Below are 132,889 nucleotides of genomic sequence, written 5' to 3' on the forward strand. Positions count from 1 at the left end.
GGGGCACGATGGTCCTCTTCGATACGCAGGGCTTCTGAAGGTCTTGTGGTGTCTCCGTGGAGACATTCCTGGATTTCACCTAAGGCCCCGAGGCCAGTGAGCAGGTCCTCTGGGCTCTCCCCAAGACTGGCGTGGAGTTCTGTCTCCCTCAGAGCAAACTTGGTAAACAGGCCTGGGAACCTACCCTCAGCCCCATGCCCCACACCCTGAGGCCCTACCCTCACCCCCGTGCCCCACACCTTGAAATGATGTTGGACCAATGTGATTCCTCCAGACCTCCCCTCCCCACCTCCATCTCCAGGCTGGGGAGTGTAACAGGGGTAATGGGGTCTGACCCAGCCATCCACAGGCTCCCAGACTCCAACTCTCGGTCTTGGCTTTCCCTTCGGACCCTGAGAACCAAGGCTCCCAAAATGGAGGCTCAGAGACTGCTTCACTTCTAGGGTGAAGAACTCATCTCCCCCCTGAGCAGGGCACAGGGGATGGGTGTCAGGAGAAGAGGGGGGCCGGCGCCAGAGTCAGATTCCAGGAACCTCCCTATAACCGTGGCCTCCGGCCATCCGAGTCCCCTGACACGCATCCATTTCACCCCGTAAGGCAGGCCCTGTGCTGGCCTACAGGTGTGCTATGTGGGCTCACAGGGGTTTGATTTCTTTAAAACTTAGTTCCCAACATTTAACAATTAGTAAATTTCTCATAAAATCGATTTTCTTGAAAAATCAGAACATCAGGCAACCCCAGACTCATATTCCTCACATTCGGGGGCGGTTCTCATAGCTGTACGTGGTCCCCACCTGCTCCTGCAGCATTTTGAACTCTGATCTAGCCTTCTGTCACTTTGATGAGCAAAAAAATATTAGTCTTGGGGTCTGGTCAGTATTTCCAGGCATTTTAATCCTCAAGGCAAAGAGGGATGTCCAAAGTTGTAGCCAAAGTCAATACCACTGTCAAGCCAGAGAGCTATAAACTGAGAAGTCACAGGGGGCTGTGGAAAAAAGATTGACAACTCAGTCCGTGCCTGTTTCTACATCAGCAAGGACCGTGACCAGTGTCCAGAGTAAGGGGACTCACTCCTGAGGTGACCCATTTCAGCCCACATCAGCTCCAGGCGTGCACCGAGTCCCAACACAGTGGGTATGTCCTGATTCACGGGCAAAGGTTTCTCTACCAGACAAAAGGGATGCTGGCGAAGCCCAGCAGTTTGGATCCCACCAGGAGATCACCTAAACTAGACCAATGGAGTCTCAACATTTATTTAAGTGTTTGGAAAATGTGTATTAAGCACTTACTATATGACAGACATTAGCCCCTTCTTGGAGATGAGAGGAAACACCTCTAGGGCTGGTTCTAGGACTGGGTAGGTCTAGGAGAAAGAGTGTTCACATTTGCTGTGTGGGAACTGCAGTCCCCAAAAGACTGCAGAAAGGCACCAGGGAAAGCAGAGATCAAAAACCTAAATGCCTTGAACACGCGGGCAGCACCACAAATGACCGGTGGCTTGGGTGCGAGATGGTAGTAGGGGAGGGGCTGCAGGGCCCTCAAGAAATCATATTTTGTTCAAAGGGGGCAGCTGGGGGCTCAATATTGCCAAAGCTTGAGAATTTTTCAAGAGAAGCCAAAGAAGAAGAAAAAGGAGAATTATTAGATTGATGTGAAATGTTGATGATTCAAATAAAAAAATTAAGAACTCCATACAACTCCAGCAGAAAACACCTGCTGTCTAGCTCCTGGGGTACCAGGGACGTACTCACCTCCGGAGCCTGTCACGAGGACAGCTACATCATGGATGGGGACGCTTATCTGAGCTTTGGACCAGCAAACACTCCCGCATCTGGCGGCTTCACTGAGCTTAAGAAGAGGTCACCTTCAGTAAATAAATCATGGGATCTACCTTCAGAGGTTAGCCTGAGAACTGACTCCGGCCTCACAAAAACGCTCAGAATAATGAAAACTAGAAAAAACCCGAAGCAAGAAGGGAAAATGTTTAAAAAGTAAAGGGGTAATGCAGACCTCTCTGCCGCCTTAGGGAGGACAGGCGGTAAGCGGAAATAAAGGAAAGTGAGAGGCCAAGGAAAACCAGGAATAATCGAGGAAACACAGAGCAAACGTTAAGCACGGAAAGAGAAAAGGGGAGCGGATAGGTGGGGAAATCCCATAGGTGGGGCCCCAGGAATACACATTTTTCTGAAGAAAATAACTAAGAACGCCCAGGGCCACGGAGACCAGGGCGTGGGCGCCCCCGCGGCCAGCGGCAAGCCCGAGGCCCGGTGCCCTGACGCCAGGCGGCCGCACGAGCCCGCGTTCCCCGCCGCGGGACGCCCACGAGCCCCCCGCACCTTGCAGCCCCAGCCAGCGGAACGCGGACGCCGGAGCGCGTCGCCCGGGCAACGCCGCCGCCCCGCCCACGCGCCCACGCGAGCCACGGTGATTGGCTGGCGCCCGACGGCCCGGCCCGTGCGCCCGTCCAGGGCTCCGCCCCGGCCTGCGCGCTCCCGTGCGCGCCCCTGAGGGACAGCCGCGCCGAGGGAGGAGGTTAACGCCGCGCCTCCTGCCCCCGGCCGGTGTGCCCGCGTTTCCCGTCCGGCTGCCCCATCTCAACTTCCGGCTTCCCGGCGCTCTCGCGGCGCCGCCTTGTGGGCAACGTGCGCGGAGACAGCCGGGGCGGTGAGGACGGCGGGGCGGACAGCCGGGAGCCCTGGGGTCGGCGTCCGGCGTGGGGAAACTGAGGCTGTCCGCATGAGGGCCCGGCGCCCCGTCTGGCCTCCGACACTCACCTGTTCTGAATTTTGTTTCAAAAACGGGAGTGAAGCATCCGCTGCTGCCCTGCCCCCTCTGTGGCACATTCCTTGTTCAAGATAAAAACATGCAGGGGCGCCTGGGTGCTCAGTGGGTTAAAGCCTTTGCCTTCGGCTCTCTGCTCAGCGGGGAGCCTGCTTCCTCCTCTCTCCCTGCCTGCCTCTCTGCCTACTTGTGATCTCTGTCTGTCAAATAAATAAATAAAATCTTAAAAAATTAAAAAAAAAAAAAAAACAACATGCAGAGGGAAGGGAACGCGCTGGGTGAAAACCAAACCACCAGACGTGAGTCAAAGCAGGGAAAGCAGGCTTTATTCAGTAACTGCTGACAGCCGGGGAAGGAGCTGAGCTCCGGCTGGTCTGTGCAGAGGGGGCTGGGGTTTTAAAGGGAGAAGGGAGGGAGAGAGCGGGGCCCACTGGAGTCACGGTCGGGAAGGCCACGAGGCTCCTTCCCAGGCAGCAACCCCAAGGGCTTCCTTCCGTGATCGTCAAGGCCAGCGGCTTCAGCTTCCGCCTTGGCCAGGCGAGTTGTGGACTCCAAGGCCAGAACCACCCCCATCCCCCAGCCAAATGTAATAGGGTAGACTGGAAATGTTCCTGGATCACCCACATCCCAACTTCCAGAACACTGGCTTGATCTGGGAGCTAGACAGCGGACAACCCAGGCCGGGAGGGGACACGCTAGTGAAACTAGGCTAAGATCTCAAGACTCACTCCAGCGGGTTCTTTGGTGTGGAAATAAATTAAGTTACTTTTTCTTTAGAGACTGGTGCATTTTTAGGAAACCAGAACAGTGTCATCACCCCCAAATACCTTCGTTGGTGCGGCCACCTCCTATGATCTCATCCCGAAAGTGTCCCCCAGTCTCAGCAGTTTCAGGTTACGTTCACACATGCAAGCCCAAGACACTGAGGCAGGTGGGGACGGGGGTCTCAGAAGGCGTCCCGCCTGGCTCAGCACAAGAGGACCCTTACCAGAGGCCCCTCATGGGAGCAAATGGCAGTGGCACCCGAGCACCCGACTTTGGTGGCCTTTCTGCTGATATTTACAGCCCTTCGTCCTGCTGCAGTCTCCCTCCCCCACTCCCCAGTCCTCAGACTCCCTCTACATGTCTTGTGGCCTCTCGCACAGAATCTTTTATATTCTTACTTCACTGGGTGTGGGAAAAAAATGTAGACCTTCCATTGGCTTTTACTTCTCTCATCTTTTCACAAATTCAATTTTTGCGATTTTTTTTAAAGTAGCCTCCACGGCCAGCATGGAGCCCAATACAGGGCTTGAACTTATGACCCTGAGATCAAGACCTCAGCTGAGATCAAGAGTCAGAAGCTTAACTGACTGAACTACACAGGCGCCCCTTCAGAATGTTTTATAATGTGGGGGGAAATCGGCTAATGTAGGAATCAGGGCCTTTGGAGAGATGGCTGGTCCTAGGTCCAGAGCAAGATTTACACGAGATGAGTCTGTAGATGGTGAGAGGGGAAATGGTGCAAACTGTCTAGACAAGTGTGTAACAGAATATTCTTTTTTTTAAAAAAAGATTTATTTGTTTATTTATTTATTTGACAGACAGAGATCACAAGTAGGCAGAGGCAGGCAGAGGGGTGGGGAGACAGGCTCCCTGCCGAGCAGAAAGCCCGATGATGCCAGCTCAATCCCAGGACCCTGAGATCATGACCTGAGCCGAAGGCAAAGGCTTAACCCACTGAGCCACCCAGGCACCCCTGTAGCAGAATATTCTAAAGCTGAACATGTACATATCCTGTGACACAGTGATCCACTCCTGGGTAGAAACCCAGCGGTAACTCACATCCATGGTCACGAGAGACCTACAAGTACGACTACGTGTAGCCCCAAACTGAAAACCATCCACTGTCTAGGTAGGTGGGATGAACAAATGATGCAACAGGGAATACCATGCAAGATGGACAATTCCTCGGGGCGCCTGACTGGGTCAGCTGGTATAGCCTGCAATGCCTGATCTTGGGGTTCTGGGTTCGAGCCCCACCTTGGGTTTAGAGATCACTTAGGGGCACCTGGGGTGGCTCAGTTGGTTAAGTGTCTGCCTTTAGCTCACGTCATGATCCTGGGGTCCTGGGATGGAGCCCCACGTTGGGTTCCCTGCTCAGTGGGGAGCCTGCTTCTCCCTCTCCCCCACTACTCGTGCTCTTGCTTGCTTTCTCTCACATGAATAAGTTAAATATTTTGAAGAGAAAAAAAGAAATAAGAAATAAAATCTTTTTTTTAAGGATTTTTATTTATTTATTTGACAGACAGATCACAAGTAGGCAGAGGCAGGCAGAGAAAGAGGAGGAAGCAGGCTCCCCACCGAGCAGAAAGCCCAATGCAGGGCTCGATCCCAGGATCCTGGGATCATGACCTGAGCCAAAGGCAGAGGCCTTAACTCGCTGAGCCGCCCAGGAGCCCCAGAAATAAAATCTTTAAAAAAAAAAATACTTACCTGGCAGGGGAGATACCATGATCACGAAGGTGGTTTTCCCAGGGTGAGGCTTATCCATTGCACTCCGGATGTGCTGACCCCTGCGATTTCCCCAAATGTGGGAAATTCAACTGCATAATTTGTGGTAGTGGGGGACTGCGTTCACGCTTCCCCCTCAAAAAAAATTCTTTAAAAAAATAAAATCCTGTTCAGTGATTTCATTTACATTAAGTTCAAAACCAGACCAAAGGTATCTGGGGGGTTGGAAGTTAAAATGGTGATTACGGGAGAGGAAAGTGGCCAGGAGGGGGCACCAGAGTCGGCCGGTAACGCAAGGGCAGGCCTCACTTGGTGGAAATTCATCGTATACTTCATTCTTGGTTTGTGTACATTTCTATATTACACTTAAAATTTTTCTTTAAAAGAAAAACTGTGAATGAAGAGAAACCAGTGGGGTGCCTGGATGGCTCAGTTGGTTACGAACCTGCCTTCCGCTCTGGTCATGATCCTGGGGTCCCACGTTGGGTTCCCCGCTCAGTGGAGAGCCTGCTACTCTCTCCTTCTGCCTGCCGCTCCCCTGCTTGTGTTCTCTCTCTGTGTCAAATAAATAAATAAAGTCTTTAAAAAAGAGAGAGAGAAAAAAAAAATAAAAATAAAAATAAAAAAAAATAAAAAAGAGAGAGAGAGAGAGAGAGAAACAGTTAGGCCATTGCTATGGCCTTGGCAGGTGACGACGGTGGCCTGGACTTGGATGACAAGCAGTGGAAGTAGAGACCCAGGCAGATTTGAAAAATATTTAGGATATTAACCCTATGGAACTTGGAGACTGGCGAGATATGAGAAGGAGGTAAAGTGAGGGGATCCGAGATAAATCCCAATTTCTGGCTTGAGTGACCGAATGGACCGTCCCATGTTTACCAAATTAGAGAACACCATGGACGCAGAGATTTGATGCAGAAGGCGCACGGGAGCCACTTGTGGCGAGGACTGGCCATGCCCAGGCACTGAGGACGCAGCCGGGAAGGCCACAGAGCCACTGCCGTGGAGCTTGCAAGTGGCTGCCTGAGTCTGGTCCTGAACACGAAGACTTTGGGGCATTTACAAGACATCCAGGTAGCAACATCAAGTGCAGAGTCAGAAACAAATGATAAATCCAGGGATACTGGCACGGAGAATGGTTACAGCTATGAAAGCAGCAAGAGAGGTGTATCAGTTACTTCTTGCTATTAACAAATGATCCCAAAACATTGTAGCTTAAAATAAATACTATCTCATGGCTTCTGTACCCTACAGGGCTTAGCTGGGTGCCTCTAGCTCAAGGTCAATAGCTGTGGTCAAGTTGTCTGCTTGAGGGCGCCTGGGTGGCTCAGTCGTTAGGCATCTGCCTTTGGCTCAGGTCATGATCCCAGGGTCCTGGGATCAAGCCCCCCATCGGGCTTCCTGCTCCATGCGAAGTCTGCTTCTCTCTCTCACACTCCCTCTGCTTGTGTCTCTGTAAAATGAATAAATAGAATCTTAAAAAAAAAAAAAAAGGAAATTGAAGGTCAAAGGAAGAGGGCAGAAGATGTGACTGTGGGCTGGCACCAGGGGCGAGATGTCTGCATGGAGTTCAAAGAGCCATGGGAAACCATGGACAGATTTGTTCAGTAGAGAGAAAAGATTCCATTAAATGATGCTGAAGGCACACAGTTGGTGGCAAATGGCAAAGCTGAGGCCTCTGGGGCCAGTGAGACAAACCAAACGAGAGGCCTGGGGCAGGGGGGAGGGAGCTCAAATTTACAGACACCAAAGAAATAGGGGGTCGGGCACAAGGCTTACCTTGTGCTCTCAACACCCCCAGTGTCTCTGGTCCTCAGTGAGGACTGTGCCCTCCACACCCCGCAATGCAATCCTTTACTGCCAGCACCACAGGAAAACACTGGGGTCACAGCTGCAGGTAAAGATGTTACTTAACACGATTTAGAGACAAGCATTTGAGCCTCGGGAATAACCAGACACTATTTAGTGACAGATAACAGAGATCTTTACAGTAATCTTTCCAGAGCTGGAGAAGGATTTCTCCCTTTGCCCTGAATTGTTCTAAATGTGCAAATCCTATAGAAATAGAAAATACAGGAAAACTTGTCTTTCTTTTGCCATCTCTGAAAAGATCCAAGAGGAGAGAAGACTTCCATCGTCAGGTGCTCTAACTCGCTGACACCAGACTTAAAAAATATCTTCACATTTGATAAGTAAAGTCCTTGTACACCTGAAACTAATACAACACTGTGTGTTAATTATGCTAGAATTAAAATTTAAAAAAAATTTTAACTATTTTTTTAAGATTTTATTTATTTATTTGACAGACAGAGATCACAAGTAGGCAGAGAGGCAGGCAGAGAGAGAGGAATGGAAGCAGGCTCCCTGCTGAGCAGAGAGCCCGATGGGGGCTCAATCCCAGGACTCTGGGATTATGACCTGAGCCGAAGGCAGAGGCTTTAACCCACTGAGTCACCCAGGTGCCCCTAAACTATTTTTAAAAATTTTTTTTAAAGATTTTATTTATGTATTTGACAGAGAAAGAGAACACAAGCAGGGGGAGTGGCAGGCAGAGGGAGAGGGAGAAGCAGGCTCCCCGCTAACAAGCAAGGGACCCGATGTGGGGCTTGACTGCAGGCCCTGGGATCATGACCTGAGCCAAAGGCAGCTGCTGAACTGACCGAGCCACCCAGGCGCCCCTAATAATTTTTTTCATTCAGTTTTTTTATTTTAGAGGCTCTGCCCACTGCTCCCCTTTCTAGTACGCGTGCTTTCTCTCACTGTTTCTGTCAAATAAATAAATAAAATCTTTACAAGAATTATTAAATCAGGAAACAAAAACAAAAATAAAGTTAGTTTTTTGTTTTTGTTTTAAAGACACCAACTACTTAAAAAAAATTCTAAGATAATGCCTAGAATAGTTTGTGTGCATTTTCAAAGTAATTTTAGGAGATATTGAAATACACCCCCAAATAGGTAGATTTTTATTAAAAGTCTCTCCTTTGGAGGTGTGTTTATCACTTGGGGAAATAAGCAACAATCCAGCAACTTCACCAGAATTTTCATCTGTTAGCAGGTGACGCTGGGGGAGGGCAGTGTATTTTTCAAAGATCAGGAAGATTTTGAAGGGACTTAATGTTCATTAAGCCCTTTTCTCTGCAAAGTCACTTTAGTTAAGGGAAGTCAAAAGGAAGCCCAGCTTTGGTGACTGGCGCTGCCCCGACGGTAAGTCTCACCTGGCCAGGACTTGTCCCCTCCACTCAGTTCCCAGTGGGAACTCCACGCAGTTCCCAGGGGCAGGGACTGCGCGAGAGGCACAGGAGGGAAGCGAACACTCCCCGAATGAATGAATGAATGAGTGAGTGAGTGAATGAATGAATGAATGATTGGTGCACGCTCCCGGCGGGCCAGGAGCAGGGTTACTGACCAAGCAAAGCCCAGGCATAAGTTTAGCAAAGGCCACCAAAAGCTAGTGATGCTCTCGGCTCGGTGCAGGCGTCAAGCGCTTCTGCCTGGAAGTTCTTCCCGGCGGTCTGGTCGGGCTGGTCCCGGCTCTTCGGACACATTTCCAGGAACGTTATCCCTTCGAGTCGGGCGCCCGGCACTCCGGGCTGACAGCGAACCCCGAGTCTTCCCGCCTCCCCCGGGCCCTCACGGCGGACTCGGGCCCTTACCGGAACAGCGCACGTTGCCGCAGGTCCCCCCCCCCCCGCCGTATCCGCACAGGCCCCGGCGCCCGCAGTGCAGCCGCCCCCACCCCCGGGGCTCGGACGTGGCCAAGCCCTCGAGGCCACCGCCACGGCGGAGCTGGTCAGGCTGGCGGGGGCGACCGCCGGGAGGAGCGCGGGGCGCGCGGCGCTGGAGACGCCTCCCCCCGAGGGCTGGGGCTTCCAGGCTCCGCCCCGGAGGTGGAGGTGCCGGGCCCCGCCCCGGGGTCGGGGGACCGCCCTGTGCGGTAGGTGGGGTTTCTCAGCCGCCGCGGGTGCGGGCGGCGGGAGGAGTCCGGGCGGCGCAGCTCTGGGCGCGCGGCGCGCTGCGCACTCCGAGGGCCGTGGGCCTCGCGGGCCGGCTCCCGAGCCCTTCCGGCCGTGTTGACACGTGCCGGCGCTGGGCTAGGTGTGGACGATGCGGTGCAGACACGGAAACGCCGCTGGCCGCGGGGAGCCTGTGGTCCCGGGAGGCGCACGCCGGACAATGAAAGTAAAGGAACAAGATAAGCCCAGGTGCCAAGTGCACGGAGACAAGAACCAGAGCGAGCGCAGGGTCTGGCCCGGACGGATCCACGAGCCTAAGCCGAGGGGCGGCCACAGCCGAGCCTCTGGCCGCGGAGGAGGTGGCCCCGGGTGTCCAGGACAGGCGGTGCCACGAGAGTGCCCGCGGGCTCTGAACCGCAGGTTCCCGCGAGGAAGCGCCGTCCGGGCTGCGGCCGCCCAAGAGCACGACGCGAAAAGACACCTTAGTAGAGCAAAGGGAAAGGCTTGACTTGGAAGGTCACCTTGGGCCCAGAGCCAGTGTGGGGTCCCGTCCCGTCCCGGAAGTCCCTGCTTCCTCTTGGAGAAAGCTGGGACGAAGCCACCTGGCAAGATTCTTGGGAAGATCTTAGGTGGTGTTGACGGCGGGCCTTCCTCCCCTGCCACAGGGTCCTGTTGTGTCCTGACCCTGGGACAGCTCCCGCACACCTGCGTGTCAGCCCTCTGAGGTCCGGGCCTGTTCCTCCCGTCTACCTCAGCGCCTGCAACTGTGCCTGGCACAGAGCAGGCCCTTAGCAGAGATTTGTCGCATGGATGAAATGCTAGCAAAGGGCCCAGCACACAACAGGATTTTTAAATGGCCGCTCTGGTCCCCCCAGAAAGTACAGGTTGACAGACCCCCCCCCCCAAGGAGAACAGGAACAGTCCTAATTAGGAGGGGGCAGTTTTTACCTGGAGGGGTAGCGAGACTCTTCATTCTCGTGTCAGGCTGGAGTCTCCATTAGCCGCTCTGTCCTCATTTCTCTGGCCCCGCCCTCTCCCCCACCCCACTCCCAAACTGGGAGGTGAAGGGTTAACTCTAGGAATCCCCCTCATTACCTGGATGGGACTAGAGCAGGGCACTTCCTGTTCACTTTTCCCGGAGTCCTTTCCCAGTCGGGCCGAGGCTGACTCAGGCCCCGGGGCCCTCAAGGAACCCCTAGCACTTCCACCTCTGGAGTGGGGACCCTGAGTGGTGAGTTTCAGGGAAGCCTGGGGTGCAGGCTGCCAGGACAGACCTAAGGAGTTCCTAGCAGCTCGGAGGGAAAAGGAGGACCTGGGCCTCAGCGATGGGATGGGGGATTCGGAAGCTGGAAAGAAGTCTTGGGAGGGTGTGGGTCGGCTCTGCTGGGAGCCCAGAGCCAGCCAGCTCTGCGGACCTGCAGCTCTGGGGTCCTCAAGGAGGGTGTGGGGCTTTCGGTACCCACTGGGGAGGGTTAGGCAGGCTCCGTGCTCTCCAGGTGGACCGGCTGGCGGCATCAACTCAGGCCAGCCCCAGCAAGGGATCCCAGCCAACAGAAACAAGCCAGCCAGTCTCCTGCCAGTTGTGTCCAGGGAGAAGGGGAGGGTTCCCAGCCGAGGATCCTGGCTCTGGGCTCTCCTGTTGTCTGGGTGGGTCGTTGGGCCGCACCTTCACCCTGGGCAGGTCCAGCCATGGCCTCCCCGTGGCTCTGGGCTCCAGATTAAGCTGGTGGAATATTGGAGGATGGTTGACGAGCCTCCCACCCCCCACAGATGTGCATATGAACAGAGCTTTTGTCCTGAAGACTGAGGGGGGAGGGAGAAACTCTCAGGCCAACTTCCCTTAAATTCCATCTCTTTCAAACCTTTTGGCAAGACCTCTCCTGGAGGTTCCGGGCACCCCTGCGTGTGTCTAGGCCCGAAGGCTAGAATTTGGAATCTCCTTTTTTCCTCCCCGACTCACAGTGTTATATTCTGGCTAAAACTAGGCAAATTGCACAGGCAGGGAGAGAAATTGGGTCCTTTCCTGTTTCTGAGCTTTTGCCGTAGAGGTCAAGATCAGTAGTCTCACCTTAGAGAAAATCCTGGCCCCTCCTGGTGTGACCTTGAGGGAGTTACCCGTCCTCTCCGAGCGTGCTCTTTGCCCTTGTCAAATGGAGAAATTTTAATTTACCATGTGGGCTGGGGTGGGATGAAGCAAGCCTGAGCAGAGACACATACTAGCACTTCGTACCTGCCACCTATTATTGCAAAGTGACTGATTACCCGTGATTGGTTCTGTTACGTTGCTCCTGCTGCCAAAACATAAAACAGTAATGAAAGAATAAGCCCTTTTCCTGCTGCGCTTTTCTGCAGCAGACATTTTTGCGTGCATTCCTCAGTAACACCTTCTAGGTGGGCATCATTATTCCTGTTTGGTTACTTCTACCAACAACACCGTTTTGAACAAGACGCGGTCCCGTTTGCCAAGGGGAGAGAGACGCTCAACCAAGATTGCGGCGCAGCGCGACAGTGGACGGGGAGAGACAGGTGGCTGGTGTGTTGTGGCGTCCCTGGAGAGAGGCGCCAAGGGGTGGAAGGTGCCACATGCAGGGTCAGATGCCAAATGCGGGGAAGAATGTGGGCTGCGCCGCTGGGCAGCTGGGCGGGAGACCTGGGAGAAGCAGGAAGGGGGAGGGAGGCTGGAGAGATGAGCAGCAGCCCCGTGAGGTGGGCAGGTGGCGGGGATGGAAACCTGGGACTTCAGCATCCCTTCCTCCTCTTCCTGGGGTGGAAAGTGCTCAGCCAGGTTTAAAACTTTGTTCTGCCACACCTCACGCCACCCCCCCCCCCGGGTCCCAGCTCCGCAACAAGGGGGCTCAACAAACTGTCCAAAGCTCTTGGCCGGGCCGACTTCTCCTGGCTGCACTGCCAACGCTGTTACCTCCTTGGGCAAATGTCTGTGCCTCCAAGCCTTGGTGTCCTCAGCTATAAAATGGGTCGGTGATGGAGCGACTGTTAGCGGCGGTCCTGTGTGTTGTTGCTCAGTAATAATGAGAATCGCGACTGCTAGCTCTCCTGCTCGCCCCCCACGGGCTTTCTTCCAGGAGCCCAGCACTGCTGTACTCCTTCCCGTGCTGGGGAGTGTTGCGAGAACATTTTTTCCTTGCCCTTGCTTGGGATGTCCATGGGCTGAGGGTCGGCCGAGAAACTGGGGAGAATTGTAGCCCTGAGAGCAGGGAGGGCAGGCAAATGGTGGAACTTGAGTTTTTATTTCCATAAAAATAATTTTGACCCAAATTAAAATATAAATGTGCCTCAAAACTCGGGAGCAGAAGTGCTGGCCTGTTCAGGACAATGAAAGCCCTCTGGGTTGTGCTGGAGGACTGAACGGAGTCCTCTGGGTGAGGCTGAACTTGAGGCATCTCCCTGTCAGATCTGGGCTGCCGCACAAGGAAACAGTGAGTTTCCCCATGGAACCCTCTGGCAGGAGAGGGGCGGGTGTGGGCTTGGGAAGCCTGCGGGGGAGGCTGTCCCTCTGTGAAACCACTGCCCCCCCGGTGGCCAGTTAGCCCTTTTTATTGCTACTTGGGGATGGATACTTTACAGAGGGGTAGACCAAGGAAGAATCCAGAATTTAAAAAAAAAAATCAGGAAAGAAAGAGAAACAATTGATTCTCCTGACCACCACCCAGCTCTCAAGAGTGTACCCACCAGAGGCCTTTGAAGTGGGCAGAGCCAGTTTGATCAGCCTTGAGAACATATTCATCCAAACTTCTGCAAGTTGTAGACCTTAGTTTTGGTCTCTCATCTGGAGACGCAGCCACCACTCCCTGCTCTCTGGCTCATCCTGGCCTGTTTCTGGTGGAACTCCGGGAGATGAGCTTGGAACACCAGGTGGGTGCTCAGCCCTGCTCTGACCACCTGGGTGGCCTTGGCCTTGACTGCTGAGAGCCCCATCCAGAGCCATAAATTGAGAGTCAGGATGTCTGGCCACATGCATGAGCACCCCTGACCCTCGCCCACACGTGTATACCTATTATCTTTAAAACTGTCAAACTTTTAGGCCCACTGAAGGAACAGCACAGTGGGGGCACCTGGGTGGCCCAGTCAGGTAAGTGTCTGCCTGCAGCTCAGGTCATGAACTCAGGGGTCCTGGAATCGAGCCTCATGCTCTCTCTCTCTTTCTCAAGTAAATGCATTTTTAAGTTTTTTATAAGATTTTATTTCTTTTTAGGGACGCCTGGGTGGCTCAGTTGGTTAAGCAGCTGCCTTCGGCTCAGGTCATGATCCCAGCGTCCTGGGATCGAGTCCCACATCGGGCTCCTTGCTCGGCAGGGAGCCTGCTTCTCCCTCTGCCTCTGCCTGCCACTCTGTCTACTTGTGCTCACTCTCGCTCCTCTCTCTCTCTGACAAATAAATAAAAAAAAAAAAAAAAAAAAAAGATTTTATTTCTTTTTAGAGTACACTATTTTTTTAAAGATTTTATTTATTTATTTGACAGACAGAGATCACGAGTAGGCAGAGAGGCAGGCAGGGTGGGGAAGCAGGCTCCCCACTGAGCAGAGAACCCGATGTGGGACTCGATCCCAGGACCCTGGGATCGTGACCTGAGCTGAAGACAGAGGCTTAACCCACTAAGCCAGGCACCCCTGGAGTACACTATTATTGCCTGTATTCATTATGTTGTGTATTAGATCTGTAACTTCCTCCTTACAAGATTGTACTTTAAACACTATCACTTTTAGCGACCACACCTCTAACCCTCATGTTCTCACTTCTTGCAGTGCAGAGCTGGGTCTAAAGTCGAGCTCATCCTGTTGCCATGAAGTGTTTTTGGCAAGGGCAGATCTTTGGTGGTGCTGCTCACTGCCTATGGCACAGCACTGAGAGGCACGGAATGTCCTGTCTCGGGAATGCCGATTTGGATCTCTGGGGTGAAGCGATGTGAAGTTCTAAATGCTCCAGCGGGACAGGGCAGGGTGGAAGGGGGACCGAGCTATCGGTTTTCTCTGCCTTTTACTGTTTTGGTCAGGCTGTCCTGCTCTTTGAGCCCTTGCCCATGACCAACGAGAGAAGTGATTCCCCTGGAGGCCACATCTTTAGGCATTTCTTTTTTGGTCTTTCCTTAAAAAAAAAAATTTTTTTTTTTTACTTATTTAGTTGACAGAGAGAGAACACAAGTAGGGGAAGAGGGAGAGGGAGAAGCAGGGAGCCCGACGCAGGACTCGATCCCAGAACCCAGGGATCGTGACCTGAGCCGAAGGCAGACGCTCAACAGCTGAGGCCCCCAGGAACCCCCCTTTAGGCATTTCTCAACACCACAGGTGTGGGAGCAGAGAAGGAGAGACCCGAGAGTGGGAGCAGCTGCGGCGAGCCGCCCCCAAGCTGAAGGATGCTGGAGGAGCCCACGCCGGCTGCCCGAGAGCCAGAGCAGCTCGGAGCAGTCAAGCTGGAGGAAGAGGAGACTGCCGGTCAGGAGGGCCCCCGGCATGCAGAGGCCAGGCCCCGGCCTGAGGTGGCTCACCAGCTCTTCAGATGCTTCCAGTATCAGGAGGACATGGGGCCGCGGGCGGCCCTGAGCCGGCTCCGGGAGCTCTGCTGCCGCTGGCTGCGGCCAGAGCTGCGCACCAAGGAGCAGATCCTGGAGCTGCTGGTGCTGGAGCAGTTCCTGAGCGCGCTGCCCCCCCACCTCCTGGCTCGGCTGCAGGGCCAGCAGCTCAGGGACGGCGAGGAGGTGGTGCTGCTGCTGGAGGGCGTCCAGAGGGAGTCCAGCACCGTGGGGCCCCTGGTAAGAGGGTGGTGGCCAGCTGGGCGGGACAGCAGGTACGGAGACGGGGACCTCAGTGCCGCATGAAGAGGTCACTCCATTTCCCTCCCTCTGGTAATTCCTTTTTAACCTAACTCCGCCGACTCTCACCTTTCCTTGGTCACGTTTCTGTTGGGAGTCAGGACAGGGATTATCCCCTTGTCCTGTCTGTCCCCTAACAGATGTGTTTTGAACAGGATTTTAGTTTTAATACTGGCAAGAATTGTCCCCGGGCAGACATCACTTTGGAGGAACAGGGAGGCTCTTCCCAGGTCTCTAGTCACAGCCCCAAAAAGGAAGTGTCCTCAGAAGGACCCCCAGCCCCGGAGGCAGCAAAGGAACCTCTGCCATCCCAGCCGGGACCTTCCAAGCCCGCTGAGTTGGAGACCTGGAGACATCCCCCAAGTACAAAGCAGTCACTGAGCCCAGGTCCCAAGAGGACATTCCAGGTCCTACAAGAGACTGGTGAGGAGCTGGTACCCCCGGACGGTGGGTGCTGGGAGGCGCGGTATGTGAGGGCAGGGTGAGAAGTACGCAGGCTCCTCTTCAATGGGGATGGGTGGGAGCCGATGTCTCTCTTGGGGACCTGGCAACAGGTGCACTCCCTGGAGCCACGTGAAGGGTAGGTCTGGCTTCTAACAGCTCTCTCCCCCCTCCCCATGCTGTCAGTCCCCCAGGGCCCTGTGCTATGGCTGGAGGAAAACTCCCGGGATCAGGAGCTGGCAGCTGTGCTGGTGAGCTAGACCAGTACCCTCATTCCAGAATGTTCTGCCCTGGATGTTCTCGGCCTCTGCAGAGGGCACAAATCTATGCCTTCCTTCATTTAAACCTTAAAAGCTCATCGTCCCCCTCAGGTCATAGGGCCCCATTCCTCTCTCACCAAGGGCCTCTGCCCACCCTTTTGTTACAGGAGTCCCTGACATTTGAAGATGTCCCAGCAAAGAAGATTTGGCCCGCGCACCCTCTGGGTAAGAGGTCCTTCCCGCTTACAACCACTGAAGGCTCTTTCTTTGTGTTTCAGGAGCGGTCCCTGAAGCTCAGATCCTACCTCACTTTTGGCCTCTTTGGCAAAAAATGGGCTATGTGCGGGGGGCGGGGGAGGGCAGCTGGGTGGCTCACTTGTTTAAGAGTCTGCCTTCCGGGGCGCCTGGGTGGCTCAGTGGGTTAAGCCTCTGCCTTCATCTCGGGTCATGATCTCGGGGTCCTGGGGATCGCGTCGCGCCTGAGCAGGGAGCCTGCTTCTGCCTCTGCCCCTCCTTCCACTCATGAGTGCACGTGAAATTGTGCAATCTCTCTCTCTCAAATACATAAGTAAAATCTTTAAAAAATGTAAAAATGGGCTATCTTGATGAGGATTCATTAATCTCTTCCTTCATTCAGCTATTTATTCCTTTATTTTAAAGGCTCATTGTGTTTGATCTAATCATCAACCTCTTTGGGCTTTCAAAATGGGTAGTCATTGGGGTGCCTGGCTGGCTCAGTGGGTTAAGGTTTCAACTCTTGATCTCGGCTCAGGTCTTGATCTCAAGCTCGTGAGTTCAAGCCCCAGTTTGGGTTCCACTCTGGGCATGGAGCCTACTTAATTATTATGATTATTTTTTTTAAAGTAAAGTGGTTACTATGGTCAACTCTGTATTGTCTGTTTTTTTACCCTCACCTTTTGTCCACTCACCAGTTTTGCAGGAACCCCAGGTTTCTTTCTGCTTTGACGCACTGAGGTTCTAGGCCATTCCTGGGAGCCTCTAGGAATATGCCTACCGTTTTCTGCTTCTTTGCCAGGACTTGAAAACAGAACCCCGGATGAGGAGTTCAAAGAGGAGCCCAAAGGGGTGGCCTGGCCTGCTGCCGTCTCAGCAGAGTCTGGGGCAGAGGCTCCTGGCGTGGCGGAAGAGCCTGACCCTCAGCGGCTGGGGCCGGGCCCTGAAGCGAGTGGCTCCGGTGAAGGAGGGTCCCCTCCGGGCAGGAGTGACATTCTGGAGGTCAAAGTGGTCGGCGACTCGACCAGGTCCGAGCCGGGGATGGAATTCATCTGCACAGACTGTGGGGTGAGCTTCCGAGAGCTCGCGCGCCTGGAGGCGCACCAGGGGCGCTCCCACCCGGGCACCCGGTCCTTCCCGTGCCAGTGCTGCGGCAAGAGCTTCGGCCGCAGCTCCATCCTCAAGCTGCACATGCGCACGCACACGGACGAGCGGCCCCACGCCTGCCACCTCTGCGGCCACCGCTTCCGCCAGAGCTCCCATCTGAACAAACACCTTCAGACCCACTCCTCCGAGCCCGCCTTTCTGTGCGCCGAGTGCGGGCAGGGCTTCCAGCGCCGCGCCCACCTCATGCAGCACCTGCTGGCGCACGCCCAAGACCAGAAGGCCCCCTGCGTCCCGGAGACCAAGAGCGATGCGCGCGAGCCGGCCGTGGTCCTGTGCTCTCACTGTGGCCAGACCTTCCAGCGCCGCTCCAGCCTCAAGCGACACCTGCGGATCCACGCCAAGGACAAGGGCCACCAGTGCTCCGAGTGCGCGGGCAGCCTGCGCCCTGGCCCGGAGCGCAGGCCTTACGTGTGCAGCGACTGCGGCAAGGCATTCCGGCGCAGCGAGCACCTGGGGGCCCACCGGCGCGTGCACACGGGGGAGCGGCCCTTCTCTTGCCAGGTGTGCGGCCGCAGCTTCAGCCAGAGCTCCCAGCTGGTCTGCCACCAGCGCGTGCACACGGGCGAGAAGCCCTACAGCTGCCCACACTGCGGCAAGCGCTTCGTGCGTCGGGCGGGTCTGGCCCGCCACCTGCTGACCCACGGCGGCCCGAGGCCCCACCACTGCGCGCAGTGCGGCAAGACCTTCAGCCAGACCCAGGACCTCGCCCGCCACCGGCGCAGCCACACGGGCGAGAAGCCCTGCCGCTGCAGTGAGTGCGGCGAGGGCTTCAGCCAGAGCGCCCACCTGGCGCGCCACCAGCGCATCCACACCGGGGAGAAGCCCCACGCCTGCGACACCTGCGGCTACCGCTTCCGCAACAGCTCCAACCTGGCCCGCCACCGCCGCAGCCACACCGGCGAGCGGCCCTACGGCTGCCCGACCTGCGGCCGCAGCTTCCGGCGGAACGCGCACCTGCAGCGCCACCTGGCCACCCACGCGGGGGCCGCGAACGAGGCGGCGTCCCGGCAGGCCGAGCCCCCCCAGGAGTGCCGGGAGTGCGGCAAGAGCTTCAGCCGCAGCTGTAACCTGCTACGCCACATGCTGGTGCACACGGGGGCCAGGCCCTACTCGTGCGCACAGTGTGGCCGCAGCTTCAGCCGCAACTCCCACCTGCTGCGTCACCTGAGAACCCACGCGCGCGAGACCCTGTACTAGCCGCCCCGGGCTCCACCGGGCCAGCCCTGCGCGCCCCTCCCCGGAGTCCTGGGCAACCAAGGCCGGCGGAGGATGTCCGGGTCCCCCGCTCCACCGGCCTCCCTCTGGCTCCGCCAACCCTGTGTGTTAGTAACACCGCCGCCCCCCCCCCCCCCTCTCTCCCTGGCCTCGGGCCTGTATTTCAAAGTACCTACAGGAAAACAGCCTTCTTGAAAACGACTCTTCATTTTTTTTGAGATCCATCAAAACACAGTCTGTCACCCTCACCCCTGTGACAGGGATGCCTTTTCCCCTTCCCTACCCCAGCTCCCTCCACAGCGCCCTAGACAGGAGCAGGCCCAGAGAGAGCCCTGCACACACACACACACACACACACACACACACACACACACCCCGGAAAGGCCCAGAGTTGGGGTGGGGTGGCAGAGGGGCGCCAACTGTGGGAGTCGGCTGTGAGTAAGGCCACGGAATGCCACCCTGGAATTTTTCCTTCTCTGGTGTCTGCCGCTAATCCGTGCTGTCCAATACAGTATCCTGTAGCCACATGTGCTTGTTCGAATTAATTAAAGTGGAATAAACTTTAAAATCCCGGATTCTGTGTTATTTTTTCCCCCCAAAAGATTTTATTTATTTGAGAGACAGAAAGAAAGAGAGAGCACAAGCAGGGTGGTGAGTCAGAAAGAAGGAGAAGCAGACTCCATGGGAGGTTGGGGGGGGGAGCCTGATGTGGGACTCGATCCCAGGACTCTAGGATCATGGCCTGAGCCGAAAGCAGACACTCAGTCAACTGAACCACCCAGGCATCTCTAAAATCCCAGATTCTGGATTGTTATGGGAAACTTTGTTTTGGGGACATAGGAAACTAGTTCAACTTGAAGATGCCAGCAGATGAGATGAACCCGCCTGATGGCAGTGGGGCTGTGGGCTGGAGGCCGCTAACAGGCCATAATTCTGTAAAGTCAAAGCTGGTTTGGCTGATTTCTACACCTTCTACCTGCCAGGCAATCTTGGCTTTTTCACTCGGGAGGACAGACTGTGTTTTCGCAAACTAATAGATTGAAAATCATGTGACTAACATTAAGACCACAGGAAAGAAAACAGCTCCCCTCCGCTGCAGAAAACAGCACATCCTGCTTCTGTCTGTGGCTTTTTTTTTTTTTTTTACCCACACTCTTCTAACACGTAACTGCCGTTTCGCAGATGCCTGTGAATAGGAAGTGAACTCGTCCACGAGGGCTCACAGGACTTGGGGAAAATCTGTTCCCAAGTCTACTTTCCCCAAAACGGGAAAGTAGAGATAGTCCTTGGGCGCAAGTGAGTGGGATGCCCTGAGCCTGGGGAAGAGCTATGCTTTCCGGGGTTAGGAGGGAGGTTAGGCAGGGTACAGAGAGTCACCAGATGTCACAGAACGAATTAGACTCATGGACGACTCCAGGGAAGAAAATTTCAAGAAGGAAATTTTCTTAGGCAACTGAGAGTAAGGAGTTGGGAGAACCCACAGCATTTGGAGGTCTTATTACTTCTTGAGCACCTACTACGTACAAGGGAATGTGCTGAGCTATTGAGAACAAGGCCTGAAATAGAAGGGAGAGGCAGCCACAGAAGAACTGGAAGAAGGGCATCCCCCTCAGAGGGAACAGCATGTGCAATGGCCCTGAGCTGCTGAGGAGGCAGCTGAAAAATACTGTCCCTGAGGGAACCCTGTAGGAACCTGATGACACAGATAGGGCCTTAGAGCCCAAGGTCAGAGTCTATTTATGATGGGAAGAGGGGAGGATTTTAAGCAGGGAGTTACTTCATTTTGCAATGAAATTCTTTTGACCTTGGTGCTAGATAGATTTGGCTTGAAAGGGGCAAGTCCAGGGAAACCAACCAGAAGAGCCTAGAAGTTGTCTAGGCTCTGGATGATGGTGACTTTGGTGGGGCCCTGGGGTCATAGAAGCCCCTGATGGCTTCAGCACAGTAGGAGGCTTTTCTCAAGGGAAATCAGTGCGGAAGGCCTGATAAGGAAAAGTTTGACACAAGGTCACTTGAAAATGCAGGGCGAGGAGCTAAAACAACCTGAATGCTGATGGGAAGTGGGAAGAGAGGTCATGGCCAAGGGGAAGTAAATGCTGGGTCAGGCCCTGGACTGGGCGCCCCCTTGAAACTGGGGACTCAGGCCTGAGATGGGCCTTCCAGTGTAAAAGGTTATCAGAGGGACCCCCACAAGCGAAAGAAGATGCGGGCTGCCATGGGCCTCTGCAGAAAGGAACCTCCAGATTGGATTGCCTTCTGCTCAGGAAGAAAAGGCCGGGCTGAGAAGTTCCCCCAACTCCCCTACTGAGCAAGCAGGGTCCCATGATCAGGCCATCAAGAAGCCACTAGTAGGGCAAGCTTTGACCATTACCTCCTCCCACGGGATGCACAGGCGGCCCACAGAGAGCTGATTTTTCTAAGAATCAAGGGTTTATGCCTAGGATCCAAAAGGGTCTGAAGAAGGTGGCAGACGGGAAAGGGGGACGCTGACTCACAGAATGCCTCCAGTCCTGAGGCCTCTCCCACCTCGGGCATCCTTCTCAGACAGTGGGCCCTGCCCTGGTCCCCTGCCCCAGGCGCCCATTTCCCCCTTTCTTCCAGCTCTGCTCTCAGATTGGGGGGAGGGGTTGGGGGGTGGAGGGTAGGGGGTGGGAGGGGGGATGCTGGAGTGTTTGCAGCCAGACACTCCCAGTGCAAAACCTGTGTGCTGCTGCCAGAAACAGGAAGTCCGCGGGGGTGGGGGGGAGCGGGGCCGTGGGGGAAGGGAAGAGGGGTGCCAGGTGGCTTTGTCGGTTGAGCCTCACTTTCAGATCAGCTCAGGAGCCCCACATTGCCCTGGGTTCAAGCTCAGCTCAGCCAGAGTCTGCGTGACAATCAGCCTCCCTCTGCCCCTCCCCCATACTTTCTCTCTCTCAAATCAATAAATAAATCTCAAAAAAAAAAAAAAAAAAAAAAGATGAGCTGAGCTGAGCCCCTCCAGCCCCATCTTCTCCTCCCCCCAGTTCCTGCATTCGCAGGCCCCGGCAGCCGGCAGCCGCAGGCCTGAGATGGGACTCCTGCCCCACCCTAAGCCACTTCTCGGCCTGGCCCAGGCAGGGGTACACCCTCCCTCCCCTTCCCTCCCACCCTGTGCCCCAACCCCAAGGCCTGTGATCTTGGAAGGAAGACAGAGGAGCTTCTGTGGCCCAGCACAAGGATGAAGACCCCCTGGTCTTCAGAAGAAACGAGGGCTGCGAGCTTGATTTCCTCAGTCCCCACTATGCATCAGGCAAGGCATCTGCCTTCCAGTCCTCACAGCAAGTCCGTGACCAGTTGTGACCCCTGTGTCCCATGTCCCATGTTGTGACCCCCGTGTCCCATGTACAGATTAGAGAGTGGTCAGGTGGACCCCAGCCCAGGTCCACGGGACGCGTGCCCCGCCCCCGCCCCGGGGGCCCCCTGCTCCCACCGCCACAGGCACTCGGTTGGGTTCCACGAACGTTTATTAAAACACGGGAGCCAGAGCAAGGGTCAGACCCGGAGACCAGAACTGGTCAGGGGGTTCTGACTAGGCCTGGAGGGCAAATCCCAGGGCCTGCGCCGTGAAGGAACAGAAATCCTGAAACACGCTCCAGACGGCCTCCGCGGCGCGGCAGACGGCCCGCATGCCAGCAGCCACGGCGCGCCGTAACCAAGCCAGCAGCGCCCGCCACTTCCGCAGCAGGCAGCCCAGCAGCCTCTGAAAACCCCTCAAGACCCTGTCAAAGAAGGACTCCCTGGGATCCCGGCCCTCCAAGTCCCGGTCTTCAAGGGAAATGACAGGCGACCTCCGGAGCCTGGACCGCAATTCCTGCCGCACCTCGGGAAGTAACGGAGAGGAGTCCTGCCGGGGCGGGGTTGGGGGGCCCTTCAGGTCCTGGCCCGCGCTGAGGCCTCCTCAACTTTACGAAGCCCGTGGACGGAAGCTGCCCACTTCCTGCCAACAGCCCCCCGCCCCCCGTGTCGGCTCAGCAGGGCTGTGTCCTTACCCGGCAGCACCAAGATTCAGACAGACAGAACGGGGCGGGGGGGGGGGGGTAGGGAGTGAACGAGGAGGCTGCGATGGAGCCTCACGCACCTGACTGTCGTTCTGGTAGTTCAGGGCCACGGTGTTGAGCAAGGCCTCGTTGAACCTGTCCTGGGGAGACCGGGGTGCGGAGGCTACGGACCTGCTTCTGCTGGCTGCTGTCTGCAGTCCCCCATCACCTCCCTGGCTCCAGGGGAGCCGGGAGCCCAGACCCAGGGCCCAGACTCCCTAACGCGGCCGTGCATCGCCCCACCCTGGGGAACCAGCTTCGGCAAGGGGCGGTGCCCAGACTCACCTCCAGCTCCAGCAGCGCTAACCGCTCCTGGTGGGAAAAAATCTCGTGTTCAAAATCGAGCGAGCCCCTCCCTCGCTCAGTCTTATCCCCAAGCCCCCGGCTGTTAGCTTGCCAGGCTCGCCAAGGCTCCCACAGCTGGGTCCTGCCCAGGGGCCTGGGGACCAGGTGTCTGGTCCCCCTGCGCCGTCATCCATACGCCCAATGACTTGGACGCCTTCCTAAGCCTCCGGGGCCTCCGCATTCCTCACCTGTGTACACACCTGCCACACAGGTGTGAACTGAGATCTGTCCAGTGGAAGGAATGAGCAAACCTGTGGTAGCACCTTCCTCTTCCTCCTTGCCACCATCATCGTGATATCACCCACCCAAGCCAGACTGCGGAGAGCAGGGGAGTGGGGGACACAGTGACCCACCTGGTCCTCTCCTTCTGGTTCATTCTGATGATGATCACAGTAAGCGTCCACCAACCCATGCTGTGAGCAGAGGAGAGGCAGAGGTGGGAAAGACATGCCTGATCCTCCCCCTCGCCGCCCCCGGGGTCGGGACATTCCTAGTTCCTTGCAGCAGAACCCAGATACCCCCCACACCCCACTCCCCCAACCATGCATAGAGAAGCGGTTCTTACCAGCTCAAGTCGTAATCCCTCATTCGGGTCTTTGTCTAACTGTGGAGATAACAGTGATATTCAGGCTCATGTGACCTTGCCACCCCCCCACATGCACACATGTGCACACCCACACACGTGTGCACACGTAGGAACATTGTTCCACAGGGTGCGGGGTCGACTGTGTTACCAAAGCCCTGAGATCTCCGTCCCGGCTGACAGTTGACCAAGGGAAGGACTGGCAGCAGCCAGTCCTCTCCGAGGTGGTGACAGAAAGGCAGGGGCGCCTACAGACCCACCTCCCCTGCCCAGACTCTAGGCTTGACCCACAGAAGTGCGATGTACCCCAGAGTCTCCTTCACGAGTCTACCTTAGGGCCATATCTGGTTTCCAGGGCATACAGGGTCTACTGCGATTGGTGCTTCCTCTGGCCCTCTCCAGGTGCCGCACACACATGCGGGGTCTACCTCCTAGAGTAACCCCTTTGTCCCACAACACACACCGTTCCTCAGGACCCCTGACACACACAAAGACACAGACACAGAGCTGCCCCCCGTAATTTACCCCCAGACAGGAAATCTGGCCACACAACCAGGTCCCGCTCTATAAAGTGAGTAACTCAGGGATGCCTGGGTGGCTCAGTGGGTTAAGCATCTGCCTTCAGCCCAGGTCCTGATCCCCGGATCCTGGGATCAGCAGGGAGCCTGCTTCTCTCTCTGCTTCTGCCTGCCACCTCCCCTGCTTGTATGCTCTCTCTCTCTCTCTCTGACAAATAAATAAAATCTTAAAAAAAATTAATACAGTGAATGACTCAGGGCAAAAGGAGCCTGTGAGGCCATTTGTCAACAAATTATTCAGAATTTCAGGAAAGTGATGGCAGAGCACTTGACCCAGCAAGCTAAGGGTCATTATGAGACCCCGGTGGGGCCCTGTTGAGTGGCTCAGACCCCCTGCTTCCCCAGGGGGCTCCCCCATTGGCCCAGGAGAATGGGACAGAGCCAGGTGCATGTGGAGGGATCCGGAGGTCCCGGGGCCGGTGCAGGTGGGAGACGGGGGACCCGCAGCGTGGATATGGTATCCAGGCCTCCCCCCGCCCCCCACTCATTCTCACTCACCTTGGAGAAGCCCATGGCTATTCAGGTCTCCAGGGGCTGTGACCTGGTGAGAGAGGAACAAGTGTATGCAGGCGTCTTCAGAGAAGCAGCCTCCCCACCACCCATGGCAAGTCTCTCTGGCTGCAGCTCCCTCCCCAGACCTCCCCCGAGCCATCACCTTCTCACTGATTCTCCCAGCTGAGGTTTCCGTTTCTGAGAAAGAGCCGCTCTTTTAAGAGGAAACAGCAAGGAGGGAGGAGGGAGAGGGGAGGAGGGAGGAAATTGGAGCCTGCCCTAAAGGCAGGATGTGGGGCGGGGTGTGTGTGTGTGTGTGTGTGTGTGTGTGTGTGTGTGTGTGTGTGTGACACAGAGACAGAACCAAATGACAGGTAGGGAGACCCAAGAGCTTGAGAGGGGTGGGTGGGCACAGCTCTAGCCTAGGCCCCTCCACACCCCGAGCTAGGGCAGGAATCTCAGAGCCTGGGAACGGCCCCTTCCCCAACCTCATCAGCCTGGGATGAGGGAGGGGCAGCGGGAAAGTCCAGACTTGGGAAAGCACACGGAGATGTTCTCTGAGCTCTGGAAAATGAAGTCATCCAGTTGGGGGGTCAAGGTCCTGAGGAATGCCGGCCAGGTCACAGGGAGTGGAGTGGATCCCAGCACCAAAGTCCAGAGAAGGTTCCAAGAACCTCCCGGCCCAGGGGTAGCAGGACCTGCCGGACCCCTGGGGTGGGCCCACCAGGCAGGGCACCCAAACAGACTGGCCTGGCCCATGGGCCCCTGCAGGGATGGCTGGAGCTGATGCCTAGCTGCCAGGGGACAGGGTGAAGCCCTCAGGAGAGGCTGAGGGTGGCTTGCTGTCGGCCTAGGCCCAGACGACCAGGCTATCCTGAGCTCTCCTAGGGCGGAGGGATGTCATGGTCCTGCAGCCCTCAGGCACCTGAGTGTGATGCAGCAGAGGGGGGACCTCCCAGGCACCAGGCAGTCCTCGCGCGGCTCACCCCCAGCTCCCCCCGGACTCTGGGGCCAAAGCCCCTCCCAGTTGAGCACAGCCTCTGTCTTTCCCCCGTATGGGCGCCCGGAGCTCACACAAAAAAGTACTCAAGCCAGGGGTGCTTAAACTGCAGAAACGTATCATCTCCCACTTCTGCAGGCCCCGCCGGGACGGGCACACAAAAACCACCGTCTGCAGCCATCTTGTGTTTCGTTGTGGACTGTGCCATTTTCTTTATGGTTTTAGCGAGAAAGAATTCACATACAATTCACCCATCCAAATGTATGATTTTCATCACCTCAAGGAGAAATCCCATACCCCTTAGCCAGAACCCCCAGATCGCAGAACCCCACCCCCAACAGTCCTAGGCAACCCCTCATCTACTGTCTCCAGATTTCCCCTGTTCGGGACATTTCATATAAATGGAGTCACATGGAAATGGTCACACTACGTGACCTTTGTGTCTGGCTCCCTGCAGTTAGCACAGTGTTTTCAATCCATGTTGGTGGCGACACGTATGAGAACTTCATTCCTGGGACGCTTGAGGGGCTCAGTCGGTTAAGCCTCTGCCTTCTGCTCCGGTCATGATCCCGGGGTCATGGAATCGAGTCCCAGGTCGGGCTCCCTGATTAGCAGGAAGCCTGCTTCTCCCTCTCCCTCGGCTGCGTTCGCACTCACTCTCTCTCAAACAAATAAAATCTTACAAAAAAGAAAAGAACTTCGCTCCTTTTTGTGGCTGAATGATATTCCGCACAGGAGTCTGCCACCTTACGTAGCCATTTCCCTGCAGATGGGACATTCAGGTTGTTTCTACTTTTTGGCCATTATGAATCCTGTCTCCGTGAGCACGTGTGTGCAGGTTTCTGTAGACGGGTTTTTCCTTCTCTTGGGTAGACACCTAGGAGAGGAACGGCTGACTCATGGTAACTGTTTCAAAGTTACTGCACCATTTTGTACCCGAGCAGCAGCAGGAGAGGGTGCTAGTCCCTCTAGCACTTACAACGATGTTGTTTTGAGTTCAGCCACCGCATCGGGTGTGAAACAGCCCCCGGTGTGGTCCGCAGTTGCTTTCCCCTTAGGACGAGTGACCTAGAGCAGCTCTCAGGTGCTTGCTGACCACGGGGGCGTCTTCCTTGGAGGAGTGTCTATTCTGATCCTCTGCCCCTTTTTAAACGGGGCTGTTAACCTTCTTGTAACGACATTGTAAGAGTATGTTCTATATTCCGGATACAAGTCTCTTTTCACCTATGTCCTTTGCAAATGCGGTCTCCCATTTTGTGGGTGGTCTTTTCATTCCTTACGGTGTCCTTTGAACCACAGACGGGACCGTGCCATTAAAAAATAAATAAAACTAATAATTTGATGTGGCATTTTCCTGAAGTATACTTAATATATTTTTAAAAGCTAGAGAAGTTTCCCCGGAGCAATGATAGCACAGGTTTCACCTTGGACGCTGGTGCTCTGAGCTCCCCTGGCCGACTTTTGGGTTCCCCTCTCTGCTTTCTTCTCCCACTCATTCTCTCTCCACCTGCCGCCCCACTGCCCACCAACTCTGAACCCCACCTTCGTCTACAAAACAGAGTGAGATTCAGGTCTATCAAGCTCTGGCGGCCAAACTCATGCCAGGTCCATCTGTGCTCAGAAGCAATGAAGGGCTTTCATTTTCTTTGTCCTCCTGTATGGGGCTCGTAAGATTTTAAAATACAAGTTTCCTCCTCCCCCTATTTTGAAAGGACCCTGACAGAGGCCCAGATTTCTGGATTTCCGGCAGCTCAGGATTCCTAGGTCATGGACTGGTTGAAGACCTCTGGTTGTTGCCCTCCTACTGGTCAGCTTGTTGCAGCCCACGACCCCCCCCCCCCACTGACTGACAGGCAGGCAACCTCCCTGCATTCTGGGACTTCCCACCCTCAGCCCCCACCCCAGGCAGCCCTGTGAGCTGGAGGGCAACCCAAGAAATGGTGCCCAAGTGCCTCCACCCATAGACCAGGGCCATCACTCTGACTCTTCTGGGAATGTCAAGAGCTTGGCCCCTAGGAGGGGGAACATGGCAGAGACACAGGAAAACCACAGGACAGGGGTCCCAGCTGCTGTCCCAGCTCCCTTGCCCACCCCCAAGCTTACTCAAATGCAGACTTTTGCCCCCACCCCATTCAGGGCGAGGGTGTGAGGTCTGCAAGTTTGTTTTTGTTCGTTTGTTTCATTCATGTTTTTTGAGGTCTGCGTTTTTTGGTTGTTGGGGTTTTTTTTTTTTTTTTTTTTGAGGTCTGCGTTTTTAAGTTCCCTAGGTGATTCTGATGTAGAATATTCCAGAAGTATAGCTCCAGAGGCCCTGATTTAGATCCTGAATTCCGCGGGGAGTCGTGGTGGGGGTGAATGGGGTGGCCCACCCGCTTATCACCCAGAGGTGCTGACGAAGCACTGCGCTGGACTGAGGGGAGCTAAGTCCACACCGCACAGAGCTGAGGAGAATCCCAGAGTTCTCCTTGAGGGACGCGGCAGACACTCCAGTGTGGAGGCATGGAGGGGATTTGTAGGGCTAGGAGGGTGTTCTGTTGAGCGGGGACAGTACTGGGTACACAGTGGTGACCAGAAAGCAGGTGCATGGGGCTTAGGTTGTGGAGGGTCGCCTGGGTGGCCACTGATGTCACCCAAGACACACCCACGTGTGCTCAGGGGGTAGTTTCAGGGCTGGGTCTGGGGTTTCCAACCCTGTGGCATTGACCGGTGTCTTGGAAGCGGGACAGAGTGGGACATTCCTGGGAAACTCCGAGCAGCGGGTGGAGACAGAGGCGGGGGTTCAGTTTGCCAGTCCGGCCGTTCCTCCACAGCCCGAACAGCCCAGAGCTGCTCCTGAGAGCCGCTGTCGCCCTGGAGCCGGGTGGAGGGGGTGGTTAAGGCTTCCCTCCGCGGCGGCTGCGCTCTAAGAAACACCAGCTATTCCGGGAAAAGGAGCGTCCGGCGGGAGGAGCGCGCACTGGTGCCCGCGCAACCGCGCGGGTGGGGGCGGGGGAGGCGACGCCGTGCGCCCGACCCGCCCAGCCTAAGCGCCAGCTCCCCACCCCCCCACCCCCACCCCCCCGTCTCCAGGGCTTAGCTCCACCCACATGCTCCCCGCCGCGTCCCGCAGAGTCCCGGCCCTGGGAAGGGAGGATGCGCCTCCAGCGACTCAGGACCACCCCCCAAACACACACACAGACCCGCGGTGGGAGACCCGTCCCCCTTACGAGGAGGCGACGCCCCCCACCAGCAGGGCCAGAAGAGACAGCAGGAAGGACAGCGACGGCCTCCCTGAGGCCTCACTGATTTCGCAAGAGCAATCGCAGGTCCCAGGTTCCAGGGTCGCTCTGGGGGGCCTGGGGACATGTGGACCGGCGCTGGGGGCCGGGCAGTCCAGCCACTTGGGGCCCATGGGCTGGGGGGAGTCAGGCTCGGCCTTGACGCTGCCCTTGGGAAAGCGCCAGTAGTGGGCGCCCTTGAAGAAGTAGGTGTCACCTGCGCGGGAAAGAGGAGCCACTTCGGGGCCGGTCCAGGCTGCCCCCCCGCCCCGCGGCCCCGCGCCTCTCCCTAGAGCTCCCCGGAACCCCCAGGATGGCCCCTCTCCCCGTGCCCAGGGCCTCCAGCCCCTCCCAGCACCCTCTCCCACCTGCGTTGCTGACGCTGACATCGTCCGGGGCGTGAGGCGCCCCTTCCCAAAGACTCAGGTCGCGGGGGTAGCCGGGGTCTGGGCGCGCCGCCGCCTCGTCGTAGCGCCAGTAGCGCCCGCCCCGGATCAGGTAGGTCTTCCCGTTCAGCGGCCACGAGAACACGGCGTCCACCTCCTCTCCCGCCGGCAGCCCCAGCTCGGTGAGCGGCCGCGGGGCGCCCTCCAGCTGCCGGTCCTGGAACACCCAGAACTGGGGGCCTGCGGGGCGGGGGCGGGGAGGGCCGCGCCGGTGAGCAGGTGCGCCCCCGCCCCGACCCCGCGCGGGCCCCAGCGCGGTCCCGGCCCCCACTCACCGCTGAACAGCAGGATGCGGCCGTCGGGATGCCGGGCGTAGGCGGCCTGGACGACCTTCACCTCGGCGGGCAGCCCCTCCCAGAAGCGGTGCAGCCGCGCGGGCCGGGGGGACACCAGCTGGCCCGAGGGCTGCAGGCGCCAGAACCAGGGGCCTGTGGTGGGAAAGGGGCGGGCGTGGGGGCATGAGACGGCAACAGATCTCCCTCCCGGGTACAATGGCCGTGCTTTGTGGTTTTAGCCCTTAAAGTGCTGCATCCTGGGGGAAAAAACCCAGCTCTGTGGGGTGGGGAGATCCGGAGTGACTGACTCACCTTTGAAGAAGAATATCTCACCGCGGATGTTAGCGATGGCGTCGAAATTGCCGTCGCATCGGTCGGGGGCGGGAAGAGAGGGACTAGGGAGGAAAGGAGAGGTGAGCAGAGAGGGGCCGGGTCTCCTGGTCTCTTGGCTTAACTGTTAGGACAGTCCCGTGGGGTAGGGACGCTCACCACGCCCATCTCACCAAGGACCACCCTGAGGTTAGGGACTTCACCCCGGGTGGTGCAGCTGGAGGGGTCTCACCTGTCCGGGGGCAGGGCAGGGGGCGGGGGAGCAGGGGCCAGGGGTTTCCTTGTGGGCTCATCGTAGGGGGTTTCGGGCACCTTCCCTGCGGAGAGAGAGTCAGCGAGGCCTGAGTTTCCTGCCCTGCTGCAGCGGCGGCCGCGGGCAGAGCACCCCGCTCCCGCCCCCGTACCGTAGAGCTGCTGTAGGCCTTCGCGGTCGTCCTGGGACAGGCGGTACTTGTGGGGTTCGCCAACCGGGCCCTGGTAGAAGGGCCGCATAATCGAGTTGGGTGCTGAGGAGTGGCCCAGGCCCAGGGCGTGGCCAAACTCATGGACAGCCACAGCGAACAGGTCAGTCCCCTCGCCATCTGGGGAAGGAGGGAACTTGGACTAGACCTGTGCCCCTCCCCCACACCCGGAAGGGAGGCAGCCGGGAAGCCCCTGGAGTGGGGCCTGTCAGCAGAGGGGAGCAGCCAGGAGACCCTCCCGAGATGGCTGTACCCAGAGCCTTCCGCGAGCCATTCTGTCCTTCTTGTGTGCGTCCCCTTATTTGGCAGACTTTTTTTAGTGGCCTTATTTGGCAGTTCTGGAAACTTGGGTAGCGGGCTGAAGAGACCCACGGAAGAGGTTAGGGAAGCGGCAGGAGGAGACAGTCTGGACAGAGGAAGCCGGCCCCCAGGCAGGGAAGCCTGTCCATAAGGCACACTCTGGGGGAAACAGGAACATAGGGATGCATTTTTCTCTCTCTCTCTGTCTCTCTCAGAAGCCCCAGTCCCTGGAGTTTCCCTCCTTTCTGCTTGTCTGTGGTCCTAACTCCCCACCCATGGTCTCCTCAGCCTCTGTTCCCAAGACCTTCACCCCGCTCCCACCCCCATGGCACTCTCCCTCCTCCGGTGCGCACCCCTCCAGTGCCCCACCCCCTCAGTCCTCCTCCATCTCCCCCTTCCCACAGCCTCCACCTTTCCCCCGCCTCCCCAGGGTCCCTGCTGCCTTCCGGCCTCTGCAGTCCATCCACCTCCTCGGGCAGGCACTCTCAGACCACAGCCTGCTGGCCCTGGCGGCCAGCCTCGTACCCAGCCTCTCTGACCACAGCCTCTTCCTTGGGGACCAGCCTGGGCGCCAGGATGAGCCTCTTCACGCTCCCAGTTGCTGGCCAAATCCCAGCTCCTCATCGATCCGTGGGCCGCCAGCTCCTGCTCCCGCCGCTGAGAGGCCAAGAGACCACGACAGCAAGATGGCAAGAGAGGCAAGCAGCTGCCCAAGGAGGCACGATGTCCACAGATGCTGATCTACTGCATGCAAATCTCTAACTCGGGTCAGTGCTGCGGAAAGTGGGTTTATTGGAAGGGACCTGGTGGTCCAAAAAGCAAATTTCTCTCAACCCCTAAGGGCTGCTGGATGAGAGTATAAGAAAGAAATGGGTGGGTGAGTCTTAAGAAGAGTAGTGAGTACTTGCCCACATTTTCCTCTCATAAAACCTCTGCTTCCTGTCCTCATTTGATGAGTGGGAAACTGAGGCACAGGGAGGTCAAGTCAAATGACGGTATAGCCAAGTCCTCTGCCTACATCGTCCTGCCTTTCAGCAGTGACTTCAAATGGTCTGGGTCAAACTGCACAGGTACTGAAGAATTTTGTTGGCTATGGGTTTTCTTATTGCCCTGGAGCCTTTTTCTGAGAAACGGGAGGAAGCTTGGTGTCCACATCAAGTAGACGTCCTTCTTCCCTCACCTCACCCCTCCTCCCCCTGCTTTGCCTCTCCTTTGGCCACACCCTTCCTTGCACCTTCCCCGGCTTTGCAGCTGGGGGAAGACACACCACTGCAGCCCCAGCCCATGAGATCCCGGGTGGCCTTTCTTCAGGGTCCTCAGCACTTCCGCTCAGCTCTGCTCTAGACCTCAAAGGACAGCTCCTTTGTGCTCTCCACTAGCCTGAACGCCAGGCACACGGCCCCTCAGGCTGCACCCCAGCTCTGGCCCCCAACTCTTAGGTGACAAATGCTGACAAACGTGTTTCCTATTTCATCAGGACAGGCCATCCGATGTAATCTGTAACTTCCTGTGTGCCTGGGCAGACAGCTCCAACTCCCCCACGCTCACCTCCTGCCCTGCCCTGCCCTATGCAAGGACCTCGCTTCACTCACCTCCAAAAGGACAAGGACAATGCCCCACCCATCCCTCCATCCATCCCTGCATCCATGTGTCTGTCCATCCATCCTTCCTTCCATTCATGCATGCATGCATCCATCCATCCACCTGTCCATCCATCCATCCATCCACCTGTCCATCCATCCATCCATCCATCCATCCATCCATCCATCCATCCACCTGTCCATCCATCCATCCATCCATCCACTTGTCTATCCATCCACCCATCCATCTGTCCATCCATCCATCCACTTGTCCATCCATCCATCCATCCATCCATCTGTCCATCCATCCATCCATCCATCCATCCATCCATCCATCTATCCATGCATGAATCCATTCATCCATTCCCCATCTCTCTCTTTCTGTTGGCTCACCCAACATCACAAAGTGCTCAAGTCTCCCTCATCCTAAGCCACCCCAGTACCTATCTGCCCGCCTCTACCCCCCTGCCCTTCCCTAGCAAGTTCTGTGGTCAGTGGTCTAAACTCAGTCTTCACTTCCTCAGCCCCTCTCACGCCTCGCTTCACGCTGGTCAGGACTCCTCCCCCACCCGCCAAGTCTGTAGGCACCAAGATCACTTTGTCCTCAGATGATCAAATCCAGGCCCATGTAACATACTGGCCTGGTTGCTGCCCTGCCCATTGCTGCCTGAGTCCTTCCTCACTCTCATTCCTGGTCACCTGTGGACCTGTTCTTTCTCCATTTCCCTTGGTTCCTCCTCTCCTTCTCTCCTCCCCTTCACTGTGGGGCTCTGCACAGCTCTGCTCTCCCCTCTCGGAACCTTACCAACCTCTGAATGCCACCGGGCCAGCTTATAGCAGCCGGCCGCGAGCAGAGTGCTACTGTGTGCGGGGCTCGTGCTGACAGCTATAGCGGCATTACAAGCCCACCTGCCAGCAGGTACTATTAGAATCCCCATTTCTCAGATGATGAAACTGAGCCCTGACCGGAGTTCGCTTCTAGCTGGCGTGCTTAAATGCTGCGTTACACAACCTCACTTCTGTGGATGCTATGGGCACCTCGTCCAAGTCAGAGCTTGTGTGTCCCTCTCCCGGATGCCCCCTCCCCTGGAAAATGGCTCTCCCTCCTGGCCAGCCTCCCTGCCGTGGCTCACAGCCAATGGCAGCTTGTGGAGTGACTAGAAGACCTGGACCCCTGGCCTCCAGGCAGGACCAGCCTTGTGGCCCGGGCTCCTTTCAGCTGAGACCGCATCCTGACTTAGCTGCTTTCCCCAGCCCGCTTTTATTTCCCTTTCCCCCAAGAACATACCCTGAGAAACTGCTTGCACAAGAACTTTCATCTTGAGCTGCGCTAATGGGGAACCTGACCCAAGTCTGAGAAGTCCCAGTTCTAGAGAGAGACACTTGACCACATCACCCACACTGAATGGCCCACAAGGGCAGCCAACACGCAGCCAACCTGAACTCCCCTCTTCCTTCCGAGAGCCTCCCCTTCCTCCCAACCCCTCTGCCCCCAGGGTTCAGTTAGACCCCACTCTTTGCCCATCCCGACTCAAATGTCCTCTGACTCCCATCACCATCTTTTCTGGACCCTGCAGCCAGTGGTGTTTCCAGAATGCCAGACCTTCCATGGCTCCCATTCCCTTCCCCCATCCTCCCCATTCTGTCCCTGTGCTTCCAAGGCCCTCTGTGTTATGAGACACACCATCCATCCGTCCTCTAGAGCCTGCCTCCCAACACGGTATTTCAAACTTCCAGCCCCAGATGGCCCCTGTGCCCCTCCTCCTGACGACCTGACTCAGCTAGCTCACTGACTTGCTCTTTTCTCTGCGTCCTCCCGTAGCCCCCCATACCCTGGGGGAACGGACCTCATGTGCTAGTTGGCCCTCAGTATACATATGCGAGATGAACTAAGTCATCACTTCTAGGAAGCCCTGTAAGTCAAAGGCTTTGGGTAGGCCTCTCCTCGGAGCACCGGAGCACCGGAGGCTAGAGGACTTCCTCTACTAGGATTCCCCCAAGTTGCGTCACCATGTGTAGCAACTGCCAGTTACTATTCTGACTCAGCTGCTAGAAGGAGCTGTTTTCACCTCTTTAAGTCCGCAGCTCGGAGCTGGGATGCGTGAGAGGCCTCGGTGATGGGTAATTTTCCGTGTCAACTTAGCCAGACTATGGTGCCCAGTGGTTTAGTCCAACACCAGTGTAGATGCTTTAATGTAGGTTATTTTGTAGACGTGATTAACATCTACAATCAGTGAACTGTAAGTAAGTAAAGCAGGTTGTGGGCCATGGTGGGTGGGCCTCGTCTAAGCAGTTGAAGGCCCTAAGCCCCAAACCAGAGGTTTCCCAGACAGAAAGGAATTCTGCCTCTAGATTGCAACACAGAAATCACACCTGGGTTTCCAGCCACCTGGCTTGCTCTGCAGATATCAGACCCAGGACTGTAGCACCAACTCTCACTTGACAAGACTCTCCCAGTCTTGCGTGCCTGTCCTACAGATTTTGGGTTTGCCGGCCTCCACAATGCTGTGAGCCAATTCCTTGAAATAAATCACTGTGCGTGCACGCACACGCAACCTACTGGTTCTGTTTCTCTGGAGAAGCCCAACCGCTATAGTCCCCATCAATACATGTGATTGAAACCGAATTCTTAAAGACAGACCTGGGGAGAGGATGTCTCAGAATAGGGAGATCATACCTTTTGAGCCGTAAGTCCAGGTCTCCTCATCATCAAAATGAGTGTCCCCAGAGATGGGATGCTCCCCGGGGAAGAAGGCGTGGGCGAGGGTTCCTCCCTGCCCGTCAAAGGGATAACTGTCCTGGTGATATGCCCGGGCGAAGTCGATGAGGATGTCGGGTTCTGTCGGGTCCTGAGGAACCAGCTCCTGGAATCTGAGGCCTGACTCAATGCCCCAAGTGCTCAGAGCATGGTGCATGAGGGTCCGCACTGTCTCCGCGGTCAGTGCTGAGCTCTGGGGGAAGGAGCGAACCCTGGGGAGACAGAAGGCAGCTGTTCCACGCCGGGCCCTGCAGGCAGGCGGGCGGGGTGCGTCCCGGGACCTACCTCCACGTTAGGGTTCGCTTCTCCCACTTGCTGCTGCTCAGAGCGTACCGGCGCCGGCGCCGGCGGCGCCTGACCAGCTCGGCCACCCCCAGCACATCGGGCAGGGAGCAGCGGGGCCTCTGCATGGTGGCCATCGTCACGCGGTCTGGGAGAGAGGGTGTAGAGAGGGTGTGGGGGACGGGGATCAGCAGTCAGACAACCTGCTCTACCCCGCTGTCTACCTGGTAGCTACCAGCTAACTTTCTATGCGGACACACCGAGGCTTGGAGACGTTAAACAACTTGCCCCAGGAGGCCCCGCGGCTTGGATGTGGACACAGGCTCTCCAGGTCTGGTAGCCAGCTCAGGTCAAATTAGGACTCTGCTCTTCAGGGCAGTGTCACCCTCTTTACTGAGCCCTGGACGGACTGGCTGCCTCCATGCGGTGATCAGATCTGGGATCTGGGGCTCCTGCTTCCCTGAGCCCTAGTGCCTGGACTCTGGAGAAAGGAGCCACGGGGCTGCATGTGGATTCCTTTCATTGAGGCTGGAGCCCCTTGGAAAGTTGCTTGTCCATACCTCACACTCTAAGTCTCTAGTCTTCACCATATCCTAAAGTCCAAAGCCCCCAGGTTTTGGGGTCTCCAGTCTCCCAGATTAGATCTGCCTGGAACCCCCTTTCCTAGCTCAGATCCCTTCCCAGCTGTCCCCCCATCTTCAAATGAAGGTCAAACCTCACGTCATTGGTTGAGGTGACAGAGTATCCAGCGGACAGGACAGAGAAAGATCCTACCTCCCTTGTAGCTAGCCAGCATCCCCCAAGTTCTCTCTTCCCCATTTTATGCGGCAGATGAGCCTCTCAGGCTGCCTCCAAAATATGTACCCTGGATTCAACTGCCTCCTTCCTGGTCTCCAGTCCCACCCTCCAGGCTCTATCAGCAAGCAGAGCTTCAACTGTAAAGACAATCCAATGGCCTCCCTCCTTCCAACCCTCCAGGGGTTTATCATGCTTGTAATCAATCCCAAACACCTTTCAACCATCACCCCCCCCCGCCCCCCCGCCAATTCCCAGTCAGGTTCTTGCTGGACTTTTTAATCCTCTCCTCGTCACAGGTACACCAGCTTGAGCCTACCACAGGGTCTTTGCACTTCCCCAGGACACTCTTCTCCCACATCTTTCCATGGCTGGCTCCTCCTACTTGCATCTTATGAGTTCTTTATGTCATGTGAGCTCCTCTCACCCCATGACACCTTCCAGAGTGATCTGCCCTGACTAGCATTTTATCTTCTTCAAAACACGAATAACTAACTGAAATTATCTCGCATGTTTGTTCTCGAACTGTGTGCGTGAGTCCCATGAGAGCAGGGACCTTTTCTGCTTTGTTCATCACTGCACCAGCAGAGTCTGAAATGGCCTTACACATAAGAGATTCTTAGTAAATACTTATTGAAAAAGGAATGCCCGAGAATCTCTTGGGTTTGGCCCCAAGACCAGCATTTCACAGATCCTGTGACTCAGGTGCATGCTGAGGTTTAGCTACTGCTGGCTAATGGTCAGGCTGGGTGCAGAGGCAGGGCTGGGGAGGGGTGGGGGTCTACCTACCCAGGATGCCTGTCTCAGGTAGGCCAGCAAACCTCTGCATGACCTTGATAGCATCCCTCAGCTTTGCAGGGCTCTGCAGCTGGGCTTGGGCAGGGTGGGGTGGTGGCAGATAGCCATAGCGGGTCAGCCAGTCCTAGACCAAAGGAGGGAACAGGTGAAGCGGGATGAGTGGGAGAGACACCCCTTTCCTACCAACATTCTGGAAGCCCCCCCCCTTGCCCCACATCCGGTCATCCGGAGCACAGGGGGACCCAGCTGTCCCCAGGTGACCGCCTGTTGTCTATCTCAAAGCCCAAGCTCTCCAGCCCTGGGTTGTGTCCGGACCCAACAGTCCTGTCCTCCACCTCCCCATCCCTACCCCTCAACAGATCTTCAAATCCCAGCCCCCAAACAGATGGGTCCAAGAATCTGGGTTCCCCAGACCCCATCCCCAGTCACTCTTTAGCAACTGAATCAGCCCCCAGCCTCGTCCGGACCCCACCCCACCCCGCAGATCCCAGGAGCGCGAAGACCCCCGCACTCACCACTCCCAGGCTCACGTCCTGCGCGGAGGGCTCCGGGGCGCTCACCGGCGACGGCGGCAGCAGCGGGAGCAGCAGCGCCAGGAGCCGGATCATGCCCGCGGGGCTCGAGGGGGTCTACCCAGGGCCGCTCTGGGGACCCACGGGAGGGGGTCTGGGGCCGGGAGAGGATCGGGAACCCCGCGCGAGGTAGGAGGGGTGGGCCGGAGCTCCGGGGGCCGCGCTGCGCGCCGGGGATCCTGGGAGGCACGACGCGGGGTCCCCGGAGACGTCCCGCGGGGGGCCCAGGTGGGCCGGGGTGGCCGCGGGTCCCGGGAGGGTGGAGAAGGCGCGGGAGGGGACGGAGGTGCAGGCTCCGGGTGCGCGGCGGCGGCGGCCTCTGGGTCCCCGGCCGGCTCCGCAGGACCCCGCGCTGCCCCGGCGGCCCCTCCCTCCGGGCGGGGCAGGGCGGCCGCAGCCGTTGAGCGGTGGCGACCCGGCGAGGCCAATGGCCCAGCCTTCGGCCGCCGAGCGAGCAGGGGAGCCGGCTTCCGAGCCCGCGGGCGGCGCCGGCGAGGGGCAGCGAGGAACCCCCGCCGAGCGCCCCCGCCTCCCGTCCCCGGCCGCGCCCGCAGGTTTCTCTTCCCAGAACCCGGCTCCGCGGGGACTCTCCGCCGCTCGGCTCGTTTCTGCTTTCTCCACCGCGCGCAGCCGGGCGGGTGAGGGGAGGCTCCGGGGCGCCCCTCCCCCCGCCGCCCCTGCCGGAGACCCCGAGCCCGGCCGCCCGAGGCTGGGGCGCTTTCACTCTCCGCGGGGTCCTGGGCCGCCTCCCCGCCTGGCTCCGCTGGCGCCCCGGCGTGCCGGCTGCCGCCGCCGGGGCTCGGCGCCTTCACTCCCCGAGCCCCGTGGGCTGCGCGGGGGCTCTGCGTCCGCGGGCCGGGGTCCGGGCCTCCCGGAGACGGCGCCCGCTCCCGCTGGTGTTAGCCGCGCAAGAGCCGGTGCCCGGCGCGCCGAGGCTGGAGCGGCAGCCCAGGGCCGGACGCGCAGCGCGGACGAGGGGGCGAACGGGAGCGGATCCGACAGAGACCTGGGGACCCGCAGAGCCACGCCTCACCCCCGCCGGGGAAGCCCAGGGCTACAAGGCGGTGCCGCCGGAGACGGATGGGGAGGAATGGGGGGGCGGGGAGGGGACTTCCCGGCGAGGGCGAAGGGCGTGCGAGTCCCACCGCTCTGTCTCTGCAGCAGGGCAGCGACGGGCCCCCTGTGGCTTAGATAAAATAAATAACGAGCAGGATGAGCGAGCTCCAGATACAAACCAAAACACAGAAATCCTGCATGCGTCCCCGCCAGCTGCGCTAACAAACCACCGCGGACCCGGCGCCGGAAACAACACGAATTTATTTCTGGAGGCTGGACGTCCAAGACCCAGGTGCCGGCAAGGTCGGATCTTGCGGCCAGTTCAGTCCCTCCGCTGGGCTTGCAGGCCGCTGCCCCGGGCTCGTGCTCGCCTGGTCTTCCCTCTGCGCCCGGCAGCCCTGGCCCACATCTCCTCTCACCGTACGGGCACAGTCAGGCCACCCTCACGGCCTCGTTTTGCCTTCGTCGCCTCTCAGAACAGTCACAGGCTGAGATCCCAGGGTTGAGGACCTCGACACCGCGGTTGGGGGGTGTGGGGCGAGAACACAGCGCAGTCCGTGGTCAATCCCAAGTGCAACGAAAGCCTGCACTTCCCCTTCCCAGCTTCTCCTTGACCGTCCAACTCCTACCCCACTCAGGGGTAGGCCGCTGTGTGTTGGGTTTTCCCCAAAGCCAAACATTATTTGGGACAGGGGCTGAGTGATTCCTGTTCCTGTGATGCTGGAGGGTGGTACCCTCCAGCACCGAGATGTTACCACCCAGAAACCTTCCAAAGCCCAAACTTTGGAGAGTTTTATGGAGGCTTATCACATAGGCATGCTCAACTAATAATTTGATCTCTGGTCCCTCTTCCCTCCCTGGCTGATGGGAGATGAGGCTGAAATTTCCAGGCTTCCAGTCATGGGTTGGTCTTTTAGCGTCTGTCCAGGAGCTCTCCGGGAGTCACCTCCTTAGAACAAGACGCTCCCATCTCCCTGGAAATTCCAAGGGATTTAGGAGCCCGGTGTCGGGAACTGGGGTCAAAGAGCAAATGTTAGAACAGAAGATGCTTCTAGTGCTCTTACCTCTTAGGAAATTACAGGAGATTGAAGACCTCTGTGCTAAGACCCATATATGTATTTTCTTCTATTATTTCTCTCTCTCTCTCTGTCACACACACACACCCCTAGCCTCTGGCCACACAACCCCTTGCAGCAAAATGATAGTACGGCACATTACTAGTATCCCATCCAGTTCTTAGGAACCATTCCAGTCCATCGTCCTCTTGCATGAAAACATCTCTCTGAGTGAGGCCGGTCATCAGGTTTGAAGTCCTCTCCTCGATCTGGTCAAGGTGCAGAAGCAGGAGTGGTCTCAGCACATGCATGGTTTCGCTTCGCCCTTCTGGACATCCAGTATAACCGAGCTAAGACGACAACAGCATCTCTTGCTCTGAGCCTCTTTGGAAGGGTTCATGGGGCACTGGATTTCCCTTATGACGTAACTCATTTAGTCATTACTTTACATCCCCATCCATGCCTCCCACCCCGTTTTAGACAACCAATGCTTTAATCGCCTCTCCCAATTCTCTACCAAACCAGTCTCCGAGGAGGATATCTCTCTGCCCGCTGTGGGACATTACAGGCTGGCAGTGGTGGTTCTGGGTCTGAAGAAATGTTGGTCTCCGTTCTGGTTAGTTTCTGGCTCTCTGAGCACGTCCATCCACCTCTGGCTCAGCAAAGCTCGGTCCGGAGTTGGTGTCTCTTCCTGTGGGGACCCATCTGCCGCCTCCAGAATGACCACGGGCATCCCCGTGACGATGTGTCAGCACGTTCTGTAGTTCTGTAGCCTCTGTCCCTTCGGCAGGCAGAGGAACAGTTCCCACTGCCATTTCCAGCCCTAGAAGGCATGGGAGGAGTGAGTGTCGATTCGGCCCCCCAAGGCCCCCCACATCCACTCATTCTGTGGACCCGGGTGGCCACGTTAGGTGAGTGCAAGGGGATATCTGATTGTGGATTCCAGTCACCTTCCAAACCTGAAAGGGGGCTCTTCTGACGGGCTTCAACACGCCCTACTTTCTTCAATGCACCCTGCAAATTCCCACAGTAATTTCCATGGGACCGAGCCTCATCTGGGCACCTCTGTAGTCGGCCGAGTTGCCACTGTCCTCCCGCCAAAACATAAGGACTTTTTACCCCTGCTCAAGTCTTCCTTCCCAGCTGGAAAAACAGCCTGCAATTCAGCCCACCGGATCGACTTTTTCATGCCTTCCTTGATCAGAGTGGCCGTCTTCCGAACAGGATGTTGTCCGTTCCCTTCGGAACGGTCATCCACAGAGAGCAAGCGGCTCCTTGTTGGTCAACGGAGAGCTGTTTGCCAGGCACGGTCCAAGGGACAACAGAATCCCGCTGCTCCTCCTGTAGTTCCGGACTCAGCCCTGGAAAGAGGCTCCGAGCTCAGAGCATTCCCCAGGCAGCACGGTCCCATGTAAACCATTTTCATTTTCTCAGGGCACGCTGCTGGGCACTGCTGTCCCGAGAGTGTCTCTCTAACAGTACCCAGGACAACACGGGTGTAACAGGTGCCAATATCATTTTTTTAAGTTTTTTTTTTAATTTATTATTTGACAGACAGAGATCACAAGTAGGCAGAGTGGCAGGCAAGGGGGGGGAAGCAGGCTCCCCACCAAGCAGAAAGCCCGATGCGGGGCTCGATCCCAGGACCCTGGGACCATGACCTGAGCCAAAGGTAGAGGCTTAACCCACTGAGCCACCCAGGCACTCCGCCAAGATCATTTTAAGTCCTTCCCTCACCAGGGTAACTTCACTCTAAGTCGGGAGCAAGGTAGTAAGTACGGGTCAAACGGAGGATTCTGTAGTCCGAAGTCCCAGTGGTTGTCGCTGGGGGGCGCTCACAGGCTTGTGCCCGTGTGCACTGCACAGGGGCCAGAGCACAGAGAATCGCGCCTCCCATCCCCACTAGCTGGAGGAAACATTCCCCAGTGGGGCACATCGCCCATCCCCAAAGTACAATCTGCCTTGAGAGACTCAACCATCTCATGTAACACCTGTTCCAACATACCAGTTCTCTGACTTTTACCTTAATCCCACCAACCCTCACATTCCTGACTGGTAATCTCTGCTTAGGACTTAACCCACTCAGGGCAAAACCGACAGGTTTTAGTTGTACAATACAAAGGCGGGGACGTGTTTCCTAATGTGACATAATATCCACTTGCACAAAACAGTACGTAAAGGAGACACGACCTCCTGGCAGCAGGCCCGCCCGAACATTCCAACTTGCGCCGTTTTACCAACGCTTACATTCTTAGCTCCCATCTAATCGTAGCCCAAATCAGGGCTTCGCCAGTGGGTTTCGGTGGCAAAGTGCACAGGGCTCCTAGGTCAAGGAGTCCGGAAGCTTCTCTTCTCCATCCCGGATCACTCGTGCCAAAGGCCTTGGATCAGGGAAGATCCTGGGGGAAATGGTGGGGGAAGAAGCACTGGGAATTGTCTCCCCACCAGCACAGCAAGTGCACTAACAGAACCTCCAGTAACCACTTTGGAACTCTAGAGTCCTGTGGAAGGCTTACACCTTCTGGGGGAGGCTCTGGGAGGCAGACTGCCGTGAATTTCAGCTTTCAGCACAGTAGCAGCACTCTCCAAGCCAAGCCCCGCTCAGGCAGCCACACTGCAGCTCGTGGGAACTAGGGTGGACAAAAGGGACCCTGTCCTCCAGATATCAGGAATCTCAGCCCAGAGATGCACAGGGGTGGGCAGCCATTGCTGTCCCCCACCCACTGTGGTGAACCCCTGTCTCTCTTGCCGAGGTGACTACAAGGGGATTTGAAGGGCCGGTGCCTTAAGCCCCCCTCATTGTTCACTTTTCCGCTTTCAGGAGCCCGACATTAAAAACTAGAACATTTAAAAAAAAAAAAAAACTAGAACATTTGCAGTCAAATGCTCTACCACTGAGCTATACCCCCCAAAACTAGAACACTTGAAACCACTGCATATAACAGAGACAGAAAATAGAGTAGCATGGTGGTTACCGGGGGCTGGGCTTGCGGGGTAGGGAACTGGGGAGATGTGGTTTCAGTAGTAGGTCATGGAGATCTAAGATCCAGGACAGGCATTACAGTCAACACTCCTATGTCACATGCTTCAGAACTGCCAGGTGACGAGATCTTAGGGGTTCTCACCACGTGGAAGAAATGATAATGATGTGGTGTGCTCGTGGTGCTCGTGGGCACCACCGGTGGTAGTCGTCGCTGTGTATAAATGTGTCAGATAAACACATTGCACGCCTTCCACTTACACAGTGTTACGTGTCCATTATACGTCAGCTAAAGAAAACAGCAGCCCCCACTCCCACCTCCGAAAAACCACAATGAGACAAAACAATTGTGCATGGGGTTGGCAGGGGGTGGAATGAGAAAGCGACTGCACGTGTCCCAGGAAGGGCTCAGACAGGACCTGGGAAGAGGGTAAGTGTACCCCAGAGGCTGCTCCCAGGCGCAGAGACCGCCCACGACCTTCACAAAAGCAGACACAATCCACAAGCACGATAACAACAAGGGAGGGAGAATCTGGGGTGCAGAGCTACAGCATTGTTAGACTCAAATGTCTAGGGTTCCCCCAAAACATCACGAGCCCAGCTGGCTGACTCGGTCGGTGGAGCAGGTGACTTTTTTTTCTTTTTTAAAAATTTCATTTATTTACTTGTTTATTGAGCATGTGGTGGGGAGGCGCGGAGGGAGAGAAAGAAACTCAAGCAGACTCCTCACTGAGAGCCGAGCCCCGTGCAGGATTTGATCTCACAACAGTGAGATCAGGAGCCTCAGCAGGTGACTCTTGATCTTGAGGTTATGAGTTCAAGGCTGGTGGTGGGTGTAGAGATTACTTTAAGAAACAAACAGGGGCACCTGGGTGGCTCAGTAGGTTAAAGCATCTGTCTTCGGCTCAGGTCATGATCCAAGGGTCCTGGGAGTGAGCCCCTCATCCGTCTCTCTGCTCAGCAGGGAGCCTATCCCCTCCTCCCCACCCCCCCCAACTTGCCTCTCTGCCTGCTTGTGATCTCTCTCTGTCAAATAAATAAATAAAATCTTTAAAAAAAACAACAATCAGGGTCGCCTAGGCGCCTCAGTGGGTGAAGCATCCTCCTGATTTCCTCTCAGGTCAAGATCTGGGTGTTGTGAGATCCAGCCCGGCGTGGAGTTCCGTGCTCACTGGGGAGTCTGCTCTCCTTCGCCCTCTGCCCCTACCCTCCTCTAAAATAAACAAAGAAATCTGTTTTTTAAAAAGGCATACAAGGAAACAGGAAAGTATGGCCCACTCAAAGGGGAAAAAAATTAAATCAACAGGAACTGTACCTAAAAAGACCGAATGGCAAACAAATACTCTTAAGATTCTACTTCTAGGGGCGCCTGGGTGACTCAGTCATAAGCGTCTGCCTTCGGCTCAGCTCATGATGCCAGGGATTGAGCCCCGCATCGGGCTCCCTGCTCAGCAGGAAGCCTGCTTCCCCCTCTCCAGCTCCCCCTGCTTGTGTTCCCTCTCTCACTGTGTCTCTCTATCACAAATAAATAAAATCTTTATTTTTAAAAAAAGATTTAAATACAATCTTAAACAAGAAAAAAGATTCTACTTCTATGAGGTACTCAGTGTCATCAAAACCACAGGAACCGGGGGCACCTGGGTGGCTCAGTGGGTTAAAGCCTCTGCCATCAGCTCAGGTCATGATCTCAGGGTCCTGGGATCGAGTCCCGCATCGGGCTCTCTGCTCAGCAGGGAGCCTGCTTCCCCCTCTCTCTCTGCCTGCTTCTCTGCCTACCTGTGATCTCTGTCTGTCAAATATATAAATAAAATTTAAAAAAGAAAAAAAAAAAAACCACAGGAACCGAGAGTAGGTGGTAGGTGCCAGGGGCCAAGAGACGGGGCATAGGGAGTCTGTGTTTAATAGGGACACGGTCTGGGTTGGAGCAGCTGAGGGGGGATCTGGGAGCGGATGGGGTTAAGGGCTTCAGGACAGTGGGAATGTTGGCAGTACCCGAACAGCTGAGATGGCAAAGCTTCGGTCTGTGTATTTCCGCCACAGTGAAAAAAAGACTGATGTTGAAGACAAACAAAAAGAGCCAGGCAACCAAACAGATCACCCTGCGTGGTCCCACGCATACTCAGTAAGTGCGAACTAATCGATGGTGTTAGAAGGCAGATCAGTACTTGCCTGGGCAGGGTTGCAACAGGAGGCAAGAGGCATGAGGTTAATGTGGGGGGTTATGAATACCACCATGACCATAAGGGTTTTAGGAGTATACATATGTGTCCAAATGTGTCAGACTGGAGACAGTGTTCCCATTCCATCAATCCAACATTTATGCACCCCACTTAAAAGAAACCATCTAAAAAAACAACAACAGGGGCGCCTGGGAGGCTCAGTGGGTTAAAGCCTCTGCCTTCGGCTCAGGTCATGATCCCAGGGTCCTGGGATCGAGCCCCGCATCAAATAAATAAATAAAATCTTTAAAAATATAATAATAAAAATAAAAAATAAAACAACAACAACAACAAAACCATCTCAAGATTCCCACCCTGCTGGGATGTGTCCTGCCACTCCACTCCCTTCTCTTTCTCCTCATTGTTTTGTTTCTATCACTTCACTTCCCTTATTCTTTTTTTTTTTTTTTGACAGACGGAGATCACAAGTGGGCAGAGAGGCAGGCAGAGAGAGCGGGGGAAGCAGACTCCCTGCTGAGCAGAGAGCCCGGGGATCATGACCTGAGCCGAAGGCAGACGCTTACCCCACTGAGCCCCCAGGCGCCCTGTACTCCCCTTATTCTTTAATAACCGTTTAAATTTTCCACCCTGCTCAGACCAGCCTCTTGACTCTCTTCTCTGACTTTCCTCATTTTCTCATTAATTAACCTAACACTAACATTTTTTTTTAAATTTCATGTGTTCTCTATATCCAACGTGGGCTCAAACTCATGTCCCTAAGATCAAGAGTCTCGTGTCTACTGGCTGAGCCAGCCAGGCACCCCACATTTTTATTTTTACTAAGACCCACAACAGGAAGCAGAGACAGCAAATGCTAAAAGATTTCCCAAACTGCCCTTTGGTTTTGCAGCCACGGGTTATATGGGGTCCCCGTGCAAAAGGGCATCCCTTAACCAGAGCCTCTACCATGACCTGGGAAACCAGCATATTCAGAGGGTGAATGTCCATCATGAAGCCAGTCCTACGTGACTTGCCTACAGAGCACATAAGCTGTTTCGTCTGGGGCGCTCTCCTTGGCATGTATACGGAGAAACAGACAGTCCACCTGCTTGGGGGAAAGAGACCTTACAATGGTTTTTATCCCATCACCTACGCTGGCTGTTCCCTCCCGTGGGTCTGGATCGGTGCAGCCATCTGTGATTGTTTAATAGGGAGCCGTGGGTCCTGAGTCACCCAAACGTGTTCTTCCAGCATTCACAGCCCAAGACAGGCCCCACGTGAGTCACTCTCCCAATCGAGTCAGTAAGGGCTCCTCAGAAGCTAATGATAACGATCTATGAAATGCAACAACTGCTTCGCCCTGGCCCCTGGTTTCAGTGGCTTCTTGGTTTTGCCGTTCCCCTACACTGACTACCTCCTTGGCAAGCAGAGGTCTCAGAGGTCCTTTCTGCTGTCACTGGATCACTCTTTCCCTTGGGGAGTGGCTTTTAGGCGAGCGGCCGAAGCAGCGAGGTCTGACCCAGCATTCTCTTTTAACTGCATTTAAACTATTACAGATAAGCAAGGGATTGAGTATTTTGTCTTTTTTGTCCTAGTTTGCATTTCCGTACGGCTCCAACGAACCAGCTCTCAGGAAGTTGGCTGCATCCTTCCGTTCCAGGGTAGCCGGTTCCCGGGAGAGACTGAGTGCCGGACAGCTCCTGCTCCACACCGTGGGTGACCACGTGGCCACTAGGAACTAGAGGCTCCTTGTCGCCCACCGCTTTGCCCTTTGTCTTCCCAAACCATATTTCTGTGGGTCAGGGCCATTCTGGCAGATCCCACTTCTGTGACACCAACTGTAATGAAAACCTCATGTCCCTGGCACCCTGATTTGCAAGGGTTTGGGGAGCTTTGTGCTAGCACCTGGGGGCAGAGAGAGATACAGAGATACACACACTCACATTTTTTTCCCTATTATTTCACACCGTGTTTGCCACCAGATCGGCAGAAATTTAAACGTCTGGTGATGTCAAGTTGCAGACAGGCGTGAGCCGGGTGAAACTTGCGCTGCTGTCACGAGTGTGTTTCGTGGCTGCCCCTCTATGGGGTCAAATTTTCACCCAAAATGGGATTCAGATGTGATGACTGATGAGGCCGCTCATACCAAGACACTGTGACAAGAGTGATGACGCACATAACGAGGCTTTCCATGGGCAGCAGGGCCAGTGTCCAAGCAGGTCTGAGATGGTTTCAGGGAGCAAGGAGGGGCTCTCGTTATGGCGATGGGGGGAAGGCTGGGCAGAGGCCCCCACACACTGGCCAGTGCTTCCCTGCTTTAAATTTCCCTCCAGTGCCACAGAGAGAGAACCAGAGCCTTCTAATCGGCCCAGATGTGGAGCACAAGGGGGAAGGGGAGGCGTGGAGCTTTAAGGCTGTCAGCCACCAAACATCAAAAATGGAGTCAGACTCTTTATTACAGAGCGTAAATTAATACCTACACTCTGCAAACCAGTTTGGCCATATTTAAAAGAGCTAAAGGGCATAACCTCTGTGGTGGGTAAGAGATGGTTGCAAATTCTTTGTTACTCCTCCCACTGAGAGGCGGACTCAAATCCTCCCCCGACCCCCCAGCCTGGGTTGGCCCCAGTGGCTTGATCAGCAGAATGCCACAGGAGCCATGGTCCTTGGGGCTGAGGTTCTCCGCCTCCGAGGCGGAGTTTTGAGAATCCTTGGAGCTTCCGCCCAGGCCTTTCAGACCCTTGTGCTGGGGGAAGCAGCTGCCATGTCAGGCATAGCCACCCTGTGAGGACATCCAGGCAGGCCACAGGCAGGGGCCACGTGGCGAAGGAAATGCCGACTGGCCCCAGCTGATCCAGGGAATCAAGAAGACTTCTGAGGACGCCCGCCCCAGCCACTACTCATACGCGACTGCGTGAGAGCCCAGCAGCAAGAATGCTTCGCAGCGCCCAGCCCACCCTCGGCACTGGGGAACAGGCCCAGCCCACCCTCGACACCGGGGAACAGGAAACCAAATCATTGTTTGAAGCCTTCTAAGCCGTGGGATGGACGTTACGCATAGGAGAACGATGGGACACCTCCCCCTACTGATTCCACTTCTAGATGGAAGACGGCATAAGACTCCCACCCACGTGTCCATGGAGGTCTGTGTACAACAACGTGCATTAGAACGTTGTTTATAACATTGAAAAAGTGCCAAAAGGCTAAGTCCTCCACTGATAGAAGAGTAGAGAAATAAATTGGGGCATAAACACTGGATGAAAAACCATATGGTTATGACCAAACTGTATCCAAATGCATCTTTGGGGATAAATCTCAGAAACATTCTGGAAAAACAGCTGCCTGGAGTCCTTTTTTTTTTTTTTTTTAAGTAATCTCTGTATCCAAGTTGGGGCTCCAATTCACAACACCAAGATCCAGAGTCATACACTCCACTGACTGAACCAGCCAGGTACCCCATGGAGTCCTTAAAAAAGAAAAATCAGTGTTCTGAAAGACACAGAAAAAGACTATCTTTATTATTATTATTTTTTAACTAGGCTCTACACCCAACATGGGCCTCGAACCCATGACTCGAACCAAGATCAAGAGTCGCATACTCTATAAGTTGAGCCAGGCAGGGGCCCCAGCAACGGACTATTTATTTTATTTTTTATTTTTTAAAAGGTTTATTTACTGGGCGCCTGGGTGGTTCAGTTGCTAAGTGTCTGCCTTCAGCTCAGGTCACGATCCCAGGGTCCTGGGATCAAGCCCTGTATCGAGCTCCCTGTTGGGCGGGGGGGTGGGGGGTGGGGGGTGGGCAGGGGGGGCTGCTTCTTCCTCTCCCACTCCCCCTGCTTGTAGTCCCTCTCTCGCTGTCTCTCTCTCTTTCTCTCTGTCAAATAAATAAATATAATATTTAAAAAATTTTAAAATAAAATAAAAACAAAAGGTTTATTAATTTGAGAGAGAGTGAGAAAGTGAGAGAAAGAACTTAAACAGGGGAGGGATGCCTGGGTGGCTCAGTTGGTTAAGTGACTGCCTTTGTCTCAGGTCATGATCCTGGAGTCCTGGGATCGAGTCTTGCATTGGGCTCCCAGCTCCGAGGGGAGTCTGCGTCTCCCTCTGACCTTCTCCCCTCTCATCCCCTCTCATCCCCTCTCACGCTCTCTCTCGTGCTCTCTCACGCTCTCTCCCTCTCAAATAAATAAATAAAATCTTAAAAAAAAAAAAAAACTTGAACAGGGGAAGGGGCAGAGGGACAGGGAGAGAAGTGGCCTCCCTCTGAGCACCAAGCCCATGGGGAGGGTTGGGGGTTCCATCTCATGATCCTGAGATCGTGACCTGAGCTGAAATCAAGAGTCAGGTGCTGAACTGACTGAGCCCCCCAGGATCCCTAATGGACTATTTTAGATTAAAGGAGACCTAAGAGAAATGATAGTTAAATGCAGTATGTGGTCCTTGATTTCACATTGTCTAAAATGGCATTACCAGGAGCGTTAGAACACGGGCTGTACATTAGGTAAGGTTATTGTATCTTATTTTATTGTTTGGTTTGTCGCATGTGATAATGGTCCCTGATTACATAGAATATCTGTGCCCTCAGGAGATGCCAGCTGAGGTAGTCAATGGTTTAGCAAAATGTGTGCAGGTATGTGCTGTGTAAGAGAGAGATAAAGCACAAGGGGCAAAATGTTGGCAACTGCGAGCCCACAGAGACGGTGTGGCATTATATTATCCCTGCAACTTTTCTTGAGGTTGGAAAATTTTCAAAACTGTGGATTCCGCCAATATACACAACACGGACGAATTCAGAACCATTACACTAAGTCAAAGAAGCCAGGCACAAAACACCATCCACTAGACAGGATTCCATTTAGAGAGCATTCTGGAAAAGACAAAATGATAGTGACGGAAAGCAGATCAGTGGTCGCAGGGGATGAGCTACGGGAGAGAGACTGACTGCAAAGAGGCTTGGGGCGCGCGGGGGATGAAGAAAGCGCTCTCTACCATGATTGTGGGAGCACTTACACCACCCCATATATTTGTTAAAAACTCGTCAAATGAAACACTAAACTTGGTGAGTTTTATTCTATGAAAACTATTCCCAGGGCGCCTGGGTGGCTCAGTCGTTAAGCATCTGCCTTCGACTCAGGTCATGTGGGATCCGCACTGGGCTCCCTACTCGGCAGGAAGGAAGCCTGCTTCTCCCTCTCCCGCTCTCCCTGCCTGTGTTCCCTCTCTTGCTGTGTCTCTCTCTGTCAAATAAATAAATAAAATATTAAAAAGCAAATAAGTGAAGAAAGAAAGATTTCACGACGAGACCATTCTGGATTTAGGATGGGCTCTACATCAATGAGTCATGTCCTTATAAGAGAAAGTGGAGAGCGATCTGAGACCCAGGGTCACAGATAAGACCCAGGGGGGAGCCCATGTAAAGAGGCAGGCAGAGCTTGGAGCCGGGTTCTTCCTAGCCAAGGAACATCCAGGATCTCTAGCAGCTAGGAGAGAGGCTCGGAATAGATTTCATCCTCGGAGCCTCTAGAAGGAACCAACCCTGTCCCTACTTTGCTTTTGGACTTTTGGCCTCTGGGACCCTGAGACAATAAATCATTGCTTAAACCACCCAGGTTGTGGTAATTTACAACAGCAGCCTTAGGAAACAAATACTTAATTCCATAAAGCTGACTTTTTTATTTTTTGTGGCTTTTTTTAAGGTGGGAAGAAACTTGGAAACATCATGTTAAATAGAAACAGCGAGCTGTCGACCAGCGCGTTCGGCGTGAGCTGTCTCATACGGAGGGTTAAAGCGCTCCCAACAATTCTTCTTATTGTTCATAGACTGTGTCGTAAAAGCCTGCAGGCCCCTCGGTCTGGACCCAAGCCATTCCCACGGGGTTGCCGCTACGGCAGGGGGCGTCTGCTGGCCTCTGGATGCCAGTGTCGACTGCCCCCGGCTCTGTGAGGTGTGTGAAGCCTTCCCCAGGGAGCAGACCTTGGAGCCAAGACCTGGCCTAGCGGGAGCCCAGCAGGCAGTGGGGAAGGTGGGGGAGAGCGTCCTAGGGAGGGCATGGGCCTGTCAGAGGGCTGATTCTCCAAGGGCTGGCTTATCTTCCCCTCCCTTCACTGTCTGCGTCCCAAGCCTCCCCTGGGGACACTCTGCCCCCCTCGGATCCATTTTCCTCCTGGAATCAGCAGGGAGGCTGGGGGAAGGGAGCTGAGGGGCAGGGAAGGGGCTGGGGGGCTGGAAGCCAGAATTCCTGGGTCCAGAGGCAGCGGAGCACTGACTCAATGTCCAAAGAGTGACTGGGGCTGAGTGCCAGGCAAGCCGGGCTGGGGGCCTCCCATTACAGGCACAGACAGATCACTGGGCCTCCCTGAGCTGGTTTCTGGTCCTCAAATGGTATGACCTCAGAGGGTGGCTGTGGGATTCTCTGGAACATGGGTGGTGAGTCACTTCTGTGGCCTTGCCCTGCCCCTGCTGAGGGCCACCAGCAGGACTGGACCCGTACTTAAGCCCCACGACCCTCGAAGCTGGCAAGTGCTATCATCCCCATTGTACGGACAAGGAAAGTGAGGGCTGCAGAGGTTCATCAGCTGAATGACCTGGGGACATGCAGCGAACATACCGCCAAACTGGAATTTGGCCCGCAGCATGGGTGCTGGAGTCTGTGAGACAACCTCCTTTGCTGTATTGCTTTATGGGTTCATTTCTGGTTTATAGGTCTCTGCCCCCTCCCTGCTCCTGGGTGGAGCTTCGAACCTCCTGGGAGGAAGGTCTTGCCCACTTCAATCACCAGGTGAGTCCAGCCCCCTGCCTGGCAGAAGGCGGGGCTCAGGGAATATGTGCTAAGTATGGGTGTGGGTGGGGCCTAGGCATTGAAGGGGTCCGCTGGTGGCACCCGGAGAGACTGAGGCATCTCCAAAGTCCACCAGGCTGTTGTCACAGGTGCTGTGGGAATACATGGTGGCCCCACTAGGCCATGCCACCCTCAGACCTCTTTGCAAAGCAAACTGGCACCCCTACTCCATGTTGGCGGGAAACCTTGTCCTAGCCTTCCCAGGACCCAGCCATCCCAGCCCCTAAACCATCCTTCCAAGGAGTCCTTGAACCCTTTTCCCACAAGTCAGGAGGTCCAGCTCCCATCTTCCTTATTTCTCTAAGACCCAGGCAGCTGGCCCCAGGCCCCGGACACTCAGGAGTCCTGACAGCCAGCCAGAGGCCTGCGAACCAGCTGCTCCCAGCTGACAAAAGCCAGTAGCGCACATCCCTTCCCAAATTCTCAAGGAATAATGTCAGGAGTAGCTCGAAATCAGCCAAGCAGGGATCACTAACCCTCTGAAATTGCCAAGTCTACAAACTGGGTCTTTCTTTTTTCCGCCAGAAAGCCTGCTGTTTGATAGAACTTCCAGCACACCACTGTTCCAGCCCTCCCTTTGTCCCTGCCCACCAGGCCAGGAGGCCCCGGACCTCCCGCCAGCAAGCCCTGGGAGTCTGGAGAGACTCATCACCCCGCATGCCCAGGCGGCCTTGGGCTGGACCCACCCCGAATGCTCCTGGCCTCCACACCAAGTCCTCTGTCCTCGCACTGGAGCATGGGGTCCAGCCTCGGGCCACCTCCAGACGGAGAGCCCCAAGCAAGTGAGGGGTCCCCCTCAGTCTCAGCTTCCTCATCTGTAAAATGAGGACAATAGCAGTGCCTGCTTCATTAGGATGTCATAAAAGTAAACGAGTTGTGCTCATAAAAGAGCTTACTTCGCAGAGTGCTTGGTATGTTATATTTGTCCTCGTTGTCATTCCCAGTAATGTCCTACCCCACAGGGCAGTTGTGAGGGGAAAGGAGCTGCCGTCTGTGCGCAGCGTGGGATCTACACCCAACAGGTGATCAATTAATGGGGCCCATGGTTTCCGATGGCAGCGGCCCGGAGCAGGTGCCCAGAGCTGGGTGGAGGCGACTTTCCTCCAGCCCCGCCCGGCCACTCCGGCCGCCAGGGGGCGCCCCAGTCCTGCCCGCGGCACCGCCCCCTCACCTGCGCCGGCCGGGCACCTGGCGCCGCCTCCGGAAGAGGGGATCCGGGACCGCGGGGACCTTGGAGGGAGCCCGGCGTCGGCGGGTGAGAGCCTGGGGGGCGCCCGAGGACGGGGGCCGTTGGAGCTTCAGGTAGGACAGGGTCGGGGCGAGCGGGCGCCGGGGGTGGGGTGGTCGGGCCTGGCTCCTGGGGCGCGCAAGCTGGAGGCGTGGGCAGGAAGGTAGGTGGTCGCTGAGCCTCGGACGCCTGCGGCCGGGGGTGGGGGGGTCGAGGAGCTGGGGGCCCAGATGCCTGGGTCGAGGTGCTAAACAGCGCCTCGGTGCGAGAAGGTGCGAGAAGGCGGAAGGAGGAGGGACGCCCCCGGGTCTCCAGAGCGGGGTTGGGGCCACAGGGGCCACCTCAGGGAGACTCCAGGACCCCGCTGGGCCGGGACAACCGCGACACCTGGGTCCTGCGGATGGGGCTGGGCTTGGACACCTGGGGTGGAAGGGACAGGTGTGTGTGTGTGTGTGTGTGTGTGTGTGTGTGGTGTGTATGCGCGTGCTTGTGTAAGGGGTGGGGGGACCTCCAGAGGGCTGGAGGTGGGGAGGGTGCCAGCGAAATCTGGTGTGTCTCCTTGGGAGCCCGGGATCGGCCGGGCCCTAAGCAGCCCCGGGAGAGCGCCACCGGGCTTCCATCCCCAGGGGCGGGCCGGGAAGTAAACAGAAACCTGGAGTGGCCCCGCCGTCTGCTGGTACAACTTGTTACCTGGCCCTGCCCTGGGCCTGCCCCAGGGCCCCTGGGAAACTGGGGCCAACACTCCAGAATGGGAGGACTGGGTCTGGGCACCGGAGCTCCAAGGCATGGGGACCAAAACACCTGGATCTTGAGAAAATAAGAAAACAAGGACCAGGATACCTGGGAGGAAGGGGGCTGGGGTCCTGGGCTTCTAGAAGAGAAGGGATCCGCAGACCTAAATTCCCAAGGCCTGTACTCTGGGCGGGGAAGGGGCTGAGCTCCTCTTGAGTCCTGAGTCTCTGAGAACTTGGCTTCTAGAAAGAGCTTCCCTGCTGGTGAGGGACTGGGAGCCAGGTCAGCTAAGGTGTGGGGAGTCGGGGGGCACGGTCAGCAGGGTCCTGGAGCACTGGAGCAGTTACCTGGGGGCAGAGGATGTCTGTCAACAGCAGCTCATTTCCTTGTACTCCCTGCCTCAGTTTACCCCGGGGACATTAACGGAGCTGAATGGCCAAGACGCAGATCATTAACCCTTCACAGCCCAAGGAGGTCCTGGCCGCAGAGTCAGATCTTGACCAGCAGGGGGCAAGTCCCAACCAGCTGCCTGTCCCCACTGACCCTCCTGTGCCCACAGAGGCTGCAGCCACCATGAGCTCCCCACAAGGACCAGGCTTCCTGTCCGGGCTGCTCTCTGGAGGTGCCTCCCCCAGTGGCAACGAGGGCTTCTTCCCCTTCGTGCTGGAAAGGCGGGACTCGTTCCTGGGAGGGGGCCCGGGGCCCGAGGAGCCTGAGGACCTGGCTCTCCAGCTGCAGCAGAAGGAGAAGGACCTGCTGTTGGCCGCGGAGCTTGGCAAGATGCTTCTGGAGCGCAATGAGGAGCTACAGCGGCAGCTGGAGACACTGAGCGCCCAGCACTCTGAGCGCGAGGAAGTGAGCTGGCGGCCCGGGCAGGGGTGGGACAGGGGACAGCCTGAGCTGGCGGAGGGCAGGTGGGAGACAGGTGCACAGGGGGAGGCCCCCAGAACAGCAGTTCAGGACTGGGCCCCGTGTTCCTGGAGGGATTCTCCAGTGGTTGAGGACATGGGCTCTGAGGACAAGCCAGGACCTGGGTTCAGGCCTCTGCCTGGCTGTGGGACCCTGGGCCAGCCACCGGCCTCCTCTGAATCTTGGGTCTGGCCTCTCAGTGGGATGGCACAACCCCAGCCACCAGTTACTGGGCACCCCTTCCCTGCCTGGCCCTGGGCTAAGCCCTTTCTGTGCGTTATCTCGGCCAATTCTCTCCTAGTCCTGTGACATAGAATTCCCCCCTCTGCCCAGGCTGTCCTCAGCCACACAGCCATTCTGAGGGTCACATCGGGCCCCTAAACACCCCAGACAACCCCGACTCCAGCATCCTTAGAACCCCAACCATTGCTTCAGGATAGACCTGGGGAGCTTATGTCCCTCAGTTCCTCCCCCGGCCACCTAGTGGGCATGTCACCATTCAAGTGGCGCATCTTGGCCCTATCACCTGTGGTCCTCATCCCTGCTTCCCATATCAGGACCAGAGTCCAAGCGTCTCATGACCTCTCTTCTCCCACATGTACAAGCCCTAGGGATTTTGCCTCTAAACCAGATTCTGAATCTACCCACTTCCCAGGGTTTCTGCAGCCTCCAAGCCGGCTGAAGCCGACATCGCCTCTGCCGCAGCCCCGCAGCTGCCACCTCACTCATGCCCAGCTTCCACTCCTGCACCCGGAGCCCATTCTCCCTGCTCCATTATGGGGCCGTCAGAGGCATCTTCAAGAATTGCAAATCAGATCATTTCTGTCCTTGCCTAAAATCCCCTCACGGCTCCCCGTCTCACCTACAATGACACTCTTCACCAGGGCCCAAAAGTCCCTGCTCGAGGGCCTTGGCCGGCCGGTGACACCGTTGTCCTCCCCTAGCACCTCTTTTAAGTCTCTCAAGTAACCCCCATGTGTTCCCTCGGGCCCTTTGCACGTGCTGTCCCTTGCTGTGGCCCTCTTCCTTCCTGCGCTTTAGGTGTGACGTCAAACGTCACTTTCTCTTTAAAGGACCCCCAGCCCACCCCACTCTTCCTCCTCAGGGTTTCCTTACAGCCCTTACACTCCCTCTGAGACCACCAAGTTTGACCAAGTTCAAGCCTGTGTCCAGGCGTCTGAGTCTCTAGACTCCACGCTGCCAGAGGCCAGGAGCTCGGTGGTCTCCAGCTGCAGACAGCCAGACCCCACAGCGGGAGGAGCTCAGCAAGTGCTGCTGGGCTGGCTAGGGGGCCGGAACCCGGAGGTATTAAAGAGCTCGTCTAATCACGGAGAGCGGCACAGCAGGGCACCAGCGAGGACAACTGGACCCTGAACCTGGGGATTTAATCCTAGAGCTGTGTTGCCCCCACGATATTTGGTTAAGAGTTGGTGCACGTGGGTTGGAATGGCTGCCTCACGGCTTTACTGTTTGTCCTTGGGCAAGGCATTTGACCTCTCTGACCCCCAGCTCCTCATATAGAAAATAAGTACATTGACAGTTCTGGCTGTGGTTGGCTGGATGAGATGGCACCAGGAAGGGCTAGCACGGGGCCCGGCAGGAGTGCCTGCTAATATCTGGAGCACCATAGGTTTAGCACTGCCTTCTTGCTTTGAGGGTTTATAGAGAGTGGGGGCCAGAGGCCGGCCCCCCGACTTGCCTGCCTCCCCAAGCCGGGCAGCTGGGTGTGACAAGAGCGTCCCCCCGCCTGTTGGACAGGTTTTGGGGAGGGCACGCTGAGGCCTGGGGCCCAGGCGGGGCTGGCCAGGGTTAATTAGAGAGAGCTGGCCCAGAGGAGCTGGGGGAGAAGGGCTGAGCAGAGGCTGAACCTCCACAGCCCCTGGGACACCGGCTGGTGAGGCCATGGGCCGGGGCTTAAATTCTGCCAGACTCAGGCGCCAAAAGCGGCGCCTGCGACCTCGGGTGCAGAAGCCCAGGCAGCAGCCAGAGGTGAGCGGGCATCAGGGAGCCTCACTCTCCTCCAGTCCCAGATCAGCTCCTCTTGCCTGACCTGGAAACCTCTCTCCACTCTCCCTCCCTCCAAGGCTCTGGTTTTCACTCTGCCTGCTTCTCCCTCTTGCTTCCACACCTGTCTCAGGCCCCCCAGGACCCCCTCTGGGTCCACCTGTGTGTTTGCTCCAGCCTCCCCTCCCCCTATCCTTCCCTCTGGCTGACCCTCTGCCTGGGCCCCCACAGCGGCTGCAGCAGGAGAACCATGAGCTCCGCCGGGGCCTGGCGGTGCGGGGCGCTGAATGGGAGGCCAGAGCTGTGGAGCTGGAGGGGGACGTGGAGGCCCTGCGTGCCCAGCTGGGAGAGCAGCGCTGCGAGCAGCAGGACAGTGGGCGTGAGCGGGCACGGGCCCTCTGTGAGCTCAGCGAGCAGAACCTCCGGCTCAGCCAGCAGCTGGCCCAGGTGCGAGAACCGATCCTGTGTCCCAGTGTGGGGGTGGGCGCATGGGACTTGGGGTCAAGGCTCAGGGCCAGCTGGGGGCTCCACTGCCTTCCCCCTCACCCCCAACAGGCCTCCCAGACCGAGCAGGAGCTTCAGAGGGAAGTGGATGGCCTTCGGGGGCAGTGCCAGGCTCAGGTCCTGGCAGGAGCAGAGCTGAGGACGCGGCTGGAGAGTCTACAGGGGGAGGTGAGTGCCAGCTGGGGCTGGGGGTGATCTGGGGCTGGCCCGGCACCCCCCCTCCAGCCCTGAGGTCTCTCCGCAGAACCAGATGCTGCAGGGCCGCCGGCAGGACCTGGAGGCCCAGATCCGGGGCCTGCGTGAGGAGGTGGAGAGGGGGCAGTCCAGGCTGCGGACCACCCATGAGGAGCTGCTGCTACTGCGGCGTGAGAAGCGGGAGCATAGCCTGGAGGTGAGCGGTGGGAGGGGTGGGGGGGTGCATCTGACCAGGGCAGGGGCCACTGCCTCGGGGCTTCCGGGGAGATGAGGCCACAGCTGGGTCATGGGGAGCCCCAGAAGCTGGGCTGAGAGAGCCTGGGCATTAGCCCAAGGGCACGTGGGAGCTTTGGAAGGAGACTGAGCAGGGGTGGTCCGCCTTTAGAAGGCATCAGAGCCCGGCAGTTGGGAGGCCAGAGATGACGGGGACTTGGACCAGGTCTGGGCAGTGGAGATGCACAAAAGGAAATGACAAGAGGCAGCAATGGCCTGATGTTTGCGCTCTCAGGAGCACGCACTCTGTGGTGAAATAACGTGGGCCCGGATCCCAACATCCCTTCTTACTTTCCTTCTCTGTGAGATGGGATGGGAATGATGAAGAGCCGAGGGGAGGGTGAGGCACTCAGCACAGCACCGGGTTAGAAGGATCAATAAACGCTGGAGGACAGCATCGGCATCGAGGAGTTGGCATCGAGGAGTTAGCAGGCCGACCGGTCCGGGGAGGGGGCGGAGCCCCGCTAGGTGACCCGATGGGGCGGGGCTGGGGGGAGGCGGACTGGAAACTTTAAAGCCAGGGCACCTGTCCGCACCCTGCTTTACAGAGGAGGAAACTGGGATCTGCCGAGGGGACCTGCGCGGCCCAAGGCCGCCCAGCGATGGGGGTGGGAGCAGGATCCCTGGGGCGCTCCGACGCGCGGGACTGCGGGCTCTGGGCGGCGCGCGGGCGCCCCCTGTAGGTCGGCGGCGGGATGAAGGCGCAGGGCGTCCCGGGCTGGCTGACCACACTTCTGCCCTTCTGTCTGTCCCTCGGCAGCTGGAACGCGCGCGCTCCGAGGCCGGGGAGGCGTTGAGCGCGCTGCGGAGGCTGCAGAGGCGCGTCTCGGAGCTGGAGGAGGAGTCGCGCCTTCAGGACGCCGACGTGTCGGTAGCCTCACTGCAGTCCGAGCTTGCTCAAAGCCTCGACGGCGACCAGGACCAGAAAGCGGACGGACGCAGAGACGCCCCGGTGAGCTCGTGGCCCACTAGCCCCCACGTGCCATGCAGACTCCGCCCCTCCTCCTTTCCCCAGGAGGTCCGACACCTCACTGACGGATTCCTTTGGCGAACAGAACACTCTGTCCCCTGAGATCCAAGAGGCATTCAGCCACCAGCCTTCGGCCCAAGAGGAAAGCCTGGAGCCTCCCAAGAAGCGAGCATCCCTGAGGCCAGCGGAGATACTCGAGGAGAAGGAGGCCGAAATGGCCCGGCTGCAGGATGAGGTGTGGGAGTGGGAGAGCAGATGGAGAGCCCCTCCCCAGGCCAGTTTCTCTTGCCCATCTACACCTCTGAGCCTTTGCCCACTAATTCCCCCTCTACATGGTCCTGTCTTCATCCCAACAAACTTGTAGTTATGCTTCAAGAGCCAGACTATATGCCACCTCTTCCAGGAGGGCTTCCTGGGCCGCATTCCCCCCCACCCCCCAGCCCCACCTCCTAGTGCTCTCAGCATCCCTTCTGCAGGCTTATACCACCCCGCCGGCCCTGCCCCCACCCCATCCTGCACCAGCCCGGGGGCTCAGATTATTCTCCACATCGGCCGCAGCTGCCCCGAGAGTTTGTGGAGCAGGCGAGGGAGGGCCTGGAGACCTGAAGCCCTGGCTGCTGGGAGACCCGGCGCCCACCTGCTTCTCTTCACCGTCCCCTGCCCACAGATCACGCTGCAGCGGACAGAGATACAGTCCCTGCGGGAGGAGCTGCAAAGGCAGAAGGAGCTGCGAACACAGGAGGACCCCGAGGAGGCCCTGAGCGGCGCCCTCTCGGATCGGGACGAAGCTGTGAACAAGTGAGCCTCTGCCACCATGCACCATAGCCCCCGTGGGACTCCCAGGCACCCTGGGCCTTCGAATCCCACCCCCCCCCACCGCCGCCACGTGATATAGTCATAGTGTGATATCTATCTATATATATATCTATCTATCTATATAGTGTGATATAGTTATAATTATCCCCACACCCACCAGGAGCCCTCCGACCTTGCTTTCGGTGTCAGCAGCACCACTCCCGTCCGGGTCCAGCGGCGTCTCCCTGACGCCCGAGCGCCCTCGGACCCACTCTTTGCCCCTCTTGCCGGCAGAGCGCTGGAACTGTCCCTGGAGCTCAGCCGCGTCTCTCTGGAGAGGGACTCGCTCTCTCGGGAGCTGCTTCGCACTATCCGCCAGAAGGTGGCGTTGACGCAAGAGCTGGAGGCCTGGCAGGTGAGGGGCGGGGCCGGAAGGGGCGGGGGCCGGAAGGGGCGGGGCCAGCGCGCTGACCCGCTCCTCCGGCCGGCGCAGGACGACATGCAGGTGGTGATCGGCCAGCAGCTGCGCTCGCAACGCCAGAAGGAGCTGAGTGCGGCCGGATCAGCCCCGCGTCGCGCCGCACCGCGCTTCTCGCTGCGCCTGGGCCCTGGGTCCGCCGGCGGCTTCCTGAGCAACCTCTTCCGAAGGACCTGAAGGGCGGGCGAAGGGGGCCGCCAGTGGCCTCTGGCTCACGTAACTCTTCTGGCCAATGTAGCACCGGGGCTTTGTCTTCCAGAGGGGGCTGGTGCCCTCGCCGCCCCGGGAAGCTGGGCAAAGGCTCACTGGGAGCAGGGGCCAGCTTTGGGGGCCAGGGACCCCAGGTGGGTGGCGGGGCAGGTGAGGCAGAGCTGTTTTAAATCTATATAGGTCTCTGTTTTCTAAGCACCTTGCGCCTGGCATGCTCCAGGGCAGAGATGGGGGTGGGTATTTATGTATCAAGGTCGAACAGAGTAATATATAAAAATCATTACCCCTACTTGGCCTCCATTCTTGGGAAGAACATAAACGGAAAAATAGCCTGAAAATTTATTTATTAAAAAAGAAAAAAAAAACACTCCAAATCCCTACTACGGAAGAGGTGTTGACAGAGATCAGAAGGACAGGGAGAAGGCGCGGTAGCCCAGATTGGTGAAGACATCCACCCGGCAGCTGTTACCCGCGGCTGTCAGGACCTGGAGGCAAGATGGGGGTGACTGGCCCGGCCATACAGGTGTCCCTGTCCCCCCCCTCCCCTGCCCCGAGGACCGCCGCAGCCCCTTGCAGGACCCACCTTGCACTCGGGTGCTGCTGGCTGCTGGTTGAGACTAAGGCTAAGCAGCCCTGGGGAGGAGCCAGGCACCTGGGCCTTGAGCTCCCCACTCAGCTGCCACTGGTTGACACAGCGGCCCTGGCCAGCAGACAGAATCTGTGGAGGGTAGGGAGGGCAGTCAGGGGTCAGGACTGGAGAGGAGAACCGGGCAAAGGTGGCAGAAGCAAGACGGAGGGCCTCACCAGGTCCTGGTAGAAGGTGACGTGTTTCTGTGGTGCCCGCATGGGGAAAATGGTGGTGGGCGTGGAGGATCGGAGGTGCCAGAGGGTGAGTGCTGGGCCGCCTCCACAGACCTGGGCAGAAAGGTGGGGGTCCCCAGCCACTTTGAGGTCAGGCTCTTAGCTGGCAGGGCCCGGAGTGGTAACCCCATTCTGCACCTCGCCCTGCTCACCATCCAGTCTGAGTCAGTTGCCAGACATCCGATCCAACGCCCATTGTGGGGTCTCGAGCACTCCTAGGGGAGAGAGGGTAAGAGAAGGAAATGAAGACATGGGTGATGCCCAGGGAGGTGGAAGGGAGGACAGGGCATGGAGCGTGCCCTCACCTCATGCTTATACACCTCGATGGTCTGGACTTCCTTGGCTGTGCGGAGGTCTGCGGGGGAAGAACCGTGAGAAGCGCCCTGCTGGCCCCAGTCTTCGCCACCACCTTTCCCTCCAACCAGACACTAACTTACCCCACAGTCGCACGGCTCCATCCTCACCACCCGACAGCACCTCGGGGCTCCGCTCCCGCAGTGCCAGGCAGTGGATATAGTCTGTGTGGCCCCGGAGAGCCCGCTGCAGGAGGAGGGCCAGTGTCAGGAGGAGACCCTGGAAGAATGCCCCTACTCCCATCCAGCCCTGACCACCCCAGCCCCGTGGCCTGCTCACTGTGAAGGCCCCAGTCTCAAGGTCCATCGTATGCAACTGACAGTCTCCCCCTGCCAGGATGAGAGAATTCTCCTACAGAAGAAGGCAGAGTGGATTCACAAGTCAACGTCGAATCAGGACAGGGAGAGGGGAAAGGCTTTTAAGACTGGACCAAGAACAGGGCAGATTAGAGCCCCAGTCACAAAGGGCTCAGACCTTGGGGACGAGAAGCAAAGCATTGATCTCAGGCACTTCGAGACTGGTCCTGGGAGAGAGAAAGCGAGGTCAGCTCTGGTGAGGCAGTACCTTTGCCCCAAGCCCCTTCTGCCCACAGGGCCCTAGCTCACCTGTACGGAGGCTGACGCCGCCACAGCTCCTTACAGCCCTTCACGGAAGAAAACACTAGATGATGTCAGAGGCTCCCTGAGACCAGGCACCCCAACCGTCCCCCAGCTCCACACTCCTCACCTTCTTGAGGATCTCTGCCCAAAGCCAGGCCTTCACCTCCCCATCCCCAGCACTGAGCAGGTGTCGATCAGTGGAGACCATGCTGTAGACAGGCCCATCATGGGCTAGACGGAAATGCAGAACCTGAGTGACCCTGTCCTGCTGCCCTCCCCTACCCGGGGGTTCTCTAAGCCAGACTCAATGGCTGTACCCACCTTGGAATGTGACCACGGGCTTCTTACTTTCTTCTTTGGCCTCAGAGCTCAAAGCAGCAGACAAGCTGAAGGGAGAGGGGAGGGCAGCCTGAGAGTCAGAAGCAGGGGTGGCAGTACCAGGGGTTACAAGTGCTAGAACTACAAGGTGGTGGGAGCAGAGATGAGGATACCTGAAGATGGCTATCTGCCCGTAATTGTTGCCAGCTGCAAGGAACTTCCCACAGGGTGAGACACTCTGGGAGAAAATGGTCATGTGGAGCCGCTGCAGGGCCTGAAACACTTCCATCTGTGGGGGGAAGCTGGATGAAGGCGACCTGGGACATCTAGGACCTGTCAGTCAGACTCCTTCCTGCATGCCCTGCCCTCTGTCCGGCCTCCCACGGCCCAGATCGTTCAGCCATCCCTTGAGGCGGCCCACCAAGTGGGTGTCTGCCCAGAGTCCCAAGGGTTGTCGAGGCGTGATGTCTACCAGGATAAGTCTGGCCTCCTCAAGTGGCAAATGGAGCTCACAGGACACTTTGTCACAGGTGTCTGAGCTCATGTATCTAGAGCTTCGCATACAACTGTCTCATAGAAAGGGCTTAAAAAGTGGCTCCAGGGATGCCTGGGTGGCTCAGTGGGTTGAGCCTGTGCCTTCCGCTCAGGTCATGATCTCAGGGTCTGGGGATCCTCGTCCTGGGATCTCAGCGGGGAGCCTGCTTCCCTCTCTCTCTGCCTGCCTCTCTGCCTACTTGTGGTCTCTGTCAAATAAATAAAATCTTTTAAAAACTTTTTATTTAAAAAAAGTGGCTCCATTAACCCGATGCATAAAATATACTAACTTCTAATCCCTACCCTCCGACTTTCACGTTAGGCCCCTAAGGTCTTGCTGGGTCAGAGGCCGCTCCTGGGTCAGAGTCCGAGTCCCGAACAAAACAGGGCAGTCCTGCTCAGGAAGGACTCCTTGCCCGCCTCTTCCTAGCCGGGCATGGACTACAAACCCCAGAAGGCACCGCGCACCACGCCCGCCTCACCTGACCCAGAGGTACCGCGTGTGGCACAGCTCGCTCCATGTTGGAGAACTACAAATCCCAGGGCGCTCAGCGCGACGCAGTTTCACAAGTCTGAACGTGCCCGCGAGCGGTTCCCTCCGGGGCGCCGGACAACCCCAACACCGCCGGCCGGCCCGGCGCGAAGGCTGCCGCCGAGTATTACCCAGAGCCTCAGATCCCAGGTGACCGCCGCGAGGATCGCCAACACGAAGTAGCGCCCAGCGCGGTCCCTCTACGACAGATCCCCTCCCCCACTTCGCCGAGCCCACCCGCTTTCTAGCCGCGCGGCGCTCGTCTTCCGCGCCTGCGCAGAACCTCGCCACTGCGCACGCCTCGTGCCACGCCCCTCACGCTGGACCACGCCCTCTGAGGCTCCGCCCCGTAGCCTGGATCCCACCCTCTGCCTGTGGGACCCCGAACCCAAATGATCCTGCAGCAGCCCCTGGAACGAGGCCCCCCAGGACGGGCCCAGCGCGACCCACGGGCCGCGTCGGGGACGCCCCGAGCCCAGGACGTGAGGTGTGTGTGAGGGAACTGGGTGGGCCTGCCCAGAGGCCCAGGAGCTTGGGCTGGGGGCTCATGGCTGGTCTGCAAGATGACACGCGGTGGGGCGAGTCGGCAAGGCTTGGGCATAAGCTAAGACTGGGCTGAGTTCTGAGGCAGGCTGCCGGCTGACCCGGGAGATGGGGTGACTTAGGTGTCAGCTGTGACGGGTGGTCTGGGGGCTTCCTGGCTACACTGCAGGCACTGGAGAGCCGATCCTGGGAATGGGGCCAAGAGGGTGGGGTGCACCTGGCTTTCTTTTCTTCCCAGCTCCCCTCCCCGAGGAGCTGTGCCCATGAGCACCAAGCGGCGCCTGGAGGAGGAGCAGTGAGTTTGGGGACAGGGAGGGACTCCCAACAAGACCTCTGTCACCTTAGGTCCCCATCAGACTGCCACGGATGTGAATATCCCAGCCTGCCCGTCTTCCTGTCTCTCCCCAGGGAGCCCTTGCGAAAACAGTTCCTTTCTGAAGAGAACATGGCCACTCACTTCTCTCGACTCAGCCTGCACAATGACCACCCTTACTGCAGCCCCCCCATGGCTTTCCCCCCATCTCTGCCCCCACTCAGGTAGGCACCATCCACGTCTTGGCCTTCTGGAGGATCACACCCGATCTTTGAAGCCACTCTCCAGGCCCTGCCTCATCCTGCTATTTTTAGCTTCTGCCCAACCTCTGTTGTTTCCCATCTTGGCTCCTTGGAAGGTGCTGGCAGCCCAAGAGCTCTTGGGGACCTGGACCTGGAGGGAGGTGGCTCTTCCAGGCCAGCCTCAGCCCCATGCTGTTATTTCCTTTTCCAGGAGCCCTTGCTCTGAGCTGCTTCTGTGGCGCTACCCTGGGAACCTGATCCCTGAGGCCCTCCGGCTGCTGAGGCTAGGGGACACCCCCTCTCCCCACTACTCTGCAACCCAAGCTGGGGAGATAATGGAGCTCTGAGTGCTGGTGGGCAGTATTTCTGCCCACTTTCCTTCTTCCCCACAACAGAGAAGACCAGCATCCCCACTGAGGGACCAGCTGTCCTGAATATTCTCCAGATCAGGCCCCTGGGCTCCAGGACAGACCCTCAACAGAGGAGGACACTGAATCCCACAGAGCCCTGGAGTGGGAGGGGTCGGAGGGACAGGAGCATGGGAAGGGAGGCATTCCCCCTAGAACTGAATAAAGATTGCTGAGCAAATGAAGGCTTCAGTCTGGAACCCTGGGACCTTTTGGGAAAGAAGGTGGGAAGGCTGGGACACTGGATGCTTGGGGTTTCTCAAAATCTTCCCTGGAAAAAAACGGTCAGGACCCGGCCAGGTCCTGGCAGGCTGGGCTCAGGCATTGAGAATGTGTGAGTCAGAGCCTCACCCCCCGCCCCCGCGGCTGACTCACTCCTCCCTCCAGCTCTGGGAAGTCGGGCTGGGGATCATGCCACTCTCCAAACCATTTAAAGTTAAAGATTCTTTTATTAATAAATTTTCCCTCCCTTCCAAACTCTCTCCCCAAAATAAATATTTCCCCCCCTTTGGGGGTGGGGGGGACAGTGTCTCAGGGCCAGCCCCCCTAGAGGGCCAGCCCCCTAGTGTTAGCAACAGGTCCCTAACCCCCCAGACAGAGACCCCATGGTGGAATTTCAGAACGTCCGAGTGGGTGGGGCCTGATGATGTCTGGCCCTCGGGCCCTTGGGCCATGGGGGCGGAGGGAGGGACCCTTTGTGCAAATGCTGCGGTTCCTTAGTGTCAGCTGTCTGGTGTGACCCAGCGTGGGTCTCCTTTCCTGTCCTGGAGCCAGAGACAGGGCAGTCAGACACCTTGGAATCCTCCTCTGAAGCCTGGGCCCAGGCCTCGGAGAGCTGATTCACCAGTCCCCCATCCCTCCACACCCCTGTGGTTGGAAGAGTCTGGCTCTGGCTGTGTCTGGAGTGAGGGGGCTGGCTCCAAAATGAATGAATGAATGAATGTTGAGTGGGTGGGGCCTCCTGCTGGCAAGGTCTCTCACTGTCACTGGATCAGTGCCACACCAGGACAGCCCTCCCCGCCGGTCTCCTCAATGGGGGCTGCAAGATAAGAAGAGGGGTGGTCAGGAGCAGGGAGATGTTGAGGAATAACGGGGTGTGTGTGTGGGGGGGGTCGGGACGGGAGGGGCTGGCTCACTTACTAGTAAACTTCTCTCTCCTGCGGCACCGTCTCCAGACCAAGAAGCCAGAAAGCAGTCCCAGCACGAGAGCTAGGCTCAGAGCACCCCCCAAGATGGGCCACAGCAGTGGGAAGGAGGCTGGAGGGGCTGCAGCGCCTGGGGGCGGGACTCCAAGTTAGGCCTCGCCCCTCTAGGTACTAGCCCCGCCCCCTATATCCCCTTAGATCCCACCTGGGGGAAAGCCCCACGCCTTTTCTCCACCTTGGCCCCTGCCCTAATCCTATCCCTTCCCACCCCACCTCCAACCCCCATTCCTGATTAATTCCCCAGATCTGAAGCCCACTGCTCCCCTCTCCAGCCCCGCAACTCTTCTACTCTGGTCCATTCGCCCCTGGCCCCTCCCCCCACTCACAGCCCAGGCAGAAGTCGCTGTGTGGTCGCGCTGGGCAAGACGCGCAGTCCATGCACTTGTCGAGGTCCGCGCTCCAGGAGCTGCCGCGAGAGCAGGGGGTGGTGCCTGGGGAGGGGGCCGCCGGTCAGAGGCTGGGGCGGGGCACGGCTATTCTGGGGGCTGAGGTCAGGGTCGGCCGGCTCGAATAACGTGAGTCACCGGCGCCCTCCCCCCGCATTCCTCACAGGTGACCGCACGGCCCGGCCGGGGCTCAGCAGCGTGGGGGAAAGGGGGGCCTAGCGCGGGACGCTGGGGGGGGGTATCAGGTCCCCAACCCCCCCCCCGCAGCCGGCGGGTGACTCACTCCTGGGCACCGGGCCCGACCCCAGTCCCTCCCCCCGCATAGCTGGGCACTGAAGTCACCGGATGGAAGGGGGCACCCCACATGGTATAGGGGGTACCGACCCCCGTGTCCTCGATACCACCATCCCGAGAGTCTTCGGTCAATGGGGCGAGAAGACCAGGTACTTAACAGGACAGGGGCGTGCCTTCTCACCGAACGAGACATCCCGCCCTCAAACTTTCTTTTTCCCTCCACTTCCGAGTCTGGACTTATTAGGACAGAAGCCGTCCCCCCATTTGAAATGGGGAAACTGAGGCCGAGACTGCGGATGAAGTTCGGAGCGGGATGAACCTCTCCGGGCCAGGGAGAGCGGTGTCTGGAGACCACCTAACCCCGAATCCCCGTGTCCGCCTACTTCCCCCGCAGTTCGGCCCCGTTCTCTGGGTCCCCAAAGCCGGCTCTCCGATCCCCGGCGAGAGGCTCCCAGGGCCCCCGCGACCTCCCGCCCAGCCCGCGCCCGGCGTACCTGGCACTCGCTCCCCGTCCGCCGCGCCCAGCAGCGCCAGCCCGAGACCCAGCACGAGGAGCCGCGGCAGCAGACGCAGCGGACCGGGAACCATGGTGCGTGTCCGGCGGCCGCGGCCGTCTGAGCCCGCCGCGCGCGGGCCGGGGCGGACAGCGGCGGCCCCGCCTCCGCCCCCGCCTTCCGGGGCGGTGCCCTCGGCTCGGCCCGCCCCGCGACCCGCTCCTGGACGCCCGCCCTGCCTGGCCCGCTTACTTCAGTCATTCAATCAAAAAGCACCAACTCGGTGCGCCTGCGGCCCGGACCCCTCAGGGACGCAGACCTTGCCCTGTGCTGTGGATGCCGAAGTCCAGGAAGTTGGGGGTGACAATCAGACACGAACAACGCATCTCAAAGATAACTGCAGCTTTCTTAAGGACCCCGGAGTATAATGATAACGACATAACAAATAATAATAATAATGTCTTTCATTTCTACCTTGGAGCATAGCTACACAGTTAAATGTGCGCTTGTTGTCTCCAATTTTTCCGAGTATGAAACTGAACCTTGGGAAGGTTGGGTGAGTTCCCAGGGTCCCAGGACTAGTAAGTCGCGGAGTCAAGAGCCAAGCTGGGGCTTCATGCCCTGTGCCCTGACCTACTGGGGGCCGGCGTTAGCCAGCTGCGGTCCCACCCCCCGGGCCACACGCCGGAGCAGCGGCTCCAGGCTCGAGCGACCCCAGCTGAGGAGGTTGGGATTCGCGCGCCGCCGTCTGGAATGGGGTCTCTGCCCCTCCCCGGGGCGGTGGTCCAGTGACGTCACTGCCTCTTTAAGACCCTCACCTCCGCCCCCGTGCGCACATTCTGCGGCTCCTACGAATCCCTGTGGGCTCCTTCGCAGGTGAGCCTGGGGGAAGTGCCAGTGTTGGAGGGCAAGAGGCGGACTCCTCGAGGAGTGGGGTGCAGGGGGTATGTTGGTGTAGGTAGGGGTGCGTGTAGAGAACCTGGACTTATCTGGGGGAACACCGCCCCTGGACGGGGGTCTGCCCCGAAGCCGCGGAGCTGGTCAGGTTCTTCTGCAGCCACCGAAGGGTTAAACGCCCCTCCCCCTCCCCGGGACAAAGGCACCGATACCCGGGCGCCCCTCCCCCACCTGCGCTGCTCTCTGGGGCGGGGCCCCCCTCCCCCTCACCTATCGGAGCGGACCCTGCCGATACCGCCGCCATTAAGCCCTTCCGGCAGCACCTCGCCCAAGCTGCCGTCCCTTCTTCGGGCCGGACTTAGATCGAAAGCAGGAGGGGGCGCCCTTGCACCAAGCCGACCCCGGAGTGTGCGGAAAGAGAAGGGGTCGAGGACAGGGGTAGGGTCTTGGAGGGGATACGTGCTGGGTGCCTGGACGGGCGCTAAGCCGGCCAGAGGCGTGGAGGGCCGACGCCGGGGTTGGGATGAGCCCGGCATGGGCCGCCCCGTCCGATCTCCCCCGAGGTCATTAGCTCCGTCAGGTATGGGCAGGATGCAAACGAGTGCACAGTCTGTCCTCTGGCCACGCGGCTGGGGCCGGTGCTAACTTAAGGTCCAAATCCTGTGTGGAAACTTTGGGCAACGGAGAACCGCGGCAGGACCTGGAGCAGAACTGACCCCCGAAGCCAGCCACAACAGAGTGGGATGTGTGGGGAGACAAGTGAGGGGGGCGGTTCGCTGGACACACTCCAAGGGTGTAGGTCCTTTTAGAGGAATTGAATCCTGAGAGGATGGCATTTGGGACGGGAAGGCACAAGAAAATGTCCCCAGCCTTGGAAGTATCCTCAGTGTGACCCTAAGGGAGGGCAGAAGAGCAGGACCCAGGGTGGCAGAGGGGAGCCGTTGGGAAGAGCTTTTGGGCGAGAGGGTGGAATTTTTTTTCTTCACTTCTCCAGCCCCCTCTGGAGTTTGACTGAGGCTGGGTCCGGGACAGGTAGGGCCCGGCTAGGCCAGGGAGGCTAGGCCAGGGATGACGGATCACCTGAGACACAAAGGTCACCACCCGCCTGGGGGTATGGAACCAGGTTGGGGTGAGGGGTTTGGACACTGCTATTGGGTGGTGGGGAGGAAGCTTGGATCTCCAATCTTGATGTTGAAACTGACAGGTTTTGAGCCTGAAACTCCTGGCTAGAGCCAACCCACCATCTGTGTGCCCCAAGGAGGGCACCTGGAAGTTGCCCTCTTTTGGGGGATTCCTGCCCTTTTGGCTACTTTGCTGTCTAATAACACTGCCCTGTGTGGGGGGCCACAGCCTGTGGTGTGAGAGTTGGCCGTCATCAATAACAGAGGGTCTGAACCAGCCTGTCTTCATATTAATCTGCTTCTGTCCCCCAGTGCGGCTCCTTTCAACCTCAACTTGGTCATGGCTTCCGCTGGTCTGCAAATCCTGGGGATTGTCCTGACACTTCTTGGCTGGGTAAATGCTCTGGTGTCGTGTGCCCTGCCCCTGTGGAAGGTGACGGCCTTCATCGGCAACAGCATCGTGGTGGCCCAGGTGGTGTGGGAGGGGCTATGGATGTCCTGCGTGGTGCAGAGCACCGGCCAGATGCAGTGCAAGGTCTACGACTCCCTGCTGGCGCTGCCCCAGGACCTGCAGGCCGCCCGTGCCCTCTGCGTCGTTGCCCTCCTTGTGGCTCTGCTCGGGCTGCTGGTCTACCTCGCGGGAGCCAAGTGTACCACCTGCGTGGAGGACAAGGACTCCAAGGCCCGTCTGGTGCTAGTCTCTGGGATCATCTTTGTCATCTCAGGGGTCCTAATCCTGATCCCCGTGTGCTGGACGGCTCACGCCATCATCCGGGACTTCTACAACCCCCTGGTGTCAGATGCCCAAAAGCGGGAGCTGGGGGCCTCTCTCTACTTGGGCTGGGCAGCCTCTGGCCTTTTGTTGCTGGGCGGGGGGCTGCTGTGCTTCACCTGTCCCTCTGGAGGGTCCCGGGGCTCAAACCATTATATGGCCCGCTACTCGGCCTCGGCCGCACATGCCGCCTCTCAGGGTGCCCCTGAGTACCCCACTAAGAATTATGTCTAATTCTGGTAGGGGAGTGGAGGCTCCCTCAACAACCTGCTGGGCTGGAGATGCGGAGACAGTGCCGCAGACAGCTTGGGGATTGTTTTTATCTTTTTCACTTTTGTGGGGAGGGGTATTTTTAAGATTCACTTGATAACCTAACCAAGGAACCCAGGTCTCTCCTGGGCTCTGCTGTTGATATTTCTTGCCTTTGGATGATGGAGCCAAGGAGGGGATGCTTTGGTTTCTGGATCTTTCTCCACCCTGGACATCCCCTTCTTGGAGGCCAGCTGGAGCTGTGGGCCAGCGTAGCCGTGCTGGGGCTCTCAGCCTGTCCTGGAGTCCTTCCTCACTGGTCCGGCCTCTGGAACCCCTGGGGGCTCTCAAGCCTCACGGACACCAAAGAACTGCCTGCCTCCCGGGTCTCGAGTCCCGTCCCAGCTGTGCTCCAGATGCCCCACCCCCCGCCACCCCGATCCTCTCACCTTCGACCCTGCACACTTCTGCCACGCCACCCCGCCAACACACTCACCAGTTTTTGCTAAATAAAGTGTGTCTTATTTTGTTCTTTGCCTTGGGTGCTGCTGGGTGCCGACCTGGCAGGAGAGGAGGAACACACAAGGGGCTCATCTTATCCTTGTGCCTCACAGGGGAAGGGAGGGTCCCCACTGCACAGCCCCATGCAGGGCCACCTGGTCTTCCCCACCCAACCACAGACCAGAAGAGCCAAGGTACAAATTCTCTTGTTTATTCCCCACTGGCAGGTGGGGTGTTTGGCTGGGGCTCCTGCCCTGGACCTCTGGATTCAGGTGGTGGACAGGCTGGTGGGGACCCACCCCAGGCAGGGATCCCCTCCTTATTTTGGAGCCAAGGACTTTCTGCTCTTTGGGTGAAGCCCAAATTCCTAGGCCAGGGGTAGTCTCAGAGGAAGAGGATGGCCAGCCTAAGCTGTGGACCAAAGAAGTGAGCAATTTGTCCACGGGGAGCAGAGCAGGAGGTGGGGGGGGGCAGGAGGGCACACCCCATCAGCTCTGGCTCTGCCTGGAGGGTGAGGTAGGAGAAGGGCCTGTAGGGACCTCACTCCATAGCCAGCCCTGATTGGAGCTTCTGGGAAAGGGGTTTTGCCTCAGGGGAGGTGTTGGCAGTGGGGGCAAGGTCAAGGCTCCGAGCTGCGGGTTTCCGGGGACACTTGCCATGTCATACATAGTCCCTCTTGTCCAGTCCAGATGCCCCTGAGCGGGAGGGGATGGAGTAACCCAGCCTTGGTCCTCTTGGCCGCTCGATCTGAGGTGGAGGGCACGTGCAGCAGAGAAGTCCCCCCCCAAGCATGAGCAGGGCAGCAGCGGCCCAGCCCACGTAGAGGGAGGCCCCCAGCTCCCGCTTGAGGGCCTCGGCCACCAGGGGGTTGTAGAAGTCCTGGATGACGGCGTGTGCGGTCCAGCAGACGGGGATGAGCACCAGGATGCCGGAGAGGAGGAGAAGGACCCCCGCGGTGAGCACAATGCGGGCCTTGGCGGCTTCGTCCTCCACGCACGTGGTGCACTGGGCCCCTGTGATGGCCACCAGCAGCCCGAGCAGGGCCAGCAGGAGGGCGACGACGCAGAGGGCACGGGCGGCCTGCAGGTCCTGGGGCAGCGCCAGCAGGGAGTCATAGACCTTGCACTGCATCTGGCCAGTGCTCTGCACCACGCAGGACATCCACAGCCCCTCCCACACCACCTGGGCCACCACGATGCTGTTGCCGATGAAAGCGGTCACCTTCCACAGGGGCAAGGCACAGGACACCAGGGTGCCCAGCCAGCCCAGCACGGCCAGGGTCATACCCAGGAGTTCAAGGCCAGTTGAAGCCATCTTGTCCGCTCAGGTCTTCTTAACCCTAGACGGCCTGGTTGACTCCCAGGGGTGGGTCGTTGCCACTGGGTGGGGGGTCTCAGTGCCCAGGACACAGGGAAGTCAGTGGCCTTGGCCAAGACCGTCCCTCACATCCGTGGGCCTCTTGCAAAGCACCTCTCTCTGACGCGGACGTGCACAGATCAGTCTCACAGCCCTCAGCTGAGTAGCGGCGTCCTCTCGAGGGTCCTGTTGGCCACTGTCCCCGTGACCCAGCTTGCAAAGACCCTCCGGACCCACCTGTAGGCTGAGCAGAGCCTTGTCCCGCCGGCGGCGCAGCGGTGCACCGTCTGTGGGTGTCACCTGGGGACTCAGCCGGCTCCCAGGTGCAGGCGGGGTTTTGAGGTGGAGGCAGGGGAGGGGCAGCGGAGCCGAGACTGGGGGAAGCGGGAGCTACGGGCAGCGGGCAGAGCAAGGGGTGGGATGGGGAGCTGGGAGGCGGTACTGTGACCGGAATGGGGAAAGAAAGAACCTCCGTGCCTGTGGGAATGCAGGGACGAGGGAAAGGACAGACTGGCCAGCTGGGGAGCAAGGAGTAGGGCGGGGGATGGAGCTCCAGCAGGCTCGGCAAAGAGAAGTAGAGGTTCAGGCCGCCGCCCCCTCCCCCAGCAACTCCTCCCTGTAGGCGTTTCATTCCGTGTTGCCAACACACCCGGATCCCCCCAGTATCGCACACCCCCAACCCTGCTCTTGTCCCCCTGCCCGCCCCAGGAACACGATCTGTCTCCAGTCTCAGCCCAGTGGCCCCGGCTGCTCTCAAGGGAGGGGCCCCGCCCGCACTGTTCCCTGGGCGACAGGTGCCTGGAGCCCAGCTCAGGTAGCATCACCCAGGCAACGGCCTAGAAAATCCACCCCCCCCCCCAGCTCAGGTGTGCCGTCTCCACCCCCACACTGAAACTGAGGGCCCAGCTGAGCTGCCGCAGGTCTCCAGGGGCCAAGGGATAAAGAATTTCTTGTGAAAGCAAGGGAGGGGCACACAGGGGTCTGTGGGTGAAGGGGGAGAGTAGCAGAGACAGAAGCCCTGGCTGGGGGTGAGGCCCCAGGACCCAAGGCTTTGCCATGAGGAGTAAATGATTGCTCTGGAGGAGCCCAAGAAGGTGACCCCAGGTGAACCCTGCCTCACTGTCCCAGGAAAGAGCCTCCCACTCCTGAGACCCCGTCGGAGCCTGTGACTCCTCTTGTGGGGGGCGACCTGGGACTCACAGACTCTAATTCAAATCCTGCCACCAACCAGGGACCGATCATGGAAGGTCTAGGTCCTTACCCTTCTTAAGTCAAATACCCCTGAGAGAAACCTTACATGACCCACAAACATGGGCCCCTTGTATGGGGGGTCATGAACTCCCTCAAGCCCCTTCCTGGGTGCTAGGAACTGAGGGGAAAAGAACGGGGGTGGGAGACGCTGATGAAAATTCCTTCCTTTCATACACTTTCCTGGGTGGCAGGCGGACCCTTTAAGGCAGAGCTGGGGCCCCATTTGGAAGAGCCTCTCACTTCCATACCTCCCCCTGAGAAGGGAGGGCCCACGGCCTGTCTGCTCTAGGAGGGGACACCCCTTGTCGGCCTGGGAGGTAACAGGGCCACTGCCCCCCCCCGCCCCCGACATGGTCTCCGAAGGCACCGCTCTAGGGCCCTGGGCGTGGTGCGCACTGGGCGCCTCTGCCCGTTCAGCGGGGGCTCATCTGTAAGGGATTAAACTTCAGGTGCGGGCACTGCTTCTGGGAGTGCGGTTTTAGCACTGCAGGGGAGAGAGGTTTATACTTCCATCAGACTTGCAGCAAGCTCAGTGACCAAAAAAATCTTGAGAGAACTGCTGAAAGGGAGACTGAGGCCAGCACCCAAGAGCAGGGCTGTGGGGTAGACCGCGGTGGCCCGGCGGACGCGGCGGGAGTGGAAAGGTGCCAAAGGGGCCCGTGACTGGGCCTGCAGGCCTCGGTGATCCTGGGGAACCTCGGGGCTGTTTGCGCAGCTCATCCAGCGCCTGGGGCCCTGCAGCTCACGCCGGGGAGGGGCGGCTGAGGAGAAGGGCAAACAGGCAAGCCTGGGGGCCTGGAGGAATCCGGACACACAGGTTGAAGCAGTTGTCGAGGCGGACCTGAAGCCCAGGTCTTCGAGGGCCCCAGCAACCTTCCCTCGGGGCCTCTCATCCTGGGCAGCCCAGCCCCGGGTCTCTTTGCTCTCTAGGCTCAGAGAAAGACTTGGGTTTCATGAGATCAGCTCACCCTGATGAGCCCAGGTCGCCCGTGAGCCTGCAGGCAGGCCTGGCGCCAAGGACCCTCCGTTCCACCGCGGCTCTAAACCCCCAGCGTCGTGACAGGCCCCGTGCACGCTGCACACACACACCCTGGCTAAGTGTCCCGCCCCCGGGGGCAGCACCCAGGACCCTCAGTCTTCTAGATCCGAATTCCTCTTGGGCTCAACAGGTCAACAGTCCAGCAGAGAAGACATGCACGCTGCCAGGGGTGGGCCGGCCACATGGGAGGGGGTGCTCAGAGGCTGAAGACACAGACCCCCCAGCCAAAGCTTTCGGGGAGGGTGAACGTGGGACAGGCTGTGGGAGAACAAGGAGAGGTCGGCAGGGCTGGTCAGAGGAACCGCCAGCAGGAGGGCTAAGTGGCCCAGGGTGGATTCCCAGGGCGCCCAGGCAGGACAGGCTTCCCACCCTCGGCCCTCCGTAGGCCTTCTCTTGGGTCCCCGGGGCCACCTGGACTGCGTGGGATCCGGGAACGAAAGGGTTAAAGTTGGGGCCCAGCAGGGACCATCAGTGGGGCTGGAATGCCATTGATATGGAGGTGCGGACTCCCTCCCCGCAGTTACCACCTCAATGTCCGCGGGACTCCCCACCCCCACCGCCTCCGCTTCCGCCCCGGAAAGAGATGTGGGAGGGAAACCTGCCCCAAGACGCGACTGTGGAGGGAAACTGAGGCACGGGGGAAGGGAGGACGGCCTCACTCCACTCGCTGCTTCGGGGAGTAGCGCAACTGGACCAGATCTTCGTTCGGTGGGAGGACCGTGAGGTGGGGCCACTCAGGTGGGCGGAAGCAGCCCGCCCTGGGCTTCGGTGGGGGAAGGGCGGAAGCGGGTTAACTCCAATCCCAACAACTACCACGCTGTTAGAGAAAAGTGTGGCCCGAAGACAAAGGAGGGGAACTGAAGGTCCGAGAGCCACCACGGTGCCAAGAAGATTATGGGGTGCGCTGGGGGACTGCACAACCCCAAGGGAACACCAGCCTCCGCTTCGGGGAGGTGCCCAAAGCCCCAGACTTTGTGGGTAGAAAAGCCAGATTCCGGGGGGTGGGAGGTTGGGGGAACCAGGTGGTGGGTGTTAGGGAGGGCACAGATTGCATGGAGCACTGGGTGTGGTGAAAAAACAATGAATACTGTTACGCTGAAAATAAATAAAAAATTAAAAAGAAAAGAAAAGAAAAGAAAAGCCAGATTCCCTGGGCCCCTGAACCAAAATGTGCAGATCAAACCCTGGGGTCCCATGACAGCTCTCTACCCCCGTTTTCCAGACAATGAAACAAGCTCAGAGCGCAACGGGAACTTGCCCACAGGTCCTTTGAAAAACAGGGACAAGCCTGAAGGAGCCCCAGACCATGACCTCAAGGCCCTGAGCTCAGTGTCAGAGGGTGACCTGGGGCTCCCAGTGCCTCTTTGCCCACAACCCCCCTGCCCCGCCACATCCTGCCCCATTCCTCCCCAGCCAGTGTTCCCTCCTTCCCCTCACTCCTCCAGGCACCCGGCAGCCTGCTCCAGAAAGCCTGTGCACGGGACTGCCTCTGGTTCTGATCACACGGGGAGGACCCCCTCCCAGACCCCCCACCCCAACCCCGCCGCCCCTTCACTGGCTCTGCGCCCACCTGCTGTGGGCAGCCTCAGGGAGGACGGGTCAGACCTTGTTGGGTAAGTCACCAGTGCAGTAACCTCACTGCTTCCCTGCCGCAAAATGAAGGAAGAGAGAAGTCCGCCTTACCTACCCCCAGGGGCGCTACAAGAATCTACCCAGGCAGGGAGCACCCCACGCCCCTTGTGGGGGGTCACTGTAGGCCCTGACTTGTCACGAGAGTCTTTTGATAACAGCATCATGGCCTTTTCACTCTGGTCAGACTCTGTAGATCTGGCAGCAGTTAACGTTATTATCTGTGCTGTCAGCTTTCACCTGGCAGCAGTTACCCATCTGGGGTTCTGAGTGGGGGTCACCCCTCACCTCAAGGCTGTGACCTTTCAGAGCGAGCCTTCAGTCTTGTCCTTCCTTCAGAGTCTGATTCTTGGCGGGGAAAGGAGAGCTGCGGGATGTCAGTAGAGGAAGCAATAGCGGGGAAAGGAGAGCTGCGGGATGTCAGTAGAGGAAGCAAGCCAGCAGGAGTGGGAACTCGGCCTTAATTCAAGAAAGGGGAAAGGGAGTCATTAAGGTACTTAGTGCCTTGGGCTCCTGCTGAAGGACTGCAAGGGCACCCAGGGCTCCAGGTCAGCAAGAGACAAGGTGTCAAACACAGGGTTCGGGGAAGCTGGGAAGGCAGCTCTGGAGGTGGGCCAGCCCCCGCTCCCCGGGGGGAGAACACTGCCCGTATGGATTGCATGGCAGCCCCCAACACAGGCCAGGCCTTGAGCCCTGGAACCTGTGAGCATGGCCTTATTTGAAAATAGTCTTTGCAGCTGTAATTAAGCTAAATTAAAAACCTCAAGATGAGATCATTCTGGATTCAGGGTGGGCCCTACACCCAATGACGGGTGTCAGAAGAAAAAAACAGGAAGATTTGAGACGCAGACACAGGGTAAGGCGGGGTGAAGCTAGAGTCCGAGGCTGGAGGGACAACGCCGCGAGCCGAGGAACGCCAGGGTCACCAGGAGCTCCGAGAGGCACGAGAGGATCCTCCCCGAGAGCCTTGGGAGGAGGACAGCCCTAAATGCCTTGATTTTGGACTCCTGGTTTCCAGAACCTTGAGAGAACAGATCCTTTTTATTTTAAGCGGCCCGGTTTGTGGTGATTTGCTCCAGCAGTCCCAGGAAATTCATATACTGCCTTTCTTGCTGGTGGATCCCCAGCTCTCGGAGGTCGCCCAAGGTCAAGTTGGCTTCCCGATACCACTCTGGCCCTGTAGAAGACCCACTGAGATAAGACATCTGCCTGGTTACCTGAGACCAAGCTACCTGAGTAACAAAGGGAGCTTTTATTCGGGGTTGTGCGCCGCTGGGGAGAACCTGGCAGGGTGGGGATGAAGGAGAGGGCAGGCAAAGGTGGGGGATAGTAGCTTCCTTTCATGACTCACCTTGGGAGCGTTCCTGTCCCTGGTGGGGACGACCTGGCCCTTGCATGTGATGCTGCTGCTCCTGGGCCCAGTATCGGTTAGCCATCAGCACCACTGCTCTTCCGGGGCACCCAGGAAGAACCCTTGGATCGATTTCAGTTCACAGCCGGACTCCCGACTTGTAAGGCCGCGGGCAGGTTCCCGGAAGCCATACACGCAGAGTGGGGCAGGGCCTTATGATGGGACCCAAACCCTTCGTTTTAGAGGGGAAAACGAGACATTTTGCGGACCCGGTCAGGGCATTGCAAACTCTTGTTTTCATTTCCTCAAACCAAGTGCGGTGGGCGCCCCCCCCTGCAACCCCCCCTCCCTGTCCAGAAGGCTCTGATAAGCCGCGCCCTTATCGGCACACGGGATGAGTTACGGTCTCAAGTAACCCGGCAGGAGGCTTGCTGTAGGGCAGGCGGGGAAAATGGAATAAAGACCCTATTCTTTAAAACGAATGTATTTTTAGACTTGGTGCTTCCACCCCAAAGCTGGGCGGCTCCCCGGACACTCCCTCCCTCTTGCGCAGTCCAGGCTCTGACCCAGGCTTTCTGAGGCCGTCGGTGTGGGGAAGGCGGTGAGGGCGCCCGGCCCGGCAGTCCCAGGCGGGGCTGGTTCCTAACCCGCCCGCAGCCCCTCGGGGTCGACGGTCTCGGCAGGGCCGCGCCGTCAGCAGGGAGGCGACAGGAAGAGGTGCGGCGGCGGCATCGGCGGCATCGGGGGCGGCGGCGGGGGGAAGGCGGGCAGCAGCCAGGGGGCGCGGGGCGCGGGCGGCGCCAGCAGGCTGGAGGGCGCGGGCCGCGCGGGCAGAGGCGGCAGCGGCTGGGGGGGCGGCTCGGCGACGAGCGGGGGGCGGCCGCGCGCGCCCACCGGCCCGGGCGTGGCGGCGACGGCGGCCTCGGGCAGCGGCGGCAGCGGCAGGTGCGCGGGCGGCGGCGCGGGCGCGGGCAGGCGCGGCAGGTCCTGCAGCGCGAGCGCGGCGGCAGGCGGCGCGGGCACGCAGGCCTCGGGCGGCAGCTCCGGCAGCGCCAGGTGGGCGCCGGGGCCCCAGGGCGCGAGGGGCTCGGGCCGCAGCGGAAGCGCGGGCAGAGGCGGCAGCTCCGCCAGGGCGAGCGCCGAGGGCGGCGGCGGCGGCGCGGGGCTCAGGCCGGGCGGCAGGCCGGGCAGCGGCGGGTGCGGCAGGGACGGCGCGGGCGGCGGGGTCAGCGACAGCGACGCGCGGGCCCGGCCCAGCCGCGAGTGGGCGCGGGCGCGGACGAGCCGCGGGTTCGAGCGGGAGCGGGGCAGCCGCGCCGCCAGCTTGGCCGCCGCCGCCCGCGCCAGGGCCCGGCGCCCGCCTCCCGCCTCGACGGTCCTACCCACGGACGGCCGCGCGCCGCGCAGGGACCGACCCAGCCAATCACCGGCCGGCGCGCGGGCTGCCTTCGCGTGGGGCCCGCCGGCGGGCACGAGCTGCTCCGGGCGGCCAATCAGAGGCGGCAGCGCTCTCTGTGAGGGTCCCAACCAATCACGGCGCCCCGCAGGCCCACAGGCCCCACCTCCCACCAACCCAGCGACCAGGCACTGCACTTGTGCATTTGGCGCCCCCACCTGGCCTTAGGGTGCAGCCGCGGAAGCCGCGCGCAGACGAAGGAGGTTTGCCCTTGGGGGACTCTGGAATGAGACGCCTGGGAGTGGGTCAAGACCTATGCAGAGGGGTGCCAGGGTGGCTCAGTCGCTAAGTGTCTGCCTTCAGCTTGGGTCACGATCCTGGGTCCTGGGATCATTCCCCGCATCGGGCTCCCTAATCAGCTGGAAGCCTTCTTCCTCTTCCACTCCCACTGCCTGTGATCCCTCTCTCCCTGTGTCTTTCTCTGTCAAATAAATAAATAAATAAACAAAATCTTTTCTAAAATTGAAAAAAAAAAAAAAAGACCTAAGCAGATTCCCATTCAATTATCTTTAAGAAAAGATCATTCAAAACCAGAATTTGATGACACGGAGCATTTACATTACCCTTAACAGAGGGTATGAATGACAGATGGGTGACAATCCGGAAAAAGGAGAGAATGATCAATCTCTTTAAAGGCGGAATATAGAAACCTTTTTTAAAATAACAGAACATGTCTAGGTGGGCTAGGAAGGCTATCACCCATTGCCTTCACTGAGACAGTCCGCTGGGTGGCCCCATGCCCAGCAATCCTGTTCTCCAGTGTTAACAAAGATTCAACCGAGTAAATTTGCAGATTTAATCGACTTAAAGTGATTCAAGAATCGGGCAGCATCTGATCTCTCAAATAGAAGGGAGCTGCCAGGAATTGTGTAGCATGGAAGGAGGGAGAGGGGACGAGGGAGTTATAGCAAAAGAGATTGTTCCAGGCAAAGTCACCTTCTCTTGCTGGGGGGGCCTGTCTTGGGTGGATTACCTCATCTTCCTTTGGGTGGGGGTGGATAGTGAGAGCCCATGGGACCCTAACTCATTGGTGCTGACCAGAAAATCCCTGACTGACAGGTTGAGACTTTCTGGGAGAGGTGGGCACTGCAATTAATTTAGGTGTTAAGACTCCCATTTGGGGACTTGGCCTAAGTCGCTCCATTTTTGTCTTCTGGTTTTCTTTCTAACTCCAGTAAAAAGATGTGATTTATTCTACCCCCTTGGGGCAGAGGAAGATGAGACTATTTGGATATATTTTTTAGAGATTTTATTTATCTGAGGGAGAGAGAGAGCTGTGTGCATCATCGGGGAGAGAGGTGCAAGGAGAGAGAAGCAGATCCCCGGCTAAGCAGGGACTGGGTCCCAGGACCTTTAGATCACGACGTGAGTCGAAGGCAGAGGCTTAACCAAGTTCTGTGAAAAAGGTAGAGTCCATCGGGCGCCTGGGTGGCTCAGTCCATTGAGTGGCTGAGTGGGACTGGCCTGTCTCTGAAGAAAAGTTCAGAGTGGCAGGTCAATCGCCAATTGTACAAGTTCCGTTCTGGACCCAGGTAAAAAGAGTCCTTTGCTTCCGCATTTCTGGGCAAGCAAATTTGTAATCACAGGATAAGAAAAAGCAGCAATCCATTAGCACTAATATGGATACTGGATTAGTGACTGGCTTTTCAAGACGTTTGAAAGTGTTCAGTAATCTGAGATATTAAAGTTCTGATTTATTCATTTCCAAGAGCCCCTTAAGTGCTTAGGAAGAAGTTACTGGTTGGATTTGCAGATCAAGGAGATGCTAGTGTCTAAGGGAATTGAGCTAGTCAGGTTTGTAAGGCATGCTAAATATTCAGGGGGGAGTCAGATCTGTCAAACTCACAATTTTTTTTTTAAGATTTTATTTATTTGACAGACAGAGGTCACAAGTAGGCAGAGAGGCAGGCAGAGAGAGAGGAGGAAGCGGGCTCCAGGACCCTGAGATCATGACCTGAGCTGAAGGCAGAGGCTTTAACCCACTGAGCCACCCAGGTACCCCTCAAACCCATAATCTAACTGAACATGATTCAGAGAATGTGAAAGTGAGTTTTATATCAAATTATAAAATTGATCAGTGCAGTAACATTGGGAAGCAAGTGGAAGGCTTAATCGAGAAAGATTTTTACTTGAATAACTAATAAGCTGGTTATAAATGTAGACATAAAGAATGCACCAGTCCCCTCCCTAACTTGGATGTGTCCCCCACGACACTGTGACAAAGTGCTGTCCCGTTTGTGGAACCGGACAAATGAGGTGGTAGCCTGGACTGCCCCCACACCAACCAGGAACCGCCCCCCCGCCCCGCCCCGGCACAGCACACAGAGGCCAACAGGGTAGCGTGCTGCCTTTATTAATGCTCTTAGCCCGCAGAGACCCCCGGCCAGAAGCCAAACCCCAGGATCCGGCCGTCCTCGCCCAACACGGCTGTGGTAGAGAGGCTCTCAGGGTGGGCAGTGAAAGGGCCTCGGTGTTCAGCATTTCCCAAGAGGACAGTGGCCTGGCAAAAGGCAGGGCCCTGGTGAGGTCTGGACCCCCCCTCACCTCCCAGGGGACCTGCACCCTCTCCCGCCTCTGGTCTCTAAGATCACTCAGCAGATACCTGCAGGTGACCTGAGAGTGTCCTGTCCCTCCCAAGGGCCCGGACAGCCCCAGTGCAGCCTGGAGGGGCAACCATGGTGGACAGGCCGAGTGGGGGACAGGGCCACCGTGACCCCTCTCACCTCCATAGCCATTTCCCAGTGGGCCACTGCCGTCTCTCTTCACTGGAGGACTGCCTAAGGCACAGATCAGCCAGGGCACCGGGTCACCAGGGGACTTTAGAGCCCCCCTGCCCTCCCCAGCCTCACCCCGAGCCCTGGGAAACCGCCACTCACCAAACGGTCCAGGGCCCAGCTCTGGCCTCAGCTGTCCATAGGTCGCTGGGGGAAGGGACAGAAGGTGGGAGCACTGAGTCCCCAGTGGCCCTCACGTGGTGTCTGTCACTTCCCCGTCTTGGTCTCGTGTCCAGGCTCACGCTCAGTGTCCCCAGCTCCAACCGTCTCCTCAAACCCCATCCATTCCTGCCTAATCCCTCTTGTCCCTGTCCCACGCCTTCTCTGCAGGGCTCTGGGTGTGTCTTGGCCCAGGACCCAGCTCCCTACAGCCAGCCCTGACAGCCCCACGATACTCTCCCACATCCCCCCTTACCTGGCTGGCTCCCGACCCCTGGGTATGTGCCTCCAGGCCCGTATCCAGGCTTCAAGGCAAGCCCCCAAGGCTGCATGGAGGGCCAAGAAGAGCCCCTTAGGGCCCTCGCCTGACCTGCAGAAGGAGAGCCACTGTGGGTGCCCCGCCCGCCAGCACCAGACGTCCAGGAACCCGCAAGCCCCCTGGGGTTTCAGGTCCCTGCCCTCTTGGCTTGGTCCCCGCATCCCTTACCAGGGTTCACCCCCTAAACACTCATTTCCTACCATTTCCTTCAGAGCCTGGAACTGCTGCTTTGGGGTACACGGGTGCATCCTCCCCGTACCCTGCAAGAAATCCAAGTGATTCCTGCCCAGCACCCGGATGTCCCGCCCCCGCCCCCAGCCCCTGCACTCTGTCCTCTGTCCCCGACTCACCATTCCTAAAGCCATTGGCCCCTGGAAACTCTGGAGGAGGGAGGAGAAGGTCAGAGACAGGAGGAACCCCTCAGTCCAGGGCCCCCCAGCCCACCCCAGCACTCCCAGGCACCTGGCTGCAGGTGGGCCTCAGGGAAGACCCCAGCTCCCAGACCATTCCCATAAGCAAAACCTGCAAGACAGCAGTGGAAGAAAGGCTGGGGGGGGGGGGGCTGGTGACCAGCTCGTGGAGAGACAGGAGGCAGCACACAGAGAGAGACTGACTCGGAGGCAACCCAGAGAGGGCCTCACGCACACGGTCCCCATGCTCAGCCAACCAACCCTGGGCAAACTCTGTTGTTCCACCTTCTGGAAGCCTCTCCTGGCCTCCCTCTGGCCAGCTTCCCTTTGCACCCTGAGACCGTACCTCGGTGTGCACTTGACCCTCAGCAGACTCCTGCCTCTGGCCTGCCTCTGGCCGGCGTTATGGCCTGCTGCAGGCGGGATGTGTGCCGGTTCAAGGAGAGAGCCAGCCAGGGCAAGACACAAGCCCAAGAGGGCTTGCCGCAGGGAAGATACCAGCTTGCACCCTTGGGGGCCCAGGGGGCTCACCAACTTTCTGAGGCTTGAGGCCACCACCAAAGCCTGAGACAGAGGGAATGGGGGCGGAGACGGAGGAGTCAGAGGGAGATAAAACCTCCGACTCCCCTCTTCCTGAGCTAGGGCCCCGGAGAGGAGGGAAGGGGAAGGGCCTCCTCACCCAGTTCTGTTCCCAGTCCATAGCCATTCAGGGGCTGGTATCCTGTGAGGAGAATGGGGGCCATTAACTCCTTGGGGGCCAAATATGGACCTTAAGGGCACCGAGGAGGAAGAAGGGATACTCCCTATCGACAGGGAACAGAACCAGAAGAAATGGGCTTCGAAAGCAGCAAGAGAGACTACGGGTAGACTCAGGGAGGGACTTCCTGGCCTTAGGAGCCTGGACAGCTGCAGCAGACTGGGGCCCAAGGATGACGGAGGAGTGACCCTGATCTGGGCTAGGGACAGGGGGCAGACAGAGTCACACCTGCTTTCTGAGGTTTCAGCCCCCACTGGATGGCAGGAGTCAGTGCTAGGAAGAAAGCCATGGGACAGAAGTGAGCTTAGGGCGGGGAGGGCTGGGAATGCTGCAGCCTGCCCCTGGGCGGGGGGAACTGCCATAATGGGAGTCCAGTGGGGTCTCAGGGCCAGAGTTTAGGCTCTCCCTCAGCTGGCTCTCGGTGACAAGCCTGTCTTAGCTAGAGAATGGCCCTGGGGGCTTGTGAGCAGCCCAGCTAGAACCAGCCCCTCCTGGGACCAGGGATCCCCTGGTGCCCCATCCCCGGCCCCCTACTCCACACTGACCTGGGAACTTGCCATTCTGCCCTGGGGGAGAGGGCTGAGATTTGGGGCCCCAGCCGCCGCCCCCTTTAGCAGAAGGGACCCCCGAAGTGGGAGCCCTGGGGAGAAGCAGTGCAGGGACCCTCCCATGGCAGGGACCTAGATGGGGAAGGAAGGGGGAGGGCAGTGAACCCAGGCTAGCGCCTGCCCCAGACCACTCTCCCGGCCTCAGCCTGGCCAAGCCACCAGCCCATAATGCCTTCCAGGGCAGACACAGCTTCCGAGGGAGGCCATGGCTGGGCCAGAGAAAGCCCCACTCCCGTGGTACTTGGGGTACAAGGGGACCCAGCCACCTAACATGGCTCCTGCTCTTGGCCCACCCAGACCCTCTGTGTTCCAGCAGCATCCCTCCTGCCTTTCTCCTGGTGCATCTCCCTTCACCCCCAGCCCTGCCGCAGGAGCCTCACCCGGCTGGGCCCCCACCCCATTTCCGTTGCCATATCCTGGAGAGAAAAAGCAGGGATGTGAGGGGTAGTAACTTAGCGGGGAGGGTTCTGGAAGGAGGCAGGTTGAGGTGCAGGATAGAGATGGGGGGGTCTCTCACTTGCCTGGCTTTTGAGGTTTCACACCCCCTCCCAGAGCTGCAGGAGAGACAGGCCCCCTCAGATTTCAGACCTCAAGCTCCCAAGAAAGAGCCCAGTCCCCCCCTTCTGAAGCCCCCGCCACACTCACCTGCTGGGAGTTGCAGTCCTGGAGTAAAGCCTGGGGAGAAAAGCAGGCGTGAGGGCTCCGGCAGCTGCAACCTCAGGGAGGGGTAGGAGAGGGGCGGGAATGGGCTCACCTGGCTTTAGAGGGCTCATGCCCCTTCCCAGGGCTGGGGAGAGACAGAAACAGGCTGAGTGACAGCTGGATGCCACCCTGCCCCTTCTCTTCCCAGGACCCAACTCTGCACCCCCTGGGGCCCTGCCCCCCCCACCGCCCCACCGCCTCCCTCACCTGGCTGGGCTCCTTGGCCTGGGAAGACTCCGGCTCCCAGTCCCAGCCCATTCCTGTAAACTGGGAGACAGGGTGTGTGGATTGGGAAGGGGGAAAGCAGTGAGAGGCATAGACAGTTTCTGGGGTCGGAGAGCAGTGGGGGCCTGATTCTGACGCTGATCCCAATTCTGGAACTTCCCCACAGCACCAAGCAATTCTCCCAACACCAGCTGGGTGTCTGACAACATGCCTCAATCCTGACACCAGCCACCTGCAGACGGCCTCAGACCCCCACAGGTGAAGGGCTCAGTCCCCCACCCCCTCATTTCAAGCACCCTCAGCCCAGGTTGCCAGCGGTACGTCTGACCCTCTGGCTAGGAACCCAGATCCTTGCGTGGGACCGATTCGCTGGAGCAGCTCACAGAACTCAGGAAAGGTTTCCTTACTAGAATCCAGGCTCTTTATAAAGGCTGGCACTGCGGGCCAGCGGATGGAGGACACGGAGGCCAGGCGCGTGGGAAGGCTGGAGGGGCCTCCAAGGGGTCACCCGCCACCCCAGAAGCTCTCCCCGACTGGCCCTTTTGGGTTTTCCGGGAGGCTCCCTTACACAGGCGCGGCTGGCGACCCTTTCCATCTCCAGCCCGGGCCCCTGCCCGGAGGTCAAAGGGAGGGACTGAAAGTTCCAACCCTCCAATCCCAAGCTGGGTGCCCCCAGCAAGCAGCCCCAACCTTAGATGACACAGGGGCTCTCCAAAAGTCACCATTAACATAACAAAAGACACTCTACCGGTCTCCACACTTAGGAAATTCCTAGGCTTTGAGGGGCTCTGTGCCGGGACCTGGAGACCAAATAGTTCTTTTTTTTTTTTCCTTTAAAATTTATTTATTTATTTGACAGAGAGATCACAAGTAGGCAGAGAGCCAGGCAGAGAGAGAGGGGGAAGCAGGCTCCCTGCTGAGCAGAGATGTGGGGCTCGATCCCAGGACCCTAAGATCATGACCTGAGCCGAAGGCAGAGGCTTCAACCCACTGAGCCACCCAGGCGCCCCAGACCAAATAGTTCTATCTTATCAGAAGCCCCCGTCTCACAGGACTCACGGGGAGGAAAGCCTTACCTGGCTTCTGCAGCTTCCCGCCCTCACCGATGCCTGGAGAAGAGGTGGGGACAGGTGAGCGACCTACTCCCCTTCTCTGGGCCTCTCCAGAACCCCGGGGTCTGGCCCCAGCGCCCGCTTCCCTACCTGGTCCGTAGCCCACGGGAACCACAGGGCCTGTGGAGATGGAGAGGCTCAGGTACGGGAGGCCGGGGTGGGTCGTGGGGAGCCGGAAACCCGGGCCCCTGGGCCCCCTGGGCCCCCTGCCACTTCCATTTAACCGCCAGCCCCGCCCTCACCTAGTCTGGCAGGAACCCCCGCCCCCACAGGGCCTGGGTGAGGACCAGTGCTCCCCGCCAGCCCCTCCTCTCTTCTCCCCGCAGTACCTGCTCTGCAGCCTCTGGGAGCTGGAGGGCCCGTGCGGGGAGGAGGGATGGGCAGGGGCTTGGGGCTGGCTCAGGTGGGGGAACGGCCAGCGGTCCCCCTTCAGAGCCCAGCCAGAACCGGGTGTCCAGCTGCTCCCGGGCTAACCCGCCCTCCTCCTGCAAGGCCGCCAGGGAGGCAGGAGAGGACGCCCAGACTTGTACCCCCCAGACCCCAGCAGTCTCACCTGGCTGGCCTCCCAGCCCGTTGCCGTTCCCGAATCCTGGGAGGGACAGATAGATAGGGGTGTGAATGGGGGCAGGGAAGCTCGGGGGTTTGGGGGAGGTGGAGAGAGACAGGCAGGGGTGAGGTTCACCTGGCTTCTGGGTTTTACCTCCCCCCCCCCCAGGCTTGGGGAGGTGGGGCTGATGTCCACCCACCAGACCTCTCCTCAGGGTCCCCTGTGCCCCCAGTTTCTCCCAACTCCTCGGGACCCCTCACGGCTGGGCTCCTGGTCCTTTTTTTTTTTTTTTTTTTAAAGATTCCATTCATTTGACAGACAGAGATCACAAGTAGGTAGGCAGAGAGAGGGGGAAGCAGGCTCCCCGCTGAGCAGAGAGCCCGATGCGATGCAGGCTCCACCCCAGGACCCCAGGATCATGACCCGAGCCGAAGGCAGAGGCTCAACCCACTGAGCCACCCAGGTGCCCCTCCTAGTCCATTTCTGTTACCATATCCAGGGGAGGACAAACGGGGCTGGACAGGAAGGGCTGGTTTTGGAGGGGTCCGGGAGGAGGCAGGACAGAGCCGTCAGCATGGGAGTGTGGGGCGGAGAGGCCGCGGTACAAGGGAGCGCTCTCCTCCTCCCTGCCCCGGCCGCCCCGGCCACAGGCTAAGCTTCCATCTCCCCGCCTCGAGGAAGCCAGCCCTCCGCCTTCCTCTCTCCCTGAGAGAAGCCTGGGCCCAGGCCCCGGAGATGGCCATGCCTCCCAGCGGGTCCCAGATCCTAGAGAGGGACGGGGAGCCTGAGGAGGGGGTGCTCTGGCTTCAGGGGGCCCGTGGACACAGACAAGACCGGGCCAGACTCACCTGGTTTCTGGGGCTTCACGGCCCCCCCGAAGCCTGGAGAAGACACGGGAGCAGGTGAAGGGCCCAGAAGCCCCACCTCAAGGCCTCCCCAGGGTCCTCCCCACCCTGCTTCTACCTGCTCCGTATCCGTTCTGGGTCACCAGGCCTGTGGGAAGAGGAAGGGTGAGTTGGGAGACGGGGGTGGGGGGGGGTGTCGAGCTGACCTAGAGGTGAAGGTGCTCCCTTCAGAGCCAAGCCCGAAAGCTGGAATCCTGGACGCTTCTGCTCAGCACCCCCACCCCCCCGTTATTTACCAATCCTGCCCCTGCAAGGCCTGGAGGGAGGTGGGAGAGGGCGCCCAGATGCTGACCCCCAGACCCCAGCAGTCTCACCTGGCTGGGCTCCCAAGCCGTTGCCGTTCCCGAGTCCTGGGGGACAGAGGGGGCTGTGTGAATGGGAGAGGGGAGCTTAGGGTTGGTGGTGGAGAGAGACAGGCAGGGGTGAGGCTCACCTGGCTTCTGAGGCTTCAGAGCCCCTCCAAAGCCTGGTGGAGACAGGGGGGGGGGCAGATGAGAGCCTCGTCCCCGTCTCCAGGTGTCCTCAGAGCCCTAGAAGGTGCCTACCTGGTCTGTAGCCGTTTTGAGTTGCAGGACCTGCAGGCAAGAGGGGCTCTGGGGCCAGCCTCTCTCTGAGGTTCCCCCTGGAATTGGAGGACGGCCACCCCCACCCAGTGGAGCCCCTACCCTCCCCCTGGGGCCCGACTCCCTGGGAAACCTGAACATCACCCCCACTGCCTGGGTCCCTCCTGGACAGCTGTCACTGCCACCACATGCATCAGCCCGTGGGGGAGGCCAGCCGACTGGGCGACCCGGCTCCACGTCCCCAAGCACCAGCTCCTTTCTCGCTCCTGCCACCTTGGCCTCTGAGCTGTTTCCAGAGCCGCTGCCCTCTCCAGTGCTCTCTTGGAGGCCTCAGCTCAAGCACCCACCCATTTAGCGGGCCCCAGCCAGCGGTCCTCCCCCTGGCCTCTGCCACCCCAGCCAGAGAGCCCCTTGGCCACTTGTGCTCACACTCCCTTCCTGTCCACCTGTCCCAGCGCACCCCAGGCTCCAGGGGGGCCTGTCTCTCAGCTGGCCAGCCCCCGGTGGGCTGCCGAACCAGTGTTGCTCACACCAGGAGGGAGAGGCAGCGGTGGACGGCGGGTCTCCCGTGGCTCCCAGGCAGAGGGAAGGCCAGGAGGCTGTCTGTGTGTCCCCCCCAGCCCCTCCTGCTCCCTCAGATCCTAACTAGGCCTGGGCACCACGAGTGACCCCTACGCTCCTAGAGCCTCAGAGCCTCACCTGGTTGGGCTCCTACTCCCGGGAAGGCGCCGCCTCCCAGCCCGTTCCCATTCCTGAATCCTGGGGAGACAGAGCAAGAGGGAATACGGGGGATCTGGGGCTTGGGAGCACAGACACAGAGACACTGACGGGGACACAAAGAACAGGGCTCACCTGGCTTCTGGGGTTTTCCACCCACTCCAAAGCCTGGGGGAGAGACTAGCAGGTGAGGGACCCAGAAGCCCAGCCCTGGGTCCCAGCTTCAACCCCATCCCCTTGCTACCCCTGGTCCAAAGCGATTATGAGCTGTGACATCTGCTGGGGGGAGGGGGTGACATGGAAAAGTGGGGTGGTGCTGAAACAGGCCCCCGGGTTCCCCCACCCTGCTGCCCGGATCCCTCCCCGCCGCTCCCCTCACACATCCCTCCATTCAGCCTGGCTACCAGAGTCAGGGAGGGGGCCATGGAGCCTGTGACGGGAGAGGGGCTGCGAAGGCAGGCTGCAAGGGATCCACCCCTCAGACCTGTCCCCACAGCTGCCCTCTGGCCCACGTTTAAACCCCACACTTCCTGCCACCATACTTCCAAGCCCAGCCTCCAGTCCTCCTACCCAGCCCTGGAGCCAAGGGTGGTTCTCTCTGCCTTAAAACCCCAAGGGTGTGGGCCTTTACAAGGTTAAAGCCCCTCAGGACTGGGCGTGCTGGCTGGTCCAGGACAGACACTTGAATGCTGGTGGAATGAAGGAGCCCCTAGGAGACCCTGTGCTTGCACTCAAGGCATGGCCGGGACCTTGACCTCTCCAGCCATGTGCCCCCGCCCCAAGCTACCCCAGCCTGGCCAGGCCCCTGGCTATTGCCAGCTGCAGCCTAGAGAGGAAAAGCAGTGTGAGGAGTGGGCTCGGGGAGGACAGTTAGGGACTAGGGCCACACCCAGAGCCACGGAGCTCCACGTGTGGACGTCATCCCATCCTGCTCTCCCCCCAGGAGTCAGTTTTCTGCCCTCCAGTCCCTGACCTCCCTAGCTCCTCCCCAGAACCCCAGCTCGGCCCAGATGCCCTTACCTGGCTGGGCTCCGGGTCCCATCCCATTCCCATTGCCGAGTCCTGGGAAGACAGCAGGAGGGGGTAAGGGGAGGCCAGGCGGAAGAGGACAGAGACACAGGGACAGCAGGCAGCGCACCTGGCTTTTGAGGTTTCACGCCCCCTCCAACTGCTGAGAAAGGGCCAGGGACCAGGTGAGAGACCCCGGAGCTCCCTTGAAGCCCCACACTCACGCCTCTGCCCCCCGGCCCCCACCCCGTACCTGGTGCCTGGCCACCATTCTGAGCCACAGCGCCTGTGGAGAGAGGGAGCGCGGGGCTGGAGCTGGGCCAGTGTGGCTGCTCTGGGGGGCTCCCCTGACCCGCGCCGCCCTCACCCAGGACCTCTGGGTCCCTCAACTGTTCTTTGTAGGAAGCATGCCCCGAGAAGGGCTTGGAAATCGGGAAGACTGTTCTGAGACCACGCTCAGGCCATAGAAATGACAGCAGCAGCCCAGTGAAGAGAGGAGTCCCTTAGGGGGTAACACGTGCCCAAGGCGGGGACATGGAGAGAGGGCTGCTCTCCCCCTCACCCGGCTTCTGAGGATCCAGCCCCCTCCCAGGCCTGGGGAGAGACGGAGAGGCTTCCCACCCTCCCCACGGCCCCACCCCCAACTTTCTCCCCTACTTGTCCTGTTCCAACTCTACACGTCCTCCCGCTTTTCCCTCCCCGGGCTCAGGCTCCAGGTGTCCTCACCTGGCTGGGCTCCCAGCCCTGGGAAGGAACCAGCTCCCAGGCCATTTCCATATACTGGGGAGACAGAGCCAGAGGGAATAAGCAAGAGGGAGGGGGCTGGGCTTCAAAGGGAGCCAGACAGAAGGCAAGGTGGAGAGAGGGGCGGGCGCGGGTGGGGCACCTCACCTGGCTTCTGGGGTCTCACACCCCCTCCAAAACCTGGGGGGAGAGATGTGTGGATGAGGGAGTCCCAGGGGCCCAGCCCCTTCCTGGGGCTCCAAGGCCATGACGAGAGGTGAGGCACAGGGCTTCTGGGGTCCCAGCTGAGACGGGGGTGCAAGAGGGGTGCCCTTCTTCTACCCTCCCCCAGCGAGTCAGCAGTTCTGCCCTGGGGGAGCCTGGGAAAAGACCCTCCCAGCGCCCGCCCAGCCTTATCAGCCCTCAGCTCTTCTCCCACCTTACCTGGCTGGGCGACGACAGCACCTGGGAAGGTCCCCATTGCCAGCCCATTTCCAAACCCTGGGGAATAGGGCAAGAGGGGGTCACAGGGGAATAAGGGAATAACAGGGAGAGGGGAGGCAAGACAGAGAAGGGGAGAAACAGGGTGGGGGCTCACCTGGCTTCTGGGTTCTCACACCCCCTCCTGTGCCTGAGAGGGAGATGGGGCTCAAGTGAGGGTCTCAAATCCCATTTCTGGAATACCTAGAATCCTGACCCCAGCTCCCAATGACCCTGGGCTCACCTCTACCTGTTCTGTAGCCAGTCAGAGCTGGAGGACCCATAGGGAGCGGGAGGGATGAACAAGGGAGGTTTGGAGTCCTAGCTAGCTAGGGTGGGGGTACAGGACCCTTGGACCACACCAGAAATGGCAGACTGGAAGCCTCCCTGTCCGCCTGCCTCAGTCATTGAAAAAGCCCGATCCTTCCCTCTAAGGTCTGGGAGGGAGGCAGATAGAACCAACCGAACCGACCCTCAGAACCCGCCAGTCTCACCTGGCTGGGCTCCCAGCCCATTCCCGTTCCCAAATCCTGGGGGGACAAATGGAGATAAAGGGTGTGAGAGAAAGGTGGGGGGACAGAGCTGGGGCTGGGCAGGTTTCCCTCAGAAGCCAGGGGAGATCCAGGGACTAGGTGAGGGGCCCAGGACCCTCCCTGCTGCTTCTGAGCATCAGGCCTATGGGAATTCAGCTCCTATCTGCCCCTCCCAGAGGTGGAGAGCCCCGTTGGTGAACGGGCAAGGAGGCCTTGGAGCCCGCTCTCAGTCGGCCCAGGGGACATGCAGTGAGCCAGACTTGACCACACTGCACGGGGCTCAGTGGGGGCAGCACGGACAACAAGCAGGGACAGGAAAGAGTTGGGGGTGTCCGGGGTGGGGCACACAGGTGAGATGACATCAGAGCTGTCTTGCCGGATTCCTACGTGGGAGGGGAGTGTGTACAGGAGGAAAAGGAGACCAGCCTGAAGGGGTCACATTTCACTTCTCTGGGGACGGGGGCGGGGTGGGATCAGCACTGTCCCCACATATTTTTGAGGTGGCTGCTTCTCCCAGCCCCCAAATCCCATTTGTCCATTTCTCACCTGCTCCCAGGCCACTGGGGGAGCCATACCCTGCGGGGGGAGGAGATGAAGACGGGAAGTTGAGCCCGAAGGGCCGGGAGGGGCTGGGAGCCTGGGTTCCTCACCCTCATTCAGAGGACACAGCTGCTCCCACGAGAGGACCTGCTCATCCTCTCAGCCAGCTTTACCTGATCTGTAGCCATTGGGGCTCCCGAAGCCTGTGGGTTGCGGAGAAGGGGGTTAACTTAGGAGGGGGCAAAGGGCTGAACCCGAATGCCGCCCCTTCTGCGGTGCAAGCACGAATGGAACCCCCTCTGGGCCTCAGTTTCCTCTCCGGTCGCAGGAGGGGTGAGGACAGCACCAGGTGAGCAGCCTGGAGGCAGGGGCCTGGGGGGAGGTGGTCGGGCTGGACCCCTGGGGGCAGATCCCCCTGCACCTTCTGCAGGGGCACGACCCCCCCCACCCCCCCACCCCCCGCTCCATTCTTACTCTGGAGAGTCTCTGGACCCCTCCCATCCTGTGCCCCACCCCCTCACCTTTCTCTCTTGCAGCTACGGTACGTCAGGTCTCAGGACGGAGCCCTTTCTCCCACCCTGAGGACCCCCAGATCCCTGGATTGAAGACTCGTCAGTGACACTCTGCCCCTACCTGCCCAGCCCCCTGGCCACCGGCCTCGTCCTCTCACCTCCGTCTACCCCCCAGCCTTCGCCTCTTCTCACTGCCAGGATGTCCTTACTCTTCGCTGTCCTAGCTTGACCCTCCTGGAGACCCAGTGCCAAGCCCCTCCTCTGAGATGTTCTCACGCCTGCCGCTGACGTGCTGCCGTACCTCACCCTGGTTCCAAAGGTGTGGGGTGTCTTTGCTCCCCACACTCGAGCTAACCACGGACAAGAGTATCTGACAGGGAGGGACCCTGTGCTCTCCTGGGCCCCACATCGGGATCCCCGAACTAGGTAGGGGACATCTGGGGCTCTCTCCAGAGATCTCCTGGACCCGTAGGAGAGAAACCAGGCCCTCTTCCTTGACCCCAGTGCCAACAGGGACCACTTACCTTTCCCTGGGCCCAGAGACAACGGAGGTAGTCCTGGGGAGCAAGGAGGCGCAGACTCAGGATGGGGACCCCAGAGATGGAGAGGGAGAAGGACCGGGCATCTATCCCTGAACCCCCCATAATTCTGCCCCCCAGACCTCACACACCCAGAGCCCCAGCATTGGCCCAGTGCTGTCCCTAGCCCTCCAGCCCCAACCTCAGCCGCCTGCCTCCCACCCTCACCGCCTTGTAGGCTTTCCGAGGGCAGGCAGAGCAGGAGAAGCGCTGCGGGGAAGGCCCAGGTGCCCATGATGCCGAGTGGAGTGGGAGGGCACACACCCTTCGGGCCTTTAAGCGCCTCTCCTGGGTGGGGCCTCTCACCCAGGCCCCCCAGCTGTGAGGGGCAGAGGCTGAGCCGGCAGACCCCAGGGGGCCAGCCCCCACCTCCCTCGGTCGCAGGACTCCAGAGCCCGGCCTTCTCCCAGCCCCACCCCTCATCCATCACGAGTGCTGACAGCCGGGACAGGCCCCCACCTGGCCCCCGAGGCTCACTCCGCCCCTGTCAGGATGGGGGCCCTGGCGCCGGGCCTCGAGGGCTCAGATTCCCTCCCCGCAGCTGGCAAAGGGCAGGCAGGCACCCCAGGCCCAGCCCAAACACAGCTGGAGAGAGGAGGGAAAGCCAGGCCCAGAAAGGGGGGTGGGGGTGGTGGTGGCTGGCGGCAGAGCCCGAAGGAGTTACTGTGTTGCACGGAGAGTGGGGGCCAGAGGCCACCGTGTCCCAGAGGCACGTGGAGAAGCAGCAGGGCAGGACACTGGATCTGACAATGAGGCTGTCCAGGAAGAGCCGGGCAATCACTAGCTCATCTAAGCCCAGAGACTCCGGGACCACAGCAGGAGCTGCCCCCCGGTTCCATAAGAAGTGGTGACACAGAGGGAGCCTGTCGAGGGACCACTGCTGTTGCCCGAAGGCTTGGTGGGAGTCCACCTGCCACAGGAGGCCCTCTCGGCGTCACCTCGGTCTCCTGCTCAGCTCCAGCAGCAGAGACTCCAAGGCCGGGGGGCTGGAGGGAGGCGCACTGCCTAGGGCCAGTGGAGATAGGAAGCGCTCTGTTTCTAGGGTGGCAGAAGAGCCTGGAGCCCGGGCCAGGTGGGGGGCTTGGTGGGGAGCCAAGTACGGGAAGACAGAAGAGGCAGGCCTGGAAGTGCCAGGAGTGAACCCCCACCTCTGAGCTGGCTGGGGACAGCAGTGACTCAGCCCCTCTGGGCCCTTGTCCAGAAGGTTCCACACCCTGTCTGTCTGAGGGTCTGGCCCCTGCCCAGCCAGCCCCTCCTGGCACCTCTGGCTAAGGAGGGCGGCCTATCAGGTGGGGCTGCCTGACGGGGTGGGGGCCTAGACAGGGGCTACAGCGGGGAGTCGGCCTGCTGCAGGGCTCCCAAGACCATGGCACACGCAGGGGCCACCTCTAGCCACATGGGACAGCAGGGCTTTGAGCAGATGCCTCCCAGCACGGAGACGTGCCTGTCCATGTCCTCCCACCCACATCCCAGGCTGCACCCCAGGACCACACTCCCACGGCCCCTCCGTTCCCACTAGGTCCCCTCAGCCCGGTGCCCCCCGGTAAGGCGCCCCCATGTGCCCACTGCTTCCCCTGCCTGGCATAGAGCTATGAGCCAGAGTCCTGAGGGCTGGACCTTTTACTGGCTGCTGGGAGGGGCCCCAAAGTGGCCCCTGGGCCCAGCCATCCCATGAGAGCCCAGAACAGCTGGGACGATCTCTGCAGATTCCCCGGGGACGGCTTCCTGCCGGGCCACCTGCTCCACCCCGTAAAGGCAAGCACCGGCTCCGTGGTCTCCTCCAGGGCCTCGGAGTGGGCTTGTGGTTACCCGGCCAGCCACTGGATTCAAATTCCGACGGGGTTCAAATACCCGCTCTACCAGCCGGGAGGCCAGAGCAGGAACCCAGCCTCCCTGAGCCCGTTCTCTTTCCTCTACAACGATGACACTGACGTCCAGTGTGGTGTCAGGGCTACTGGGGGGAGCTGCTTCTTATTCCGTCTTACAGATGGGCAACAAGCAGAGAAGGGAGTGGGCTCAGGTCCTACAGCTCCAAGCAGGGGGCCTGGGATTTGAAGACAGACAGTCTGCAGGCCCAGTTACCCCAGACACTGCCTTGCTCTCTGCCTGCCTTACGTCGCTCTGGGCCCAAGATGTGTGCTTCAGCCTCGGTATAGCTAACAGCCCCCTCCACAGACCCAGACACGAGGCTTGCCCCACTGGGTGCCAGGGAAGCTTGGCCCACGAGGAGGTGGGCACAGACCAGGAGGGGCCATGCGGGGGGTTCAGGCCGAGTGCCTGCGAGTCTTCTGCCAAAGGGAATGCTGGTGCCCACCGCCACTGCCAGGCTGCCTGGGGGCTGGCATGGGCCGGTGGAAAATGCCAGCCAGCCTGGGGCTTGGGCCAGCTTCATGCTGCTGGGGGCCAAGCCCAGTGGGGCACCCCTGGCCCATGCAGCGGCGCCACCCCGACCCCACACATCCAGTCCCTTCAGGTCATCCCCAGGCTGGCCCAAGCCAGCCGGGCTAAGAGCCGCTGGACCACGTGGGGGCCGGGAGAGCCCCTGATGGAGTCCCAGCCTCGGGAACCTTCTCTCCCAGGCGTGAGGGGACGTGGTGGCTCAGCTTCCAAGGAGAGGAGCAACTTGGAGGGGATAGAGCTAAGAGCCCAGGGCAAGGCGACAGCTGGGTGTTGGGAGCGCAAAGCAGAGGCCCAGGAAGCGTGTCGCCTAAAATGGCAAAGCCCGTCAGCAGACTCCCAGCCAGCTGCTCAGAGTAGCACCTGCCGGGGTGGGAGGGAATTTGGGGAGGACAGCTGGAGGGGAGGCAGGCGCCCCGTGAACCTGCGACTGTGCTCAATCCCCTCGTGTCCCCCGCTCTGCCTTCCATCAGGCAGCTCTTCAGTGCAGACCCCTGCCCTGGCTGCCTCGGGGACACCGATGCCGGCACCTCCAGGCCCTCCCAACGCCGACCTTTGTTAACTCCCTGTCTCCACCCCCCACCGGTTTATTAAACCTGTGCTAGTGTGAAATGAGGCACACACCCGAAAGCGTGCGTAAGACAAACGCACACTGGAACACACCTATACAACACCCACCGCACCTGACACCAAGACCAGCTCCCCCGACGCACCCACCACAATCCCCTCTTCGTTACGGTGCCCTGTTTGCACCTGGGCCGTCCTTTCTCTGCTTTGCTTAAGTCACGTTAGTCCGACTTCCCTGGGAGAGTCTGGGTGTGGCCACGGAGCTGTTGCGGCGACGGGACACACGGGGGCGCGCTGGGCTCGAGCCGGCTCTCACCTGAGCGCGGGCGGGACCCCGGGAACCTAGCACTTGGGCCGGGGGCCGGGGGCCGGGGGCGGGGCGGGGGGCGCTTCTTCGCGGGCCCAGCCCCCTCCAAGTTCTTTGGTCTCAAAGCCTGCGCGCCCTTGCCTCTGCCCCTGTGGTCCCGGGGCGGGTGTGGGGTTGGTTCCTCTACCCAGGAACTTCCTTTTGGCCCAGGCAGCTGCTTTGAAAACCTGTACAACTCGATACAAATGACAGAATGTTGCTGTTATTATTAAACGGTGAGTAAGCTCCTACTGTGTGCTTGCTCGGCCTTGAGCTAATCCCTTTGCATTCATTTTCTTATGTAGTGCTCCTACCCTACAAGGACGGAGGAACTATCATCTCCATTTTACAAACATGGAAACAGGTCCAGAAACATAAAGCAACTCGCTCACGACAGCATAGCTTACCTGTATAGCAAAGCAGGGTAGAGCCCTAATTATCCTTATGCCATGATCGGTGCTCTCTCCTACTCTCTGTACTTAACTTCATAATACAGTCCTTCCACAGAGGGAAATATCCCTTGGCAGTATATTTCTGAATTTTAAAAATATTTACTTTAAATAATTGCAAAGCAGGCTTTCAAGACTGGGCAGCTGGAAGAAGCCCAATGTCCTGGACTCCTGGGAGATGGGACTGGCAGAGGGGATGGCAGCTGGAGAGAGGCCCACCTGCTTCCCCAGGCCTCCTGGGGACAAGCTTGGGGTCTTTCACAAGGATCCAGCCTGAGTCACAGGGGCTGTGGCTGGCAGAGATGCAAATGCAAAGGAAGGGTGTGGAGGGGGGGATCCAGCTCCCAGAGAAGCTCCAGGTCTATGGGCCTAACCTGATATGCCAGGCCCTGCCGTGCTGGTCCATGAACTGGAATGTTCCCTGAAGGTGCAGGCACCATGGGCTGGGAACCCTAACCTGTCAGAAACTTGGGGGATGGGTGGTCAACAAATAAACCAGTAAACAGAGGACAGGATTTCAGACAGAGGAAGTGTAAGACGAAAATAAGGTGAGAAACGAGATGCGACAAGATGGGGAGTGTTCTAGAGAGGGTGGCCTGGTAGCACCCCGTTAAACGGATAAAAGGTGCCCCATGTGAAGGAAGGGGCAACCCCCAGCCGCGCTATTGTTAGGAACCAGCCCTTGCCCTGCCCGGCTCCCCGCTAAGGACTTTAAGGGGATCATCCAATTTGAACCTCTAGCTGCTTGGGGAAAGCTGCATCAATCAGCCCAGTTTTTGCAGGAGAAGAGACTAATCCGAAGCTCGGAAAGGCCCGGTGCGTTCCCAAGGTCGTTCAGCCCGGGAGGGGCTGAGGCAGGGTTGAGTTGAGCTCGAATCTCAAATCCAGAGGATGGTTAGGGCTGCCTCGGAGGCGGCCGCGGCCAGTCTGCAGGGCTTCCCCGGGGGGTGGGGAGAATGTCTGGCATCCCGGTGAGGTGCACGGCAGGCACGAGGGAGCCAGCGAACCCAGGGCGCCCCACCCCGCTGGGACCCGGAGGCCGCAGGGACTTCCCGTCTGGTCCCGAGGGACCGCCTCCTGGGGCACCTCTGGGGCAAACCGCCCCTTTTTACAGTCTCGAAAACCAAGCCAGCGAGGCGAGGGCGGTGGGTGCGGGACTGGGGTCTGGAGGTCTGTCCACATCCCGGGAACCGAGTGGGAGAGGTCCGCCGGCCAACTCGGACCCCGCGCCACCCCTCAACCGGGACTCCGCCCCGCGTCGCAGCCTCCGCCCCGGCTGGCGCCGAGGAGACGTCGCGCCTGCGCAGTGAGAGGGCACGGCCTGAGGAGCCGGCGGAGCGGGCCCGGTGACGCGCACGCAGAGACGTGGGGGGCGGAGCCCCGACGCCCTGGGCGCCTCTGATGGGCTGCATCGGGGGGTGGGCGGAGCAGGAGGCGTTCCTGGGCGGGGCCTCGAGGCCGGTTTGGAATTTTTGGCGCGAGCCGGCTCTGCGCGCGTTCACGGGCCGTTCCCCTCCGAGAGTCCTCCGGTAGAGAGCTGTCGGCCGCAGACCCCAGCCCGCCTGACCGCCCCGGGGGCCTCCGCAGCCTCTGCCGACCCGGAACCTGGGACCTTGCCGAGCTGCTCCCCGCCCACCCCTCCAGGTGAGCCCAGGCCGGGTCCTGAGGGGGGTGGGCCGGGACTCCCCTCCCGTCAGCCTCTGCCCCGTGACAGCCCCTGCCGGGGTCAGCCTCAACCGCTCCCGGCCCCGCGGGGTCGCGCCCTGCCCGCGGCGGCCCCGCCCTCTGCCCTGCCTCGGCTCCCGGGGCGGGCCCCGGCCCTCCCGGCCTTCCCCGGCCTCCCAGTCCCCTTTTCTGGGAGCGCCTTTCCCCGAACACGCCCCCCCCCCTTACTGGCCCCTCCCCGGGAGTAGCTCCTCACCCTTGACAGCCGGTCTCTTCGGATGTCGGCCAGGGTTTCCCCACGTCCACGGAGGTGAACCAGCTGTGGCCCTGCCCGGGAGGAGCTCACAGTCTAGCGCGGTAGACCGTGGTCAGCGATGTGTCCGGCCCAGTGAGAGGGTGAGAAAGCTCCAGAGGTCACGCAGGCCGGCCCGCTCCGGGCCACCCTGGACTCTCGGGGGAGCCCCTGTTCCTTCTCTCTCCCTTGTCCCCTCCCCAAAGCTGTTTGGCCAGGCCAAGTGGTGCTAGAATGCAAGGGATATTGGGGTGGTCTGAGAACTGGTTTAAGAGGCAGGTGCCTGGTGTCCCCAACATGCTGGGACTGGGCCTCTAACCAGCGCTGGAGGGGGTTCTGACACCCTGGTTCTGCACTCGAAGAAACCTGACGTGGGAATCCTGAGGTGAACACCGGCGGAGGGAGGGTCCCCACAGGGTGTAGGGTGTCTTCCCCGCAGGCCCGGGGGGAGGGGGGGGGAGGTATCCCTCCCCTGTCCTCTCACTGTCCCAGCTACTGGAGGGCACACTTCAGACGATTGCTCCCTCCTGGTTCTGTTACTGACTCACTCCCTGCTGGGTATGGTATCTTTTGATACACTGTGGCTTCCTCTCCAAATTGGACGACTCCTCTTTGGTCTTCTTGTTTTTGTTTCTGTTATAACATTATAGCAACATAAGAGCCCTTTCTCTCCCAACACACACCTTGGGACGGTTGCACTTTGTGTGTTCCTTCAGTTACGGCTCAGAACACTATTATATATTACTTGTTATGTAACAGCATTTACTGGGGGATCTGTATGCCAGACACTGGGCTGAACCTTCCCTGAGGTATTACGGTCCACAACGTCCTGTGGCTCGGTGTGTTTCTGAATTCAACATGTCTCTTGATTTTAGAAAGCTAATAGGGTACACACAACATTTATATGTAACATCACCTGTGGGCCCAGGACATCATCCCATAATCAAACCCATTAATATTTCTGTCAAGAAATACATGAATAGAGGCACCTGGGTGGCTCTGTGGGTTAAAGCCTCTGCCTTCGGCTCAGGTCAGGATCTCGGGGTCCTGGGATCGAGCCCCGCATCGGGCTCTCTGCTCAGCAGGGAGCCTGCTTCCCTTCCTCTCTTTCTGCCTGTGTCTCTGCCTACTTGTGATTTCTGTCTGTCAAATAAATAAATAAAATCTTTAAAAAAAAGAAAGAAATACATGAATATTCACTGTTAGAGGGAAAAAGAAGTTAAGTCAGAGTTTTCTGCTCGATGATTGTTGCATGTAGAGATCCAGTCATTCCAGCACTGTTTGTAGAGACGACTTCTTTCCCACTGAATGGTTTCAGCACCCTTGTCCAAATCAGTTGACTGTGAGTGTCAGGGTTTATTTCTAAACTCTCAGTTGCATTTCAGTGATCTATACATCTGTCCTTCTGTGAATACCACTGTTCTGATTCCTGTAGCTTTACAACCGGGAAATGCAAGACTTCCAAATTTGTTTCGACTATTCTGGGACCTGTGAAATTGTGTATGATCAGTTTCTCAATTTCTACAAAGAAGCCAGCTGGGATTCTGATTCTGATTCTACTGAATCTGTAGATCAGTTTGGAAAGTGTTGCCATTTTTTAAAATCTATGTTAATTCTTTGGATCTAACATGTAATGTGTTTCCATTCATTTATGTCATCTTTACTTTCTTTGACAAGCTGAGGGAAGAATTATATGTATAATGTTTGTTATATTGACCTTATTTATCATTTCTGATTCTCTTCACTTGTTCCTGTGGATTCACCTGGTGTCACCTCCCAGTCCAGTATCGTTCTGTGTCCACCCAGCTCTTTTGGGCTAACAGTATGTACGTTACATTTCTATACTTAGTATGCCCAACATACAATTACATACATATTGTTTTGTACAATTGCTTTTTAAATCAGCTAAGAGAAGAAATACATATTTACATGTTAACGTTAACACTTCCTTTAAAGGTTTTATTTGTTCATTTGAGAGAGAGACAGAGAGAGCGCAAGCAGGGGGAGGGGCAGAGGAAGAGGGAGAAACAGACTCCGCAATGAGCTGAGCGCCTGACATGAGGCTCAATCCCAGCACCCTGAGATCATGACCTGAGCCGAAGGCAGAGGCTTAACCATCTGAGCCACCCAGGCGCCCCACATTGTCTTCTGTTTCACATAATTACTTTTTTTTTTAATTACTTTTCAGTGTACTAGAATTCATTGTTTATGCACCACACCCAGTGCTCCATGCAATATGTGCCCTCCACAATACCCGCCACCAGGCTGGCCCAACTTCCCACCCCCCGCCCCTTCAAAACCACATAATTACTTTTATCAGTGCTTTGTTTCTTCATATAGATTCTGATTACTATTTGGAATCATGTGCTTTTAGCATGGAGAACTACCTTTAGTTTTTCTTATAAAGCAGCTCTATTAGCAATGAATTTTTTGTTTTTATCCAGGAATGTCTTTATTTTGGCTTTTTTAAAAAAATATTTTATTTATTTATTTGACAGAGAGAGAGAGAGCACAAGCAGAGGACGTGGCAGGGGGAGAAGCAGGCTCCCCGCCAAACAGGGAGCTGGATGTGGGGCTCGATCCCAGGGTCCTGGGATCATGACCTTAGCTGAAGGCAGACACTTAACTGACTGAGCCGCCCAGGCATCCCTATTTTGCCTCTATTTTTGAAAGATAGTTTGTTGGATATAGAATTCTTGGTGGACAAACTCCACCCCCCCGCCCCGCCCCCGACACTCTGAATACCCCACCGCCTTCTGGCACTGGCTGTTTCTGGTGAGAAGTGAGCAGTTAACCTCCTGGGGTGGGAGGCTTATCGGTGATGAGTCCTATTCCCTCTTGCCACTCTTAAGATTGTGTCCTTGTTTTTGGCTGTCAGCATTTTTTAATACGATGTGTCTGGATGTGGATCTCTTGGCTTGTCCTACCTGAAGTTCATTGAGCTCGTTGGCTAGGTCGATGCGTTTCTCTTGGGGCGGGAGGTTTTTCTGGGAATCGCAGCGGGGAGGTGCCCCCCCTGCTATTTCTTTTTTTTTTTTTCCCCCCTGCTATTTCTTACTGTGTTTTCCCTGCTGCTTCTCTTCTCTCCTTCCTACGTGCCATTCCGCCGACGCTGGTGTACTTAACGGTGTTCTACTTTTCTCTGAGGCTCTGTTCCCCAGACTGAATAATCTCTCTCCTTCTGTCTTCAGACTGGCTACCATCCTGCCAGTTCAAATCCACTGTTGGACACCTCCCGGGAATGTTCCCGTTTCGGTATTACACGTTTCATTTCCATAATTTCCACTTTGTTCTTTTTATAATTTCTACCTTATTATCAATATTCTTTATTTGGTGAGGTGGTGTCATCACAGTTCTCTTTAAGCACAGTTCCCTTTAGTTCTTTGAACGCAGTTGGAGTGGCTACTTTGACATCTTCATCCAGGAAATCTGACATCTGGTCCCTCTTACCGGTCGTTTCTGTCACCTGCTCTGTTCCTGTGTGTGGGTCACACTTTCCTAGTCTTTGTGTGTCTTCTAATTTTTTGTTGTTCTGGAAAACTGGATATTTTAGACAGTGCTATAGCAACGGTGGGTACTGATTTCTCACTGGTCCTCTGCGGCTTGTGACTTTGTTTGCTTGTTTATTTGCTTCATGACCGGCTGGGCCCTTGTACTGACATCTCTCTCACCCCCTCCTCGGAGGGCCCAGCCGGGCACCCCGTGTACCCCTTGGAGTACCAGGGGCTTCCCGGGGGCTCTCTCTGCCCTTCCCCACCCTCAGCTCTTACTATACCAGTTGTGGGCTGATTGTCCCACTGTTTCAGATGCTGCCTCGGGCTCCACTGCTCCATAGACTGATCTAATTAACTTGGGGCTCCTTTAACAAGGGAGTTTTTGCACTCAGTGTTTGGGGTGTGTTCTGACCCCAGCAGGGCTCTTGCTAGCTGTCTCCTTCCCCAGTCCTTTCTGGTAAGCTGGCTGGCCCATGGAGTACTTTGTTGCACTAATGGTGGTGCCACCTTCCTCGCATTTGCTTACCACCAAAACCTCTACTGACTTTGAGAGCGCCTTTAAGATTGAACTTCCCACACATTGTTTCAAAGAAAGTCTTTTTTTTTCCCCCCCAGAGAGAGCCTCAGAACTTTCTGTGTCATTGTCTGCTTCTCCATAGGCAGAATCCCTAGGCCGCAGCTCTGCAGCTGAGGGCAGGGACAGTGGTGCCTGTCTCCCTGGGTGACACTGCTGCCTTAGGGTGGGGACAGCAGCCTCTGGCCTTTTCTGCTCACCTTTCCCACGGGGGAGCCTCCTTCCTGTGAATGAGCTTGGGCTTGAGCGATCAGGCCTCCGTGTTCCCAGCCCCCTGGCCCCGAGGTTGAGCTTTTGCCTCTTGAGCAGGGGCTGATGGCAGAGGGAGCCCCCGGCCTGTCTGCTGCACCTGCCGGGAACGCAACCTCGGCCACCCGGAGCGGGAAGTGGAGCTTCATGAAATGAGTTTCAGCCCCACAGCTAGGAGATAGAAGTCGGGAAAGAAACTTGGCTTCAGACCTTTGTTTTTACTTTTGAATTGAGATAAGAGATGCTGGGCCTGTGTTAATATTTCCGCCTTACATTTTGGGAAGAAGGTGTAAATTTTCAGGCCAAACAGCTGGTTGTGACGGGGCAGGGACACACAGGCAGGCGGTCTGGCTCCAGAACCTGCCTCAGCTTAAACTCTGCTGGGCTGCGGGAGTCTCTAGGACATGGCCTTGGGCTTTTCACTTTATGCTTCTATGACCTCCAAGGTACAGATGACTGTGTGCTGACGTATACATATTTGTCCTCTGCCTTCTCCCGCAGGTGCTCGGTGTCCCTGTGGCCTCCATGTTTAAAGCTGAACGTGTGTGCGGAGTGGGCGTGGCTCTCTTCCGAAGCCCCTTTGGGGCCACAGGATCAGGCACTGTTTGAGTGGACACAGTGCTCTGTACTGTACACTTGGGGTCTCCTGCGCTGGCCATGCCCGTGCCCACGGAGGGCACCCCTCCCCCGCTGAGTGGTACCCCTGTCCCAGTCCCAGCCTACTTCCGCCATGCCGAACCTGGCTTCTCCCTCAAGAGGCCTGGGGGGCTCAGTCGGAGCCTCCCACCCCGGCCCCCTGCCAAGGGCAGCATCCCCGTCAGCCGCCTCTTCCCTCCTCGGACCCCGGGCTGGCACCAGCCGCAGCCCCGGAGGGTGTCATTCCGAGGCAAAGCCTCTGAGACCCTGCAGAGCCCCTCGTATGACCCCAGCCGGCCGGAGTCCTTTTTCCAACAGAGTTTCCAGAGGCTTGGCCGCCTGGGCCACGGCTCTTACGGAGAGGTCTTCAAGGTGAGTGGGGGGAAACTCCCTGGGCCTACTGGGGGACCCCCCCCCGCGTCCCTCCCCTGCTTCTCATGGCTTGACAGGCTCCCATCGTCAGTGCCTGATTTGACTGCTTTCCCCGTCCCCCTGCTCAGGCCCCCCAGTACCCACGCTCCCCTCGCCCCGAGCCTGGCACACCGCACAGTGGCTCCCGGCTGCCCTTTCTCCTGCCGTGGAGCAGGCCCGCTCTGTGCGGTGCGCCCTTCCCCCATCACCTCAGGCAAGCAGGCACCCAGGCTACACCCTCCATGCCACTTTTTTTTTTTCTTAAAAAATATTTCCAATCATTTATATTCCCTTTAAAATGGTCATTCTCCTTACACAAGTACTACACGGGAGACAATTTTGTTGTTAAAAAGTACAAACAACAACGGCCCCTAGACCCGTTCTTCGCAGAGGCAACTACTGTGCCTCTCAGGGCGGTGTCTTTCCTTCCAGACCTTTCTCTATACATGTCCAGAGTTGGCCATTGAGAAACAAACTCACTTTATATTCCACACGGCGCTCACCCTGCCCATGCGGTTCTGCAGCCGGCGCTCACACAACCGCGGGCCACAGAGACCCTCCTGGGTCGAGACTTCGAGCTCTTAAATGAGTGGGTCCTCTAGTGTCGCGATTGCACATGCGCGGGTCTCCCTAAGGTAGCTCTGCTAGAACGTCATGTGCGGTCATAATAGAACCTGCCCGGCAGGCTCCTAAGTGCCGGTGCCCCCTCCCGTCCCCCCCGCGGCCACCACCTCCCTTCCAGGTACGCTCTAAGGAAGACGGCCGGCTCTATGCAATAAAGCGCTCCATGTCACCATTCCGGGGCCCCAAGGACCGGGCCCGCAAGCTGGCCGAGGTCGGCGGCCACGAGAAGGTGGGACAGCACCCGCGCTGTGTGCGGCTGGAGCAAGCCTGGGAGGAGGGCGGCATCCTGTACCTGCAGACGGAGCTGTGCGGGCCCAGCCTGCAGCAGCACTGTGAGGCCTGGGGCACCGGCCTGCCTGAGGCCCAGGTCTGGGGCTACCTGCGGGACACCCTGCTCGCCCTGGCTCACCTCCACGGCCAAGGCCTGGTCCACCTTGACGTCAAGCCTGCCAACATCTTCCTGGGGCCCCGGGGCCGTTGCAAGCTGGGTGACTTTGGGCTGCTGGTGGAGCTGGGCACAGCTGGAGCTGGAGAGGCCCAGGAGGGAGACCCCCGGTACATGGCTCCCGAGCTGCTGCAGGGCTCCTACGGGACCGCGGCCGACGTGTTCAGGTGAGGCCTGGGACGGGGGAGGCTCTGCGGTGGGCGGGGGTGGGGTGGGGGGGTGCAGTTAGCAGAGGGAGGGAAGCGCCGCCCTAGTCCAAAGTCAGGAAGACTCGGCCTCGGGCTGCACAACCTGCCCCGTAGTCAAGGGGGTTCCGCAGAGACAGGCTGTCTAAGCAGCGAACCCTCTGGAGCCGCTTCACATGGGTCCACCCCATCCTCGCCACACCCCCCACGGGGGAGACAGTGATCCCACTTACAATAATGGACACGGTGGTGTTGAGGGACTTGCCCAAAGTCCAGTTAGCACATGGTGAGGCTGGGACTGGACCAGGCACTGGGGCCCCTCGTCCACGCTAATAACCCTGTTCGGCCTCGAAGAGTCCTGTCCAGCCTTATCCACAGAACCATGATGGGAACATTAGTAACCACAGTGCCCGTGCAGGCGGTGAGGGGTGCCGGGAGGGCTCACCAGCTGCTGTAGGCTGTGCTCCGCCCAGGGTCCATGCTGCACGACACGGTCCCATCACTGGCCCTGTTGGGTCCTTCTCAGGACCCCCCCAACTGCCCCCCACCACCACGTCCCTGGCTCATGGCAGAAGACAGCACCCCTTCCCCACCTTCTTCTTGGGCAGCCTGGTGCTCTGGGGTCTGTCATCCCAAGGCCAACCTTGCCCCTCTTCTGTCACTGCCCCCGTCCTTCCCAGTCTGGGTCTCACCATCCTGGAAGTGGCGTGCAACATGGAGCTGCCCCACGGCGGGGAGGGCTGGCAGCAGCTTCGCCAGGGCTATCTGCCCCCTGAGTTCACGGCTGGTAAGTAGAAGGCACGGATGGAGAGGACCGTGCTGCCCCAGGGAGGGAACGGCCGGCAGTGGGGGACACTGGGCTTAGAGCCCCTCACTCCTGACATGGCCCTGCCCTGTGGACAGGCCTGTCCTCCGAGCTGCGTTCTGTCCTCACCATGATGCTGGAACCTGACCCCAAGCTGCGGGCCACAGCCTCGGCTCTGCTGGCCTTGCCCATGCTCAGGCGGCCTCGGCCCTGGAGCGTTCTGTGGTACGTGGCCGCTGACGCCCTCGGTCGAGGGTGGGCCCTGTGGCAGGTAAGTCGGGCGATGGGGCAGGGAGCCCCACCCTGCTCCCCGACCCCAGGGTCTGATCTGCCTCCCCCGTCCCTGTCCCCGCAGGCCCTGCTCTCCTTGCTGTGCTGGCTCTGGCATGGACTGGCCCACCCCGCCAGCTGGCTGCAGCCCCCGAGCCCCCCAGCCACCCCGCCCGGCTCCCCACCCTGCAGCCTCCTGCTACACAGCAGCCTCTCCAGCGGCTGGGATGATGACAGCGCAGGGTGGGTGAGAGCTGAGGGTGCTGGGGGCGGGGGACAGGGGCGGTCATCACGTCCGGGCCCCAGACCCAAGAGGATTAGTGGTGAGCAGGACCCTTCCCACAAACCTAGCCCACGTCATGCCCTGGGATGGGAACCGAGGCCGGTGGGGTGCAGCCTGGCCGTGAATGCTGCGGTCTCTTCCGAGCTCGGTGTAGGGAATGTGTGGGGCAGAGCATACCTGGCAACTTTGGGCTTGGGGCACTGCCGCCCAAGTCCCCCCCCCCAGCAGCAGGGGCTGCCAGTGTCCACAGATGAGGCTCGAGGAGCTGGTCCTGGGAAACTCCTGGTGGCCAAGTGAGGGGCTGTAATTAAGAAACTGCTGCAAAAGAGAACCACATGCTTGGGGCACGGGCCTCAGGAGGAATCACACCATTAACCCCTTCCTTGCGGAAACGTCACCCCCTTGCCACGGGGACACTTCCTATCGACAGGAAGTACCCGAAAAGCTTCATCTCCACAAGGTCACTACAAAGCCCGCCGTCCTAACCACGCGTTCCGAGACAGAACGGACGTGGCCTTTGAGTGGTCAGGTGGCCTTTCAGAGTTGTGAAAGTGCTTCTGTCAAAGGGCACCGTGTTTCTGCTGTTCCCCACTGGGTCCCCATCCCCACCCATGTCAGGCTGGAGCCTGGCACCTGCATAGGGACAGGGTTGGTCTTGCTGCTCCCACCCAGCTGGGGCCTCCTCCCCGTGCACCACCCACCCCTCGACACCTTACTTGTCTGGCCCATCCCGTGCAGGCTCTCACTCTCTCCAGAGGCCGTCCTGGCCAGGGCTGCCGGGAACACCTCCACCCCCCGCAACGGCTCCCCTGCCCCCCGGAACAGGTACTCACTGAGGTGAGCAGGCCCAGAATCCAGGGGGGTGGGAGGTAGTGGCTTTCAGACCCTGACTGTCATTTGTCTCTCTTCCCTCCCACCCCAGGGATGCCCTGGACCTAAGTGACATTGACTCTGAGCCCCCTCGGGGTTCCTTCCCCGCCTTTGAACCTCGGAACCTCCTCAGCCTATTTGAGGATTCACTGGGCCCAACCTGAGTCTACAGGCCAGCTTCAGTGCTTTTAACCTTTTAGCCTCCCCCCCAATCCTCCTGGAGGCTGGGGTCCCTCTGGGTGCTCCAGGGGTGCCTCCTGCCTACCCATGTCTAATAAAAGGTATTTGAATCTCGGGAGCACCCACGCTTGTTTGTTGTGGCAACACTGTGCTTCCTGCCCCTTTATTGATGTTGCCCAGGGTCTGCGGCCCCAGCGTGGGCCGAGGCCGGGCCCTCATGCAGGGCCCCAGGCCAGCTGGCTGGAGGCAGGAGCCATGCGCTGCATGTAGCCGAGATTTCCTGAGCAGGCACGTCCCCGCTGTGCAGGTCGGGCCATCAGAGCATGGCACTCAAAGTGGAGGGGGGGCCTCAGCCCAGTGGGCCCCTGAGTCCAGTGCCCCTCGGCTCTTTATGTCTCTGTGCTCGCTGCCTGGAAAAAGCAGCTGCAGCTGCCCTCCTACCCCTTGGTCCTGGGATAAGAGACTGGTCCTGTGGCCCAAACCCCTCCCTCCACAGTCTCTGGACAGAAGGGAGAAGAGCGGGGGTGAGCCTCAGGCTGCAGGGAGGGCTGGCATGCGGAGCAGAAAGACAAAAGTCGGGAAATAGGGGCTGAAGGCTGGGCCAGGCACCCGTAAGATACCTTATGTGTGGGGGCAGAGTGGGCTCATGGCTCTGGGCTGGTAGGGTTCCAACCGTCAGAGCCAGACATGACCCCGGAGGCCCTCCAGCCATGCCCTCATAGGTCACAAAGGATGAACTGAGGCCTAGGAAGGAAAGGGTTCCTTCCAGCCTACCCGGACGGTACCCTGAAGGAAGGCAGCAGGGAGGGAAAGCCAGAGCTCCGAGGTGTGAGTAGAAGAGGTTAGTCCACAGGGAAAAACGGACGAACAGATGAGGGCTCCCAGCGGGGAAGTCCCGTTTGCTGGAAGCATCCAGGCCATCGGCCCCTCCAAGACCAGCAGCAGGAGTGAAGCACGCTGTTGGTTCCAGAGGACTGTCGGGAGGCCGGCGTGGCAGGCGGGAGGTGGCTCAGTCTGGGGGACAGGCGTGGCGGGCGGCCCAGAGCAGGTCGGGCACGACGCCGGCGTGCAGCTGGAGGATAGAGCCCACGCTGAGCAGGTGCATGATCTGGTGGGAGTTGCCCCAGTAGTCGAAGCGGCCGGGTCCCCAGCGCTCCGGCAGGCGGGCCACGTTCACCAGCCCCCCGAGCAGTGCCAGCGCATCCATGCGCAGGTAGCAGGGCAGGGAGCCTGGAGCCCCGGAGCCCAGCCCCATTCCCCGGGCCCCAAACACCAGGAGACGGGCCGCAGCCTGCCAGCCGAAGGCGCGGAGCCGGGCACTGGTGGAGGGAGCAGTGAGGGCCCGCCAGCCGGCCACACCCGACAGCACGGTGTAGCCCAGCAGAGCGGCCGGGCGAAGCCAGGGCCTACAGGCCAGGGTGCAGTGGATGATGGGCAGAGCCCCTGTACAGGAGAGAGAGGCAGGAGAAGGCACATCAGTCTGAGCAACTAACTGCCTGCCCTTTATACCCAGGGCTTATGTGAGTGACCCCTGCCTCCACCCCCCCCACCGGCTCCCACCCTTCAAGCCGACCCACTCCATCCCTCGGCTCACCGAGGGTGTTGACGAGGCAGACCCCGCACATATCCAGGGCAAGGAGTCGCGTGTACACAGCGCTGCCCCCTTGGTGGCACATGAAGAGGTGATAGAGCACGGAGCCTGCGGGGGGTGCCAGGCAGGCCACACAGTGCGTGCCCCCCAGCCAGCCATCCTTGCCCAGCTGACCCCACGGCATGGTCATCGGCAGCAGCACCAGGAAGCCTAGCAAGGCCAGCCCTGGGGGAGGGAGACAATGACCCATCACACGGCTGGAGCACAGAGGACAAGTCGCGTCCTCAGGGAGTCCACGGTCTAGAGATAACACAAGAGGGATGAGGCGAGACCAGTCTTGGCAGTGCTCTCGGCACAGAGCAGCCGGGCCTCTGACAGGGGCAGCCCCTGTGCCTTCAGTAACTTCCGTGACAGCAGAGCTCACAATTCTGGAAGTAGAGATGGTTATCGACACCTTCAGTTGAAGACGCCGAGTGAGTGCCCCAGGTGAGCCCAGCAGGTGGCCCACGGACACAGTCTTAACGCCCACGCTGTTCCCGTCCGGCAGCCACATTACCTCCCCAGAAAGCCGGGGGCCCCAATCCCCCAAACTTGGTGTGTCAGCAGAAGCCAGAAGGAGGCATGACCTCATGCTGAATTCTGAATAGGATATGTGGGCAATGATACCAGATCCCCTGGTCACTTAGCTTGCTTCTCCCAAAACCTGTGTGACCAGACACAAGGAGGCTTTGGATCTTTTTGTCTTCCAGAAAGGGGCAAAGTCAGGCAAGGGAGAGGGGCTGAAGAAGCTTGTTCCGTCTCCTTTAGGCACTTTTTTCCCCGTGCTCCATTTCTCTTGGCCCCAACCAGGGCAATTCCTACCCCTTCCCCTGGGTACTGGCATTGCCCTCACAGGGGTCAAAGGTGGGCACAGCAGACTGAGGCTGCACACCAGCCAAGGTCTGGCCGGGCCATAGTACCCCAGTGAGGCAGGTACCAAGGTTGGGCCCAGTCTGCTCAGGCCCCTCTCCGGGCTCCGGGCAGCCCAAGGACGGGCAGGGCTGTGTCAGCAGAGCAGGGCCGCGGAGGAGGGGCCGGGCGCCTGCCCGGGGGGGAGGAAGGAGCCGCCACCAGGCGGAGCCTCGCGGCCGGGCTGCTCCGGCCCGGGGGTGGCAGGGCAGCCGCACGGGGAGGGGCTGAGGCCTGGCTTCTTTTCCTGGGCCCCTCGCAGCCGAAGTCAACACCCATCTACTGGACGAATGTGGGCGGGGGAGGGTGCCCCAGATGCAGGGATTATGAAAGGGGGCGGACACCAGACTCCTCCCCGGGCTCAGAGGGATTAAGCGGACTTGGTCCCCTACTGCTTCCCTCGCCTGCCCCGGGGCCCCGCCCGGGGAGCGGAAGGACAGTTCCGTCCGGGACAGTGGCAGCTTTGTCACCACGGCTCCCGGCTGTGCCAGGGCCCAGGCAGCCCAGGACCTTAGCAGTGGGGCGCTCGCCGGCCTTCCGGCCCCCGGCCAGGCTCGGGCAGGGCTGCCGCGGGTGTGGGATGCGGGGCGCGGCTCACCGTGCGTGTAGATGTTGCCCAGCTCGTTGTGCAGGTAGAAGAGGCTGCGCAGGCAGCCCGAGCCGCTGCTGGCCGGCCGGTAGCCCGTCAGCACGAACTTGTTGAACTGCAGGTGCGGTGGCGAGCTGGCCCAGTCCAGCAGGCGCGGCCCGGCCAGGAACGCCATGGCCCGGCCCGGCGCGGGTGGTCCGCGCTCCCCTCGGCCCCCGGCCTCCTCCTCAGTGGTGCCACAGCGCGCGGAGACTCATCCCGATGCCCGCCCGCCGCCCAGGCTCCGTTCGCGCACGCGCCGGCCGGGGGTCCCGGCCCGCGCCCCCTCCCGCGCTGCGCACGCGCGGGCCCGGCGCCCCCACGCCGGGGCCGAGGCCGGGGACGCGCGGGGCGCCGGAGCGCAGTGCGGCCGGCCCTGCCGGGGCAGGCGAGCCGCAGGGACAGCTCGTGGCGGCGGCGGCGGCGGCGGCTGCCGGTCGTCTCTTCTCAGCCGGGAGGACGGGTGCGGCCGGACGCCGGTGGGGACGCCAGACTCCGCCCCAGCTGCTCGCCCCCGCCATCCCGCCAGCGTTTCGCGCGCGGTGCTCGTGACGTAGGCCCTGCGAGGGCCAATGGGCGCGTCTGGCTGGGGAGGCCCCGCCCGTGCCCGCCCAGACTTTCATTTAATTAGCATAATATATGCGGTCCCAGATTCATTTGCATGGGGTAACTGTGGGCGAGGGATCCAGAGTTCTGGGTCCGGGTGGCTCTGCTGGAGAGGCCCCGGCGCCTGAGTCTGCCTTGCGCACCCAGGCTTTCCGCGCGACCCCCCAGATCGAGGCACCCTTGGGCACTCACCCTCTCATTCACCCTCACCCAGCCCCACCCCTCACCCGGGCTCTGTCCAAGGTGCTGCCGGCCCCGGACCTTCGGACCAGTAAGGTCTAGCCCCGGCGCGTCCCCACTCCACGGGCGAGCTCTCCACCTGCCGACTCAGCCAGAGCGCAGCAAGCCGCGCTGAGATACCCAGGCCTCTACAGGTGTGTCTGACGCGCCCAGCACCCTCGGGTGATGCCCTACCCTTCTGGCCAGGCTCCCTATAGCCTGGGCTCGGTCAAACTCGCTCCCTGGTATTGCCCACTGGGGGCACCTTCAGTTCCACCCAGAAAAGACGAAACGGGGGGAAGAGAGAGGGCGGGAGGCCAAAGGAGAAAGGTCGGCCCCTGCCGGGGTTCATCCTAAAGCGGGTCCAGGAATGCGTCCCTTCTCCGGCGTAACCCCCACAACCGGCTTCCTCCTCCTCCCGGTCCCCAGGACCCCGCCCACCCATCCTTTCGCCTCCGCTGTTCCTCCGTCTTCAGCATGACAGGCGCCTCCAAATCACTCCTTGTGGGGACCGACCTTAATTTGCATGGACACACCCAAGCCTGGCTCCGATACCCTCATTAACATAACCCCTCCCATCAAGCAGGAACTTGCAGAACTCTGTACCAAAATAGGTCCTTTATTCAAAGTCTATAGTTGGTCTTTTGACTACTTTTCTTGACCTCTCACACTTCCCTTAGGGCAGCAGTCCAGGACCACCACCAACAGGCTCTCAAAGCAACCTGAAATCAGACACCCCCATATCAAGGTTCATGAGAAAAGGAAGCTGGGATTCCTCTTGCCCTTTGGCCTCAACCATGTGAACCCCGAGGGTCAGACCAAGTTCTCAATAGCATCAGATGCTTCCTGTCCAATGTCTGGCCTCCACGGGATGACCAGGGATCGAGCTGCCCTTACAGGGGCAGAAGGTCAAGTAGAGTTGGCGTGAAGTCTCAGGTGTCCATCCCTCTGGCAGAGGGTCCAGTGGACCCTGGGGTTCCCGAGTCAGAGAGCAGAGATGAGCGAGCGCAGGGAACTCTGGCTGGAGGCGCTCAGGGGCCGGTAACTCGCGGCTAGACCCACAGCCTGAGAGTCGCCGGGAGGGCAGGGCAGGGCCACCCCTCGAGGCCGGCGGTACCACACAGCCCAGCTTCTCCCGGGGCCCCGGGAAGGCCCCAACGCCGGGGGACCTTTTCCCGGAGCCAGCAGACAGCTCCTAGAGAGGGAGCAGACGTCAGCCGAGCCCTCAACCCATCTTACCTCCAGCATCCTGCTTCCCCTGCGATCCCACGCGCGATTCCCTGTGTGGACGCAAGGCTTCGGCCCTCAAGAACCCAGGATTTCCTCCCAGCCCTGTTCCCCTTGGAGGCCCCCCTCCCCCGGGCCACCGAGGCGTCCGCCCTCAGGCCCTGCCCCAGGGGACGCACCGTCGGCGAAGCAGGCGCAGCAACGACAGGAGCAGCAGCAGCAGCACCGAGACGGCCGTCACCGTCGAGAAGACCCGGGCTGCGGGCGCACGGTGCTGTGAGGACGGGGTCTGGAGAGGGCGGCTCCCCGACCTCCCTCCCGCCTCGCACGCCCGCCTCACCTCCCACCGCGGCCTCCGGAGCCCCGGGCCGGGGGCTGCAGCTGACGTTAGCCCAGGCGGGGGGCGCCGCGGGGGTCTGCGCCGAGCCCTTGGGCTCCGGGTCGTCGGCGGCGTCCTGCAGCCCTGCGGAGAGAAGTGTGAGGCCGGGCGGCGGGGCGGCGGGCGGGGGCGCGGCCAGCCGGGCGCTCACCGCGGTAGGTGAGCGCGAAGCCCTGCGCGTGGCCGCGCGCGTCGCTGCGGAAGGTGAGCCGCAGCGCGGCGGCGCGCAGGCGCAGCGGCCCGGGCGGTGGCGGGCGGGCGCCGTCGAAGGCGCGGAGCAGGCTGCCCGAGGCGGCGTCGCGCAGCTCCAGCCGATCGCGCGCGTCGGCCAGCTCGAAGAGGCGGAAGGTGAGCTCCAGCGCGGCGCCCGGCGGGCTCAGCGCCCAGCTGCAGTTCCGGTCCGGCCCGTACTCGTCCGGGAAGTCCGGGGAGTAGACGACGCCCTGAGGAGCCGTCCAGTTGCCCTGGCAGGAGCCCACCGACACTGCGGGCGGGGCCGGCGGTCAGAAGCCCGCGGCCGGCTCCTTCTCCTCCCCCGCGGGGCCTCGACCCCACATCTGCCCCCCTGCCACCCGAGCCGGGTCCCACTCCTTCCGTGGACCGCGACTCCCCTCCTCAAGCCCCACCCTCAACCCAGGCCCCGCCGTTGACCCCCAGGTTCGGCCCGGTCCCCACTTCTGCGCGTCTCAGATCCCGCCCCCTTTGAGGGCATCGCGCTCCCCGACCTCACCCGGACTCCGGCGCTCCCCCAGAGCTCTCTTCCCTGCTCACTCCTCACCTTCGTAGATACCCAGACGCCCATCGCCACCGCACAGCTGGCCCGGGTGGCCGAAGCAAATCTGGTCACAGTCGGTAGCTGGGGCCGGGCGTCCCCGGTCCAGGTCGCTCTCAGAGCCACAGAAGCAGGCATAGCCAGCCTCCACGCCCGCCAGCTGGGAGCACAGACTGGGTGACCCCAGAGGCAGTGGTTGGGGCAGGGGTGGGGCAGTGGGAACCTAGGGTCTGGGTCGCAAGTGGGAATCGGACCTGAGGTTCCAAAATCAGTGTCAGGGTTTGACGTCAGGGTTGGGAGTTGATTTGGTGCTGAGGACAAGTTCAGGGTGCCGTTCTGGGCGGGAGGTGGGGGCAGTACCTGGTAGCCCTTCATGCGGCAGAAGCGAAGGCACACCTGTACCGTGAGCTTCGTTGAGGTGCCGCTGGGGCCACTGAGGGCCGGGGGTGCCCCCGAATCCACGAAGCAACCCAGGTATCCGGGCACTGAGGGGGCAGCGGAGTCAGGCTTTGTCGGGTGCCCCCAGAAGAGAACTCTACTCAGGCAGCCCAGCGTTCCCACCCTTGTCCAACCGGGCCCACTCACTGTGGCACGTGGGGATGTCACAGTAACGCCAGTAGATCCCCTCCTCTGTCTCGGCTACGTAGCACCAGGGCTGCACGTCTCCGTCGGGGTTCCTGCCCGTGGAGGACAAGTGGTCCCGATCCAGCCCCCCCAGAGGCTGCAAGTCCCAGGCCCCACCCCACGGCCTATTCGCAAAATGGCCACCGTGTGTGCTAGAATTTGTGTGTTCCTCTCCGTTGTCACACAAATTCTGGTTTGTCCCACGTGCTTTGGGACTTCCAAAGGGTTCGGTGGGAAGTCCTTAAAGGGGCCCTGAGGGCATATTTTGGGCTTCAGCTGTTGCTAGGACGTGACCTTATACATAAGGACTTTGAGGCCACCAGACGCGTTGTCCCCAACTCTACCTTGGGCCTCAGCCACTTCCCTTGCCTTGGGACCTTGCTTTAGAGCAAAAGTGCTGAACCCTGAGCTTTGTGGTGTCCTCCTGCTCAGGTCCAGACATCAGTCGTGGCTCTGAATCCCCAACCCCTCCATAACGAGTAGAGCCCCTCAAATCAGTTGTACGGCGAGGACCCGGCCCCTCCCTCCAGGGCTCGAGCCCCCACCCCCACCCCCGACTGGGTCCCGCCCGAGCGGCCTCCTTGAATGCCCAGACCCGACCTGAGACCTCAGAGTTTGGGCACCTAAGGCGGGTCCCATGCGCGACAGTGTTCTGAGCGCCCAGCCCCGCCCCCAGGGTGGCTGGGCCTCGTCCCTCGCCGAGGCTCCGCTCCCAGCCCGTCCGGGTGGACTTCGTATCCGCCCAGCAGAGCCCTCCAATTCCCCTACAACTCCTCGGGCCGACGCCGGCTCCGCGGCGCGCAGCCCCGCCCCCAGCGCAGGCCCCGCCCTCACCGGCAGAAGTTGTGCGGGCCCAGTCCCCAGCGGCCTTGGGGGTCGCTGGCGCTGCTGTAGCTGTGCTGCTGCGTCTGGTCCCAGAAGAGGCACGGGCGGCCGGCCCCGCGCGGCCCCGTCCGGTTCTGGCGGCCGCGGTAGTCGGCGCCATTCACCTGGAAGCACTCGGACAGGCCTGCACGACGACCGCGGGGACTGGGGGGGTCCGGACCTTCGCCCGCATCTTCACCGGCCCCCCCCCCGACTCCAACTGCCCGGCCACCCCACCCCACCCCCCCGCCCCCGGCTGCCCAGACAGCGCCCTCGGCGCCTGCGGGGCCCTGGCGCTGCTCAGCTGCCCCTGCCACCTGCTCCGCTCCCTCCTCAGCCTCCGGACCCGGGTCCTAGGCGTGAAGGTAGAGGACAGAGTGGTGACCACGGCTCAGAGTTGGGCCAAGACTCACCTGGGCTGTGCAGGCTCCCCGCGGAGGCCCCGCGTGGCGGCAGCAGCGAGAGGAAGAGGAGGAGGAGGAGGAGGCCCCGCGGGGCCCGTGTGTCCATCACCCCCAACCAAAGAGAGGTTGCACTGGCCAACGCACGGTCCATGCCGCCCCCGGGGTCGCTCCGGGGTCTTCCAGGCGACCTGGGGGGGCGTTGTCCTCTGACCGTCTGTTCTCGTCCCACTCTGGGAGGCGCTCTCCGTCTAGGGCGGTCACTCCCGCGGGTATTTACCTCCAGGGTTTCCGCCCCTGGAGGTGTCTCTTTGCCCCTGTGTCCCCACTGGGGGTATCTCCAGGGTTCTCTGACCAGGAGCCGTCTCCGTCACTGCCCCTCAGTGCTCCCAGTCTTGCCTCGGCTTCCACGCCCGCCCCCTCCCGCTGCGCCTTGCTCTCTGAGCCTCCCTCACTCAGGTCTCTAACGCACTGGCTCCTGCCCCCCTCGCGTCCCTCTGTGGGTCCCTCCCCCTTGAGTCCCTCCCTCCCCACCCCATCCCCCGAGGCCGGGAAGCCCCGCCCGAGACTGGAGCGGAGGCAGCAGGTCCAGACGCCTCCCACGCCAATCCCCCCCCAACCCACTGCCCCGGGACCCTCGATGTCCCGGCACGCTTCTCCCCTCCCCTCCCCCTCTCAAGGTCCGTGCATGTTCTAGGGGTGTGTGGAGGAGGACGGGTCACGCTGGTGGACAGACAGACCCTAATGGGAGTGATACGCGACCCTCTCCCGAGGCCACACGCCCTGGGACACCCCAGAGTCTTCTGTTCACAGGCACCCTTGATTCAAGGGTACGCGCGCACTCCCAGTCGGTCACCCGTTCATTGTCGGAAGCTCCAACGCACACCCTCTTTCGGATCCTCGCGTCCCTCTTTCCAAGTACCGAATGCCTCTGGTTTGACCGAGGAAGCGCCACTCCCTGCCCCCGCGCCCACGAGACAGGCGGGAATGGTGGACTTTCAATCCCGGACAGGCAGGGGCAGCTGGTGTCTGGGGAGGAAGGCAGCTGCGCCCCTGGTCCCAGCCTGTCCCCTCCTGTCTTCCCCCTTCTTTCCGTAGGACCCCCAGCCCAGGCTCGCCTGAGCCCTCGCAGCGCAGTGGAATTCCCCCAGCGGAGCCCCCCCTGCCCCCAACCTGGCGGGGGAGGGGGAGGGGAGCAGGCCCAGGCAGGCGTGGGGGGAAATTCCCCGCCCCCTCCCCCGGGCCCGACTCCTCCGAATCCTCTGATCTCCCAGCGCCGCCCGCCGGCTGCCCCCAGGGCTTGGGGGGAGGCCAGCGCAGGTGCGTGGGAGGGCGGGGGCGGGCGCCGGGGAGGAGATGGGTGGTAGCCGGGCCCGGAGCGGCCCCGCCCCGCCCAGATCCCTTGCCCCTCAATCCAGCCTCCCCTCCTCTCCCCAGGCCCTCGCCAAGCTGTCCAGCCCTGACGGACCCGTGCCCGCCCATAAGATAGGGGGCGTTCAGGAAGGATTCTGGAAAGGCCAAGATGTGGGTGGCGACGATGGGACGGGAGACCTAGCAGTTAGTGGCCCAGTGATGAGGTTCCTGGATCCTAGGGGCGGGCAGCCCACGGAGTGAACATTCGAAGTGGGCGGAGGGGCTTGTTGAAACTCGAATTGGACACCAGGGTCGTCTCCTGGGGAAGTCCTCTCAGCAGCCGGGCTGGCCAGGGCTTGGCTCCCAGTTCCCTGGCCCCGCTGAGCGCTGGACTGGGAGTCTCAGCGGCAGGTGCTAGCCCAGTACAGACAACGTGTCTAAGGCCCCCCTAACCAGGGGACAACCTGTGCCTACCCTTTGACCTGGGCCCCTTCTCCCAAGGGGGTTACCGAGAGAGGCAGTGGCTGCTGCGGCTTATAGGTGTCCCCCCAAGTCTCTGGCCCACAGGGAGCCTCAGGGGAGGCCTGGGCCATGGCCTCTGTAGTGGAGGGCGTGGGGAGCGTCACCTCCAGGGTCACAGACTGCCCAGGAAAGGGCTAGGTGGGGGGACAGGGATCGTGGTCAGTAGGAACTGGTTCCTGTCGTGGCAGGGACGGACCAAGCTGTCCATGCAGTCTACTTACTGTACTTCGGCTGCCCACTCCCCAAGGGCTCAGTCTCCCACAGAGGAGCTACTGGATGAGCGGGAGGGGGTGCTCAGATCCAGGACTGGGGCACTGAGAGGAGGGGCAGTGTCTCCTTGCAAGCTCTGGTCCCGGATGACTCACAGAGCCTCAAATTAAGATCTTGGCCCTCACCTTGTCCCTTACAGAGCGTTCAGGAAGGCTAGAGGGCCCCACAGTCTCGGTCAGGACTTCCCCTTGATTCCTCCAGAACAACAGAACTGCTGTGGGGGGAGGACTCTGTCCCTCCTACCTGCTCCGGCCCTCCTCCTGTGTTTCCTGATCCTGGTTCCTCCAGCTCCCACGCAAACAGCTGAACTTCACCTCCCCGCCTCCCTTGCATTTGACTACGGGAATGAGTTCAGGCCAATGGGTGTGGGCAGGAGTGATGCCTCCTGGTACTGAAAAGTGGGGGCCCAGACCAGCAGCATCAGCATCCCTGAGGCACTTGTTAGAAATGCAGATTCTCAGGCTCCTGCCCAGACCTCCTTCATCAGAACCTGTATTTAACAAGATCTCCAGGTTTGCAAAGCGCACCTGTAGATCTCTGCCAGGGCTCTCTCTCCCCCCTTCATCAATTAGATGTGGGAGAGCCCAGGGCCTGGGGAGGGTGGATTCCTGAATGCCCTGGTGGAAGGTGCCCACCAACGGGAAGTGCGAAGATGCATGAGAAACAAACGTGTTGTGTAGCCGCTGGGACTGGAGGCTTGCTTGTTACGCCAACTGGCACAACTTAGCTCCCCCAACCCACCTCCTGCCCCATCTAGTTACTGTCTCCTCTGTTGCTTTCCCAGGGCGTCCTAGCAGAGTCCCACAGACTGGGGACCCAAATCCAGAGACTAAGCCGTCAGCAGGGAGGGCTCCTTCTGCGAGCTGTGAGGGCGGATTTGTTCAATGCTTTTCCACTAGCTTCGGAGGTTGTTTGGTCGTCACGGGTGTTCCTTGGCTTATAGAAGAATCACCTGGATGTCTGGCTCGGTCTTCACGTGGTGCTCTCCCTGTGGGTGTGGCTCTGCATCCAAATTTCCCCTTTTTATAAGGCCACCAGTCATATTGGCTCAGTAGCTCACCCAAGGTCTATGACCTCATTGTAACTAATCACAACGGCAATGACCTATTTCCAAATAGGATTGCACTCTGATACTGGGGGTTAGGACTTCTGCACATGAACGGGAAGGTGGGAAGCGCACAAGTCAATTCATGACAGCTCATCTCTTGTCCCTTTTCCATCTTTACTGCCACTTCCCTAGTCTGGGCCACTACCGTCTCTTCCTTGGACAAATCATACTCCAAACTGAGTTCAGCTCCCCACTCTAACCCTCTACAACCCCTCTGGCAGCCAGAGTCTTTTGGGGGGGGGCGGTTAACTGCAAGAACCTTCTAGCTCTTGGCATCCGCTCATTTTTTTTTCCCCAGTAGTAAACAACACCTAACATTAACTTTATCATCTTAGCCATTTTTAAGCGAACATTTCAATAATGTTAAGCATGTTCACATCCTTGTGAAATGCTGAAGCTCTCTCTCATCAAACACTAATTCCCCTCCCCTCTCCCAGCTCCCCAGAACCACCTTTCTACTTCCAGTTTCTGTGATTTTTTTTTTTTTACTACTTTAGGTATTCCATAAAAGTGGAATCACAAAACATGACCGATTTCCCTCTTTTTTAAGGCTTCCTAATAGCCATGGTATGGCTAGACCACATTTTCTTTCTCCATTTATCTGTCGATGGACATTTGGGTCACTTCCACCAGCCAGAGTCCAACAGATGTGGGACGGGGCCTGAGCAGGACCCTCACCGGTTCCCATCCCTTTCCTCTTCACTTACTCAATCACATCTTTAACAAATATTTTTTGAGCACTTGCTAGGTGTGAGGCAAATACTCCTCCTTTCTCTCAAGCACTGGGTGTGCAAGGCCAGAGCCCAAGGCTCAAGCAAGGGCCTTATCTCCAAAGCTGAGGGGCTCTTCTAGTGTCCCTCGAGCCCTTGGGGGCACAGTGGGGTGGGCAGCCCTGGGCTCTGCAGGGCTGTGGTGAGGATATGGCCCAAGGCCAGAGGACGCCCTGCCCCCGCACCTCTCAGTTTTGGTCCTTGAACCAGGTGTCATATTGATGTGGGAACCAGACAGAACACCCAGGCCAGGTGCCGCGTGATGCGACTGCTCCCTAGAAATGCCCCCGGCTATCTGGATACCATGGGGATGGACTGCAGAAAGGGGACACCAGAGCCTGCGGTGGTCAAGCTGGCAGGTGGCTGGGGCTCGGGATGGGGATGTTTATTAACATAAGGACCAACTAAAGGGTTGTCTTTACTCTAAGAGCGCCTTAGCTGGGCTGTGGAGTGACTGTGTCCCTCTGAAATCCGCATGTTGAAACCCTAATAAAATGTGATGATCTTAGGAGGTGGAGCCTTTAGGAGGTCAGAGCGCAGCCTCCCAATGGATTAGTGCCCTTATGAGCAGAGGTAGGTAGCTGGTCGGGTCCCCCGCCCGGTTCGAGAACCCAGTTAGAAGGCAGCCATCGTACCTCGGGAAGGAGGCTCTCTCGGGACTCGCGGGCAGCCGCACCCGATCTCAGGCTTCCAGCTTCCTGGCCTCTGAGGACTACGTGGGCCTTGTTTGGGCGCGCCCCACCCCCCTGCTACGCTATTTGTTACGACAGACACCTGGATTCCCCAAAACCGCCCAGCTCCAGAGAAAGGAACCCCACCAGCCTGACCAGGGAGGGAAAGACACGGGCAGAGCGAGTGAGGCTAGCGGGTCTGGGGTTTCTTTTCGGGGTGGTGAATATTCTGGAATTAGATGGCTGGGACTGACGCACCACTCGTGAATATACTGAGGGCCACGGAGTCGCACACTTTGAAGGGGTGAACTGGATGGCGTGTGGGTGACACGGTGACAGGCAGGTGGCGCTGGGGGGCACTCACAGCTAACAGGCTCCCGTCGCAGGCCACTGCTCCCCGTTTTTAAAAGCAGAGCTCCTTGGGGTGCCTGGGTGGCTCAGTTGGTTAAGTGACTGCCTTCGGCTCGGCTCCTGACCTCAGGGTCCTGGGATCGAGTCCCGCATCAGGCTCCCAGCTCCATGGGGAGTCTGCTTCTCCCTCTGACCTCCACTCTCATGCTCTCTCACTCTCTCTCTCTCTCAATCTCTCAAATAAATAATAAATAAATAAAAGTGGAGCTCCTTGTTGAGACTTCTGTTATCCCTGGTGAACTTTTATAAACAATTTCATAACGGAAACCTAATTTCATAATTGTCGCTCACCTTCACAGGAAGGGGCAGAGGCGCACTCACGACCACCTCCGTGTGCTGCAGACGTCATAGGGTCGGGTTTATTGGGGGAAACAGCGGCAGAGCAGCAGCAGGGAAGGCGGCGAGCCCTGCTCACCCACGGAGGCGCCAGCTTCCGAGGACCTGCCCCCCCACCCCAGTGCACTTTGCACTGTGACAGCACAGGGCAGGGGGCCTCTGGGTGGCCCGGCAACGGTGGAGGAAGCCGACGTATGGGAGAAAGCCTCTGGAGCCGGAGCGGTATCCAAGTTCCTATCCATGTGGGTGTCCTCAGGCCAAGCAACACGGACCGTCCGTCCTCTGAAGTCAGCGCAGGAGCAGAGGGGACAAGCACACAGCCCTTGTCGGCATGGACGTCCAGGGCGAGGAGAAGCCCGCGTCCCTCTGTGACTCTCCTTGTGCTGCATCCTGGAGCCTGGCCAAGCTGAGAGGCATGGGACGTGGGACGCAGGAAGTCACTGTCCTTGCAGAGAGCCGGCTGGGGAGGCTGCAGGGCCAGCAGGTCCCACTGGCCTTACAGGGGGTCACAGCCATCGGGACTCAGTGCTTCTCATAGGAGCACCTCACGGCCGTGTGAGGTATCCCGTCCACAGAGGGGCTGAGCCATGGTGGCACCTCCCGTGGGCATGCGTCCTTGTGATACAAAGATAGACCCAGGATTGGGGTGTCCTATCCCACAGGGCCGTGTCTTTGGCCTTGGCCGTGGGCAGTTCACTGTCGCAGGGCAGCGGGCTTCATGGCCAAGAGCACTCCTCCAAACCTAGCCCCTGTGTAGAGTGTCCTCTGCTGAGGGGTCCTCCGGCAGACAGCTCCCGCCTGGGCGGGGGACGGCTGTCCCCAGACCGTCTTCTTGACTGCTGCCAAGGCTGCTGGGCGAGGGCCCCGGGGAGCTGGTAACCGGCTCCGCTGCTGCGCCACGACGCGTCGGGGAAGGGGTCTGAATTGGGGGTCTAAGTTGCCCTGTCCTTAGGGGCGCCATTTCCATTTTAAGCTTGCCCAGTCCATGAGAAAGCCGGGGCTCCGGGTGAGGGGCAGCCACAGAGAACCAAGGCCTCTCTTTCAGTGACAGGAGGGTCATGGCCAGCAGGGGCCGCAGCGCCCCCTGCAGGCTGGGAGCAGACCCCTCACCAACGGCCCCAGAGAACCCCACCTGCTCTTGGTCCAGCCTGCGCGGGGGGCCAGGTGAGCTGGCACTGCCTCCTGTGAGGGGGTCTCTTCCGGGGGTGCCCAACCAAACTCTATCACTCCTGACCTCATGGCACTGAGACACGGTACGCGTGGCTTCGTGGTGGCCAATGTGGACGCACATACCAGTTCTACACGCTGAGATATAAAACAGGGTTTATTGGCAGGAATTCTGTAAGCAGAGGGACGGCGGTGGGGGGCGTCCCAGCTGTCGCTGTCCCATAACCGGACAGTAGGCCCCACAGCCAGCTTGGCAGGAGAGAGGGGGCCTGCGGCTGTGTGCTCGCCCCGGCAGTTATGCATGGATTAGAGCATGGACGCAAGGACGCTCACTGTCAAGGCTGTGGCCCAGTTAGCAAGCAGCCGCCTCGGGACCTCCTTCTCCTCGGCCGTCAGGCCGGCCCGCTGCAACGCTACCAGACGGGAGGAGGGGATGGGGCTCCGCCGCCATCGGGCCCACCTCTCCTCCTGCATCAGACAGGTGTGGAGCACCCAGGCAGCGCTGGCCGGGTAGTGTCTGCCCAGGGCTGGCTTCCTGGCGACGTCTGGACTGACTCCCGCGGCCAGGAACGACATCTACCATGGGGACGGCGACCCTGGATTTAAGTCGGAAGACAGCACAGGAGAGAAACCCCGATGGAGGCTGTGGTGAGGCCGCTGCTTTGGCCGGCTCTGCTATGGTGAGGGATGGCTGCAGCCCAGCCGCGGGGGGCCCAAGAGCACAAAGGGCCGCCCCCTCCCCACACACCCCTGCACCTGTCTGGGGAAACCCACGGAGAGGTCGCTCCAGAAGGGCAGCTCAGTGGGAAGCAGCAGCGACTTCAAATGCGGCCCCACCAGACTGGACTGTCCTTGGCAAAGTCAAGTGCCCTGACAATGGATGGGTGTTTGTGGCTCGGAGCAGCAGAGCAGCAAAGGGGCGTCTTCGTGGGAAGAAGCTTCTTCGGCTCTTTCGTGGGCCGGGACCCTGCCCCAGGTCACGTACACCTGCAAGGGGGCGAGCTCCCGGCACGCCCGTCTGCCCGCTCCAGAGACACCATCCAAATGGCGCTCCCGGGAGCCCCTCGCGGTGAAGGCCACCAGCGCTTAGCAAGAGTGGAAGAGGGTTTTTGTGAAGCAAGATCTAACCGGGTGGGAAAGGCCAGGGGCCCGGGTGCACGACGCACGAGGTCCGTCCGCTCGAGTGGCGAGGAACGTGGCCTCGCTGGGGCTTGCTGTCCCGTTTTGTACCTTCCACCTTCCTGATTACAAAGAAACACATACTCAATATAAAAATCCAAACACGGCAGAGGTAGGCAATGTAGAGAGTTTCCTCTTCCCCAGAGATAACCGTCAGCTAGGTCGTTTTTGTACATGTTCACACACACACATCTCACCGTTTCCTTTAAAAGGGGAGGTTGCCCCATAACACACAGTCTGGGGGTGCCTGGCTTTCTACACTAGCATGTCCTGGGAGGAAACAGACACTCCTGAGAGGTCCTGCCTCCCGCTCCAGAAGCCGCTGGGACCCGCACGTGGCCTTTTCAAGATTCTTTGTCAAGAAGCGATAAGTCTCTTTTATTACGGTGATGGGTTCGGGAAATGTCCGCAATTCTCTGATGTCCCACAGGGAATGTGGGATGGGAGGGAGGGCAGGAGTCCGATTCCCCTGTGCGGGGGCTGCGGGGGGCTAGCTGGCTTCTAAGGAGCAGAGTAAAGCAGAGCGGCAGGGTGTGACAGTGTTCTAGAGTCACAGTCACCTGCTTCCTGGTGTCGTTAGAGCTTTACTGAGCTGCCGTTCCCATGCCAGCCCGCTGGCCATGTCAGTGCAGGACTCAGCGGGGTTGGCAGGTCGCAGCCACACGCCCAACCCCACAACCACTTCAAGGACCTTTCCAATCTCCCCGGAAGTCCTTTCCGTCCTTGTTCACTTTTGAGGAGAATCTGTGAAGGGCTGGTGTCAGTTCTCGGCTAAGTGTCTGGTACAGAGCACCAGGGATGCCATCCAGGCCTGGGGGCCTTTTTTGGTGGGAAGCTTTAAAACGACTAATTCAGGGGTGCCTGGGTGGCCCAGTGGTTAAGCCTCTGCCTTCGGCTCAGGTCATGGTCCCAGGGTCTGGGGCTCAAGCCCAGCATCAGACTCTCTGCTTGGCAGGGGGCCTGCTTCCCCCTCTTTCTCTGTCTGCCTCTCTGCCTACTTGTAATCTCTGTCTGTCAAATAAATAAATAAAATCTTTAAAAAAATAAAATAAAATGACTAATTCATTTTACAGGTTTATTCAGATTTTCAGGTCTACTCAGATTTTCTTATTTCTTCTTGATTCGGCCTTGGTAGCCTGTCTTTCTAGGAACGTTTTCACTTCATCTTGGTTGACCCTTCCGTGCGAGTGTGGTTTTTCTTGTAGGGTAGGCAGTAATACCCCATTTTTAACACTTGATTTTAATAATCTGAGTCTTCCCTATCTTTATTTTAAGATTTTATTTTGGGGGGAGGGCGGTGCCTGGGTGGCTCAGTCGGTTAAGCATCTGCTTCAGCTCAGGTCATGATTCAGGGTCCTGGGATTGAGCCCCGCATCTTTTTGAAAGATTTTTATTTATTTATTTGACACAGAGAGAGAGAGAGAGCATGAACAGGGGAAGCAGCAGAGGGAGAGGGAGAAGCAGACTCCCTGCTGAGCAAGGAGCCCAATGCGGGGTGATCCCAGGACCCTGGGTCAGGATCTGAGCTGAAGGCAGAAGCTTAACCAACTGAGCCACCCAGGCACCCCCTAAATAAATAAATTCTTAAAAAATATAAATAATGATATTATTTTTTAAGTAATCTCTACACCCCACGTGGGGCTTGAACTCACGACCTCGAGATCAAGAGTCACACACCCCTCCGAGCCAGCCGGGCACCCCTAAGTTTTCCCTACAACTTTACAAACCAATTTTGAAAAAAATTAAAATACATTAAAATAATAAAGAAATAAAAACCAATTTTGGAGGCAAGGTAGTTAAAGGTTTGTCGATTTTGTTGATCCTTTCAAAGAGCCAGCTTCTGGTCTCGCTCATTTTCTCGTCTCTATTTCATTCGTTTCTGTTCTTTCTCACGTCCCTCCTTCTGCTTTGCGGTCGCTCCTTTCTTCTTTTCCTAGCATCGAAGCAGGGAAGCGTAAGCTGCCAACGGGAGACCCTTCTTCTTCTTTAAGGAAGTCTTTCCAGCCGCCAGGCTCCCTCAAGCGGGGCTCTGCCCGGCCAGGCGTCTGCAGGGGCCGCGGCACCATCCTGCTCACTTCAGACCAGGTCCCGCTTGTCTCGGGATTTCTTCCGGTCACCGGGTGCGCGGGAGTGGGGTGACCATCCGGTATCCGTCAGCTCCCCATCATTTCTGGCTTCGCTCTGCTGCGAACACAGAACGTCCTTTGTGTGACCTCAGTCCTTGTCGCTGGACCAGTCCTGCTGTGTCGGGGTCTGGGTTCCGTCTGGCCCGGCGAGCGCCCCCCGCGCGCTTGGGGAGAGGACCCGCTGCTCCTGCGGGCGGCCGCCCTCGCTCTGCTCCCCTCCGGGCCCCCCTGTCGCAGGGAGAGAGCTGTCGCTCGCACGAGCGGCCCCCGGCTTTCCTCCAACCTCAGGGGAGACCCTGTGCCAGAACCACGAACCCAACCGCTCCGGACATCTTGCCCACAGACAAGGGAGAGATGGTAAGTGTCGCCATAAGCCACTACGCGTGGGGGGTGACATGTGGGGCGCGAGACAACTCACAGTTACCCACGCGTCTGCCGGCTTTCCGGGGAGCCCGGCTGCACGCCCGGCGGCGCTGCCGGGGGAAGCTCCACCTTTCCTGAGGAAAGAAAGTGGAAACCACGGGTTAATAATTCTTCTCTTAAGATTTTCTTTTCTTTCTTATTATTTTTCCCAACGTGGGGCTTGAACTCACAACCCTGAGATCAAGAGTCACGTGTTCCACTGACTGAGCTGGCCGGGCGCCCCCTTAACTCTTTTCTTGTTGAAGCTGCTCGAGCAAAATGCATGCGCCTTGTAGTGCTGACTTTACAGGCCCGAGGATAAGGAAAACGGGGTAGAAGGCTCCCCCCCCCCCACTGGGGAAGCCACTGGAAATTCTGGTTTTCTAACGCCCCAAACTACCTGTGCCTGGTGAAAGAAGCCACTGGGGACCCTGAGAGTCAGCATCCGGCCCCGTCGTTCAGGAGAGCAGGACAAAATGAGACATCGAACAGAGGTGCCCTCCACTGGGTCACAGGTGCCCCACAACTTTTTTTTTTTAAGATCTTATTTATTTATTTATTTGACAGACAAGTAGGCAGAGAGGCAGGCAGAGAGAGAGAGAGGAGGAAGCAGGCTCCCCCCTGAGCAGAGAGCCCGACCCAGGGCTCGATCCCAGGACCCCGGGATCCTGACCTGAGCCGAAGGCAGATGCTTGACGACTAAGCCACTCAGTGCCCCCCACGACTTCTATTTCTTACTGATGCCAAACACTCCTTTCTCCCAGAAACCACCTTTTTTTTTTTTTTTTTGAGCAGAAGCCATATTTCTTTTGGTTGTTTTATACAACTTGGATTCATTTTTGTATTTTCTAAGATGTGGCCCTTGTTGTTCACATGAATTAATATGAAACACAAAAATGCTTCCTATTGACTTGTTTCCTGTCCCGTTTATGTGAAGGGAACCCACTTTCAGTTCAATAAAATTAGTTCTTGGCAAAACCTTACGAGTGTGCGTGTGTAGGCACGTGCGTGTGCGCGTGCGTGCATGTGTACGTGTGTGTACTCTCGTGTGCATGTGCACGTGTGTGTGTGCAAGTCTGTGCGTGCATGCACGGGTGCGCGCGCACGAACACCGGCGCGCTCGTCGGGAGCAGGCTCCGGGTCTTCATCTGATTTTCAAGAGACTTATCTGTAACCCGTTAAGACCCCTTAGGATAAGGGAAAGGAGAAGACATGAACGAGAAGGGGAGGCGTTCTGAGAACGGGATGGATCTGGGGTGCTTTCAAGTTTTGGAGAAGGCTCCAGTGGACAGGAGAGGTAGAAAACTCTGGAAAGGTAGAAAGGCCAGGGCACAAAGCTCCTCCGACAGTGCCTGTCCTCTGAGGTGTCTGCCCAAGGGCTGCGAGGGCTGCGAGCCCCACCGCTCTTGTGCCCGCCCCGCTCTGACCCCCAGCCCCATCCGCACCTGGGGCCGCCTGTGGGGCCACGCTGGGGAGCCGCTCCCGCTGCCTCAGGGCCTCCAGGCCCGCCAGGTCGGGCGGGTGGCAGTGGCTGCGCATCACGGTCACCAGCTGGCCCTGCGTGATGGCCCGGCTGCGGCAGCCCAGCCGGGCCTGGTCCCGGCACATCCAGTAGACCTTCTCGCCCGCCGCCTTCTCCTTCCTGTAGAGGAAGGACTCGTACACCAGGAACCTGCCTCCGAGGGACGTCCTCAGGAACTCCAGGGGCTGGAGGGTTCCTGGAAGGAATGTGGCAACGTGAACGGGGCAGCTCGGAAGCAGGCTGCAGAGCCTGGGCGGCAGGGACAGAAGCCGCTTCCTCTGCGCCTGCGGCGCCCCCACAGAGGCGCTCTGCTCTCCGCCTGCAGACCAGCCCCGCTGTGGGGCCCGAGGGCTGCGTCTCCAGCGGCCAGCCCAGGGCCTGTGGCCCTGACACCCTGGAGGACAGACTGGCTGTCTCCTTCTCAGCGCTGTGGGGCTGCCCGGGAGGCTGGCCCTGCGTTCCTGCACGCCCCTCCTGACCCGCCTGGGACCCCACACTTGCTGGCAAGCACCCCGCTCAAAGGTTGGGCTAGAGCATTCAGCAGGGCCCATGGCTGGCTGGGACCACGCACCAGGAGCCTCCTGGTTCCGTGTTCCCTCTCCCCTCGGCCAGCTGGCAACTGATCAACTCTCTCTTGAGGCTTTTAAGACCCGGAATTGAAAGGTCCTGCAATGCTGGGGTCTGGGGGGCTCGAGAGAACTGGGTGGGGGGGGTGAGGAAAATAGACGGACCCGAGAGGGAAGACAGAATGTCCCTGAAGTCCAGGCTCATTGCCCCGTAAGTGGGTGCTGGGCACTTCCTGTCCTGTAGCAGATCACGCCCCTGCCCCCTTCCCTCCAGCTGAGTGGGTTTCTCTCTGCTGCCAGCCAGTCCCACACCAGCACCAGCCTCGAGGACGGAGCCCATACACAGCCCTGCCTTTAGGGAGCTCCCGCTGTGGGCAGACCACCACACGTGGGTGGCTGGACCCCACCAGGCCCAGGGCCAAGGACAGAAGGTCCCAGCAGGGAGACCGGGGCCCAGCACCTGCCGCGCCCTGCACCAGCTCACCCGCACCTGAGCCTTCCCTCTGTGCCGGGCTGGGGATCTGCTCCCGCTGCCTCAGGGCCTCCAGGCCCCCCAGGTCGGGCGGGTGACAGTGTCTGCGCATCACCATCACCCGCTGGCCCTGCGTGATGGCCCGGCTGCGACAGCCCATGCGGGCCTGGTCCCGGCACGTCCAGTAGACCTTCTCGCCCGCCGCCTTCTCCCGCCGGTACAGGAAGGACTCGTACACCAGGAAGCTGCCGCCCAGGGGGGTCCTCAGGAACTCAGGGCCTCCTGGGGAGAAACGGGACCGGTGCGGGGAGAACTGGGAGCCAGGTCTTGGAGTTCGGCAGGGAGGCGATGGGGCCCCTGTTCTCAAAGCAAGAGCCGCACAGCTCCTGGACGGAGCAGCTCAGGGAGGGCCCTGCCCAGACAGAGCCGGGCTGAGGTGAGGAGGGGAGGGTTGGGAGGGGAGAGCAACCGGAGAGGGCTGGATCCACTTCCAGAGTGTTCCCCTAAGGACGGGACGCTGCTTGCTGGAGCACACGGGAGGGCTGAGGGGAAGGTGGCCGCCTGGGTCTCCGGCTCGTCACCGAGGCCCACTGGCCGCGATCTGTCCTACCTGGGCTCCCCCGCTGAGCCGCACCGGGGCGTTTCTCCCGCTGCCTCAGGGCCTCCAGGCCCCCCAGGTCGGGCGGGTGGCAGTGGCCGCGCATCACGGTCACCCGCCGGCCCTGGGTGATGGCCCGGCTGCGGCAGCCCATGCGGGCCTGGTCCCGGCACGTCCAGTAGACCTTCTGCCCCGCCGCCTTCTCCCGCCGGTACAGGAAGGACTCGTACACCAGGAAGCTGCCGCCCAGGGGGGTCCTCAGGAACTCAGGGCCTCCTGGGGAGAAACGGGACCGGTGGGGGGGAGGGAAGTGGCAATTCAGGGTCTTGGGGTCCCCTCCTCCCTCCCTGGACCGGCGGAGGCAAGACCCGAGGGGGCTCTGGGCCAGCAGCGTGAAGGGCTCACCTGGGTCCTCGCCCTGGCCCTCGGCAGGGGATCCCTGCGGGTCCTGGGGCTGGGCCGGAAGGACTTTTGCGCGCTTCCTGGGCCGGGCTCCGGCAACAGTCGGGGTCCCGGGCCCCCTGCGGGAGAGCAGGCCGTCCACTTGGCCCCCGGGTCCCCCAGGCCGGGCCTGCAGCGTCTCAATGGCCTTCTCCTGCTGTCGCCGGGCCTCCAGGCCCTCCACGTCGGGCGGGTGGCAGTGGCCCCGCATGACGGTCACCCGCTGGCCCTGGGTGATGGCCCGGCTGCGGCAGCTGTGAAGCGCATGGTCCCGGCACGTCCAGTAGACCTTGTCCCCCACGGCCTTCTCCCGCTTGTAGAGGAAGGACTGGTGCACCAGGAAGCTGCCACCGTAGCACGTCCGCAGGAACTCCAGGGGCCGCGCTTCTCCTGGGGGGGGAAGCCGGCGCGGTCACGGCAGGCGGAGGAGCGGGGTCTGGGGTGGCGTGGGGGGCCAAGCGTTTTTTTCCCTGATGCGAACGCCGACTGTGGCTTCCCCTGAGCTGGGCGTGCACGGGCCCCTTGGGCATTCCCCCAACCCCCCCCCCAACCACCAGGGAGCCAGGGAGAAGGTGTAGGTCCTCTCCGGGAGGTTAGCGGGGAGGCCCCAGCTCGGGGTGGTTACACCTCATGGCGTAACACTCCTGTTCATACTCTTTTTAAGGTTTGTTTGGAACTTTTATCTAATTTTTTAAAGATTTTATTTATTTGAGGCGCCTGGGTGGCTCAGTGGGTTAAGCCACTGCCTTCAGCTCAGGTCATGATCTCAGGGTCCTGGGATCGAGCCCTGCATCGGGCTCTCTGCTCAGTGGGGAGCCTGCTTTCCCCTCTCTCTCTGTCTGCCTCTCTGCTACTTGTGATCTCTCTTTGTCAAATAAATAAATAAAATCTTTTAAAAAATTGACAGTAAAAAACACATGTTCCCCGCCTCCCCCCACCCTGCCCCTTTCCCCGCTCCAGTACCCAGCACAGCAGCAGCCCTAAGTCCTTAAACCCTCACATCTGGATCAGGAGGGAGCCAACCCTTGGGACAAGCCCACCTCCCCCTTGCTGGTAATAAAAGCCACCAAGAAGACCTCGGCTACTGCACACTGGGTGCCACCACACGTGGGACTGGCACCGAGTGCTTCCAGCCCATCAAGCATCTCATCCCCCCCGCTCTGGAGCGATGCCCCAACCCGGACAGCCCCTGAAAGCCCCGAGCTTCAGGACCTGTGCTGAACCTTTTGGGGGGGGGCTGTGATCTGAACCTGGTCCAGAGCTCTCCCCTAGGCTGACCTCCCCTAATATCTTGGGCCACCAGGACCACCTTGCTCTGTTCAAACTCATGTTTCTGGGCCTCGAACCTGACCCTGCTACATCAGAAAGTTCCAGAAGGACTTGGGCCCCCTGGTTCTGGAGCACAAGTTCTGTCCCCCGGGTCTGATGATTTCTGGAACATGTTTCTATCTTTCGGCCTTACTGAGTTGTAGCGCATCACAAACCACGGGGGACCCCAAGTTTCCATCTGGGCACAGGTAAGGACCCCTGGGTTCCTGCCTGCCCCCGAGTGGAGGCCGGGCATGGGGCACTCACCGATCCCCAGCGTCGGGCGTTTCTTGGGGGGCAAGCTCAGCAGCGACACGGCTCGCAGCCCCTCCTCTCCCACAGCCGGCTTGCTCAGCACCAACGCAGGGGTGGGCTCCGGCTCCTCGGGACACAGCCACGGGCCCACCCCTTCCAGCGGCTCCTCTGGCCGGCCCCCAGGGCCGTCTGGACCCCCCAAGCCTTCAGGCAGGGCCGGGCTGGGCAGCTTCTGTCTCCGGCGCCGCGCCTCCAGGCCCTCCTCATCGGGCGGGTGGCAGTGGCCCCGCATCACCGTGGCCCTCGGGCCTCGGGTGATGGCCCGGCCCCGGCAGCCCAGCTCCCAGTGCTCACGGCATTTCCAGTACACCTTGTCCCCCACTGCCTTCTCCTGCTTGTACAGGAAGCACTCAAGCACCAGGAGGCGGCCCCCGAAAGGGGTCCTCAGGAACTCCAGGGGCTTGGGGGCTGCGGAGGAAAAGAGAGGGCTGGGTTGGCTGGAACGGAGCAAGTGTTGAGGCCAAGGGCATGGATGGGAGTGCGGGGGGATGTGCTGGGATGATGCCCTGAGATCATCACACCAGCCAGAAACAGAGTCCTGGTCAGAGACAAGGATGCTTGGCTCCAGGCAGAGATGGGACCCCAAGTCCACCCCCTAGAAAAGGGGTCCACAGGGCCTATGTCTGAGCGTGCAGGCCCACAAAGGCCGCTGGGCCAGGAGCAGTGAGCCTGGAACTCACCTGTGTCTGGCTTGTTGCGCTTCTGCTCAAGGGCCTGGGGGGTCGGCGGGACTGCGCCCACTTGCTCGTCCACTGGCAGGATCTGGGGGGTCCTGGCCAGTGCGTCCGGACCGGACATCTCCAGGGACAGGACACAGTGCACTCCTTCGGGCTGGGAGTCCCCCCCATCCACGTTCTCCGTGGAGGCCGTCAGCAGGACCAGCTCGGAGAATTCTTGGGGCTTCGTGGGCGCTACGGGGACAACATCGGTGCCTGGCTCAGGGGACTCCGGGGACGGCTCCTGGCCAGACTTCACACTCTCGCCCTCCTGCTCGCTGGGCTCCGGCAGGGGCATTCTGGGATGATGGCCTGTCCCTGCGGCCACGCTCAGGACCCAGCAGGTGGAGTTCTCGTCCTCCTCCCCCTCCTCCCTGCTCGGGAAGCTGGCAGTCCAGGGGCTCCGTCCTAAGGAAGGAGGCGAAATCCATCAGTGGAGGCCCCCTTGGGCCTGGGGCTCAGGAAGATGGACGTGGGCGGGAGGTGGAGCCGGAGGGGGCTGAAAGGCGGGGGAGAGTCCCACACGGAGCCGGGGCACCCCGGGTAGGTGCTTCTGCTCCTCTGTGCCCTCTCAGGCAGCTGCGTTCTGGTGACGTCCCCTCCCCAAATGCCACATTCCTGTCTGTAAAATGTGCCACAGGCCAGGCTCTCCAGGGGCTCTTGGGGAGACTGAGGCACTGAGGACCATAAGCTTCGACAGATGCCCGTAGGTGCTGAGCACGGTGGGACACGTCTTCACGGGGTCTCCCATTTAATTTGGCCCCATGTTAAAAAAGTTGATCATTCTTATTGACCCAGTGTACAGATGAGGACACTGAGGCACGCTAGGACAGCCAACATGGCTGAGGAGAAGTGCAGAGTCGGGAGTCGGGCCGAGGGGGTTCCAGAGCCCGACCTCGCACAGGACCTGGTGTGCCTCGTCCAGGATGACGGTAACCGGCCTCCCTGAGCACCAAGCCTCAGAGACCAGCAGACGGGTCACGGGCTCAGGTCCCAGACCCTCCCAGGATACCCGATGTCCCACCTCCTGACACTGTGTCACAGGGAGACCGAGCCGGGCACCCGCGGGCGCTCTGCAGACCACAAAGGGGACG

General features: G+C 59.3%; 13 protein-coding genes across 25 annotated transcripts in view; 4 read left to right on the forward strand and 9 right to left on the reverse strand.

Annotated features, from left to right (window-relative positions):
* Positions 1-21,837: 21,837 nt before the first annotated feature.
* IL32 (interleukin 32) lies at positions 21,838-25,041 on the reverse strand. Its single transcript, XM_080830007.1, has 7 exons — positions 24,588-25,041; positions 24,431-24,473; positions 23,337-23,375; positions 23,125-23,184; positions 22,712-22,738; positions 22,468-22,527; positions 21,838-22,233 (listed from the first exon to the last, which is right to left on the reverse strand). The coding sequence occupies exons 2-7, from the start codon at positions 24,443-24,445 to the stop codon at positions 21,919-21,921; spliced, it is 516 nt and encodes a 171-aa protein (XP_080686133.1). The 5' UTR covers positions 24,446-24,473; positions 24,588-25,041; the 3' UTR covers positions 21,838-21,918.
* Positions 25,042-25,620: 579 nt separating this feature from the next.
* Positions 25,621-37,314, reverse strand: MMP25 (matrix metallopeptidase 25; the record flags this gene model as incomplete). The annotated part of the gene is made up of 10 exons (XM_080830006.1): positions 25,621-28,898; positions 29,050-29,307; positions 29,403-29,555; positions 29,715-29,797; positions 29,965-30,049; positions 30,137-30,313; positions 34,751-35,043; positions 35,117-35,261; positions 36,698-36,830; positions 37,222-37,314. The coding sequence occupies 10 exons, from the start codon at positions 37,312-37,314 to the stop codon at positions 28,627-28,629; spliced, it is 1,692 nt and encodes a 563-aa protein (XP_080686132.1). The 3' UTR covers positions 25,621-28,626.
* A 16,464-nt stretch (positions 37,315-53,778) lies between these two features.
* Positions 53,779-60,013, forward strand: BICDL2 (BICD family like cargo adaptor 2). Of its 2 annotated transcripts, none has more exons than XM_080830622.1 (9): positions 53,779-54,182; positions 56,472-56,687; positions 56,796-56,912; positions 56,989-57,135; positions 57,973-58,164; positions 58,268-58,417; positions 58,850-58,980; positions 59,272-59,392; positions 59,471-60,013. In XM_080830622.1, exons 1-9 carry the CDS (start codon positions 53,901-53,903, stop codon positions 59,630-59,632), a joined length of 1,518 nt encoding a protein of 505 aa, XP_080686748.1. In that variant the 5' UTR covers positions 53,779-53,900; the 3' UTR covers positions 59,633-60,013. The 2 variants fall into 2 exon arrangements, with proteins under 2 accessions (XP_080686748.1, XP_080686749.1); XM_080830623.1 differs by lacking the exon at positions 53,779-54,182 and adding an exon at positions 56,067-56,225.
* THOC6 (THO complex subunit 6) lies at positions 59,990-63,139 on the reverse strand. Of its 3 annotated transcripts, none has more exons than XM_080830624.1 (13): positions 62,814-63,139; positions 61,971-62,086; positions 61,801-61,865; positions 61,607-61,710; positions 61,486-61,523; positions 61,355-61,403; positions 61,160-61,231; positions 60,964-61,066; positions 60,832-60,881; positions 60,679-60,741; positions 60,470-60,580; positions 60,249-60,383; positions 59,990-60,150 (listed from the first exon to the last, which is right to left on the reverse strand). In XM_080830624.1, the coding sequence occupies exons 1-13, from the start codon at positions 62,850-62,852 to the stop codon at positions 60,070-60,072; spliced, it is 1,026 nt and encodes a 341-aa protein (XP_080686750.1). In that variant the 5' UTR covers positions 62,853-63,139; the 3' UTR covers positions 59,990-60,069. The 3 variants fall into 3 exon arrangements, with proteins under 3 accessions (XP_080686750.1, XP_080686752.1, XP_080686751.1); XM_080830626.1 differs by lacking the exon at positions 62,814-63,139 and adding an exon at positions 62,635-62,769; XM_080830625.1 differs by lacking the exon at positions 62,814-63,139 and adding an exon at positions 62,622-62,757.
* HCFC1R1 (host cell factor C1 regulator 1) lies at positions 62,882-64,551 on the forward strand. Of its 3 annotated transcripts, XM_080830628.1 has the most exons (4): positions 63,111-63,350; positions 63,645-63,701; positions 63,815-63,943; positions 64,173-64,551. In XM_080830628.1, exons 1-4 carry the CDS (start codon positions 63,256-63,258, stop codon positions 64,306-64,308), a joined length of 417 nt encoding a protein of 138 aa, XP_080686754.1. In that variant the 5' UTR covers positions 63,111-63,255; the 3' UTR covers positions 64,309-64,551. The 3 variants fall into 3 exon arrangements, with proteins under 3 accessions (XP_080686753.1, XP_080686755.1, XP_080686754.1); XM_080830627.1 differs by lacking the exon at positions 63,645-63,701 and having other exon boundaries at positions 62,882-63,350; positions 63,752-63,943; XM_080830629.1 differs by lacking the exon at positions 63,645-63,701 and having other exon boundaries at positions 62,885-63,350.
* A 248-nt stretch (positions 64,552-64,799) lies between these two features.
* On the reverse strand, positions 64,800-66,904 carry TNFRSF12A (TNF receptor superfamily member 12A). The gene is made up of 4 exons (XM_080830399.1): positions 66,748-66,904; positions 65,900-66,004; positions 65,509-65,643; positions 64,800-65,407 (listed from the first exon to the last, which is right to left on the reverse strand). The coding sequence occupies exons 1-4, from the start codon at positions 66,839-66,841 to the stop codon at positions 65,352-65,354; spliced, it is 390 nt and encodes a 129-aa protein (XP_080686525.1). The 5' UTR covers positions 66,842-66,904; the 3' UTR covers positions 64,800-65,351.
* Positions 66,905-69,105: 2,201 nt separating this feature from the next.
* Positions 69,106-69,771, forward strand: CLDN6 (claudin 6; the record flags this gene model as incomplete). The annotated part of the gene is made up of 1 exon (XM_080830488.1): positions 69,106-69,771. One exon carries the CDS (start codon positions 69,106-69,108, stop codon positions 69,769-69,771), a length of 666 nt encoding a protein of 221 aa, XP_080686614.1.
* Positions 69,772-70,947: 1,176 nt separating this feature from the next.
* On the reverse strand, positions 70,948-71,601 carry CLDN9 (claudin 9; the record flags this gene model as incomplete). Its single annotated transcript, XM_080830543.1, has 1 exon — positions 70,948-71,601. The coding sequence occupies one exon, from the start codon at positions 71,599-71,601 to the stop codon at positions 70,948-70,950; it is 654 nt and encodes a 217-aa protein (XP_080686669.1).
* A 9,102-nt stretch (positions 71,602-80,703) lies between these two features.
* Positions 80,704-90,393, reverse strand: GREP1 (glycine rich extracellular protein 1). The gene is made up of 27 exons (XM_080830592.1): positions 90,343-90,393; positions 90,067-90,099; positions 89,902-89,955; positions 89,429-89,461; positions 89,188-89,229; positions 88,303-88,335; positions 88,150-88,209; positions 87,433-87,462; positions 87,321-87,353; positions 87,202-87,237; positions 86,946-86,975; positions 86,831-86,863; positions 85,989-86,024; positions 85,526-85,555; positions 85,400-85,432; positions 84,306-84,365; positions 84,151-84,183; positions 84,042-84,071; positions 82,711-82,752; positions 82,563-82,595; positions 82,084-82,143; positions 81,972-82,001; positions 81,822-81,881; positions 81,559-81,672; positions 81,246-81,290; positions 81,093-81,146; positions 80,704-80,869 (listed from the first exon to the last, which is right to left on the reverse strand). Exons 1-27 carry the CDS (start codon positions 90,377-90,379, stop codon positions 80,844-80,846), a joined length of 1,140 nt encoding a protein of 379 aa, XP_080686718.1. The 5' UTR covers positions 90,380-90,393; the 3' UTR covers positions 80,704-80,843.
* Positions 90,394-101,795: 11,402 nt separating this feature from the next.
* Positions 101,796-107,425, forward strand: PKMYT1 (protein kinase, membrane associated tyrosine/threonine 1). Of its 2 annotated transcripts, none has more exons than XM_080830691.1 (7): positions 101,796-103,582; positions 104,364-104,857; positions 105,556-105,662; positions 105,779-105,951; positions 106,036-106,193; positions 106,972-107,070; positions 107,156-107,425. In XM_080830691.1, the coding sequence occupies exons 1-7, from the start codon at positions 103,232-103,234 to the stop codon at positions 107,265-107,267; spliced, it is 1,494 nt and encodes a 497-aa protein (XP_080686817.1). In that variant the 5' UTR covers positions 101,796-103,231; the 3' UTR covers positions 107,268-107,425. The 2 variants fall into 2 exon arrangements, with proteins under 2 accessions (XP_080686817.1, XP_080686818.1); XM_080830692.1 differs by having other exon boundaries at positions 106,972-107,058; positions 107,156-107,400.
* On the reverse strand, positions 107,421-110,696 carry PAQR4 (progestin and adipoQ receptor family member 4). Its single transcript, XM_080830693.1, has 3 exons — positions 110,421-110,696; positions 108,878-109,099; positions 107,421-108,726 (listed from the first exon to the last, which is right to left on the reverse strand). The coding sequence occupies exons 1-3, from the start codon at positions 110,584-110,586 to the stop codon at positions 108,293-108,295; spliced, it is 822 nt and encodes a 273-aa protein (XP_080686819.1). The 5' UTR covers positions 110,587-110,696; the 3' UTR covers positions 107,421-108,292.
* Positions 110,697-111,875: 1,179 nt separating this feature from the next.
* On the reverse strand, positions 111,876-115,984 carry KREMEN2 (kringle containing transmembrane protein 2). Its single transcript, XM_080830722.1, has 9 exons — positions 115,555-115,984; positions 115,112-115,286; positions 114,239-114,330; positions 114,014-114,138; positions 113,660-113,813; positions 113,033-113,365; positions 112,843-112,965; positions 112,682-112,760; positions 111,876-112,470 (listed from the first exon to the last, which is right to left on the reverse strand). Exons 1-9 carry the CDS (start codon positions 115,694-115,696, stop codon positions 112,260-112,262), a joined length of 1,434 nt encoding a protein of 477 aa, XP_080686848.1. The 5' UTR covers positions 115,697-115,984; the 3' UTR covers positions 111,876-112,259.
* Positions 115,985-122,289: 6,305 nt separating this feature from the next.
* FLYWCH1 (FLYWCH-type zinc finger 1) overlaps positions 122,290-132,889 on the reverse strand; it is a 23,302-nt gene continuing 12,702 nt past the window's right edge. For 4 of the 7 annotated variants that reach the window (XM_080830156.1, XM_080830162.1, XM_080830160.1 and 1 more), the window contains 7 exons: positions 131,760-132,203; positions 131,032-131,487; positions 129,421-129,846; positions 129,028-129,291; positions 128,436-128,699; positions 127,303-127,575; positions 122,290-125,952 (listed from right to left, as the gene is read on the reverse strand). In XM_080830156.1, coding sequence (XP_080686282.1) covers positions 125,876-125,952; positions 127,303-127,575; positions 128,436-128,699; positions 129,028-129,291; positions 129,421-129,846; positions 131,032-131,487; positions 131,760-132,203 — 2,204 coding nt within the window. In that variant the 3' untranslated portion in view covers positions 122,290-125,875. The remainder of the gene's footprint in view (positions 125,953-127,302; positions 127,576-128,435; positions 128,700-129,027; positions 129,292-129,420; positions 129,847-131,031; positions 131,488-131,759; positions 132,204-132,889) is intronic. The other 3 variants (XM_080830158.1, XM_080830159.1, XM_080830157.1) reach the window with 3 other exon arrangements.

Source organism: Martes martes (assembly GCF_963455335.1).
Source record: "Martes martes genome assembly, chromosome: 18".
Classification (NCBI taxonomy): Eukaryota; Metazoa; Chordata; class Mammalia; order Carnivora; family Mustelidae; genus Martes; species Martes martes.

Coding starts and splice junctions, on each gene's coding strand:
- IL32 (XM_080830007.1), bottom strand. Junction 22,739..23,124: donor AACCAGAAGGAGAGGACCAG/GTGGGTCACTGT, acceptor TTTTCCCACCAG/GAGCGGTTAGCGCTGCTGGA. Junction 22,234..22,467: donor ACTACCAGAACGACAGTCAG/GTGCGTGAGGCT, acceptor CCGCCCCGGCAG/GACTCCTCTCCGTTACTTCC.
- BICDL2 (XM_080830622.1), top strand. CDS start 53,901: ATGAGCTCCCCACAAGGACCAGGCTTCCTGTCCGGGCTGCTCTCTGGA. Junction 56,688..56,795: donor TCAGCCAGCAGCTGGCCCAG/GTGCGAGAACCG, acceptor CACCCCCAACAG/GCCTCCCAGACCGAGCAGGA. Junction 58,981..59,271: donor CGGGACGAAGCTGTGAACAA/GTGAGCCTCTGC, acceptor TCTTGCCGGCAG/AGCGCTGGAACTGTCCCTGG.
- THOC6 (XM_080830624.1), bottom strand. CDS start 62,852: ATGGAGCGAGCTGTGCCACACGCGGTACCTCTGGGTCAG. Junction 60,882..60,963: donor TGGAGCCGTGCGACTGTGGG/GTAAGTTAGTGT, acceptor CTTCCCCCGCAG/ACCTCCGCACAGCCAAGGAA. Junction 60,742..60,831: donor TCGAGGTGTATAAGCATGAG/GTGAGGGCACGC, acceptor TCTCTCCCCTAG/GAGTGCTCGAGACCCCACAA.
- HCFC1R1 (XM_080830627.1), top strand. CDS start 63,256: ATGATCCTGCAGCAGCCCCTGGAACGAGGCCCCCCAGGACGGGCCCAG. Junction 63,351..63,751: donor CCCCGAGCCCAGGACGTGAG/GTGTGTGTGAGG, acceptor CTGTCACCTTAG/GTCCCCATCAGACTGCCACG. Junction 63,944..64,172: donor CCATCTCTGCCCCCACTCAG/GTAGGCACCATC, acceptor TTCCTTTTCCAG/GAGCCCTTGCTCTGAGCTGC.
- TNFRSF12A (XM_080830399.1), bottom strand. CDS start 66,841: ATGGTTCCCGGTCCGCTGCGTCTGCTGCCGCGGCTCCTCGTGCTGGGT. Junction 66,005..66,747: donor GGACGGGGAGCGAGTGCCAG/GTACGCCGGGCG, acceptor CCCCCTCCCCAG/GCACCACCCCCTGCTCTCGC. Junction 65,644..65,899: donor CAGCGACTTCTGCCTGGGCT/GTGAGTGGGGGG, acceptor TCCCGCCCCCAG/GCGCTGCAGCCCCTCCAGCC.
- GREP1 (XM_080830592.1), bottom strand. CDS start 90,379: ATGGGGACCTTCCCAGGTGCTGTCGTCGCCCAGCCAG. Junction 87,463..88,149: donor GGGAGTAGGAGCCCAACCAG/GTGAGGCTCTGA, acceptor TCTTGCCTGCAG/GTCCTGCAACTCAAAACGGC. Junction 82,144..82,562: donor CCTCAAGCCTCAGAAAGTTG/GTGAGCCCCCTG, acceptor GCTGTCTTGCAG/GTTTTGCTTATGGGAATGGT.
- PKMYT1 (XM_080830691.1), top strand. CDS start 103,232: ATGCCCGTGCCCACGGAGGGCACCCCTCCCCCGCTGAGTGGTACCCCT. Junction 103,583..104,363: donor CTTACGGAGAGGTCTTCAAG/GTGAGTGGGGGG, acceptor CCTCCCTTCCAG/GTACGCTCTAAGGAAGACGG. Junction 104,858..105,555: donor ACCGCGGCCGACGTGTTCAG/GTGAGGCCTGGG, acceptor CGTCCTTCCCAG/TCTGGGTCTCACCATCCTGG.
- PAQR4 (XM_080830693.1), bottom strand. CDS start 110,586: ATGGCGTTCCTGGCCGGGCCGCGCCTGCTGGACTGGGCCAGCTCGCCA. Junction 109,100..110,420: donor GGGCAACATCTACACGCACG/GTGAGCCGCGCC, acceptor TCCCTCCCCCAG/GGCTGGCCTTGCTAGGCTTC. Junction 108,727..108,877: donor CTGCCTCGTCAACACCCTCG/GTGAGCCGAGGG, acceptor TCTCCTGTACAG/GGGCTCTGCCCATCATCCAC.
- KREMEN2 (XM_080830722.1), bottom strand. CDS start 115,696: ATGGACCGTGCGTTGGCCAGTGCAACCTCTCTTTGGTTGGGGGTGATG. Junction 115,287..115,554: donor GGGGAGCCTGCACAGCCCAG/GTGAGTCTTGGC, acceptor GTCGTCGTGCAG/GCCTGTCCGAGTGCTTCCAG. Junction 113,814..114,013: donor GCCGCATGAAGGGCTACCAG/GTACTGCCCCCA, acceptor CTGTGCTCCCAG/CTGGCGGGCGTGGAGGCTGG.